The sequence below is a fragment of the Vanessa atalanta genome, chromosome 4, assembly GCF_905147765.1.
Source record: "Vanessa atalanta chromosome 4, ilVanAtal1.2, whole genome shotgun sequence".
Classification (NCBI taxonomy): domain Eukaryota; kingdom Metazoa; phylum Arthropoda; class Insecta; order Lepidoptera; family Nymphalidae; genus Vanessa; species Vanessa atalanta.
Genome location: NC_061874.1, coordinates 7,652,234 through 7,796,412, shown reverse-complemented (window position 1 = coordinate 7,796,412; position 144,179 = coordinate 7,652,234). Strand labels below are relative to the sequence as shown.

Sequence of the window (144,179 nt, the reverse complement as noted above, 5' to 3'; positions counted from 1 at the left end):
GTTCAAATGTCACTAATTAGGGATACTATAGTAGGTACTTCGATTCACTTCGTACTTACCTATAAAATTTCAACTAACTAGTCCTTCCTTTGATGTAAATATATTTAAGATATCAATTTATTCAGAGTCCTAGCCTCGAAAACGTTACATTACTTAAACAAATAGCATCAATCAAGAATAAACTCTTTATAAAATCAAGCGCTAGTCACGTACACAAAGCCCTCGAATGTTTCCTTATAAATTTCGACGTTTAGATAAGCGACTAAGAGTCAAGGAAGGCATCTCTGGCGATGTTGGCGAGGACATTGCACTTCTGTACCCCCGCTGCCGTTTCGTCCTTCCCCCTTCGCCAGCCGAAACTTGCTAGCCAATGATCCCGACCGGATTTTACTATTTAGGCAGACTCACTCAATGCTAGTGTATTATGTTTATTTGTTATGCGATATTTTATTTTGTTTTAATACAATGTCAACCTGGTTAGCACGTTTATGCATATCTGTGCCTATGATGTATATTTTAGCAGATTAACACGTAATGTCTCATTTCTAACATTTTTTACAACAATAAATAGTGTTATCACACGAATTGCTAGTGCTATGCGTAAAATAATAATAATTTATTATAATATTATTATTGTACTTCAATAGACAGCAACAGAGCATGGAACTGACAATTTAAAAGAAAATATAACATACATACTTCATTATACGATAGCTCTCTCTAATATTTGAAGAAATTTAAAATACTATAATGCTAGAATGGATAACTGATCACAAAAAAATAACTGGATACATATATCATAGTAATTTTTTTTGACCCGATTTAAAGAACTCTTTCTTATTGTAGGTATAGTCAATCTATGTATTTTTGCCAATTTGGTTAGACTTATGGTCGCATATTATTCTTAACATACCGTGCATTCCTTCCTTTCTCCTTTTGATTAAAATCCCATATTTATAGATTACTTTGCATTTTATGTTTTCATTGAGTCGGTTTATTACTATTTTTTATTTAATAATTATAAGGAATGATCAAAGATGTTAAGAATTTCATGAAGGATTGCATCTGTGAAGCGTCGACTAAGGCGAACAATCCCGTTATTCATTATGTACCGTACATACTCTATGTAGCGGCTCTTCATTTAGTTTGTACCGTCAACAAAATAACAAAAACATCTATAAAAATGTAGGTCTTACGTATTTAAAATGTAATAATAGAATTTCATGAGCCTATTTACTCGTCAAATTTTCTTTACAATTTATTAGCACTCGCACGTAAAATCCAATGGCATTCAATGTACGGAAAAATAATCTTTATTTTCCAAATACTTCATTAAATAATTTGTTGCATAAAACGTATAACGAATGAATATATAATTAGATACAAAATTGACAGTGGAAAATTTGACTTTACGTATTCGTCGACATCAAAATTAGGGTTAGACGAATGCTCACAGTTAATTTATCAGTTTTATCTACGATCGTAGCCATATTAAAAACGGTTATAATCGCAATTTTCATAAGCCACTTCATAAGACCTTTAAAAAACTCAATCGAGGCGCTATAAGAATGTATGCCTTACACACCCAGATCTTTATATTTAAATAAAAATTTACGATTCAAAAATAAAACAATTTTATATGTAGTCTGTACTCACTAAAAAATGACGAGCTTAGCCCGGCCTGCCTCAACACGCGGCGCGTTCGCTACGGACAGCGCCCTGAGTCGTGACGTCGCTTCCTGACTCCGACATACACTAAATAATATAAATAGCAAACATAAAGAAACAACCAAAACAAAAATTTAAATTTGTTTTATATACCCATACTCTTCAACATAATATACTTCTGTCATTTTTAGCGAGAAGAAATTACAGTATATTTTTCACGATTGTTGGTAATCTTACTAGTCACCAAAAATAATTAAGGTTAATCTATATCTAAATTATAAAGCTGAGCTGTTAAATTGAACGTACAAATAATATATTATAGCAGTCCGATTTAAACGATAGGACATTTTTTGAAGAAGGCTATTGGCTGTATAATAATACGACCGGTATGAGTGATCAGTAATTATTATTATTGTTGCCGAAATGCACAGAGACGCTTGTCTCTAATACAATACAAATCAGATAGAAAGTAAGGAAATCTTTGTTAGTGGCCTCTGTACTGAGCCAACGCTTACGTTTAAAATAAATGGGGTATAGATACAACTTTGGCCTCCGGACAAGTACTCACCACTTAGGTACCATTATACGGCAAATTACCTTCCTATGGATAAAACAGGTGAAATGACATAAACATTTCGGGTTACTATATATAAGGACCGATTATTATTTGGGTCACATGTGAATATTGTGATAGTACATAATTTACTTTAGATTATGAAGAACAAAAGGAATTGTAGAGTTAAGCAAATATTCCTTTTTCTTATTTATTGTCGAATGTATATAATATGGCGCCCATAACGTCATTAACACCGATACTATATATATATATATATATATATATATATATTAATCGTTCGAACCCGTGTGTATTTTAAAGAAACTTTGCTTTTTAAAAGTTTTTTTTAGATAAAACTGCAGCATACTTGCATGTTTCTCGGAAAGAAATTAAAAGAGTCCCAGGTATTATAAACGAAATAATAGTTTTAATATCGAAAACAAAAAAGTCGAATTTACGTCCAAATTATGTTCTCTCTAGTCAATAAAAACTGAATAATCATTTAAAACAAATAACTTACATGTAACTTATATTATATATGTTTTATATAATTTGTTAGTAAAATACAAGCATTTTGTAATAAATGTATGTAATGGTTTAATTAGTAGGTAATCGTTATAAACACAAAACCTACGACAACATTTTCTAACTTGTGTTTATTGACAATAGTAGTGAGATAGTGCTATCGGACTATGCAAATTGCCCTTTAAATGGCCAAATGGCTAATTAAACTAAATATCTGTAATATAGTTAGAACAAACAGCGATAAATGAGTTCAGTCGTCACAATCTGTTTATATAGAAAGAAGTATATTTGAAAATAACTACTTATATAAAAACATAAAAATATTCGGAACGTATTTTCGGTCCCATTTTTAATTACCAAGTACACATTTTTCATGTTCGAAACTCAAATTAATTTTCTGGTATATTCAATAAATAGAGGCTTCCGAAATTGTCTTCTAATAAAAGGATTAAAAAGAGTTCAATTAAATATAGCAGTCACCCCTGTAATTACAACGAAGGTTTCCTTAATTACAGCTCCAATAAAAAGATCCGAGCTTCCTACTTCCCACGTAAGGGCGGCAAAGCGCATGCGTAACATGTGCGCGATCGGGCTTATTATTACTCACCGGTAAATACTATGAAAATACATATTACATTCCACATGTACAGAGTTAAAGACACAGAAACATCAGAAAAGACTTGCAAACTTTGTAGGTATAACTTACTTAAATAAAATTGAAATACAAATAGTATTAATAAAAACGTCATGATTTAATTTGCTTTATTTTTTATTTGATTTATATTGTTCTGAACAATTTCGACCGCGGTGGCTAATCTCAAGGAAGACTAGCCAACTACGCAAGATGCACCAGTGTGTTGACAAGCACAAGCGAACTCTCTATTCGCATCGTGCGATGGGAAGGCAAATCCGACACGGCCAAGATCTAACGCGTCAGACGATGACGAAAACATGTTTATAATTTTGTTATAGTCAATGTCACATACATATGACTTCTGGAATTTCATAAATATTTCTACAAAAAAATCACATTTGATTCTCGAACAAATCGTATAATGTTAAAAATCAACGCTAATTTTATACCTATCCTTAAAATATATTATTTATTCTTAATGAATTGTTCTAAAGGAAAATCTGATACCTATTTTATTGTAAAACATGTATGTATCTCATATTTAAGTAATTCTATCTCTTTTATATGTCTATGTACAATCACGTTGCCCAATAAAATAGTATAAAAAGTATCAAATGATGTTCCGGCTGCGTTTAAGACCTGTGACAAGCGGAGTTATTTCAGGCATCACCTCGCGGCTTTCCGGATTAATTAATCTCATCTTGGGTTACAGAAATTAATTCTATTTATAGACATTAATTTATTTTAATTATTTTTAGTTCAACAAAAATTGTGTAAAATTAGTAATATTATATTCATTTTGCAAAATGGCGGTAGTTCGCCGATGTATTCCTTCATTTCCATCCATTGTTTATGCAATTTTTAAAAGATCTTTGACCTTTTTTAAGTAATTCTAATTTGTGTGATTTTGTAGCATGCCATTTAGTTCTAATATATTTTATATATTTATCAATTGAATTACTAAATACAATACATATTAAAATCTACACTAAACTACTCGCAAAAATAAAGGTACGAATCTAATTAAAAGGATATTGACCGGGGTAACGTTTAAAATAAATCATGTCACGTCAAACAACGACCTTTATTGTTTCAGATTGCGAAACAGGGTATTTAAAGTTGTATAAATGCGTGTTAATGCATAGAAATCGCGAAATTATAATATATGAAATTCTGGCGTTGGTATCGTCAGAGTCAATTCAATTTCATGTTAATTGTAACATTTGACCGTAAATTCATTTTAAATTATAATCTTGTAGTTTCCAGAAAGAGGATCGAGAACATTCTGTAAAAATAGGCAAGTAAACGTTAATTACGCTGATTTTTCTATTCATTTGTTATTGTGCCATTAAACCCGTTTAACAGCATGTTTTTGGTTCTTCAGTTGAAAAAGAAGCGAAACCATTATCTTTTTTCGGGGTTTCAATAAAAATGTTGTACTCTGTGATCACTTTGGAATCATAATTTGCAAAATAATATTTCATTATAATTTATTTATGTATTTCTTAATAGATTTTAAACGGAAATTGATATTGAGCATTCACAATTATTATGTTAACTGGACAATTGCTCAAATTTTAAGCATCTCATTACCAAAAATCGTATATAATTCCAACGGACAATTACATAACGGACTGAAGTACTTAAAGCGTTTCATGCTATTAATTCGAAATAAAAGTAAAAATTACATCATAATTATATAAGTAAATGTTAAAAAATGCATTTTCATATATTTTTAAGAAGACACTGAAATTTCTGAATCGAATTTATTAGGGATTTATCTTTGATATTAATATTAAGGGTAGATACGTTTTCTTGTTATGCTAATATAGCTGCAATAGACAGGTCACAGGTGAGCAACGGCTAGAACATACGACCCTTTCGCAACCGATTTTATATTGCTTTAAACTGGGGAATAAAACATTAATAGGTACATGTTTAACCATTTTATAATGTAATTTATTATATATTTATAATATTATATATAATTAAGAAAAATACTGTTGACAAAATACGACTGCGCAAACTTATTACAAATAATAAAGCCAAATTTTTATATAAAACTAGTGTTTTGAATTCATTAATGACAAATCATTGGTAAAGTTTATAATTGCAACATTATTATTATAAAACTTCTATTTTTTACTGTTCAATATTTACCTACATTTAAAGGCGGTATAAAATAAAAATATGTGTCAATAGGGATATAAAAAACTCTTTTTTCATTCCTTAGATATTCCTGCTTATACCTACTTTCGCACTGGTAGTATTCACACTAGTCGAATTAAGTACATATAACGAGTGAATTTCTTTTTCGTTATAAAAATTCGATTGCAAAGTTCAATGTCAGAACTTGCACAGATAAAACAAGTTGTCGATCCCATGAGGTCAGCGGTCATCGGTCAGAGGTGGTCAACGGCTGGACTCGGACTCGTTGAGGGGTTGCGAATCATTTGACGGGAATTAATCACAAGCTATCGCGACGTTTTATTATTGAAGATATTTTTTATATTGAACTGTATGTTTAATATATGTATAAAAAAATTAATGAATGAAATTCTATTTTTCTAGGATTTTACCGCGATAAGAATAATTAACATTCCAAGTATAGTATAAACTAAAAAGCTATTTATGAATTAGTACGAAATAAATTAATCAATATTTAACAGTATATATTAAATTAATATGTATGCATTTATATTAGATAAACCGTTTTAATGGTTTATTATGATTATGATAAAATTCTTCGATATTTTTAATTTAAATTCGGTATTTAAAACTTTTTATTAATAATGAAAAGGTTGCCAAAACTTCCATATTTCAATGTCATGATTAAGTTCAAGTTCTCAGTCCCATGAGGTCGGTGGTCATCGGTCAGAGGTGACCAACGGCTAACGCGAATCCTTTAGCGAATTCCTTGCCTTCACCCCACACCTGTGAATGCCTTTGTTAAACAAAATATCCCTTTGTTGTGCAATTTCTGAAACTATATGCAAAACTTTATCAGTTACATTCATTTTGTAAAGGTAAGTTTTGCAAACAAATATATCTCATTAACCATTGTATGCTAAACAATACCTAAGTACAAATATTTTAACATACTAAATTATCTTTGTTTTAAATCAGTTCGTATAAAACAATTCGTTTTTAAAAGCGAAATATTATAAAATTGTTTAAAAAAAAATCAAACATTTTTTACCAATTCGTGATAAAATACAGCATTGAGTCAGTGGTTATGTCTGTAGGGTGGTTTAAAATAGCTTCGATCGAAACATTGTATTTCTGTCCGTTCGTCACCTCTGACCCACGCTTGACAAGTGATGTCCCTTACAAGGTCTGCGAAAGTACCTTAGCCTTGGTAGTGAATATTTTATAAGTACGGTAACTCGTTTCATAATCATAGGTGTAGTGGGCACAATTTGATAACAATAAAACGGTTTCCTTGTATTATTATGATATATTTACGAGTGAAAGTTAATTAGACATTTAATTAACTCATAGTTAATAATTTACTTCTTATCCAGAAAGAAACTTCTTACATTCCGTGCTCTAAAAATTTCAAACTATTCGACTATATTGGTATAAATAAAATATTATAGGTGGTATCTTCTCATGGTGTGTTTCTAGAAAGAAAATTCGTAAATAGGTAAATCGATATTAAAACAAACTTAAAATCAGAGATCTGACTCTATATAAGATATTCATAGAGATTCAAGGTGAATTTGTCGCATCGTGGACTCTATCTAATGCTGAATATATAACAGGTAATCATTTCATATATTAGCGTACAAAATGAAGTCAAAAAAATCGTAGCCAGTTTTAATTTTTTCCACTATCGAGTCGCATTTTTATTAAAGTCCTTTTAAGAATTATAAAGTTCATGGTACCGTGGTTCTTTTGTCAGCAATTATTACTTTCGATTTTTTTTTGAATAAACGTCAAATCAAATTTCATAAATGCAAATAAAATGCAGCGGTCAGCGAACAGCGGTCAGTTCATCCAGTTACGACTGCTTTATTTACTCTAAGCTTATTAAACCCTTTCCTTTGTTAAATAGTCTTGAGAAGGGTAATTAATATGGTCGGGTATTGTACGAAAACTCCACCTTTGTTCTTTGTTGTTTCCTTGCATTGTTGGATTTGCGGGTCGGTTTTTTGTTTGGCGTTTTGTTTAGGTGATCATTAGCCCAGTGGGCAGTTTTGCACTGACCGCTTCGAAGTTTTTTTCTCACAGATATAAAACTACAGGGACCGTTATTTATAAGGAGTAGATATTGATATACCGATATTTATCAAACATGGATAATTAATAATAAATTATACTATTTGTTTAAATAACACGAGTATAGAAAATATTTTTATAAATGATGCAGTCCCTATTACCTATCTATTATTTTTTAACATCACAAGGCAATTATTTCCTATTTAAAATTTCCCGCGACGCACATCGTTTACAACGTTATTAATATTCAAAGTTATTGATAGTTCAATTGGAGGTTATTAACATGTTTTAATGTGCGATAGTAAGGTTACAATCCTAACATATATTTTTTAAACTTTACACGAATAACATCAAACCGAACAAACTTATAAATAATGCATACTTGCTTTGCGCTGACCTCTGACCTCCGTTGCGTTTCTGAAGGCAGCCGTTACACAACCGTGCAGACTGGTTTCATTAAAATGTGCATGTGAGTCTATTGATTACAATACAATTTATTCTATTATCTATTTCTTCATATTTTAGTCACATCGCAATTGGAATCACATTAGAAAATCCGATGCCGAGACTAGCGAAGCGAATTATTCGTACACGAATTTGATAAAAGGTAGTATATGTAACATATTCATATGTTCCGAAATTACATATTTATGTGCGCCTGGTAGTCTTTATATGTGTTTGCCATTGAGATTATACAAGTAAAGATATAAAACTTGTCTGTGTGCGTACTCCGCTATGTTGTTTTCGCAGGACGCGATTCGCCATAGAGTCGTATGTAGTCGTTCGCGAATCGCATCATTCGAGAGGAAGGAGGATCGCCCTCCCGCAGTGCCAGCCAATCGGAAGACGTCTAGACTGTGAGCACGCTCCGTATCGGACTGTTGTATGGTATCGCGAATAAATTAGCACACTCGTTCTTCTTATCTTTATGTACTAAATAGATAATATTGTACATATTGTTATATATTTATTAGTTAAATATATACATTAGTATTCATTTATTGGCCGAGCAGTTTTATTTATTTACATCGTATATAATTTATTTATTTAAAATATAAATTGTGTTTGTCCATTGACGTAATAGTTAATTTACGATTACCTTCTGCGAGACATGAGACCTTGGTACATGAACACGCTCACGAAGTTCCACAAATCGCGTCAACTTTTTTTCACATCCAATATTTTATACAATTCATTAAAGTGTGCTTTATAAAAAAAATAAGAACAATCGCGCTTGTCAAAACGTCAAAATCGAAAAGATTTCATTCACCGGAAACATAAAAACAATGCCGGTCTCGTGTTAAGAATGGTTGCTTTAAGAAGGATTACGTACAATAAGGTTAGAAATTAGTGCCGAGTATTGAGGAGGGCCCAGTCCTATGTATAGCAATAATGCGAAGTGCGGGAAACCCTTCTCTGTAAAACGTCGCCATTAGGGAACTTAAAACACATGTTTACTCTGTATAATCCTTGGAGACTCTAGGAATAACATATCGTTTGCATTTGCCATTGATCATCTGTTAACGTAACAAAAATAAAATGCATTTCACTCAAACAATTTAAAAGATTGTAAAACTTTTTAAATTGTAGAATTTATTTTAAATTAATTTCAAATGAATGGAAGTTATAAACGTATAATTAGTTACTATAATATAATTAGAATTACATATTTATTTACTACACTATTTACTACATTACATTTCAAGTTTCAAATAAGAAAGTAATTGATGTATCTATTTACAGTAAATTTTTACTCAGTACATTCAATATCAATTATTTAAATCAATATCAACCAGTCAATTATTTAAATCAATACTAACTGCAAAATATCTCCTACCGCTACCTAAGGAAAAAATTAATTAGTCTAAATTTTTTGCGACACGCTTGCCTAAACTAAAATCCGCATAATATAACCAATTATATACATTAGAGAGCTACCAAGTTATAGTTTGAATTGGGTACCAATAAAATAACACTTTTTTACGCGCCCCCACATTTCGCAATGATTTTTTCAAATTTTATGCCCTTATGTGTTATGTGTAAAATTTACATTTTTAGTACAATAATGTTTAATCTATGAGTCAATAGTCAGTGAGTTATATACTATTTAATTTCCAAAGATATATTTAATTAAAATTAAAATTCTTATATTATGAATTTCCTAAGCATAAATAAGATTTACAACCCTTTAAAAGTTGCTACGTGAAACAGAAACTATCGAGGGGATGTCGCGATTAGCCCTCTAGCCTTCAGCACGGCAAAAACACCGCAGATGTCTGCATTCCAATTAGCTGTCAGTGTGTCAACTCTTTTAAAATAATTATAAGTAGGCAACTCCAGACCGATGTCAAGCTCCTTGGGAATTCTTTAATGACTTTCTAAAATAAGATGCCTAAAATTTATGATTTTTTATAAGCTTTTATAAGCTTATTATATTTTTAATATTTACACTACGTAAAAAAAACTTTGCTATGTAGAAAAAATAATTATACATAATTCAATAAATGAAATTGCATACTACTTAGAAATCCTACCATAATAGTAGTGTTTATAAGCAAACAAAACCTCAGTTTTTATTAGAATCAATGCGGATATTCTATTAACAGTTTAATGCAAAGGAAGTGTATAACTGGGTCAGACGATTGTGCATTGCACATGTTGTGAAAGCGACGCAAAAAATACCCCTCTTTACAGCTTTGTTTCCACACGTGAAAAAAATTTGATTATTGGCTGCAATTTGTACATACCCTTAAAGTTGTATAAAGCGGATGCAGAGAATTGGCCCCTAAAACTCTACCTAATCAATGGCAGATTGTACTAGTTCACTAGACAAATCACTCTGTACATTTTATTAAGATTTACTTGAAGTTTTTATTAAAACAATTTCGCCCCATCGAATCATTTTTAATAAGTATCTCAACGACCATGACTCTATGTCAGTCTTATAAGAAACATTGTTTTTATAAAATTTTTTGCTCACCAGCATACGTTTTATTCTTAACCCTTCCCGCGGTCTCTCAGCCATTCTTTACCCAGCAATCGCGTTTTTTTAGTTCCTTTTTAAATGGCGAATGCAGAGAGATCGTGTTTTTAAAATCGACCCATTTGATAAAACGCAGTATCATCGGTCTACCTGAATTTATATCCCTTAGACTCTTTTCTTTTAATAGATCGGCTCAAATCGATTTAATTGCGATGAGAATATGCATAAATTCTAACAATGAAAATGAGTGAAATTATGTTTTTCTATAGACTAGTATTGAGGTTAAATCGTTGGTTAAATTATTTATACGGTAAATCTAAACTAATATTAGAGCTTATAACAGAGCCACTAAGCCGATTTTAATAAGATTTGTTACAGAGTATGAGTACAAAATGGGAGAAAATATGAAATGTAAGTAAATAAATTAAGTATTCTTAAAATTCTTACAAACATGGTTTTAAAGGGTGTAAGGTTATGGTATAGGTTAGGATATGAAGTTTCTACCGTTTTTAAAGAGAAAGTATTTTACCATCATGTCTTTAAAAATATAAAGGCTTTATTGAATTAATATTAAACATCATCCATGTTTTAAGCTGTGTCACTGCTAAGCACGGATCTTTTCTTAGTGTAGGTACGAAGAATTAGACCACAAACCAACAGGCAGTCTAAGCGCTTAACTATGCAAGTTTTTAGTTGTTTTTTCACGCTAGAAGCTGCTTTCCGAAACGGTGGTAATTGTGGTTTAAATATTAACCATTCAAAAACGTTTTATTGTAAAGTTTATTTGAACAAAACACATTTGATTTGATTTAATTTATAGGCCCGGTGTGGGTCAAAGGTGATAGGCATTTGCTAATGCGAACTTCACACTTCATCGAGAAATCTCAGTACACTCAGTACCTAATAGTTAAAAGTATTTATCATACTTTTCATTTCGGTAAGAAAACAAAACATTAAACCTCATAAGACATATATCAATAGAATAACTGTAAAGAAACATCGAATGATATCTTCACCAAAACAAACTAACGTGCGAAACGTTAAAAATAAAGAATACGAAAAAAGCGATCCCAGGTAAAAAGTCATATATACCGGTATAATTGTCACAAATTAAAGCAAAAAATTGTTCACAAAAGATATCAAATCTGCAAGCCACACGAGCAGGTAGAGAAAATCTTATAAAATTCCAATTTTTTGTATTCGAAGTGTGCAAAACCGTGGGAGGAGTCGTCGAATAACTGTATTCTGCAGCTGAGATATTAAAAGTATTATAAAGACATTTGTTTTCTTTTATAAAAAATTAAATTGCTTAAAAAATATTAAATTACAAATTAAGAAATATTTTCACATCGATGTTTCAATTTTCTTATTAGATGAATACCTACAAGCAATAAGAAATATACCTACTTAATATAAGTGGTAGGTATTTTTACCTATGTTCTAAGCTTTTTTCTTCTCTTTAATCTTCTAATATTTTTTTGGTTGGCTTCAATTTAACTTATAAAAACCCTTGAGAAGATTAAGATATTCTGTGTGTAAGGTTTGCTTTGTCACTAAGCAAACATTTAGTATATTCGTTTTTGTGAAAAAGAATTTTGTGCAAAAAGGGCAACAAAAACAAGAAACGCGTTCTGATTTTGGATGCAACGTGATAAGTTAGTTTATTTTGAAATAGAGACCAAAATAACAAGAGAAAAAAACTTAACTATACATTTAATAGCACTTGAATACTTACGATAATTGTAAAACTTAATAAACTAATAACCACAATTTAATTGTCAAAAATATATTTAAGTTTAGAATACACCAATCTTTTAATTATTTTCTATCGATACTAGATTTTCTTCATTTTTGTTTTATAAGATTTTTAGTAAAGACAAAAGCAATTAACAAAATTTTCACTTAATTTATTTTTTACCTATAAGGTATTTACTTAAATTACTTTCACATGTGTATTTAAAAACTACACACATATAAGTATTCAATGATAATTAAATTTACATACAACAAACAGGTTATTTTAAAATTGTTATCACATTCAGTAACGAAACGCAAAATGTTAAATTTCAAGCCATTTGCACAGTTCATTGAACTGTCCTGAACAAAAACTCCCCTGCAAGTTTCAGCGTTATAAGTCGACGCAGTTTGTTCTCACGCTGCGCCACTAAACTGAACTGTGACACCCACAAAAAGTACTAAGCTATTTGGATAAATTTAAAACATCTAATCTTTAAAATATATATATATATATATATATATAAACTCAAACAATACATACGTACATACATTACAAGCATATTAGCAGTGTAAATCTACAAATATGTTATAACCATCAATAACAAACGACTGATCAATACCGACCGCCGACGTTAGGATATCCTAATCCCCTAAAGTTCTAATCAATTATTTTTTATACTTAAAATCCTATGAGTATTTAACCATATTTTAATAACTTTAGCGATTTATGATATAATTAAGAAAAATCTTTGTAAATTTAGTTTTTTATGGATGCAATCATGTCACACACATGACGGAACGGAAGTGAAGTTGCTGCGAATGTACGATTTCCGGTTGCCCCGCCGCGAACTATCATTATTCTTTCAGCAAATACGTTTTGACTACAACCATTATCCCCTCTATAAAGCCCTCGTGTTTATCCAACGGTCTCCTTGTCTATGCCATTAATTTATTTCAAATAACTTATCGGCAGAAGAAATCATTCGATAAGTCGTTAGCTTGTATTTTTTTTACTGACATGACTAATTATTATGAGTACTATATATGAAAATTGATTTAAGTCCAGTTATATTTTCAATTAAGAAGCTTTAACGATTAGAATTTGGCTCATATTTATTTATTTATTTATATTACGAAATTTGAAAGTTTTTGCAGAATATAACGGTTGTTAAGGGATTCTGATCTATATAACTGTCATCACTTCCTCGATCCTTTTGAAAATTGTGAGAACAAATTATCGCAAACACTTCTCTTGTATAAATTTACAAAAAACTGTATTGCACAATTCACAACATGGAGTATTTTGTTAGCAAAAAAGTATAACTCCCACGCTCTGAAAGGGTTGAATATACACCTGACCTAGATTGCATCGCATAAAAAACTTTTTTTTACAAACTTTTTGCGCTTCAATTCCCTTATAGTACTTTTCAATTCAAAGTAAATAGGGTGACAATTGTATTTTGAAGAATAGGTTGGACATTGTTACCGCGCTAAGGTACACCTTACCATGAGATATTACTTTAACAAATATCAACACAAATATCAATCATATAATTTACCCAGTCTTGTTTTCAGTAGTCAGCACTTGCATCTATATAGTATTCTAGATAATATTTTAATTATATTACACGTTCATTCGAGCCTCTGTTAATCTATATATTTATCAACGAAAACTATTTAAAATAATGGTATAATTTACTTTGATTACAACAGATATTCTTTTAGGAAATATATTTATGGAAAATAAAGATTGGATTCGTACCGACTTTTTACTTTTTACATTTGTGTAAGAAATGTTCGGTATATTTATTATTTATCACAGTTTATTCAGGTTTTCCTAAAATGTAAAATTGACAAAGGATTCTTCAGCTACACAAGATTAACAAGATGTTAAACATATGCCTACCTATAGTATCTTCAAATATATTTTATATTTGGCCTATAAATTAAAAGCTATTATTTCTTAGTTAATCTAAAAAAAACTAAAAAATCTAAATTTTTATACCAGAATAAAAAAATATGTACTTAATCAAAAACATACATTAAAAATAGAAAGAAAGCTATTTCATAGTTCAATGCCTGGTCACCCTACTTGCGTAACCCGGCTTGCATACAATACGCAAGTTCATTGTCGACGCGCGGGCGCAGGTAGCATCGAAAGGGTTATCCGCTTATGCAAAAAATACAATGCCATCCGATTAACACTCCACATGAATTGCCCTTTACATGTAAATGATTATATTAAGAGCTTACGCCTTTATCCCTAGCGTGTGCTGATTAGCATTTTGACGATCATTAACATGTAATTTATAAATATGAATTAATTCGTTGTAAATTACACGAATGAAGGCGACTTGCTCAAATTTACATAATATTTAAAGAGGAATAAATCAGATATATGTTGTATGAGTGATCACTAAGATTACTTTATTAACAAATTAAACTGGATAAAATTTTTAGAATAGATAACATATAGTCAACAAGCCCATGTTTATGACAATGCCAAGCTTAAACCTCCTTTCCATCTCTTTCGAACACGCTTTGAATATTATGTTTAAATTAAATAGTACAGTATATAATTTATAAGTTAATATCGAAACATCTCAGTGTTAAATATTAAACAAAGAGAAGAAACATTTTCCTTGAAAAGATTCAATAGATAAATCGTTCGAGCCGGCGTGCGTGCCATGTTTTCGTTAACGCGTTAGTACACGATTGGGTGAATTTTCGCGGCCTTTAATGGCCAGCCTCATTAACAATTCATCGGCGGCAACTCGTGAGCGGAGGGTGAAAAGGCTGTAAGTCGATGTGTTGCAAAATGAATAAATTGTGGCGAGAAATAGGGGCAGTTCGCTAGGTAACGACCATCACGTCTTAATAATGCAACCGATATTGTAATTTCCTATTCAATGATCCACAGGTAACAGTATTTGCAATGGTAAAGTAGTTCTTTTAAAGCTAGTCGCGCATCCAATAACGCGAAACAGGCATTAGTAATGAGTTTGTTCGCCGACACGATAATGCCATGGCAAACAGTTGCAATCGACAGTTCGCAACCGCCCCTTTCCTTGTCAGAACCCGTTCAATGAAACTTCACGGTTATTTCAATACTAAAATTATTTATGTAAACAACGATCATTCTGATTTTTAAATATTTTACACATAAATTATATAATTAGGTACCTCAATCAAGGCATTTAGGTATCATTGTTTTCTTTTCAACAACAGATGGATTAATACAAAATACTGCATCAGTCTAATCTGCCTGCCAAATGCATAAAAAAGTAACTGGCGAGCACCATGTGCAGACGCAGGTGCCCTCAGTTCCCACACAACCCTTTCAGCGAGCGACCTCTTGCTTCTCGCCGCCCCCTCATCCCTACAAAATCTTGTAAAAAACTAAAAGATGAATACAAAGAGATTTTCTACAAATTAAACCTTATGTTTAAGGAATAAAATGCATTATTTTTTAGCAGGATATACTCACATTTGACCTTTTTAATTTCACTGTATCATTAGTTCAAAATTCTACCTGTCTCGATTATATTTATAGACAGCGTCGTGTCATTAGATTTATTGTAGATTTAATGCAATCTTCCCATGTTTTTTGCTTAATATAAACTTTTGTATATTAAGTCATATGCTTAGCATCGTTTTTTATATTCATTGCAGAAAAACTAAATACGTTCTATGTAATTTCTTATTGTACTTTTTAAAACGAAAAATTATTGCTAAAAGAAATTTGACTTTTAAAAAATTATGCCTTTGAAAAATGATTTACAATTTCAATTGAAGCGAACTCGTGCATTCTATGTAACAATAACTGTTATATACGTTAGTTGATAAAAATATAAATGTTTAAAAAAAGGTTTATTACATTTTATAATTTTCATTCGCTATAGATTTTAGAAGCTGAAATTAGCAAATTACTATCTTTCTCAGATAAAAGTCTAAGTATCAGTTACTTGTGTTCATAGTTACAATGCTATTATACAATTAAGTAATTGCTTAAGAATATATTTATAACTACCACGTGCAATCGCTGAGTTAGATCTAAAGTATAAGATATTTCATTCAAGTTTAAACGAAATCCTTGGTTCTTTACGTAGTTTTTTTTTGTTGCCTGTATTTTGTAGCCAATTAAAGCAAAAGGGTCACCGGCTTGTGAGGCTCATAGCTGTCCGCAATAAATCGCAATCCTACAAAATGTTTCCGTTCCGTGTATGATGTAGGTCAGCCATAATTAAAAAGATTTATAAATACATTATTTGCATAAAAAATAAAAAGAATTCCTTCCGGTTTAAGTATATAAATTCAGTGTGAAACAAAGAACAATAGAGTTTCATTGCCATATTTTCAATAAGAATATAATATATGTATATACCGTCAAGACGAATCTATTGAAAAATCGTTTGTCAGGCTATAGTCAGACTATCAACGCTCAGCTGAATATATGATCTAGTAAGCAATAGTAAAGCAATTTGGAACATAGTTTTATTTTATAATGTAAGCATCGTAAAGAATTTATGATAATTTATTCTTTAAACAGAACGAAAAGGAAAGGTTAAACCTCTATATATATATATTAATTTTACCCGTACGAAGACGGGATGCGCAGCGAATCTCTAAGAATATTTAACAATTTGAGATTTGACGTTATTTCTTACAAAAGTATAATTAAATATAAATAATATGAGAAAACTAATTTATATAAAAGAAAATTATTTAAATTTCTAACCCCCGAGCAAAGTTGTCAGTCACAAAGCATATGACTGTTTGTTAAATGGGTGCCTTAAATTTGGCTTGTGGTGAATTAATTTTATGCGTTTGAGTCCAAGTCGTCATTGGTCAGAGCACACAAGCTGCGCCGACGCATACAGTTGCAGATCATGTCCGATATCATGCTCATTTTAAATTTACCTAGCAGTTTTAACCATCTGCCTGCTAATCGTAGTAAATAACTTTTATTTACCTTATATGTTTCATCAGTTAAGTTATGATTGCTTTTACATTATTCAATACTTTATTATTATTTTTTAAATTTACTTATGATCTGAAATCCTTGTTTGAATTTATTGATTGTTTAAATAAAATATTCTATCTGTCAGTAGTTAGTATTAAATATATTTTTATTATTGTTGTTGTTTATTTATAAAAACTAGAGTATTATTATATATGAAATTTTGACAGTATTTTAATGATTTTTCATAAATTTTACACATAGCACAGAAACATGCCATGAACGAATTAGTAGTTATTATTGGTACAATGTAGTCTTATGGCAACTTAGCCATTAATTTTCCTTTATTATTTTAATAGAAACAAGTTCAACTAAACTCCTCATTTGACTCCGCCAACATAATACACTAGATCGAAAGTCAATTTGAAAAAAAAAAAACATATTTCATATCCATAGTAAGTTTCACCACATTTATAAACTGATAATATGTATAGTCAGGTATATATCATAGTATAAAAAAACTCAGTGTCCTGCCAAACACACCTATCTAATATGCATATTATGCACATTACAAATTCCATTTTTATAATTAAACGTTTCCGTTAAATCGGCATTCGAATACAGTGCATATATTAAACAACTGAAGAGCGAAATTAAATATTGGACAATCTGATATGTTCAGTGAAGTGTTTCCGTTACTGATATTTCTCATTAAGCAGTTTATTTAGTGTTCGATAAAAAATCTATGTCCGAAGGGTGGCCGGTGTCCGCGGAAGGGTTGCTCGATTTTCCCTGAGGGAACTGAGAAAGTGAAGCAAACAAGCAGATGGTCGTAGCTACAATTACACAATAAACAGTTATCGTATTCAAATGAGAGTGCATCAATATTGGATCTAAATCTTCGTTCAGCTCTGCTCTTCGTACAGCTCTGCTCTCAATTCAAAAGCAAATCTTGAACTGAATAAACTGATAAAATTACCAAATTTATGTAAAAAATGTGTAATATAAGTTTTAATTTAAACATTGAATTTATTGTTTAAAATTTTTAATTGCTGTGTTTTCTATACGGTGTAAAATATATTAATATCGGTTAAGGCTCAGAATACACGCTGAAAACGAAAGTATTAACAGAGGAAGTCTTTTTGTGAAGTCACTGGAGCAGTAGGTAATGATAATTGTCTGTTAAGACTGCATCCATCTAGTCGTTTCTATAGAATTTTGTTACCAAAAAACCAAATTAAATACAATACTTCTTTATATTTACTGTCCATTGCTAGCTGAGCTTAACGTAAAAAAGAAACGAAGGTTCTAAAGCAGCGATCAACAGCGATATAAAATATTCTCAATTTGGCGGCTAAGTCTGATAATAAAAGTAAAGACCACGATGCGCTATGTACGTAACGGTGCATTAGTGACTGAGTCACAGGGAACTGACCTAGCATGCTACAGAGTGCATTGACGCCGCCTCCGACGCATTTATCACCAGCATGCCTTTTGAGATAATGCATAACATGCATTTTTTGTGATGAATAAGACATCTGTTTACATGTCAATGTTGAATAAATACCAAGTTCAAAAGCCCCAGATTCTATTAATCGCAGACGACCGAATCATTTATTCCATTTCAGCGTGTGCCTTGCGGAATAATGTAGGAGACATACTTATATATTAATGTAACTTATACCGATTTTTTTAAAGCCTAAATATTTATATTTTACTGTATTCTGTATTACAGTATTCAATGGAATTGGTAAGAATGATTTATTGATTTAAACGAAAATTAATTAGTTTATTACAGATTTGTTATTTGATTTAATGAAGGTAACGTTAATCGCATTTCAATTAAATGGAGGTGTTATTAAAACGTTAACAGTTACCTAATCGTCAACTTATGAATTTTATAACATATTCACGGGACGTACACTTAAAATATTGATACATAAATATTGATACATGTTTTTTTTTATTTGTGCGATATTTAAAGTTATCAAACTTTGCCACTAAGTGCATCAAGTAAGAATAATATCTCTATCGATTTATTATTTACTTACATATACCTCTATATACATCTACGGAAATTTTATTATCAATATAAAAATAATCTTGAAATCGTCAACTTGACCGTAATTCGTATGATCCGAGCAAGGTTCGGAATGGTGATAAGACGGCTGTTTCACAATAGCAGAATTATTTGCGGCGGAGGGCCCGTCGCCTTGAGATGCGCGCCACAAACAACTGCGAGGTCTGCTGAAATGTTACACACTCGTGCACACAAGTGGAATACGTTTTATGAATATTTAATAAAAGAACCATGGCCGTAAGGAAAAGGGTGCAAATAAATTTAAAGGGTGCAAATTTAAAAACAAGGAAATTTAGTTTAATCTTGGCGAAACTTATAAAATCATTCGTTCATAATCAAGATGCTATGCCCCTTTTGTCTGTATTAACAAAAGGTCTCTCTCTCTCCCTGCAAACCCTAATACAGCAGTGCTATGAATTGATGAATAATGTTAGAATAATTGATAGATGTGAGTAGCATGTACAAATGTACACACAAGCCTTCAGTGTGATCCAATTGTATCATGTCTGCCTGTTTCCCTTAACAACATATATAATAGATATCTCAAAATTATTAACCTTATAAACTCCATCATAGTAAATCTTTGATAAAAAGTGACAATAGTATTGAAGATATGTGCATACGTGACACATCGCGTAGCGAAGGGCTTTCAGCGGTGAGTATACCTCGCAGTGCGCACACGCCGGTTAGGTATTCGTAAGTGGGTCAATGGCAATGCGTGACGCTGACGCGGCCCTTTGCGCATGGTTTTCCTTGAACTGTTGCCGGTAGCAACACTGAATTAATTCGCTCCCGTTTCTCCGCTAAATTTTAAGATATTTTTCTCGAACGTTCTACGGCTTGTGATGAACAATAATGAATATTAGTTTTATTTTTAACTATGCATGGACGACCGTTGCCGAATATTACCAATATTTTTTATTATATTTCTTGAAGTATACATGTGAAGTATTTATATTTTGCTGCTATTATTTTATTCATTTGAACTAAACTTTATAACATTATAATATAAGACAAGAAGTCGAACTTTATAAAGATTTATAAATGTAAGGTACATTACAATTTTACAATTGATTGATAAAATAAAAACGCTAATTTATTTGAAAATTTAAACCTTAAAAATTAAGTTTGTGTTTTTATATTATATATAAATATAACTATAATGTGCAGAATGGAGTTGCGATGATAATAATTGTACATTAAATATTAATTACTTTATTTATATAAAAACTATTTTTACGAAAAAAAATCTACTTAGAATATGTAAATTGTATTAATAAAACAATGCTGATGAATTATATTTTTTTGTCTTAATAACAAGGATAGCAAGCAATAAGATAAGATAATTATTTACAACTGACGTATTACCTTGACGGTAGAATTTATTCAAATTGTTCATAAATAATTTAATTTTTAAAATAAAATAAACTAATATTGTTATTGAATGTTAAGCTTAATACGGTTTCTAATTCAAATCATAACATTTTTTTTTAATGCTATCTATTCATGTAACTCAAATCACAGGCCTACAATTCTTCTCTTGCGAGGTTAATAAAAGAGTAAATGGTGCGGAGATGTGTGCTAGAAACGAAGGTCAATAATGTCTTCTTCCGATTTATATTAATATAAATACCTATACTAATACCAATTACAATTATGTATACATTATGTATGAAGTAACATATCGACGATTTACATACGTGACATTATCAGTGGTTACTACTCGTGGGTATCTGAGAAGGTCTGGACAACCTTAGCCGCAAGGCCCTTTGATTCGCTATCAAAACAACTCAATGTAAAACTAAGAAAACAAACGAACGTAACGTGATGAATAAATATAATCTAGCTTTCATTAAGAGAAAGTATATCAAATTTAATGCTAATTTTAAATTTACAGTTATTTTTAATATTTAATGAAAACGTTTCATATTTATGAGATCTTTATTTTACTTACGACTAAAAGACGAAAACTTCACTCATGATCAAAAATTATCTACAATACGCTTAAAGGTACAGCCGACAGCAAGCCGTCAGTAGTAGATAATTTAAATGTATTATAACATTTATGATTATAGTAATAAGGGCTAAACGTCTACGTGTAGCGGTGCGTAGCTTCGTTCATATTATTCGCGAGCGCAAGGTTAAATTGCGCAAGCCTTACACGTGTCGCTCGACGCGACCTCTTCTGAACACTTCCGATTCGCATGCACAACTACTTTTGAATATTTGAAAGGCGTGACGGCTTCATATACCATAAAATAATCGATGATAACTCTATGCGAACTTAGATATAAATTAAATTAGTCAATTTTTAATTTTACACCTATTTTTATATTTTGACCTAGATGGAAACCGTCCATTTATTAAACATTCCACAAACATCAATAATCTATATTAATTACAGGCCCTTGGAGGTTGAAGCATTGTCAGTTTCCATAAAGAGTAGTTTTTACTTCCTGCTCTTATCAAAGTGTGGCCTCGCTCGTATGCATTTCTAAAATAAATATTAACATTGTTGCTAAATAGTAATAAAACTAAGTATATAAATAAATGGAGTTTATAATTTTGCTGCTTTTTTATATCGTAGACAAATAATCAATAGCTTTGTATATATATGTATATATATTATTGTTCATTAAGATAAAAACTTTGCTGTAATACTCGATATACTTACTAGTACACATGCAAACTGTCGCTGACCTGAATAATAATCGCCAGCCGTTCGTAGTCCACCGTAGCGCCACGTAGCGTAAAGTCGTAACCGCCCAACATTATGAAAGCAATTGTAACAACGAGCGAAAAACTGATAAGATATTGCTATTCTTAAATTAAAAAAGATAAAGGATAATTTTTTGTCATCTGTTTATATGGTTTTAAGCCCGACGACCTACGCTCGGCTTATGCAAAACGGTCATCACACATACGTCACAGAATTTAAATTGTATATTCGATGCTTTTCAACAAGGACCTGCTTTTTCACGCATATTATTTATTTTACAAACATCTCCATTTCCAAAATAATTAAAATAACAATTCATAAGATATTTCTGTTATTCAGGAAAAAAAACAAATAATAAGTAAATATAAATAAAGAAAAACAACATATTGTTTACGCGGCAAAGAGAAAAATTTAACAAACAAGTTCTACAAGGCAACATGTAGTCCGCCGTGAATCCATGGTCAGTTAAATAAATATAAGTAATATGTATATTCTGGATCTTTGCGTCACGTGACAAATTGACCATCACTGATGACAACGTTGCCAACCTTTAACAAGCAATATTGGACATCTTTATTGCAATGCTCTTGTAATAATTGCCATATTGTTCTGACCTATTTTTTACGGCATCGTCATCCAATTGATGTCTGTAGTATTTTTACTTTTTTACATAACGTACCTTGATATCGCAAATAGTGAAGTCGATGTAAAAATATTACCAACAATATTAATAATTTATTATGTAATAATTAGTAAAATTATAAACATATCCTTTTTGATACATTTTGAAATTAAAGCAATGTCCAAGGTTTCACTAGAAAATTAAAATTAAACTCTCGTTATCTTGTATTTATGCAAGTACAGGAAAACCTTCAAGGTATTGGTACCTACGTAATGTGACTTTAATATTAAATTAATCAGTATTGCAGGTCAACTACTTTTAGCCGAAGCCCTTCACTAATACAAGCACAGTGTCACTAATACTAACGCAGATATGAAACAAACAACATCAATGTAGTTGTTTCGTATAAACTGTAGACATCGCAGCACACATACATAGTGAAACTTTGTTTTGCTGTTGAGATTCGCGCGTGGTGTTGCGCAAGCGCATACTGGAGGCCATTGACTCGGTGGACGTACGTGGCCGCCATGTTGGCGGCGCGGGCGCGGTAGTAGTGGAACGCGAATCTAGCCGCTTCTGCGCGCTTTCGTAACCAACGTGTTTACGGCCGTCGTCGTTAGGAACTTGCTGCGATTAGTGTATACTGATAAGTAGATGCACTGGTATCCATTTATTGGATTATAATATAGCTATCTAACGAATATCAAAATTTCAATTCATATGTCATTTATGTATACCTACTTACCTACAGCAAATACCTACCACCTGGTAGGTAATAATATATTATAATGATAAGTAGGTATCCCTATAATTCCAGAATTTAATATTAAAGAAAAATCCTTATATTTTTGTCACAATTTATTAAAGAACTCATAAAAATGTAGTATCTTCATAGTTCATACGGTAGGTAGTTTAAAAAGTAGTTGTAGGTATAATCTTTTAATTAAATGGTAAGGGTTTTGTCAATATTAATTAATTAAAACTATGTCTTGTGTCTTTAAATAAAATAATCAATACTAAAAGCTTATATAAAATCGCTCTATTATTTACAATATAATAATTATTCCCGCCGAATACAGTAAAGCTACTAAGTAGGTATCTACAGTGTACGCTGATAGTTTGCAAAAACATAATTCTCTAGGTTGTATCTGTTTCGAAAGATATTCTACGTAAAAATCACACTAATAACGCTTTTCTTTGATAATATTAGTATGGAATAAGCCCATATGTCGCAATGTTCTACAAGTTTTCAGTTCTAACAGTACCTAATCTATTTTCCTCGGTGTACATTGCGCAAGAATATTCGCGAATAGATAACGAAATAGGTACGGAGCTGTGCCCCTCCGTCCTCTTGCGAAGTCCGTTCCACGCCGAGCGTCTTTTTCTATCTTCCAATGGCGCTATATTGTCGTCGCACTCCAACACTGTGACATAGATACCAGTATGTACAGTTGCGAAACAACGCGGATTATATAGCAGGTGGAATGTATCACAAACTTGTTTAAATAAGTGCTTTCACATGCTAACGAATATATAAGCATTATAATGAATTAAACTATATAAAACATTGGTGCGATACGAATAAATTAATTGAGCAAAGCTACTTTCTTCGACACAGATTAGTTTAAATGATACGCAAATACGAGTTATGTCTACTAAAATTAAAAATGTTAGTATCTAAGATATTTAAAACTCGTAAATCTTCATAATTAGATGAATGCATACGAAGTGGTTCAGTAACTTTTGATATTGGTTTTTTTTTTTAATTTTTTATCAGGTGAAACGAGCGTGAAGAAGTCGCTTGCCAACTTAGAATTATTCATTCGGAGGCGGAGTTCGCGGCATCCAATACAGCTAGACAAAGGACGCATGCGCTGTGATCCTAGTCCACAGATTAACGCTGCTAGTTTCGTGCGTGAGCTTGATTCCCATTTTTATGTGAGCGGCCGCGTGACACGCCAACGATACCGATAAGATAAGAATAATCGATATTTTCGCGCGATTTCCTCGCTGGACACACGAAAGGTCATTCCGCAAAATAAACTTTCATTTAACGAGTATAAATAAATGTTTAATTTTGAAGAAGAATAGATATACGGAGAAGAATAAAAATAGACTTTGATTTAAATTTGAAAAAAACTAACAATTTATACACGACCTCTCTGAAAATATAACTTATTACATTCAACAAGTTCGTATTAGTTCAATATCAATCGGGGTTTTTGTTCATAATTAGTAGTAGCCTTAATCTGAGAAGCGAAAACAGCCATTTCATAAACACGCTGTTACCCATTTCAATTTAAATCTAAGTATGATTTAATTTTCACAACTGACTGTATTATTTTTTGATTCACTATAGGTATAATTTAATTCCCTAAGACATATTTACCTAAGATATTTTTACTAATTCTGATTTTTATATTTCATATTAGCCATATGAAATTAAAAAATAATTTATAAGGGAATATTGCCCTAAAATGTTCCTTTTTCCTATGATATATGAGACATGATCGACATGTGTATTTTTGCCAGAAGCTTCTGTCATTAATAAACATAAACAACACCATTAGCAGATAAGCCCTCTCTTGGTTTCGATTGCCAAATGAAATAGCAGTGACCCCGAACATGTGTTGAAAATCCTGAATTCTTTCATCACGTCCGTAACAAGCCGTGTCAATGGTAATGATTGTGGGTTCATTAATCAATCAATTATATATTTAGTCCCAAACTAAAAGTTTCTAGCAAACCTTAGTGCGTTTATCAATCATTAATCACTAAACTTCCGTAGCATCCATTATTTTTTTTCTTTTAATTTGGTATGAGTTATGACTAATATTAAATCTGACTAAGGGGCTTTAAATCGAACTTGGTGATTCTTATGTAATTACAAAACTGTCCCTAACTTTCCCATCGTCTAAATTTCACAGGAATTATGCAAAGCATTTAACAACAAAGTACTTTAATTGTTGACATAATTATGAAATAAATTTTCTTTGTATTTTATTGGGAAACAATCGAACAATTGAAGACCTAGATATGAACTTTTTTTTTCAATAAATTGAGTAGATAATAACTAGTGTACATAGCGTATGTATTTATATAGGTAGGTGTATATTATAAAATCAAAATACCTGTCACTTACTGACCCATAAAACGAACTCTATAAAGTCTCCAAACTTGAAAGGCACATATGTTCTATTGACTTTTAGCTGCTTGTTAATATTTTTGGAAGTTCGACCAGGTTAGGGTAGAATGGGGTGTCAAATGTTTTATAAAATCGATAACGGACGTCGGCGAAGATATAAGCAACGTTTACTTTTATAATACATTTTTAATGGAATATTTGAACATGATACAATATTACTAACACTTATACTTATATATTATCTTTTTAAAACCAAATTCAGTTACATATTTTTTTTCAACCCTTAATTGTCACTCATAAACTTATAAGTAAACTTATAGACTATAGTCTCTCTTAAAATGGTGTTTGATGTTTGTCAGTGCGATTCTGTAAGAATTCATTTCTCACTCGTGAAATGACAACCGAATTTCGACAATACTCCATTTAGATACACATCTTACAAATTTTATAATTATTATAGTCAAAGTCGCATATCACATTCTGAAATTTCACGGTCGTATTCTGCGTTGAGTTTCGACTTTTTTCTTACAGAATAGGTATATTAAGTAAATGACTACTTTTTCGTGATGCAATTGAAATAAAGTGGGTATTAATTTAATTGAAAACTACATTCATTAAGATTTAAAGCCGAAGTGGAATAACCTGGTGGTTAGATCTTAATTGAATTTCATCTGATTAATTAGCGCAGCTATAATTTATCGTGTGATCGTTGATGAATGAGAACTAAAATTATTCAAGTAGAGATTTCACTCTTAACACTCACATTTACAAGATCGTACTACACATTCACAGGGTCTTTTTTCACTGTTTACTTACCGATATCCGTTTATTTCTTTAATTTTATATGTTTCATGCGTCGTCTTCTAACATTTAGTTTAAATAGACAAGACCTACCCAAACGTATACTATAAAAGTGCAATGGTACTCAACAGACTTAAAAAAGCTTTAATGTTTTTACTCTTTACCTATATTTAGTATCATAAATTTAACGATTATACTAACCCACTGTACAAACATTATAAAACAGTGGTGCTGATTTAAAGTTGTTTTCAGCCATGTGTTACCAATAAAGTGTAAGTAATTAGTGGCAATATGTGGTAGAGATTACATGGAGGTATGTATGGCTATACCTTTTGAAGAGGGATTCAGAAGGAGTTACCTATTGATCGTTGTAATTATCGTACCTAAATCATTGCATTTACTTTAATTACTAACTAATGTATTTAAATGAATAATAATGTTATTCTAACAAACAAATTTTATTTAAATATCCGTCTAGGCTATCATACTAAACTTGTGCTACTCATATAAACCTAAGTTTTACGCTGTATATTATTTTTTAACATATTAAGTAGTGATCTCGGTAAGTGTCAGATAAGTATAGAAGGTCCGTTTACGTGATTATGACTAGATATATGATCCGTTTCAAATTAGAAAAGTAAATCGCATCCAAGTTGGCGGGAAATCTCGCTATTCCGATATGTAGCGAGTTTTTTATCGCATTTTTTCGATGCTTAAACAGGTTGGGACAGAGTCGAACTCTACGTCGTTAAACATTCTGTGAAATTTTACCGAAACTTTCAAATAATATAACGACGCAAGCAAGCCGCCGAGCTAGTGACATTTTGTTTAAAATTTTTATTTTTTTTATTTTAGGTACTTAATGACACTTCGTGTAGGTACCAAATATAGCTATTGAATTATCAACAAAATATTTTTCGCGTTTTGTAAAAACTCTACTGTAAATACTCAAGTAATCTTATTATGGATTAAATCTTCGGAGCGCACGCTAACAAAAACAGTGTAGAAATACTCGAGTTAAACTAGCTGAGGCATTGTCGCCGGCGTTAATTCGGTCGGATCACGATCACGCACAATCCGCCCCGCGGTTCTGTTGAGTTATTTAATAGTATTTTTTGTGCGGTGGCGGGCGATTGCGCTCCGCCACCCTTGGGCTTCGCGCAAAAAACCCTCCGCTCACAAATACTTAGAATGTTGTTTTGGAGGCGAGAGGGGGGTAGGGCTCGTTGGGCCGCGGAGATCGCTATCGCACGCACCTACTGCACGCACTATCCTAGTGCCCACTTAATTGTTATGTATGCCGCGAAGCACAAATTCGTTTTACCTTCATGACGAAACCGAAAGTCGAAGACTTTGAGTAAACACTTGGTACTATACCTATTATTTGTGATGTCGAATATTGACTTCCTATTAAATTTAATGTTATAAACCAAGATATTTTTCAAAAAGATAAAAGGTGGACAGAGAATATTTCGAAACGTTTAAGCAGCTTTCATAGACATTATAAAAACGCAGATAGGTACTTAATAATTTCCTCTACAAGCACGGCCGCTTTATATGCCTACGTAGGCTTATATTTCATCTTCTTTTTATCTAGTTACCTGCCGCCTTTAGAAATATTTTAATATCTATGATATGATTCGTTTAGTCCTAAAGGCCACCTTATTTTACCTTATTATGGGCTTACCAAACCTTCCTTTCTAGCTTACCTAATTATAGATAAATTTTACACTTTAAACGTCACTGTTATTACTTTTATTAATATTCCTGAAAATCTCTGGAAATATTGGTCTTAATATTGGCAACACAGTTTAAGTGGCATATCACTCGTATGGGACGAAATTTGCTTTGTTTTTGGACCTAGTTTAACTTAAGTGTAAAAATATACTTATTTTATTCCCCAGCATGTGAAAATTCACTGATTAATGTTAACAAGGTACGTACAAAAGTATGTGTATGAACTTTAATACGGTTTCTCTATTAAATCATTTTCATGAAAAATAGCTAACGATACATATTTGGGGATTACTGCACAAAAATGCGTATTGGTCGCGTGTGCGTGGCACGAGAAAGTAACGGGGGACGCTCATTAAGGTAAAAAGCCGAATGCAAACGCCAACTAATGGCGAATTACACGAAGGGGACCTGGTCGACTCTGACCTGACTACTTTAACTTTTACTATACTCTTCTTGTTAAAAACAAAAAATCGGAGTATTATCTATTACTTAAAATAATATACCTATCAATTAAACCTACTTGATTTTCTAAGCTGATCTAGATTATCTAATTAGAAGAAAGTTCAAGTTGGAAACAATTATTTATTAATATAAATTCAATTACTTTTCGAATTGTACCAACCCAGCTAGATGAAACAGTAGGTCCGTATTAAGTTATATTAAGTTGAAAAGTTATAACTCATCGCAAACATGCATGGTAGACTTGCATCGAGGCACGGCGGAGGGTCTGAGGGGCGGGGGCGGAGGCTATCAGCATTTCGGCGCGTCTGCGTACCCCGCCCCACACCGCGCCGAATTCGCCCTGCACCTCACAACCCGCGACGCTCCCCTCCTTGCGCCGTGCTAACCTTGAAAATAGTTTTTACTGACACGAGGGTATTCACCCCGAACCCGAATTCCGAGTCTCGTTGCACACTGGCGGTTTCCTTACGGTGCATCAAAAATTCTAATAGGAATTCTTGCTTCGATCGGGAAATCGTGTCGTGTGGTTCGGCATGTGAGTTTACGCGGACAGCGTCAGGCAAAGGATATTTGATTATGTTATGTTTTTTTAGTCAAGTCGTGAGCTCTGTTCGCTTTATGTGCAGGAGTAAAAAAAGTGGAATTGCTTGTGCATTAATACCTCTAAATTCTTCATATACCCATAAATGTAGACAGACAAGTGTTCCTAATGGATTTTATTAGGTTAAGCAACAAGTACATTATTATATATCTATAAATGCGTATTACCCTTCGTAAATAACAATATTATTGTTACTAATAGGCAGAAACATTAGAATATTGCAAATACCTAATAGTATAATGCTCTCTAAACTAAAGTAGGTAAGCATGCTGTATGGGTCTTTTCGCTTGCAATTATTACTGTCAATAGGTATAGTTTAACATCCAGCGGTTTTACAAAGCCCTTTATGTATACTAATTGATATATTAATTAAGATACTTTTTTTAATGTAAAAATTATAATAGATAATATTTCGATTAAAATGTCTTCAAAGAGCGATATCTCTACTTAGAAACAAAACAGAAACCGATTGAATCTCAATTACTTTCGTTTTTTCATTCAATGAGTCGCTTTGGTTGCCCCACTAGGGCATACTTTTTTATGAAAATATAATGCAGCATATCATTGCTATGCAAGAAAGACGCGTACAAAATTCCACCCGTAGCGAAACAAATAAGAAAAAGGAGGAACGTTATTTACCTGCAAGCCGTGTTTGGGGAAAAAATAAAATAAGACGATCGCCATATATAAAATATATATATACACAAGTAAGGCAAGGGTAAAGCGGCAAAAAAGGTAAAAAGACGCGATGCGCCCGCGCAACTGGCCGTACTGCGCTGCGCCTACGCGAAGCCACGCCGCCTGTTTACTCGAATAAAATAAGGCCTTATAGACTGGGACAGAATATTAATAAGATTGCACCGAATACCAATTTTGCAAATTAACTATGTATTATATATAAGAGCTACAAGTTAAAAATAAAAAAACGTAAGAAAAATTGTATCGGAAAAGAACTATTAAAATAAACTATGACAATTTCTAATAAAAGGTGGCCTTTGTTCATTCACTTTTAAAAATTGCAGTAAATCTCCCATTTACTCCTTGAATGTTAAAAACCGAGTTATTGTGATACACTTTGATATCTAAAGGTTACTTTTTAATTTTACAAAGACTTATTATCACAATCGTGTTCTATAGTGAGATTCGAGTTTGGTCTTTCAGAATAGATGTTGCCCTTATTGTAAGTAAACATTATTAAGGATTAAATTATTCCATACGACACTACTTAAATCAGTAGAAGGATTTATTATAGACATTTATGTACATATTTATTCATATTAAAGTTTTGACCAAAACAACCTAAACCGCCAACATGACTCGTCAAATTATTCGAAGCAACCCCAACTGCAAATGCGTTTTGATTGGTGGGCAGCTGGCCGTGGAAACAAAAAAAAAACTGCTTTCTAAATTACCGCTCATATCAACAAAGATACTTTATCTAGTACGAACACCTTTCTCGTGATCATAATCGGAGCCATGACCATGCTTCCGTAATAAACGAAAGATGCAACTTAATAAAACTCCTTTTAATTATTTCAAGCAATATAAAAACTGCTGACTAAAAAACATAATACCTACTCTAAAATTAAAATTTAATGTTGTTGTTTTATTATTGAATCTTCTTCACTTCAATCTACTACATCTAATTTACTTTAAATAATTCAAAAAAAAATCTTCAAGATGTAAGTACATAGTCTAAATTCTTCTATGAAATCATTATGTTGAACTTTTCTGAAATCCATTTTGCGAGATAGTAAATAAAACTAAACTAATAATACAATATTTTATAATGAGGATCAAAATATGGTTAAAACTATAATTAAAATATTTTAAAGGGACCAAACTTGAACGCAGATGTATATTTCAAGTAGACATATCTAGCAACATTTTTCTATTAGATAAAAGCTGCAAGCGAGTCATCAAACGGCAACGACGACGCAGCGAAGCAAGCTCGAGATAAGGAACTGTTTACAATGCTTGAGTCAATGTCCTCCTCTTGCGTGCCGACAAGGAAAACCTTGGAGTGGCACCTTAACACGTCTTCCGTCTTGTTTGCAACCTTCATAGAAAACCCTTCAGGGTAATGATCCGACAGGCATAAATGCTAAACCACGTACGCGCTAATGTATCTATTGTTATATAACTATAGTTAATAAAACAAATATAAATACTTGCTTAAATTTTTATGTTTAGTTTGTTTTAACATTCAAATTGAATTTTGGCGTTGTTTTAGTAACTTCATTAATAAAATAAATATTTAATTTTTTTGTTATATATAGCTATTCTATTGTTGCTAGCTACTGTGTCCTAGTTCGCCCCTAGCCGCTGTCTCGTAAATAAATTGAGCCCTGCATTAGTGACAATTGTTCGCTATTGCTCGCATGCACCTTCCTAGCTATATGTATTCATTAGTTGTTAATTTCTCTATAAGATTTAGCTTGATATATGATATGTTTTTATTTCCTTAATATATTAAGAGATGCCTAATATTGTGCACGTGGTCTTGTTAGTGCGGAAGTTCGATTTGAATTAGTGTAGATATAGACTTTTGTTTATCCTCTAACCAACTTTGAATTACCTTAATCCACACTATCGACATGCAATCAACATGACTGACCAAAAGTGTTTAAAAATCAATTAATGGTATTCGCATTATAGAAACACAAACAAACAATATTTCTAATTATGTTTCGGTAAAACGCCACTTCTTAATATCTCTATAATGAAGTTCAACGTGATTATAAATTTTATAAAAATATTTCGGCCTAACATAGAAGTTATTTCATTTCAGAAGAATCTGTAAAAATATATTCAATGAAAGAAAATGTTTAAGTGAGTACTACCACCAGTTACCTTTAAAGTTGACGTCTAAATTATCAATTAACAGTATACAGTAGGTATTATAGAATTTATAAATATAGTTTTATACGTTTTCTATGAAAAAGTCGTAAATAAAAATAGGTTGCTATATAAAAATGTTCGTGTTTTAATTGATAAAGCTTTTAAGCATAGTTCGCAGGTCGCAGACCACATTATCTCACGAAATAAATCAGGGGTCAATGAGTTTTCGACAAAGTTTTTGCACACCATTTTTGGAGTATTAACCTGAATGTCTGAACTGACTATTGGAACAGTAGCGCGTATGAAATACCGACGATAGAGATTGCGATAGTGTTAAGTACTTAGTTGCGTAGTACAAAGTTGCTAGATATTCGTAAAGCGACGCTCTTTTATTCCAATTTATACCTATTTCGTTTATTCTTATCGATTAATATAAATCAATTAAATAAAACAAATAATCATTAATAAACTGCTAATCTAACTAAACTTTGTCAAAAGGCTCTTCCTTTTGACAAAGTTTAGTTTTTAAAGTAAGTTAGGTTACCCATACAGTTATAAACACAAATCAAACGATGTTTTTCGTAATTAAACTCATATAGCTGTTTAAAACTTGACTCCTTAGAAAAATTACTTATTAGACTATTCATGAAAAAACTGTACCTACTATATTCTATTAACGAATCATTACCTATCTACATTCCGTTATAAAAACATTGAATGTGTCAAGTTTTTGCTCGTAGCAGAATTAAGTGAATAAAATCTGTATATTTTTGCCAATATTTAATTAATACTTTTGTTTGCAACAATAGGTAAGTTTGAAATACAAAATAACGAATGTCAAAGTTTATATCAAAGTCCAGGTAGTAAGCCCATGACTTGCGAAAATTTAACATAAGAAAAAATTTTGCTTAATCTCATTTCGTGTCTAAATCACCCCTACTGAGCTCACCGAACTTTGATAACGGTTCAGAAAAAAGTATTATAAAAAAAGGAATCGCAGATATCCCAACCATTATCGGGAATCCTTTTATAAAAAGTTAATTTTTTTTGCGAACATAACGGAGCTGTCCAAATTATAGCGTGTAATATATTGTTTCTTTTCTAATTTGGAACAAAAGAAAAATTCCCACACTACTGTTACAGTGATTAAACGAAAAGGAGATTAGTTATACTTATATAATTTGCCGTCTGTTCAAATAAAAAAGAGTTAAAGAAATTCAATGTATAAGGTACACGCACTTTCAAAATATGAAAATAAGACGATTTGAAACATGTCATCCCTATCAGAACTTATTATATGTTTAGACGGCTTTTTTAAATACTCTTGCAATAACATCAAAAGTCCCTAAAGTATGGTCGTCACTTATGTGTACCTACCTACGAACGTGAGAACGTAAAATTGCAGATATAAGACCTTCTATAAATCTTTAGTTTACATAAAGGTAAAATCAAAATAGCTTGGTAGTACTTAAGGACAACCTATGTTAATGGCCATTGTCGTTTGTTTTCAAATGAGTCAGTATTCATAATATATTGAAATATAATATACAATTAGCTTAAGATCATCTTGATATTATATTTATATTATCATATACAATATATATTGATGTATATATACAATAATAATATTTATGTACATGAAATGACATAATGCTACTACAGGCTTTAGGCTCCCACTGCGACTCAAGAATGCACAAGTCACAGCGGCACCTGTATCCCTGTGTTGCTATTCACTTTTATATGCAATATTTGATTCAGAGAAACAATAATGCAGCTTGATTTTAGTGCACTTAAATTTGGGATATATTTTTAATTATCATAATAATTTGTTGAAAAATTATGTACTTATATTACTAAATAAATTATATTTGTATTTAGATTTATTTTTACAGTCCCTATCTATGTATTTTTATTTTAGATTGCAAAAGCTACACCAAATTGTATCAAATAAACTTAAAAACAATTTCAATTAATACCTAATTTACCATTTAGTTTACTTTAGAAAAGGTCTGTTTTGTTTAATTACCTAACATAGTTGTTTAAGCAAATAGAGTCCGTTCCTTATCTTCATATAAGTTGCAGCTCTTTTCCTCTAAACCGAATAAACTTTATTAGGCAACTGGGATAAAGGTTTGACACAAAAAATCCATATAGCGATAGGTCGCAGTGTGTCGTTCGGATAACAAAAACTATAGTGGACCCCTCTCATTTGTGTTTTTTTACACTCTGATAGAAATGCGACGGCAGGTAGACGAGTCATCTCGCAAACTTTGTATATTTAACGTCCCTATCTAATTTTTTATTCTTTTATTGAATTAACTTTTAACCACACTAAACGTTACAGGTTTCTTGAGAAATATTTCGGTCAGCTTTTATATACATACAGCTTTTATATACACATCACTTGTCACAAAATTTACAAAAGCAAAATTAGTCAGTTCCTCATAGTGAAAAGAATGACAAGTTAAACAAAATGATATGCCTAAATTCAAATTTGAGAAATTTTTGATTAAGATTAAAAAGTCAAATACCTTACTCATAGTGCGCCTCTAAATTATTTAAACCCTAACTTAGTTAAAGCTGTTACAGTCAGGAGATTGCCCTTTTAGGTACAAGTGTAGTAAGTGAATATTTATCTTAAACTTCGTTATTACTTATATGCACGGGTAATATAAATAATCCCAAATATTTACAACTACATCATAGTTTTCTTAAAAATCTATTTTCTATATCTATTGTATACAAATAACCTCATTACAAGTTAAATAAAAAGATAATGATTGGTTTAAAAAAAAGTTTTTCCTGTAATCTATGTATGTTAGCTTTTATTATAGTGTCGTTTATGTTTTAAAAATCAATTTTGATAAAATACTGAATGTGTCAATAATAATTTAGGACACTTGAGTAGCTTAACAAAGCTGCAGATTACGAAGTCCTGTGAAAAGGTGTCTCAAAATATTAAGAAAGTAATATTGGATTTTCTAACAAGAATTTATTGATATCAACCAGAAAGTTGGAAATATTTAAAATCCTATGCCTCGACTCTCTTAGGTCATGTCGCTTTGCCGTTCCATTGGATTATAAGAGTAAAGTACCTGTATTCTAAGCACACATTTGAGCAATTTGTTGGGAAGAACCAGATTTCGCAAACATATATTTGTTAATCCGGTGTGGGTATTCAAAATCTAACCACTTATATATGTAGGTACGCATTATCTTAATTCTAAGAGTACCTACGTTCAGTACGAACGTTTCTTATTGCAACTTTTGGGTAGGTAGGTAGTAGTTCAAGCCCATGTTAACGATGTAACTGATTAAATTCACACGAACTAACATTATTGTAATTATTAACCCAATGGATAATAATTTATATACATATAATATTATTTTTGTTATTTAAGTATAATATAATAATTTCGTGTAAAATTTAATCTCCAAATGACTAAAAGAAAATATAAATGTAATAGCAGATGTTTTACAAACGTTTGAATTAAAGTGTAATCATTATTTGTCAATTTTATCATTCTTAAGATGTTTTATATAATTCATTTGCCTTTCCATAAAAAAAAGAAAGAGAAAGTCATTTTGACATTGACATTTGACATTTACTTTATAATTGTAATGTACCACCGGCTGAAAGTCTAATAAAAAAAAAAACAAATTTTATTGGAACTGATAAGCAAAAAAAAACATTGCTATAATTAACTTTCTACTGTTTATAATTACCCAACAATTGCTTACGTGTATAAAAATGGAGTATACTAACAAGGTTTGTGATTTTTTTTTTTGTAATATACCTTAAATTATTTATATCTAAGTACTTAAACATAAATGAAATTCATTTTCAGAATTTTCCACCTTTAAAAAATGATAGGTTGCTAAAAGCAGCATGTGGTAAGGAAGTTGATAAAGTTCCGGTTTGGGTAATGCGACAGGCTGGGCGATATTTACCAGAGTTTCAAGCTGTACGAGCGAAACATGATTTTTTTACTGTCTGTCGGACACCTGAACTTGCTTGTGAGGTTACACTTCAACCTTTGAGGCGTTATGAACACCTAGATGCATCAATCATTTTCAGTGACATTCTTGTTATACCACAAGCGTTAGGCATGACTGTGGAAATGCATCCTGGTGTGGTATGTTTTGTGAAATACTGCTAATACTGAGTTCATTAATTTGTAATCACATATAGAATATTATTTACTAATAAACGTAATAATTTTGTCTGCATATTCACTAGTATCAAATCCTAATACTAAGTACAATAATGTGAGTAATTAGATTGAAAAAAAGTCATCGGTAATATATTGAGTAAGTCATATTAATGTAGGTTTTTCATATTAAACTAGCCAAACTTCCAAAACAATATCCTATCAGAAAATACTATTGTATTGGTAACTTAATAGAAAAATGTTTCTATCTTAAAAAATGGTAAACTTCCGTATAAACTTTTAACTGCATTAGAAAATGAATTTTTAAAAATCTTTACTTAGCTATAGCTTTTTTTTTTAAAAAGATTCCTGTGCAAATTTATGTCCCATTATAGAAACTGGCTTACACTGTGTTATATGTCAGTCAGTCGTTTTAAAATATTATTAAGTAGTTTTTATAAAATTCAAACAAACAATTGGTATAATATTAGAAAAATATTTCAGGGCCCTGTCTTCCCAACACCTCTCCAGGATGTCTCAGAGATAGATGAACTTAAAGAAGAAGGTGCTGTATCAAGACTTACTTATGTGGGTGACGCAATAACTTTGACACGGCACAAAATAGAAGGAAAAGTACCCTTGATTGGATTTACAGGAGCACCAGTAAGATTTTATTGATTTTTAAGATGTATTTTATTTATTTACATGCATTAAAGAATATATAAATTATTATGTAATTTTGAATGCAGTCATATATTTATATTAATAATTTTGCAGTCTGAGGTAAAATTTTCATTTTAAGTATTTTCCACAAAAATGACAATGTAGTAGGTTGTATAAATAAAGTATAAATAGAAAACTGCTTGATACTGATCATATAAATTTTACTTTTCTAGGAGTTCCTTTAATGTTGTTTTATTATGACATATATTTACTAATAAAATGTCTGTTTTTAGTTCACCTTGATGGGATACATGATAGAAGGTGGTGGAAGTAAGACTATGTCTAAAACAAAGGACTGGTTAGAAAAATATTCTAAGGATGTTCATAGACTACTTAGTTTGTTAACTAGAGTGATTGTGGACTATTTAGTCATGCAGGTACTTTACTTTTAATTTGTTTTCTATTTTGTATATTGTTTTAATTTCTTATTTATTCATTTTATAATGTTTAATTCATATGCAGGTGGAAAGTGGAGCTCAATTGCTTCAAGTTTTTGAATCAAGCGCAGACCACCTCACAAGAGAACAATTCAATGAGTTTTCTGCACCATACCTTAAAGATATCAGATCAGGTGTAAAAAAAATATTAGAAGAAAAAAGTCTGGATCAAGTGCCTATGGTATTAATTAGTTTTAACACATATGATTGATTTAATAAAAAATTGTGTATTAATGTTATTATTTTTTGTTACAGACAATATTTGCAAAGGGTGGTGGACATTCCTTAGATGTACAAGCCCAGATGGGCTATGAGACTATTGGCTTAGACTGGACTGTAGATCCCATTGAAGCTAGAAAAATTGTAGGTAGCAATATCACTCTGCAAGGAAATCTTGATCCTCAAGATTTGTACAAAACTCCAGTAAGTATATCCCTTTTTTTAAATGAAGTAGTTGTGGTATTTTACAGATCATTTCACAAAAATTTTTACTTTTTTTCAGGAAGAAATTAAGAAATTAACTATTGACATGGTCCAAAAATTTGGTAAACATAGATATATTGCAAATTTAGGTCATGGAATTACACCACAGACTCCTCTAGAGAGTATGACTGCATTCACCGAATCTGTACATGAAGCTATATAGACTCTTGAAAGGGATGTTTTACTGTTGTTATTTGTTTTGATTGTGGGAATAAAGGTCACTTTTATGGTAATTGTTTAATGGATTGTTACAATTATAAACTTACAATTATGTGGTTAATATTAATATATGTTTACATTGAATAAGCAGTTTTTGAGTTTTGACTTGTTGCTGGCATATCTTCATCATGGCTGCCAGCAGATTTCTTCACATACTAAAAAGAAAAACATTATTATGTAATAAAAAGGCATTCTTGTTATAAATTAGAAATTTTAACTCAATAATTTTTAAATCAAAACAGTCAATAAATAGGGTTTTTGTACCCAAGAACCTTGGCTAAAAAACTAAGATCAACTTAACAATTAATTGTTAACTATTAATTTAAATAAAAAGTTAAGTTTAATATGGGTTATCAATATAACCATTTGAAATATAAAGGACCAAAATATATTTGTTTAATTTACCTGAGGATTTACTTGAATTTGCTCATCCATTTCTTGAATATATTGATGGAGCTTAGTGCAAGCAGCCATTTGTTGTTCTAATACACATAAAGTTTCAGGTGATGCATACTTCTCAGGACTATCAAGGAATACAACCATACCATCCTTTTGATTTATCATGGCATAAATTTCTCCCTCTTCAATCTGTAATTTTAAATATTAAAACTCAAATACATGCGAAAGATAAAAATAACAATGTGTATAAAAATAAAATCTTAGTAATCAATATTTTTCCATTAGTAATTTTTAACATGTAACAAATAATATTCAGATTTTTATTGTATGTGAGATTCAAAGTTCAAACTGATATAGTTACATAAAAAGAGAAGTTAAGAGGTGGATATACATTGTAGAACTTTTTATTGCAGTGTATTGCATTTTAGTGTAGCAATGCACAGATAAAGTCCATTAAATAAAATAATGAAAGATCTATCGCAAAAATAAGCCAATATTGTGCAAACACTGAGGAACTTGGTACTATATTATTAAATATATGGATGTCTTTAAAAATCATAAAGCAACCAATTATATAAAAAAGTGTAATTTGCTTATTTGTTTCCATTACATTTAAATTTTTTTTAAAGAAATTGTACTATATATGTTGTAAATTAACATTTATTTATTAAAGTTATTTCGATAATTATTACTGAAAAAAAAAAGATTGAATGCAACTCAAATAAGGCTACTTTACATATATCCAAACAAAGATTTTTAACTTTGCTTTATTAACAACCAAAAGTTAGTTTAAAAGTATAGAACTATAATAATTCAATCTTACCATATTGAGAATATAACTTTCAGCTTGAGCTGGTCCAGTTAGCTGAACACGGGAAGCGACATCACTTAATGAGAGTGTTAAAAAGGTTTTAGTGAGTCTCTGGATGTTCTTTTTATACATGGAACTCAAAACCTATAAAAAAAGAAAACCTTTTGTAACACAGAGGATTTTTTATGATTAAAATACCAGTTTCATAATATTAATATTTTAGTTTAATAAAATTTTCACAAAAGACTTGAAGAAATAGTTATATTATGGTCTAAAACATTTAGCAGAAAGTTGTTGAAGAAAGATAGGTAGATATAAGATATAATAATTTCTCTTTACTAAATTTATGTATGATATTCATTGAATCTATGTTAAGTGGATCACATTCAACTTACGATTGGAAAAGAGCTTATTTCTATATGCTTCATAAAAATATTTCATGAAAAAATTTCTTACCTGATTAACCAACCCCATATTCTTGTCTCTTACAAAAGTTTCTCTATGTTTTATAGCAGTATGTTGAGAAGTAGCCAGTTCGTGGTAGGCAACAGATAGGGGTTTGAGAAAGCGACATACAACTTGAGATGTGTATTTAGGCACTGGTTGTATCTGTATTAGGTAGAGATCATTATTATGATATAATAGAATAATATCATTAAATAAATATAACATGATTTTGTGACCATTATATATTATAGTTATAGTAGTCCAATTATTTTAATAAAAACATTTATTACCTTTCCATGTAAAATTAATGATACTAAAATATATTTCTTATAAGCTTCTAACATTATGTGTGAAACAACCATAGCAGGAACAGTGACTACAACTTCAAAAAAATACAATGCTCTATCATAGTTTTTCATAGCTGTGTATATCATTCCCCCATAGTAGTAGTATAAAAGAAAATGCTTAGAGTCATTAACACCTCCCAGCTGTAATAAGAATATGTTTTTATTATGACACAAATAAAAATTATGTACACATTTTCATATAAAGGTATTAGGACATTTGATACAACACCAATGATAACTGACCGAAAGAAATCAGTGCTTAACTAAACCCCCAAATATAACATATATAAGTAAGTTGTATGATGTTGTATTGTAAAACAAAATATATTTTACCTCTGAACCAATGCTTGTTACATCAGTATCCAAAAACTCATAAGCAGGTTTCATACATTTAGAAAGTAGGCACAATTGACATAAATCAGCATGGATGGAAGTTAACTGAGAGTCAAACAATTGAATTTTCCTAATGGCTTTTCTTAAGATTTCAATCCCCCTTATGGGTTGCTTCAGTTCCACGAGGTGATCAGTAAGTAAATGGCATAGATCTGCATCTGTAATTATTAATAAATTGTTTGAACCCCCCAAATAACAATAGTGAAATTCACAATTTCACAGTAAACATAAGTAAAATTTATTCCTTAAAAATAATTATTATAATGAACTAGTTATTGCCTGCAACTTTTCTTGTGTTTCAAATGTTAATAATAAAAAGTAGCCTAAGTCCTTCCCTGAAAGTTTAGATTACTTCTATTTAAAATTCATCAAATTGTGTACAGTGGTTTGGCTGCGAAAGAGACACAGACAGGCAGAGATACTTTCACATTTATAATATTAGTATAAATTAAATAATTACTTACAAAGCTCTGGACAAAAGCGAACTTGTTCACCATTGCAATTGCTAATAAAATCATGGATTTGCTGAAACATTGTTGTTCTATCCACATCAGGGTTACTCTAGAATTCAACAATAATTTATATTAATTAAAACAAGTTTAGCATTATTGATCTTGAGTAAAAATTTGTATATAAAAATAAAATGAGTAAATAAAAAGGCAACAACATCATTGTAATTTGAAATAAATGAAATACCTGTGGTAAAGAGAATTTAGCAACAAGTACAGCTAGAACTCCAAGAGAATGTTGCTGAATGTCTAGAGTCTCCAGTACAGTGTTTAAATGTGCACTGTTTCGCTGTAGTACTTCATCGGATTTTCCAATAATATCGCACAATTCACGAAAATTGCCTATTAACCAAAACATAAATAAGTATTAACTTAATCATACAATGATACACACTTGATAAAAGGCAAGTTTATAATTTACCCGAGGCCGAAGTAGTTCTCACATTATTTACAAATTGTTCCAGCGGTGAAGCCATTATAATTTTATCAAATATGCCCTATAAATTTTACACTATGCAGTTAAACTATATGCAAAAAAGAACAAGTCGCAAAATCAAAATGATTTAGACATTGGCATTGACAATAGGGTATATCAGACAGCCACCGCTGAATATGACAAGTGACAATTACGACATTGAAGGTATTTTAATTTATTTCCTTTAAGATAAAATAATTTACTGTATATTTTACATATTCCCGTAAAAGTAAAAGCTATATTTAATATATTCTATCTAAGTCTTCTTGACAATTTCAATAATAACGCACAAAACATTCAAAAAAATACATTGGGGTAAAAACATATTCTAATTTCTAATTCTTTAGTAATTTTTCTTTTTTCCTATTTCAAATAAGTAATTTTTTTTCAATATATATATTAAAATAAAAATAACCATAGTGCATATATATTTACACTATTTCCGATTTGATTTAAAAAACATAATAATCGCATTTATGCAGTTATTCTAAATTTTTATATTATATTATGTAAAACAAATATAATATAAAACTTTTCAGATTAGTGTTGCTACTTTAGTTCTTATCGAGCTATTTAGCCCGGATAAAGCTATTTTGTAAACCTATAAGAAAGTTCACACCACGTGTACGAAGTTATACAATTATTTCGACCTTCACACCCAAAAGCAGCCATTCGGTACATATTTAGTTTTTTTTATGGTAACCTAGGTAGCTTGTATAGACTGCCACCTCGTGTAAACTCTACTTGGGCTGCCATGCCATGTTGTAGCATTGAGCACTTATATAAAAAAATATTTTTCATAGCATAGCAAAAATGCAGACGTCAATCAGCCATCGACTTCTTGAGATATGATGAGGACAATTACAAAAATCAGATTTTAAATTATTTAATAACTCAGTTTAAATTGTAATAGTTGTATTTTCTGTAGGGACTTACAACATTTCAAGCACATGATTAAATTTGTAAACTTTTTTGTAAGTTTAATTTATTTTTATTATGACCTGAAATATATGCAAATGCAAGTGCAGAATAAACAAAGTTTCAGGTTTAAAAGTATTTATTTTTTAGCACTTTCTTGCACCTTTTTAACCTAGTGCCCCTTTTCCATCACTGAGGTGGCAACACTTGCTGTCTCAGATTATATCATTATAAAACAAAATGTTTTTGTTTTGTAATATATTATTACTTATTTGTTTAAGTAATTGATATGGTTTAAGTTAATTTTATATGTATTTTCATTTTAAAAAATAGTATCTAGAATGTACTGAAGATAATATAACAATAATAAATTACATTTCTATTGGCTAATATTCGATAAGTAATTATTAAGTGGGCAAAACAATAATTAATAACATAATTTATTATATCTTTTGGAATGATTAATAATTATTTTATCGGATAACACATAAATTAGTGACTTATTTGCTACCATATTACCAATTACAAAACTTAGATGTGAGGTTATAAATTAATGAAAAATGTTAATGAATTACATATCATATTCGAAATTTTCTAGATTAAATTGAATGTGGGAAAAGTAACTAAAAATATTTCAAAAGGAGAAATAAAAACGAGTTGAATATACTAAAGAGGCATGGAATCTGAAGAAACATTTAAGTCAACATTAATTAATTGCTTAATGCAACAAATAAGTGAAATTGAAGTTTTAACTTCTATTTATAATGAAGATTCTATTATCCTAACTGATGCTAATGCCCTTAAAGATATAAAAGATTTTGTTGAAAATAGAATTCCATATACACCTAACCATTTAGATTTTACATTCAATCTTGTAATAGATGGTTTAAAATTAGAAATATCTGTTAATTTACCAAGCCTTTATCCAGAAGAAGAACCAGATATGTATATTAGATGTAACCAATTAAATCGACAACAAGAGTCTGCCTTAAACTCTGATCTCACTAATTACATTAAAAATAACCACCTTGGAGAACAGTGTTTGTACACAGCATTTTCATGGGTTCAAGAAAATATAGATCAGTATAAAAATAAATTAAATGAAGTTACAAGTCCACTGTCTAGTGCAGTTAGTGGTACGTGTAAATTTTCAAGATTGTGGATATATTCACATCATATTTATAACAAGAAAAAGAGAGAAGAGATCGTGAAAATGGCGAGAGAATATAATTTAACAGGATTTTGTTTATCGGGAAAGCCTGGTGTTATATGCATAGAAGGTCTTGAAACTGATTGCCAAGAATGGTGGAAAATCATAAAATCCATGAGCTGGAAGAAAATTGTGATAAGAAAAACAGAAACCTTCAACATAACTGAAAGAAGTTTGAATCAAAAGTTTAAAAATTTTGAGGAAATACATGTTGATATGAGCAACTTTTCAAAATATTTAGAAGCATTTGGCTTAACACAAGTTTTTAATGAACTATTTGGATTAAACAATATCAATACCCAACATTATTAAAATATCAACAACATAAAATATATTTATTCAACTGTAAGCGCAACCAATGTATCATAAGTAAAAATAAACCTATTTTTTAATATAGTTTTTCATTGTTTACTGAAATCAATTTAAATTATTTGACTCCAATCCTGTATATTATAAATACTAAATCCACTAAAGACTAACAGTCGATTTAGTATGATACTATTATACAATTTAGTATCAAATGATAAAGCAATTTACTTTCAGTTTTATTCTAGACAGGAGATAAAAAATATGCTAGTGCCAAGCTAGTTGCTAGTTGGCTAAATATGCTAGTGGTTGACACGTGAATCTTGTTGGATTATTTCAAGTTTACACCGGGCAAACTAAATTCGTGTTTATATTTCATCTCGTCTGGCGATAAGGAAAAACAACTTCATAAAACCTACATGTGTCAGATGTTAATCTTTTCCATTTTTATCCACCAGCCATAGCAGCATAGTCGAATAAGCTGCACAAATTCTCAAATGGAATGGCCTAAGTCCAGGCAGTGGGTTACGGAATTTTGTTTGTATGAGTTACAAGTTTAACAGATTGTTGTATATGAATTGGGTTTTTGAATGATTTTTTTTATATTATGAGCAGTCTCCATTTATGTTTGTAGTAAATATATTTAAGAAGAAATTATACACGTAATAAGAAATACATAAAAACTTATGAGAAACCTATCACTCTTAGATGTGTTGCAATTACGTGAGAAAGCAAGATTCAGTAGATTTTTTAAATAAATCTGTAATATATTATATCGAATTAAATAAACTTAAAAGGCTCTATGGTGCAGTACCTTTACCAAGAGACAATGTATACATTAAAAGAGTTGATGTCAATGTGATTGTCAAACATGACATTTGATTCTTCATAATTTAAAAAAATGTTTTACATAGTTCACCCGTTAAAGAAGGGAAAATCAATTTCTATTATTTAGTACTCAAATTGTGCGAAAAAGTAAATTGGTGTTAATATTTAAAAACATTTTATCACCGAATAAGTACTTCTTCACATTTATGTATTAAATATAACAATTTGAATCTAGAGCTTAGTCTTACCTATGCCATATGACTTTCGAGTTTTACACATATTTAACAGTTACTATAAAACTATTATTCTACTATATCGAGGAATTAATTTAGTTAATACTGATTGAGGCATTAAGAACCTATTCACCTAAATAAAAATATTTACGATTCTTATTTTAATTCTTATTTAATAAGACATTAAAGGCAGCAAGTAGTAGTCCTCAAAAGTGTAAAACAAACTTTGAATATAATTTCCACATTGATTTACATATAGTAATTGTTCTTACTGGTTGTCACCATTAGTTATTACATAAAAAATAATACAAACTTGACAAAATGTTTCATTGTGGGATGCGACAAATGGAAGAGAAGCATGTTGCTAATCAAGTAGATCTTATGGTTTGGAGTAACCGTCTTGATTTATTAGCTCTTAGCAATTTTAAAGGTAATTCATTGTATATGTATCTTCTTTTTTAAAAACAGTTAATAAATATAAATTATTTGTTTGTCTACTACCTTTACAGGAGAAGTCCAGGTCCACAGGCTTCATTGGCAAAAAGTTTGGAATTTGCCACCTCCCAAAGATAATGTAGTGGTTGATTCAATGGCATGGAGACCTGATGGCAAGGTAAAATGAATACTCAAATGAGTGTCAAATCAATAACTGTGTGTTGTTGTTTTGTGTATGTATGTACTATTACAAGAAGGCACTAAAAATTACAAAAAAAAGATATTTATGGGCTGAATGTATATCAGTAATAATAAATACTTGACCCAATAATTAAGCAAAGCCATTTTTAGAAAACTATAATTTATAATATTTTAGAAAAGTATTTTTAAAAACATTTCAATGCTACTAATGTTGGTGTATAAATAATGCTTTAAATATGATATGATTCTGTAATATTCATCTTACCTTTTTTTTTTAATCAGTAAATATTTTCAGGCACTGGCTATTGGTTACAACTCTGGAACTGTTTGCATAATCGATATTGAAGATAAAGAAATTATTGACAAGTATGATTTTGCTTATGAAACATCTGAAGAATTTTATATGGCTAATAATTATGGAATTCCTTGTATTACATGGGCTGTTAAATCAGGAAATTTAGAAAGTGCATTGGAATATAATGTTTATGTAAGTTTTGTGTTTAAAAATTTGATTATAAATTTCAATTGATTGTAGTCTAATAATTAAATAAATTTTATTTTCAGGATGATCCATCCATATTTCTGCCAAATCCTCCTTCTCCTAGTAATACATATAAAAATCAGGGTGTAGAGGATAATGTAAAGAGTTGCCATGACAACATAGATCAGACCCAATTGAGTATGCTAATGATTGCATATGGCAGTGGAAATATTTATATGAGTGTTTTTGGTAGATATCCATATGGAACTATTCATCTATCTCACATTACTAAGGATGATTATGGAGAATATAAAATACTTGATATAAATTTATCGGAAGATTTTAGTGTTATGCAAGTATTGTATTTGGACAAAACCACTAATAATATTAGTTTGTCACTTGTAAACACAAGTGTATTATCAGCTTATGCTGAAGAACTGTTTACAGTTGCAACGAAACATGGTCAAATTGTTTCATTGTTGACACATTTGGATAGAACAATGATTTCAATAACAGAAGCTTGGGAACACATACTTTTAGAGATGGATACAAAAATGGCTTATTATGCATCTTCAGTAGCAGAGGGTGGAGTGTCAGCAGATTTGCTGGAACTACTAATGTTAGGTAACTAACTACCACATTGATTATAAAATGTGAGGATTTATTATTAAATAATATTATTATATATATTATTATTAATAACATGGTATAAAAATATATTGTGTTGATTTATTAACCTATTTTCCTAGTATTACCATTTTTAACATATATAACACAAGGTTAGGTTTTTATTGTATTTATTAACATAAATTTCAGGAGTCCCATCAGATGAATTAGAAGTGTTCTTGCTCCAAGAATTAACAGCTAAAGGTTTAAAAAAATTTGGCAATTCAGTTGAGTTAAGTTATTCAACTATACAAAAGTTAGTTTTGAGGCAGCTAAATATTATTGGTCAGAGTGTTACATATCATCTAGCAGAATTGAGAGGTTTAACCAGAATACCAGATAGATATAAGGTAATATTTATTTCTTTTTTATTTGATATTTACAGTTACAATAAGTTTACATTAAGGGAAATTTGTGTTAGGGTGGGACCCTGTGTAGATGTATTCTTCACCCCCCCACCCATTTTACTAAAATGGTGTCGAAATAAAAATGTGTAATAAATACAATTTTTTTTTCAGGTTTTATGTTTAGAAGAGAAAATGGTTACAGAAGCAATAAGAGCTTCTTGTGCCTTTCTAAATAAATGTCTTGAACTGCAACAAGTAATTGATGTATCAATGCGCAATTATAAAGCATTTTTTAGGTGGCTTTTTGTTGTAATAGTTCGATTACTGGATGAGCAAACCTCAAGTGAAATTGTAAAAATAACCCAACAAGAGCTCACCCATATTGCAGAGTTTTTGTATAATTTTGATAATGTTCATGAGGAAAACACTGAAAGTCCAACAGAGAGACCTGTTAAATTTAACTTAGAAAGGTTGGGTCAATATTTATTAGATGAAGATTTAACAATACTCCCAGATGATGAAGACAATCCATGGCATAAATTTCTCAAAGAAAATTCATGTCTATTAAAAGAGAATGATACAATATTTTCTATGTTAGAATTTAAAAAGTTTTCTTTGGTACAGCAGCAGAATCACTTAAAAATATCTGTGGGTAAAATATTTGATGTTAGAATTAAGGATGTAGCCAAGTATTTCTCTGTATTATATAACCTTAAATTATATGAATATCAAAACAAATTAACAAAAGAACATTTAAGGATATCACAGATATTTGATGCTAATGAGGACAGATTCATGATGGCATTCACTGACAGTGAACATATGACAGAAGGAATAAAATTCATGTCTGTAAATATTAAGGACAGAATTTGTATAGCCACAGCTTCGAAATTTTCTATATCCTCTTTTTTACTACGTGATAACATTGATATACCTGAGCAGGATCTCTCAATTCTTGATCTTCAATTTTATTCATCAGAATATTTATCAGTTTTAGTGAATCATCCAAGTATAGAAGACTGTACAATTTTTATTCAAGTTCCATTGAAAATTGTTTTAGAAAATTCAAGTGAATTTAATATGAAATCAAAGTCATTAGTTTTTAATGAGAAAGTTATAAGCAGAAATTTATCACCACAACTAGATATTAGTGTTTACAAAGTTCTCGATAAAATGGATGGCTTTCGTATTGCCGTATCTGGTGGTCGTAAAGTGGCTGTTGTTTTGTCAAACAGTCATAGAAAGGTTAGAGTCTTTGAAATGGAAATTAATGGAGAAGACGAGGAAGATGAGACTCTGGATACAACACCTCTTTCACAAGGAACAAATGCTAGTGAAAGTCAAAACACACCTGATAAGCATAATGATCAAGACATCACTTTTTAATTAAATAAAACATGAAACTTTATGCAATTTTATTTAATATACCTATCTCTATATACAATATTTGGATTATGAAAGTTGAACAAAAAATACTTCACTGTTAAAGAGTACATAAGAGAATATTTAATTATTGATAATATTTGAATACTTAACAACTTATTTGACCTGGTCTATCCATACCTCTACTTATTTTTAGTTATCAAAAGCTTAATTAAAAATTATTGTTTTAGTTTACTTCCTTAATATAAAACATATATATACATAATATGAACTCATAGATAACTTATAATTTAGAAACAAAATTTATATTAAACTTGGACTTGGTGTTTTTATTTGTATATTTTCAAAGACAGAATTAAAATCTGTGTCTAGTCCCTGGTTATCAATACCATATAAAAGATGTTCAGAAGATTGATTTCGGCTTGGACCTGGTGCTGGTTGACTGATAGCAGTAGTAGTACGATTATATATTTCTTCACCATCCTCTTCATCTTCTTCCACTAAATAATGAATTAAAACAAAACTTAAATATTTTTTTATATGTTTCTAAATAAACATATATCATGGAACAATTATAAAATTCTATGATATATAATAATAATTCATCTAGACATAGCCATTTAAAATTTTAAATACTTAATCAATTATAAAATAATAAGTGTTAAGATCATCTTTACCTGGCACAGCTGTACGACCATCATATTTGTTCCATTCTTTTCTTAACCTAAAGTATATAACAGCACACACTATCAGCACTAGTATGGAGATTACAATAGCTGACAATTTAATTGCATCTGCTGTTGTGAATGTTGATCCATGAACAATCATCTCTACTTCCCCTACTGTAACACCAACACCATCAAGCTTCTTTGAAAAGCATTTATAATAACCAGACTCAGTTGGTGACACACTCTGAAATATAAAAACATTAAATTTACCATGGATTTCTCAGAATAGAAGTAAGTTTTATTATTTTATTTTAAATTATCTAATTGTAACTTAATTGAAAAGCTAATTTAGCGAGGATTTGGTTATTAATTATTTTAATCAAATAAAATGTTTCAGTACATGAAATAAATACAAATGACGCAAATCTGTATTTTTACTTATAAACAAAACTTTACACTTATTAAAAAATACCTAATGTTATCAATAGTACTCACATTTATATGTAGCTTTCCAGATAATACTTCATATTTATATTTTTTTTCATCAAATGTCGTCTCAGGGCCAATTATTTTTAAAGGATGGGAATCCATGAGCCAGAACATAAAGTTATGATCAAAATCATTACTATCACAGTTTAAAACTACAGTTGAACCTGCAGGCACCTCAGTAACTACAGTACTTTTAATATCAGCAATATTTTCTGCTATAGATGGCATTTTGAAAGTTTTTCTCCTTTTAATGGTATATTATATCACTGCAGCTTCTAAAATCTAATAGAGCCAATGATTTGTCATGACTATGCAAACTGACGATTTCAATGGATGAGTGCCAAGTTTAAAATTATCTCATAGTCACATGTTCCCACCAAATATTTATAATAATACTTCACAAAATACAGTAGTGGGCTTAAGCCTAAATATAAATTTCTTAATACCTACTGCTTCTACTTGAAATTTTTATTAGATGCATAAAAACTTTAACACAAAGCACTGGTAGCAACATCCAAATAGGAGCCATTACTACATATATTGGCAAATTAAGTTTTGTATATTCCAATTTTATGCAAATTATTATTTGTGCAGCCATTTTGAGCCCTATAGCTGCTATGTACCAAACGTTTTTATTGATTGTTCCTTTAAATCTTTCGATACCATTTCGGCAATGAGATATCATGTGAAATAAAACATAAATTAATAAAATACTGTCGTACACCCACATGGGAATAAATACTATAAACCAATTCCAATGAGTTCTTGATTCTAATCTGAGACATAGTAATATTAAGAAAACCAAAAAAATAAACCATGTAAATAAAGCCCTATGCAGTATAGCCATTCTATAAACGAATATATAAAGTATTTAGAAAAAAAAAAATTATATAAAACTGAACTTAAATTTGCATTAGGAATTTAAAATGAATTATTTTTCTTTAACTTCTTATTGTAAACATAAATAATGTTATATGCCAATATCAAAGTGACATCTGTCAGTTGTCAGTCATGCTTGGTCATTTTCTATTTTTTTTTTTAGTTATAGGTGGTAAATGGGCAGGAGCCTCATCTGATACAAAGTGACTACCACCGACCATGAAAAAATGTAACACCGGAGGGCTTGCAGGTGCGTTTCCAGTCTTTATGAAATGAATACGCTCTTTTCTTGAAGGTTCCCAAGTCGTATCGGCTCGGAATAGCCGTCTTTGAAAGTTGGTTGTGCGAGGTAGCATTAGCATTAGCAGCCCGTAAATGTCCCACTGCTGGGATAAAGGCCTCCTCTCCCTTTGAGGAGAAGGTTTGGAGCATATTCCACCACGCTGCTCCAATGCGGGTTGGCGGAATACACATGTGGCAGAATTTCGTTGAAATTAGACACATGCAGGTTTCCTCACGATGTTTTCCTTCACCGCCGAGCACGAGATGAATTATAAACACAAATTAGAATAGGTACGAGGTAGAAAATGTTTTAAAAAATCGCGCTGTTGTGGATTTTCGGACATCTAGGTAGTGCGGGTTAAACTTCCAAAATCCAAAATTTGACGAGATATCCGAAGGTTTATGTCCGAAAGAAATTCAGCAGCCGGGAGCCGGAATCCAAACAATCTAAATCTTTACGCAAAGCCAAAGAATCAAGTAGATCGAAAGTCTTTCGATTGTCGCTCTGCTTTGGATACTGGGGAGCTCCCGCCCAGAGGTGAGAGCAGTATTCCATGTAGGCCAACGAAAATTACCGTCTTGCCTTGCTGAGCACACCGAGCTTTTTGATGTCAATTTGGCTTTACCTTCCAATTGACCGCGGATCTGAACATCGCGCCCAGTATTCCGATACTAGCTGTGGCGGCAATGGGAATGTTCTCAAGTCGTGGACATATGACAAATGGTGATTTTTAGCGGTTAATGCGCTAACCTGTGTCTTTTTTGGGTTGAATTGGACTAGATTTAGGTAGTCCGAGACTTTGTTTAACAAAGACTCGATTTCAGACATAGGTTTGTTCCGGTTTTCGTCAACGTTTTCCTGAGAAATATTAGTACGACCGGCTCCAAAAAGCTGGTGATTCAATTGCAAAATTACCCAGGAAGCCCATAGGAAAGAAGCTTCTTTTTTAGGGATCGGATACACCAAAGCAGTAGTTTGGGACGACGCCTAAGGCGTAGGACTGCAGGAAAAGACGCGTTAAGACCGATGCCAACTGGAACACAAAACCATAACACGATTGGAGGGATGCCATCGAGTCCACTCGACTTATGAATGTACAAGGAAAGATGTGCTTTACAACCTGCTCTTTGCTGGAGTCGGATTGTTGGTGGGTGATTTTTATCTACAAAACATTTTCTTAAATTAACAATGGTTATTGGAAGTTTTCAAAGTTTGCAAGAATAAAAAAAATGTAAAAATAGACTGTCACGATATGTAATCGAATAAATCGATAATTAAACAATGATTTATTGTTGTTCTATTAAAAAAATATTACCTAGAATATTTTTAATAGAATAAATAAAAATACAGCTGTCAGGGGTTAAATTTAATTAAGTCTTTGATAGCCTCCGTGTCAAAACACATATTATTATTCTAATCTCAAATTGTCAATGTCAATTTGTCAAATCAAATATTGAATTGAAAATGTGAATAGTTGGATATTGAATTCTTGTGATATGATTTAAAGATATATTTTTTAACTTTAATGACATTTAAATATATGCCAGAGCGGCTTCAACACTTTCTTTATGAGGCGGAGATCTTATAGAATTTTATTTACTTATTATCGTGTAAGAGCAAAGCAATAAAATGTTAGTAGAAATAACACTAATAGTAACGGCAGCGAAACTATTTTTTATGCCACTGTAGTAAGTAATAAAATTGATTTGATTATCATAATAATATTTTCTAGGCCCTTTTCATTAACTTTTTATCTTCGCAGTCGGTCTACGGATTTTGAAGTACATAGAAATTGGCTTGCAGTTACACATAATCTTACAATCGATCAATGGTATTATGACGAGACTTCAGAATGGACACTAGATTATCCACCATTCTTTGCTTGGCTGGAGTATGGTCTGTCTCATATAGCAAAAGTTTTTGACCCAGAGATGGTGAAATTAGAAAATTTAAATTATGCGTCAGATATGACTGTTTTATTTCAAAGATTATCAGTCATAGTGTTGGATTTTGTTTATATATATGGCGCTAAAAGGTCTGTGCAGTTTGTATATGAACATTTTAGTCAACTTTATAGGTGTTATAATAATAAAAAAAACTCTTTCAGTTGTTCACAGCTTTTAAGCGATGGCAACCTCCTCGTTTTTATACTTCTTGTTACCAATCCTGGGCTTCTGATGGTTGATCATATTCACTTTCAGTATAATGGATTTTTATTTGGAATTCTATTGTTGTCTATATCAAACATGATAACAGTAAGTATGAGTAATGGTGATTTAATTTTGATTAGTAATTTTTTAAAGCTTAAAATAAATATTTTATAATGCAAATTTTTTTTTATTATTTTTTCAGAGCAACTTCATAGCCACAGCATTTTGGTTTGCAGTGCTACTCAACTTTAAGCACATATTTTTGTATGTGGCACCGGTCTATGTGGTCTATATGTTAAGAGCATACTGCTTCACAGTGTCATCAAATGATGGTGTGCATACACCCTGGTATTCATTCTCACTGACAAATCTGATAAAACTGGCTTTAACAGTTATATCAGTGTTTTGTTTATCATTTGGACCCTTTATTGATCAATTACCACAGGTATCTTAAATTATTTAATTAATATTTTTTAATTCTATTTGTTTGAATAGACCCTGTTTGTGGACTACATCATTACAAGGCAATTATTTTTTAAAAACAATGCTTTTTTGGTTTACTAGTGTAGTAAATTATATTTCAATCATAATATTAATATTAAGTAGAATACTATACTGTTATGAGGACAAATACTTCTGACACAAGTTTTATGTTTTATTTTATTGTTACTTAATTATGTTTTTAAGAAATTGAAATATTTTTAAGGTTTTTTCAAGACTGTTCCCTTTTAAAAGAGGGTTGTGCCATGCCTATTGGGCACCAAATTTTTGGGCTCTATACAATATTGCTGATAAAATTTTACAAAAGTTATGTAAGTAATCATTGTAAAATAAAATAACTTATTAACTTTATGGAGTTAAGTATAATTAAATTATGTGTCTCAAGGTGAATATTAAATAATTACAGGTCTTAAGTTTGGTATCCCAGTCGCAATAACGGAAGCTTCAATGACAGGTGGATTGGTACAAGAATTTGAGCATGCTGTGTTGCCAACAATAACACCGAGCATTGCTTTTGCGATTACTGCAATATCAATGATTCCTGCTCTTATCAAACTTTGGCACCTGGGAGCTGATAGAGGATATAGATGCTTAAGTTTTGTTAGGTATTTGATATACAGTCACCATAACAACAACCAATAACATTATATGGGCTATCATAAATGAGAGACTGGTTATATAATAGATATTTTTACTTAATGTTTTGTTACTAATAAAATTTGTAAATTAAAAAAAAAAACAATTATAATATTAAATATTTTGTATTTTTTATATAGGCTATACATATGATAGAATTAATTCCCATTTCAACAGAATTTTATTTGATTTTATAGAATTTGGTATCATTAATCTATAAGATTAAAGATAATATTAATTTAATTCTATGTATTGATAATATTATCATCTGAACTTAAATAGCATTGAGGTATTTTGTTCAGTTTATAATTTTCTAAAATTGATATTGTAATATAATGGTTTGGTTTGTTTTCAGATGTTTAACATTGTGTGCTACTTGTGCATTTATGTTTGGATGGCATGTGCACGAAAAAGCTATACTCATGATCTTAATCCCCCTCAGGTATGCAATTCCTCATTTCCCAGTTTGTCATTAATAGTCAATGATTATTTAATTACTAAAATAATTTATTGGAGAACAAATTTAACAAAAAACTTAAATTTCAAATTAAAACAAAGTTAAACACCATTTCCGAAATTATTTCAATAACCTATAAAAATGGCAACATTGGTCATACCCGCTCACCCGCTCACCGAACAGTCCGTTTTGACTTCAGCTGGCATTACTCTATTTACTCTAGGATAATAATTTTGTGAATGAATAGGTCGGAACGGCAACGCTTTACCTTAAATTATTGACCCGCTAGTATTTCTGTAACTATATCTCCGATATTTTTATAGCATGTTGCACATTAATGAAATGAAAAAAAAATGTCCTGTGGTTAACTTAATGAATGTATTTGATTGTTTTATTTTATGTTAACGCCATATATTATTAGGGGTATCATTTAATCAGTAAATGATACCCTTAATAATTAAATTTGAATGCGTCACAGGCACATTGTTTATTTAAATACCTCACAAAAATAATCAAAAACCATTAATGAACAAAAATATATATAAATGGTATGAACCTGTGAACTACTGGTCAACTGCATACTGTCAAACAACATTACTTAGAATGGTTTTGTTCCGGTTCGAAAGGTCAGTGAGCCAGTGTAATTACAGGCACAAGGGAATGGGGCATAACATCTCAATTTATAGGACGCTTTGACGATATAAGGAATATTTAAAATTTCTTACGGCGCTATTATCTATTGCCAATGGTGACGAATTGTAATCCATTTGCTCCTCCGTCTATATCATAGCTATAAAAAAATTAAACTATGAATTATTTTTGTTTCAGTTTTCTCTCCGTGCTGGGCGACATTGACTGTAACTTATTTTTATTTATATCTGTGGTTGGACACTACTCATTATTTCCTTTATTGTACCCGAAAAATTTGCTGTCTATTAAAATCTTCATACTTTTGACTCATATAGCTATTGCATTTTGTTATATACCGGCATTATATGAACTTATTAGGATTAAACCTCACAAGAAAAGAGGTTTTATGCTTCTGCCTGGCCTGAAGAGATTTCAGTCTTTGTATTTGTATGGATTTATGGCAGTATGTATTTATGAGAATTCCATACATACATTTTTGGGATTTGATAAAACTTTACCATTCCTCCCTCTAATGATTACTTCAGTCTACTGTGCATTAGGAGTTTGTTACTTCTGGTTCTACTATTACTACTATTTTCTAACGTTTAATTTAAGTAGAGTTCCTACTTTAATGACAAGTAGATCAGCACGATATGAAAAGAAAGTTACATAAGTTATACCAAATACTATTATTTAATGTACATGTTAATTTTATTATAAAATATTGAAATAAAAATAATTTATGATTATGATTATGCGTTTTTTAATATCAAAAAACCTTTGGAATGTAATGGAATAATTTTACTATGTTATAATACACATACTGATGCTCTTTAGTATAAAAATAAAAAAGCAATTTAGTGAAATAAGAGCTGACATTGCCCAGTGTACAGAACACCATTATGTTTTCTAGTGCTTTCAATTTTGTATTTATAAATCAAATTGTATGTATTCAGCGGAGAAGGAAATAGTTGTGACAAAACTAGCACGTGCTGGATTCTGCCGGTTCGGCGCCATGTATGCGCATCCACACTGAAGCAAGGTGGAGGTGAAGGTGGTTTTTTTTTCATTGGTTAAACAGTGACAATTAACGAGTTTTTACTATGTTAGTCAAAATATATAACACTTCTAAAAAATAATACTAATAATCCGAGTCGTCTGTTTCATATTTTAGGTTGGTCAAACGAGGATTTATTATAAATTCGAACTGGTCTTCAATATAGTTACCTAGCTTAAGGCATCATAAATCAATTCGTCGAAATTTACCCATTTTCAATAAAGCGCATATGTATTTTTAAAATAAAAGTAAGACTGCATGAACCTCTGATCCATGTCGAGGACCGCAATCACAATGATCATGGGTAAGAAACCTACATAACACGGTACTGCGCAATATGGAAAAACGCAACGAAAAACTAAAACAAACGAAAATTTTATACTATCCATATTAAATTAGTGGCCAAAATCATAATATATTTATTTCAAGTAATTGTTGGGATTAAAAGTATTATAATTATCAATGTCTAAATTAAGATTAGACATTAAGATGTCCAGATGATTTCTATAATATTTGACTTCAGGCTAGAAGGCTATATTAGAATAGAGTATCTGCAGGGCCGGATCTACCTGATCTACCTGGATCTACCTGGATCTATATGGCTTTTTGGGCTTCAGCCCAGGGCCCCATGGATTCAAGGGGGCCCAGCTAAGTCAAAGTCAAAAATAGACGATAATGCGAAAGAATCCATAGCTTTATAAAATTAAACAGGTCGTATGGTTTCAAGTCTACGTTAAGATATGTCTTTGGTGGGCCCCTAAGTAGTTTTAGCCCAGGGCCTTCTAAACTTACCTTCCGGCCTTGAGTATCTCCGAGAACTGTAATAATAATCAGTATATAGTGTAATTAGTAGACAAGACAAAAAGTAATGTAGTTAAAACAATATAGTAGGCTCTTACTATCACTCTTGAATCGTCATTTTATAAAAATCGTCGACGTTATAATGGATATTATATCATTACTTTATTGTAAGTATATTTCATAAAAAAATCTCAAATGGAAACTTGAGGTCCAAAATTATAAATGTAGCAATTAGTTTTTAAAGAATCAATACGCAATTTGAAGCGTTACGCGAAAGTAATATCAGACGCCAAAATAATAGTAATAGTCTATTCTAAAAATTATCAAAATGTACCAGCCGAGCTGTATCAATGTCAGTTAGTCTGACTTACCAACGAACTTTTAATTTAAGTGGTAAACACATCATACAATACCTTCCTAACCTTCCACCGATATACACTTTCTTTCAATCTATTTAAAAATCCACTCATCATCCATCCACTCATGTACCTATCTAAAGATGGAATTATATTTTATGTAAGCGTAAATCATACAAAATAACAAAGAGAATGTTCTAGCGTTTTAATAATAACCTACAAACAATTTTTTTTTTGAAAAAGCATATTACATTTATTATACTTAGTCGAAATACATCCTGTATCTCAACAAAGTTCAATAAATTTAATTGACAATTATTGAGATGACAAGTTATTGAAAATACAGACAATTATTGAGTTTGTCTTTCTGCACTATATTACTTTCATTTTTCCCTTTTTATTTATCTCTAAAAATAGTGTCAAAACTACAATTAAATTAAAAAAGTTATAACAATTGTCATAAAGACCGCATGCAAGCGCTCGTAAGAAGTAAATAAGTTGTAGTCAGATATCTACAAATATTACCTTAGCGCATACTTGGGTTCATTAGCCGTTTATTGTCGAGTCTAAAATCATATTTTACAACTCCTTACCGATTGATAGTTAGCACTTTAGGACCGGATATACAATTTCACCGAATTTATTTATAAATATTTTTAAATTAAATGTAATTCATAGTCCATATAGTAACTAAATTTTAAATTGTATATAAAGAAACTATAATTTAGAATATTGTATTTATTGAATATCGACAACCTTCATCTTTCTATTTCTTGTAAGACGTTTTATGAAAAACTATTTATAGTGCATTTCTTTGTAAAGCTCTTTTCCAATGAATACTCAAACAGCTTAGAAAATATAGCATTTGAATGTTTCGAAAACCAGTTTAAAGTGTAAGTCTTTGTTACGAAAATCATATTTCTACCTATTTTTTCTATATAGTTCATTTGTTTGTCAAAAACAGGTATAATTTTTCCGCTATGCTCCACAACTCCCTGAGCAGTTGATTGGATATAATAAGACGATTGGCAACGATATTTTTAATCTTTTACAAATAAATCATTATTTGTTTAAAGTTTGAACTTACAATAAACATATCTGTCTTTCAATTTATTTATTTAAACGAGTAGATACACATAGTTTAATATACAGTGCTAAATTAGAGATAAAACATTCTTCCTAAATTACCTATCAGTGATGTTAATTATTTGACGAAATATTAATTAAAATTTACCAAAGCTTTTCATATAATTATGTTAAAGACTAAATATTTACGTAATACAAGACAAACTTGGAAAGACACGTACACGTGTTTACAGTGAATAAAGAGAGGCGAACGTCGATCACGATATGAATATTCATTGGAATATAAAGACAATGAGAGGTGATAGAGTGCGAGCTCGTAAGAAAATGTATGTTTGGTTGTTTGGTGACAAGCCTAGTAGCTTATACATCTACTCATATTTATTTATTTAACAACTTAAATGTCAATAAAGCTATCAAGGATGAAATATACATTCTTAAATAGGTATACTTAGTATAACTATTTTTCTTGCTTTATGCAAGAAAAGCTATGTTGGTGGTACCAATCCACTTACATTTTTTATTTAGTTTATAACTTATTTTATCATCAAAAAGCATACTGGTTTATAGACAAAATGCACATATCATTCTGGTTCCCGTGCCAATACGAAATGACGATTTAGGGAATGTTTTATATTTTAACCTATATTTTAAGACTCTGCAACAACAGGCAACAACCTTCCATTTCAATTTTAAACAACAACAAAATAGCGTCATAATCGCACGTCTGGCTTCCTATAAAATATAATAGAAAATAAAAACTTAGAACGCATACATCTTAACCGATGATTGCGGGTTAAAAACTCAGACAAGCACCACTGAATTTTCATGTGCTTAATTTGTGTTTATAATTCATCTCGTGCTCGGCGGTGAAAGAAAATATCGTGAGGAAACCTGCATGTGTCTAACAACAATTCTGCCACATATGAATCCACCAACATGTATTTTAGCAGTGTGGTGACATATATACTCGTATTATCCTAACCTTCTCCTTAAAAAGGGAGAGGAGGTCTTAGCCCAGCAGTGGGAAATTTACAAGTTGTTGCTAAAAAAATATTATTTTAAAATAATTGTCTACATCTATATCATTTTCGTTAAAATATACCAACCTCTCTCTTGGATTCTATTTTATATTTCATTAGAATTGTGCCAGATTTAAACAAAGGAGTGTCAAAATTATTTAATTTTGAAATTCGTTTTAGGTTTAGCGAAATGATAATAATGTACTTTTCACTTGAGTAAGCTTAAAATGGATAATAAAATAGTATTTATATGTATGTAAGATATATAATCTAGATTATAGTTTTTGTAGGAGACTTTCATATCAAAAGGTTACCCTAACAACTAACAATAGACATATAATTATACATTTTTTTAGCATTAGCAGCCCGTAAATGTCCCACTGCTGGGATAAAGGCCTCCTCTCCCATTGAGGAGAAGGTTTGGAGCATATTCCACCACGCTGCTCCAATGCGGGTTGGCGGAATACACATGTGGCAGAATTTCGTTGAAATTAGACACATGCAGGTTTCCTCACGATGTTTTCCTTCACCGCCGAGCACGAGATGAATTATAAACACAAATTAAGCACATGAAATTTCAGTGGTGCCTGCCTGGGTTTGAACCCGAAATCATCGGTTAAGATGCACGCGTTCTATAATTTAATATATATATATATAATCTAAAATAATTATACAGCTGACATCAAATTAAGAATAAACTTCTATTTTTATTTTAGAATTAATCATTTCCATTCCAATTTTGTAAGCGATATGTTTAAAAATGATTTTAGTTTATTGACTTGGTTTAATCGACAGTGAAATTTTCTAAACAGATTTTCAACCAAATAAAACAACAAAAATCCTTTTAATAAATGTCTGCCAGTTCTCAAATCGTTTAATACATTTTCAATTTGTTTTATTAACAAATATTGGTCGAATAATATCGAAGCGCGTGAATCCGCTATAAAATCAATTCTGTTTCATATTTGTTTTCCTTGTATTACATAAGTAGAAAAATTATTCCTAATAGGTTCAATCGCTCGACTCAACGGACTGGAAGTTTGAAAATAAAAGTGAAACGGAGTGGAAAGAGTTGCTCATTCCGTTTCGTGATTCAGCATTTTATTAACTGTGTGATGAAAATAAACGTTGTGTGGTCCGTAATTGCCTGTTTATATATTTTTAAAACGAAGAACAGGTTGAATGGTGCTTACATTGCTTTTTACATTAAGCACATTCATAAAAATAAAGTTGTTAAAATGACACTGGACTATTTGAGTAGGTAACAAAAAAATATCAGTAATTTAGTATTGTATTAAATAATATACATTAGATATAAGCAATTTACAGTAAAGTGTTTCGATTTGAAGCATAAGTGAGCACAAGCTCAAGGGTCATATTGTCTTAGTTCCCACGGTTGGTGGCGCATTAATGTTGGAAGAAATGGTGAATATTTCTTACGGTAGTATGTCTATGGGTGATGGTGATCACTTAAAATCAGGTGCTGCATTTACCTGTATATATTTTATATTTTCCTAACAGAATAAGATACATTATAAGTACATATTGGAGACATTTTAATGAAGATATATATAATTAATAATAACATAATTTGCCCTTATGTTATTCGCAGCGCTATGTAAAGGCCCGTGATCACATGGCAGAGCGCACATGATCAAAGCCTCGCATCGTAGTCTTGTGTGCAATCGCCTGTGTACTTGAATTCAATGAATTAGCACCTGACACACTGGTCCCTTTTCAATGTTATCCTTTAATAAAATAGGCTTCAATAAACACTATCCTTTGCTTATTAGTAAAAGTAAATTATTTAATTAATTTTCATTTAAGCGCCGGCGTTTATATGAAATTTGTGAGAAATATTTTGTAAGTTACAGGGGTTAGAGTTGAGTACAGTTGCATTAACATAACTTTATATTCAACACTGCCGAGAGCAACTTACTGGTGACATCGTAAATTCTACTAAACTTACAAATGCTCGATAAAAATTTTGATTCACAAGTTATAGCCGTCTATGAATTAAATTATGATATTTTACATAACCGTACGTACAAGCTAGCTTTTGTATGAGCTTTCTATTAATATTTCGACTGAATAAGTAGTTTAGGTAATTGTTGAATAATAGATTAATGATTAAAAAGTATAAATCTATTTCTATTTTAATTAATAAATATTTATAACTAAGCATTATATAACTTGAGAAATAATTATCTAAAATTAATCATCGGAAACCTTTTTGTTTATTCAAATTTCAAACAATTTATTAAATTAGTAGTTATCAAAATGTAATAAAAATAAAATAAGAATTGATTGTCAATATTGTCAATGTAAATAACGTCAGCGATTGCATGACCGAATGAAAATAAGTTTCGATATTATTTATAAAAAATAGAAATATGGCTGATGATGAGGACGAAGGTGGTTTTGGAGGCCTGTATGAAGATGGACATTGGGTTTGGGATGACGCCACGGAAGCCTTGGTATTTATTAGGTAATTTAAAAGATATTTGAGTGACATACATAATGTTTAAGTACCGGCTTTATCCTATTCTATTTATTTATTAATGCAGAGCGAGTTCCTGGTTCCGTACCATATAAGCGCCCTTATTTATTTATACTTATAGTAAAATGATTTAGGGATTGAATTTGGGATAAACTTCTGTATGGAATTTCATGGAAATCTGTAATTTTGTTTCTGTTTTGATAAAGATAGCTGTTATAGTGTTTTTCAATAATCGCCTACGAGGGTGAAATTGGAGATAAAAGATAACATCGAAGTTAGCTTCTATGTTTGAAATATGCAATACGGTATTCAGGTTTTCTTTTATGAATAAAGGTCAACGAGTAGTGCCCTTACGAAAATTCATCCTTTAAAGTTATCAAATTGGGAATGAAAGTTTGTATGATTTTCGTATTTTTTTAACTTTGGAAATATGGACGTGGCATTTATTTATATTTGTTTATCAAAATGAGGAGGAAAAACTCAGCAATGAAAGAACTTATAGAGTATATTCAGCCTTATATGAATTCATATCCTATTTAGAATAATATTATAATTAATATATGAAATATACTGAACTTTATTTGGTATGACCCTTACAAATGTAGTACCAGCCGTGCAACCACATAGATCTTAAAACATGTCTAAATTTATCCTTTGCTTTAAATTGACATTAGTCATGAGTCGTCTGACGCCTAGAGTGACTACTTCTTTATTCTCGCCTGTTTGGTTCATACATATTACATATATATATTTCTTTGACTGATTCAAGTGACCTTCCACCAAAACCAGTAGAAGCAATTCAGATACCTATCAAAGCTCCAACTGGAACAATTGAATTCAGAGACGATGTAGACCTTATAGAGCAGGTATTGAGGCACATACACTCGTATATTTAATACATTATTAACCAAAAATATATTTGTTTTGCTTACTGATAGTAGAATTGTCTAAGAGAAGTCCCACTACTGGGCCTCCACCCTCCATATATAAGACCCCCCTTTTTTAAAGCAGAAGTTATGGAGCTCGTTCTATTACGCTGTTTCCTTGCGGGTTGGTGGCAGATTTTCAACCGACACATGCAGTTTTTCATATTCGTTTTCTAACCTATGGACCATTTCGGTTTCCTTTTTTAATCACCCGACTTCTAGCTATTCGTAGCCTTTTCAGTTGTAAGCATCAAGCCAAGTAGCTTCTGAATTACTCCTCGTAGATAATTCTACTATTCGTAAGCAAAACTAGTCGTTTCTTGAATATAGAAACCGGGATTCCATATTATATTAAATGTATAACTTTGCAGTACTTATTGTTATGTTAACGGTATATAATTTATTGTTGATTAATATTTTGATTTTTTATATATTTAATTAAGATTCGATTTCGACGGCGTTATCAAAGGAAATTAAAACCGGGTCAAGCAGATATTATCACTATTCAGGTGAATAAAACAAATAATTCCTTTATAATTTACATACGTAATATTTTAGACATATTTTTAATAATATTTTTAGAAGGGATTTTTTTTTTCACTAAACTTATTATTTTTTATAATATAATAAAAAAAATATAACTTTACAGGATGTTAAAGACATAGCGCTGTATACAGCTCCAGTGAATATTTTAAGTCCAATGTTAATAAACATGTTACATCTTCCTACTACGGAGAGATTCATTAGAGCGCTTGTACTCTGTTGCCAGTATTATTTACAGGTACACAATATTTAACCCGGATAGCTAGACTATAATACAGTTAGTTTTTAACCGACTTCAAAAAAGGAAGAGCTTTCCCATTCTTCTGCTTATCTTTTTTGAATGTTTGGGTATAAGTCTTTTTGAATGAACTGATTTTGATGATTATTTTTGCGTTGGGTTCAGTGTACTCCAATTATATTGGTATTGGACATTATTAAGTCAGGTAAATTTTTGAAGACGGTTATATTATTAATTGATAAACAAGTTTATCAATGTAATTTTTGCGCCGTAAGATATTAGGGTAACCCTTTTAAAAAAAAATGTCTTTAATTTAAGATAGCAGACGAAATGGCAAATCGTATCATTGAATTGGAAACAAAAGTACGTACGCCACAATGTGAAACAGTTGAAAACGAATTCCGAGACAATTTATCGGATTTGAGACTTTTAGTAGCGAAAGAATACAGCACCATGCTCATTGGTTAGTTGAAAAAAAAAAGTATTCAGACGCAATTTATTTTTATTACATATTTCTATAACATTTTTTATCTTTATTCTGTGTAGGTGGAAATGATACGAAAAAATTCCATCATATGGGGCCCCAGAAGAAACGTCGATCATTATCTGATAAAGATGCTCGATTTTTTGAGACACTGCTACGAGTATGTGTTCAAATAGTATGGCTGGCTCTCGGTCGCAAGTCTTTCAATCAGATAGGTGCACATTACGATTTTATCTCTCACATTTAAATAACACATTCACGGGACAAATTGTGTTTGTTTTGACAGATACTCGATGTTTTACTGTAAATTATCATGCATCAATATGTTTTGTCATACTTTAATCGTACCTTGTATTGTTACTTTAGTGTTCATATATCTTTAATTTCATTTTAAAAACGGTTGTAAAATCGTGAAATTAATCCTGTAATTTGTTTTAAATTAGAATTGGAGGTAAATAGAGTGTTCAAGTCTGAGATATTTAATGCTGTGGAGCATAATCTAAACACTGGGTATATCGCGAAAATGGCTAAGGAGGAACGTGCGGTGTTGCTGGGTCACTGCGTGCGACGCGACAAGAAACTCAACACTCGCTCGCCCCTCATGAACGAGGTGTTCTGTCATAGGGAAATTGATTATCGTCTTTTGGGACTAGGCGTTATTAAATGTTTTCAGTAAGTTTCTAGTAGCATAGTGTGACATAAATTCATACTATTTGTGTACATCAATACAGTTAGTGTACCATTTTTCATTAATTGTACTTTAAATACTATGTATAGTTAATATTCATAATATATAACAATATAACAAATTAGTAACATTAAGTTTATTATACTGTAATTTCCCTGGCTGTTGCAATTTATTGTTTATTCGTGTTTTCATTAGACCGACCCCAAGACTTCTCTACCTGATGCATGCGGTAGCGGGTCCAGAAGAGAAATTGTCAGAATTGGGAATCGTTCTTGGAATTATTGGTATGTCGCGATCAACTTTCGATACAATGCTACGACCCTTGCCGACCGCTTCGGAAACTGGAAAATCAAAGGCTTCGGTGTACGTATTCCAATCTGATCATTACATATCATACACTTATATTTAGGAATTTGTAGGTTGGTATCAATTTTGATTTTTTTTTAAATATTTTGTACATTAACAAAACAGCAAAAAAAGATATGTTCTTATTCGAATTAAAATACTTCAACCTATTTTGTAAGCTTCGAAGTTCGAAGCTATTTTGTATAATTTTATAAAGATGATATAAAGCAAAGTATTAGCATCTATTTGAATTTAAGTTAATTTATTTAAAAAAAAGTAACCACTCTAACTTAGATCTTACTATTAACAGGTCTACACAGAGCTATGGGTCTAAAAGTAGCACAAGTAGTTCTATGAGAAAAAGCCAATTGGTAGCCCAAAAATTATATTCAAATATTATACTTCCGCGGAAGGAGTCGCGAATGTGAGTAAATCCTAATTTTACTTAATGTAGTTTAGTAAACCCAGTAGAATTCCTTCCTGTGCATGAATAGTAAAAGTAATGACGATCGCTTGATCGGTATAGAAATTACATGCTCGCTAATATAGAGTTACAACAAAGTGGGTAGTATAAATATTTTTCCACGAAAAAATACACAACTTTTATGGTGATCGGTCAAACGATGTCGAAGTTTATTAATTCCAAACAAATATGCAATAAGCCTGTGATATTGTATTATAATTTTTGATTGATTATAATTAATTATGAACCAACAAAGAATACAATTATCCAATGACATATACCTACACATATTTGACGGCCTCTTTGGTCTAGTAGCTAGCTTCTAAAGCACTGTAATCATAGTTTCCGCCCCGGGCTGAGCTAAACAAAAAGTTTTTTTTTTTGTGAAAAAAATCTATGTAGAATCGGGATTCTAGACACCGGGGTATCTAGGAGTTGGTATAATTTGTACTCCCATGCCTTGGAAAAAAATTCGATGGGTTCGCTCCTAAACTCTTTCAAGAGGACCATCGACTTCACATTCTTTCTGAGACACGGGAATTCGTCATTCCATCAGATTATGAGAGCGGGGGAATAGATGGTGCACTTTTGTTTGTGCATACACTTATAGATTATATTATATCTTGTGCAGTTGGTTAGGCTTTCTTGAGAAAGGCCTTCGTGGCCAAAAGCAGCTGAGAGGATCATCACTATCATCGTACCGGCATATTATAAAAAAACTTATTATCGTTTCTTACCTATAAATCATTATTTTTTATAAATTTTTTAGATCGTTAGGTATTTTGGATCTAGCAGAAAAATAATAATAAAATGTTTTGCCAGGCTGTTTGTGAGCTTTAACGAAATTCGGTTACACAGTTTATACCCTAGATCGATATATTAGATCCTTTTTATGCGGGGATAGTCAAAGACATTCCAGAGAACGTTACAAGAGCAGCCAACTCGTGTTTGTATAAAAGTTTTAAGTGGTAAGGGAAATATATGGCCGTAAAGTTTAAAGTGCCGTCTAGTTACTCATAGGACCACAGGTTCGACTCAGCAACGTTTACTGCAGCGTATGTGTTTTTCATAAAAACTATTCGAGTGTGTGCTTAAATTAATTAAATTTTCAGTGTGTTTTTTCCTCCACAATTTCCCGATGAGTCAGAAGAAATTCGGCCATGTAGCGAGACCCAACGTCGGCGCTGGCAGAATAGACTTCAAAGACTTCTTCATCCGCACTAGTTTAACGGAATTGTTCAAGACATGAAGCAAAATACTTCTTTACTAGAATCATGAAACCAATAGCATCCAATAAATATCCAATGAATTCGAGTATTTAAAAAAAAATTGTATCTTCAAATGTGTGTCGATTAATAATTGTATATGAAAAGAATAAAATAAAATCATAATCCACCAGATTATATTTGTCTTTCACGTCACATATGATGACCGAAATCTTCCTTATTATCTTCCTAATGTTATAGATAAATGTAATGTATATTTGATGTAATTACGGCAAGATTGCCGAAAAAAAATCTCCTGAGTAAGATATAGGAAACCACTTCTGAAAGAGTCGATGTGTCCCAGTGGATAGAACACGTGGATCTTAATTGAAGATCGCATGTTCACATTCAGGTAACCACGGTGTTTTTATGTGGTTCATTGATCATCTTGTGCCTAGTGATGAAGAAAAATATCTAAAGGATTCCTTGTCTCTTGATCATTACAGCATGTCGGATAGTTTTTAAAACTTGTGTATCCGCAAACTTATGCTGGAACAGCGCGATGTAATAAATTGGAAACATTTCCGTAAGAGATCTTTCTATTAATTTTCAAACTACAAACGTTATTTCAGACCTAGTAAGGCAGTGTGTCAACCAGTATAAATGCTAACATTTCACGAAAAACATAACAATATATCTGATTAACTTCTATCGCGTTTATGAGTGAATAGTTCACTCGAGCCATTTTGACAGGATAATCGCACTGACGAAATACGTGCCACTAATACGTTTCGTGTCAGAAGCTAATATTCTATGAAAATTATTATCTTTCTTTGACCTTTAAGGCACAAGTATATCACGAGTCTTCAATCTACTAAATACCACGAAGAAAAAAGTATGTTTACTGTTATAGCACGGCCTTTTATTGTAAAATCAATTACTTTGTTTTCATATAGTTATATTTTGGTAAATCAATATTAATTAAATGTCTTCTATGTGTTCTATGTACTTCTACAAAGTAACGAATTTCTTCATGAAACTTACACGAATTTACGTAAATTACGTATCATCAAATACAATAACTATAAGAATTGATGTTTTATATAAAATCGTTAATCACAACGTACTAATTGTAATAAATATAATATGAAATGAATCGTTGATTTTTAATAAATTAAACAATCAAGGATCCCTTGATTTTAAAGTTAAAGGTTTCTACTTTGTTAGTCACCTTCGAAGAAAAATATTACCATATATAATAATATGTAATGTGTGTATTAATAAATTAAGTAAATATATAAAAATCTTCCCAGAATTGGGTTTCTACGTTAAACTGACAACATCCTCATCACATATACGGGGAGTTGGAGGTTCACATCCAGTTTCAGGAGTTCAGTGGAGAGGTTTTATCTGGATGCTCCACCTCTCGTTACTGAGCTTCATCAACGAGATGCTCTGTTCGGCGAGACGTGCTAGTTGGAAACTCCTTCTGGGAAATCATCATGTCAAAGAGGACACGGATTGGGACCAGGAGGAGAACGTTGCTACAGACACGCCGAAAAATACCGGAGAGAAGAAAAAAGAGCCTTACCTTCATTCTCCTTCTTAGTAAGTGTCGCCATGAAGTTCTCAGTACCCCGGAAATTGGAGGCACGCACTCACATGGGACCGACGCGGGGGCGTCTCGGTTGCATGCACGCGCAATCCTTTAACGCCCCCCGAGGAGACGATCAGGGTGTTGTTCTAGGCAACCGGCAAGTTCTACAAAACCCACGCTACACGTGAAGGAAACGCGTACTGGGAGGAGGGGAGTGTGGGTTGACTTTGTTTTACTATATCCGACTTAATAATCTTAAAATGATTGCTAAATTTATTAAGTAGATGAATATACCTCTTAAATTTTGAAAAGTAGTGAATTCCAAAGACGTGCAGCTTGAAAAGTAAATGGCCTTCAGTGAATGGATGTTTAATAAGAAGGAATGATAAAAATTAGCCTCTCCGTGCAAAAAGGCTGTTCATGCCTCATTTAGAATCTCAAATCGCCGTTTAAGTTAGTGATGAATAGCTGAATTTAATATAAATATCGTTGAGTATAATTGAGTTAAAATTTATGAACGTTATTATGAAGGGGGTGTTGATATTGAAATAAAAGTGACATTTCCTATTCAGGAACAGTTTTCTAACAAAAATACGCAATCTTTTTGAGATATAAAAATACCAAGTAACGATTAATAGCTCTTAATTAAGCATAAATTCTTTATTATGAATAAAATATTGTGATATTAGTCCTTTTAATAAGAGAAATTAGCAGACATTTGTATTCTCTGAAAATTGACTCAATTTAATATGCCTATGGCTTAATCCGTCGAACAGCGATTGTCCTCTGATGGATAAAATTTAATTTAATAGTTGCTTTTAAAAATCAATACAAATGCCTTTTTAATATAATTGTTGTCTTAAAAAGTATTTCAAGATGATATTTATTTATTTTATTAAATACGCGATATCCTAACGTATCGAATTAGGACACGGCGACCCTTTTTATCGGAGTTTAGTTAACTATGCAGGAGATATTCTATCTTGCACACAAGTAGGTGTGTAAACACAGGCCCTCTCAAATCGCTTACTCTTATAATTCGATGGGACGGCAAACTACATGATTGAGTCTTCACGTGTCTTTTATGGTACGGGAGAGTAAACGTCAAATAGAATAGAATCGTTTTGCTAAAATTGCCTACTTACACACAGGCCAGTGAAAATTTTTGATAAAATGATACATAATAACTCAGACGAAAAAAAAAAAAGTATAACAAATTAAGCTACATTGTCAACAAGGACAGCCTGATGAAGTTCGGATGAAGTTTGAATTAAATATTTGACGAAGAATTCAGTAGACTATAACTATTTTAAAAAAATATTGTGATTGGAAGATGAAATATTAAGAACATTATTCGTTAATTTGTTCGACGTCTGTGCAATATTTATTTGAATCATTATTATTCAAATCAACGCAGCTCTTTATTAAACTTTTTCATATCTACGAAATTTGCGATGATGAGTCATCGTCATTCAGCAATCAGTTCTTTGACCTGAAGTAAAGTAGACACTTTGTATGAAATTACCATGGGAACTGCAATAGTATAGAGGAGGGCTATTCGTGCAATCTATAACCTAGGAGCCAAGGAATCATTAAGGTATAAATTTAAAGAAATTAAGATATTAACTGTTGCTTCTCAATATATATTCTATAATGTTTTGTATGTACGGAAAAATATTAATGTTTTTATGAGAAAATGTGATTCTCAAAACATTGCTGCAAGGAACAAATACAATCTTGTTACTCCTGTTACTCGACTGCATAGAGTAAGTAACTCTTTTGTGGGGCAATGTATACGCTTCTACAACAGGATCCCTACCAGAAAGCGTTCAAAACGCTTCTGTTGCCAAATTTAAAAAAATTGTTAAGGAACGCGTTGTGTGCGAAAGGTTACGATACTATTAGTGAGTTTATGTTTGATAGCACACCTTGGGAATGAAACGATCGCCTCCTGGCTGTTTCTATTTATATACAATTATGTATCTAATTAATTTGACAAAAAAAAGACCCGCTGAGTTTCTTACGCCGGTTCTTCTCAGGTCAGGGTCTGTTCCTTTTTCCGAACCGGTGGTAGAGTTTAATTTGACCATCAATAAGTAAGTGTAATACTTCTATGTTGAATAAATGAATTTTGATTTTTTTTGAGTACAATTATGACCACAAGTTTGACAAATAAATGATTCTGACATATATCGGCAGCGAAATGGGTGCATGGGTGTATGACTTATCAGTTTATTGGGGTGGCTTATGATATATATGATATTGGGATTTAGTGATAGAAATATTGGCCAGGAAAAAAAATATACCATGTTGCAGCAAAAAAATAAATAAATTTGGTAATACTGCCAGTGCAAGACATCACCAAATTTTTGTAACAGAAGAAATTGTTCAAAACTAAATCAAATCATTAATTATTTATCAAAAAAATATTTTTTTAACCTTTATTCGAGTCCTATGCTAAGTGCCTAATAGATAATAGTCAATAATAGTAAGCACACCTAATATATTCTTTGGTTTAACTTTATTTGACGTCCGGTCAAAGCTGTTTTATATATTAAAGTAACTGGATAATTTGTTATTATTACATCATCATTAATTTCTCCAATCTATAGTCTAATCCTAAAACTACGATTTTAGGATTAGACTGTAAATTTGCGTATTACCGATTGTATAAACGATTTGTATATACGACTATATAGGTTGATGGTAGGTACTCTGCCAGCAACCTTCGCGCAGGTGCCAACAACATGTATGAATATTTTCTTTTGGGGTTTCATAGTCGATATTGAAATTGTACGGTCGTTTTGGCTCTAATCGTCGGAATTCTAAAAAGTTTGGTGATATAGTTTAATATGGTCAACGAACTGCTAACGAAGTTACGGCTGTAATTAACTTTTATTTATTCGACTGTATTATATATATACTAACTTAGAGAAAATACTTATGAAAAAGAATAATTTTTTTTTTTACTTTCTTTCTGATATTAAAACATTCTCATTTAAATTGGTCTAAAATCGTGAAGATTGTAAAAATTGTACATGTATGTTATACGGTAACAGATATTGATGATCAACCGACATACTTGACATGGAATCAGAGAACCTATTCCACTTCGTTAATTCAACAGAAACGGCGGCGCCAAGTCGTTTAAGTAATCATGATTGATTGAAGCAGACAGATGAGTTAACATCATTTTGAATGCATGTACCCGATAACGATATATTTTGTCGTTCCAAGTCCAAACAAGCGGAAATCGATGATTCGAGGATTTGATTTATCTTACTTGTTCAGTGTAAATATTAATAATTACTTTATAATATGTCTATAAATTATGAGTTTGAATGATTTAATTTGATATTTTGTTCTTTTGCTAAACACTCTAAATATTGTAATACAAATGACTACATTATGAAGTATGTTTAGCATGGCGATAAAAAGTACTTGTAAAAGCCTGAATCAATAAAGTATAATTCGATTTGAACCGATTTTGATTCTTAAAATTAACTCATAACGTTTTAAAATATTAAATTCATAAAGTACTCTGCAGTAGCATTAAATAATCTAAAGACAATAACTTGTAAGTGTTACTGGCAGTACAATATTAAAGCTCGTAAAAAGCGCTCCGTCGTGGGCAGGTGTAACATCTTTATCACTGCTGGAGACAATATTGAGCTCGGTGCAGTAAATAACACCACATCTTTCACAACCTACGAGGATGTTGCTATGAGTCAAATTAAATTTGTATCAAATTTATAACTTGCTAAAGCTTAACCTTGGTGTCCACTAACAAATACGTTATTCTAAATATTTTTATACTTTTGTATTTCTATTATGTAAACGGTCTTATATTTATTTACTCATTAAGTTGATATACTTTGTATATAATATGCCGGCGAGATCGGATTTGTAATGTGCGGTTTTGAGGTTTTGTCGCCTTGTTAATTTAACGCATATTAATAGGTAACTAACTAATTAGAAAATTTATTTAATAATAAAATATTGCAAAGTTTTTAATAAAAAATACTAATCAGGTTTATAGTTGCACAGTAAGGAAAGAATCAAGATGTAGCTTGCTGATAGCTGATATGAATGTTGGAGAAAAAAGTCGTATGCTATGTACGAAGGCTATCATTATTCTTTATGAATGAATTTCACACAATATAAATACATGTATTTCAGTCATTTACATAAGCATACATACTCATAGGTTTATTATTTTATGCTCTAAGCGTTTTATATAAAAAAATATTAAATCGACTTCAAGAATGCAGGAAATGCGCTCAACAAGTTTTTAATTTATGTACATTTGGTTTATTGTATATTATTTTAGCCAAGCATCCCGTAATGTAACGAATAACGAATAAAATGTGATTATTTCACTCATCTGTAATAAATATAGAAGATATATATACTATTTAATTGTATTTGATTGGTTTATGTCAATCAGTAAACTCTGATACTACTTTGTTATTGAAATGGAGAAAAATCGTAAATACTTGGTGACAGTTTTAAATTGAATTCAACACCGAATCTGACTGAAAGTGCTTTTATGGGCCTAATATTTTGATGTTATATATTTGATGGGAAGTGGGGACTACCGCCCTCAGACATTGCCGCTGTAAGAAATATTAACCATTTCTTACATTGACAAAAGTGGCGTGACTAGCCTTTTCAGGCCCCAGTACAGCAAAAAGTCGGATGTCTCCTTTGCCTATGATGAAAACGAACGTGGAATATCGACTCTGGAGTTTCACCTTGGCTACATTGTATGAACAATGCAGCTAGTAACCTCAGTAAACTGTGTATTTTTGATAAAGAAAGCAACTACAATCAAAAATCTTAAAACAATTCTCTCTCACAGAAGAACCAAGATCGGGTAGTATAAAATTTTGTAAAGAAAGGTAAACTTAGAATACCATTCTTCATTTTTATAACATAGGTGCGGTTCATCATTCCCCGAAAAAAATATGCAGTTTCAAACGCATGTACCAAAATTTAGGAATTTTTCTTTGCGGTTTTTTTTTTAACTTTTGGGGATGGGGTTTATGTTTTTGAGTTGATTTTCCTCAAAAATTTTTTTTGGAATAAAATACCATCTGTGGCTAGCCGGGGCCCACTTGAATCAGGGAGCCCCATGCGACCGCATTGTCTGCCTTGGCATATGACTGCCAATACGACACCAACCATGGGTACTACTAACTACTACGATGTTATGTTCTTTAAGCCTATTATGATACACTGGCTCACTCGCCCTATACTAAGCAATACTACGTTTTGGTGATTGGTATTAGAATATCTGATGAGTGGATAGTACCTACCCAGACGGGCTTGTATAAATCCTACCACCAAATATAATAATTATTTATATCATTTTTTGTTTAGTTTGGAGTACAGTTGGAATATTACAAATGAGATTAAAAGTCGGCGCGGGTACTACAATTTTTTTCTACCTATGCTATGCTGATTATTATGCTAATTCTATAAATATTTAATTCATAACTGAGTATAGAGATGAAAGAATCTAGTGACCTATTAAAAATTTACTAGAGCTTCGCAGTCAGTTTGAAGTTTCACATGGATGGCTAGACTTGCCCGGGGGTCGAACTCACTGAACAGGGCTGTCGATAAACCTCCGTGGATAACTATTACAATACAATAGCAAAGTATTGTCATATTCCAAGCTAGTAAAGATATATTTTTTTTTAATTCTCAGAAAATTAAAAATATCAGATATATGCACAAATAATATATAGTAATACCAAGTGATTGAGTACTTGTACATTAGGGATGGAAAAATATTAATAACAAGTAGTCACAATATCTAATTGTGTGTACAAATAGCATTAATACACAAGATTTTGTTATTATTTGATCTGAATTAAAAGCAAGATCATTATAGTAAGATCAAACGACATTAGCAAATACCTGATAGGTGTTCCTACAATATGTTTGCGCCCTTGCCCGAGTTTCCAGAACATCGACAGCGAATGAACTCGTTATGAACTCATTGACGGCTGAGTGAGTTACTCTTACGGTCCGCCAACCACTTTCAAACTTCGTCCCTATCACGGAAAATACTACACATAAATAAACATGAACTAATATAGAAAATATTTTATTAAGTTTTTATTTCATAAATAATTTTGTCTCTGACTTGAAATGTCATGATATGAGATATTAACTGCCTATAACGTATATTAGGCTATTATAACAAATAGCTTATTTTTCGTAAATCGTGAAATTCGTAATCAATATTCAACTTTAGAACTCTTTCTTAGTAAAATAAATGTAAAATCTATTAAAAAATACCATCGGTAACTATAAGTATCGGCAGATACATATGCTCAAAGTTCAGTCATTCTCCGAAACAGCTATATAGCAGCAAGTAAGCGTTTGTAATTTTGAACAAGATTTTGTAATATGTTTTTTAGTTTTATTTAAAAAAGTTGTAGGATGAAATTTAGAACAAGCATATTATGCATTACACTCAGCTTACAACGCCAAAGTTAATGACTTTAGCTGTGGGTTCACTTCATATGTATCCAAGGATAAAAATCCGCCAGGAAAATGTTATTTATGGTCCGATTTAAAGTCTTCCGTTTAACTGCACCGAGCACGAATATTAATGAAGTTATTTTCTGCAACGAGAAATAATTGACATAATTACGACACTGTTGTAGCAAAATCCGCGACCTATTTATAAAATGTATCATTATTATAATATTATTGACATTATTTTCAGATGAATCTTATTTATTACTCATGCATATTTAAATTTATATAAATATTTTATTACCTGTCATGGTATGGTCATGTTATGCGGAGGAATGAGGACCATGTTGTGAGGAAGGATTTGAGCATGGATGTGGATGCATATAGAGGTAGGGGACGACCAAAGAAACGATGGATGGATTGTGTGAAAGACGATATGGTTAGAAAGAATGTTACTTGTGAGATGACGTCCGACAGGGAAGTATGGAAGAAGACGCTGCGCTGACCTCATTTAAAATTGGGATAAGGGCAGGAGGATTATGATGAAATATTTTATTACCTCCCTATCTTACTTACGTTATTTAAAAGTTTTATCAAGTTTGGATGTTTGTTCTAATCTAATCACTCTCGAACGGAACATGTTTAACTTTAACTATAAATTAACTATTATTTCAATGTAAATGTAAAAAAAATCTTTGTATATAAAATATAATTTAAGATATGATACAGACTATGTCCTAAAATGGGAAAATCTCAATTGGGTTTAAAGAAAATCTAATAATTCCTTACTTTATTAATATGACAAAAAGTTATCAAAAATATAGATTTCTAAAATAGTCGGTGACCATGAAAGCAAATTAGCGATTGCGATGCAGATCGGATGTGGATAACAAAACAGCCGCAGGCAGCACCGAGACCCCCTGTCCCTGTTTCTGAATGCTAATATTCAGGCAGTGTCCATTACCATTGATTTTGTAGTCATTATATTTGTGATATTGATGAGTAAAAACTAGAAGCTTCTAATACCTATACATACTATATATGTAATATACGTATAGCTGTTGCTAAGAACAACGATGAAATTACTTCCTCACAGCTTTTCCTCAAGAGACAATTGAAAAGTAATATAGGTACGCCACGATGATTCTTAAATATGTATAATATTTATATAATAATTTGTAAGGAGTTATAGTAAATTAATATTCATATAATTAATGAAAAAAACCCAAAAATTTAATAAAATAGTTATTGAAATAAAATGATCTTTAAAACTTTTATAATATGGTGTTTTAAATATGTCATTGTTATTATTAAATTAATGAGAATCATTGTTATTATTAAATTTTAGAGTTCAAACCATAGTATAGCTAATACTATGTTTTAAACTCTAAAATTTACAACATTTTGGAGAATAAATATGTTGCAGACATTTAGTTACACATTTTTACTATTCGCTTCGAGTTGATACAATTACTGCCACGACAATGGCGTAATGGCAGAAAATAAAATACCTAAAGCAGGCCATCGCAATCGGAACACCATTGTCCATAAATACGATACAAAAGAAATTCCGAGCGAACAAAAAGCTTGTATGTGTTATTTATATAAGAACACGTTAACTTTATCCAAGCTTAGTTGTTTTGAAATGGAATCTTTTAATTGGGTTAGCGGTATTTATCTTGTTAATTTAACACTCCTTAATTATATTCGTTTCAGAACGAACAATACTTATAAAAATATTTTAGATGAGAGAGTATTATTGATGGCGCACATCAACACATTAGTTTAAAAAATGTTGTGTAATTTCGCTTGAGCATACGATTATAATTTGCTATTTTTGATTTCGATAATCGGACTAAGTAGGTATACATATATTAACCCAAGAAGGCGCACCTCTCCATTCTAATTTAAACGTGTTTTAGTATGAGTGAAACTGGTGTTTACAAGATGTCTTAGTGTGCATGAGATGACTAACGTAAGAACAAAGACAGAAAAAATACAAATTAGATAATATTTGTCAGTGCACGCCGATAGTAAAACCTGGAAGGGCACTTCGTAAGTGAACAGATTAATATATGCGTAGGAGAATTTATACGCCACAGGTGTAAACCCAAATATGGATGCTCTACTACTTTTCTCTCACATTACGACCAGTCGAAATGACTGGAGAGAGATTAAGCGCTGGTTATTCTATTCTTAGAAAAATCCAATAACTTATTTATTGGTCTGATCCCAGGTTTAAACCTCGGATCTCATGATCTTAAAGTAGCCATTAAACCAACGAACTATTTGCGTAATCATAAGTATAATTACAATAACAAAGTAACGTATTGTGAGCGGATTAACCATGTCTGCGCTAAAGATACTGAAATGTAATTATGACGGAGCCGGAGAACCGAGTTAGAGTTGTATATTAATGAGTATGGGGGTTATAGTTTCATTATATCGCATAAGCTATCAAACGCCCACCTAAAATAGTACTCGAGGCATAATATGCTTGCTATTTATACGAAATACAAGTTATATTTGTTAACCATAGAACAGCACAAAATATACATTTACCGAAATTATACCACATGTAGAAAAAAAAATTACAATACAAATGAAAAAAAAGGACTAATTAAAGACTCAATATGATTTATTTATATTATTGAAATTAAAAATTAGTTTGAAATCTTACCATGCACTCGTATATTTAAAAAAAAGGATACTTCTGACAGCATTAGCATTATATGCACGAAATTAGATATAGGTATTATAATATCTGTGATAGATGGTATAAGTATTTTTAATTTTGTAACTAGTACCTACTTTGTATTGTAGGTCAAATTTATCAAAAATTATGAATTATTTTATTTTTATTTAAAATTGAATGCGTTGTGTCTTTATATTCAAAAACATGCAGAAAATAAAATACACATGGTGTTACACAGTAAATAATTCTAACGCGAGCTACAGCATTCGCACTTGCAATAAAAGCAACAATGCAATTTAGCAGAGTTGCATTCGGCCGATGGCTCCTCACTAAAAGTTGTTTCATTCGTCCACTGCCAACGATTACTGACACATACATACTCGTATGAGAATAAAAATACCGGCAATCAGAGTAGTACGACCTATAACATTTACGATATTTTATAACAAAGGAAAGCGTAACGGTCCCTGAATAATGTTTCATTTTATAACACGGATATTTGTTTAGTTGAAACGTAGCTTTGGATGCGTAATTAATGCGATTCATCTACAGATCTTTATTAAGTAACTGTAACTTCGATTAACAAAAGCATTTTTACTATTTTTATTCCGCAAAATATAGTTTACATATTTAAAATATATTTATTACCTAATTATTATATTAAACGGCGTATACCGTATACGTACCGTATCCATCATGAAATCAAATTACTCGCATTTAAATTTATGTTAAAAGCCGTGTTTTGTACCTATTTACTAGGGGATAGAATAAAAAGAAATTCAAAGCTGTATAACGTATAAAATGCAGCGATGTCCGATTTGTGGAAATAGCGTATAAAAATTTCAAAGAGCCTATACGAGCGCACTGTCCGCGGCCGCGGCCGCATCACTCGCCGCTGCATAAAACATGCAAATTGGACCACTTCGCTGGTGTGCCTAAGTACACTCGCTTTTGCACTTTTATGTAAAATTGAGGCCTATTAGTCATGTAAATATTGTTAAACGAAGCGCATCCCTCGACTGTACTTAAATCCTGTTATGCAGTCCAGTTTTAAATTAAACTCCTATCATGAAGAGCTCACAGCGCTTCGTATAATAATTAAGCTCTCGTAAAATATCGTATAACTGTATGCATAACATTTAGTAATTGACCACCATTATGATATTTATGAATAGGTTATTTAAGTTAATTCTTTTACGTTCATTCAAACTATAACTATCAATATACAGGTAATATATATTATTTTATTTCGATATAATAAATTAAATCTTTGACGTGACGTAGCTAAGATATTATATGCTGAAATATGAGTAACTCTAAATACTTAATAAAATAGTTTTAATTATTGCATCAGTTTGATTCGGAACTAGAGGAGAAGCAATTTGTAAGTGAGCTTTATTAGAACTCCAACAATGAAGTCTAAACGAAGCTGGATCTTCAGTTTTTCCTTGTCTCAAATTTGAATGGTAGGCGTAATAATGATCTTTTGTATCTTTTAATGACTTTAATAAAGACCTATTGATGCGCCAATGAAAATTTTCATATTACCTAAGTGAAAAATATGACTGAAATTCATATACGAATATTTGCAATATTAATTGGAAATTTTACTTAAACTTTTTTACGAATAAACGGTAATGGTTGATTTATATTTGGTGAAGTAGGATCGAATCACATATTATATTAAAATGCTAATAAATTTTATAAATAGTTAAAATTACAAAACAATAGTAATCCGATATAATATATAAAATATTATAATAACCTTTAATTTGTTTGTATTATTGTATAATTATCACGAAAAATAATTCAATGTAATTAGTAAGAAGGTTTCATGTATTTTTTTGATAAATATCGAATAAAATTGATATCATTTAACGTAAACGTCAGAGGCAGATACGATTCCTGTCAGAGGTGTCTGGGGAGGTTAACCGCGAGGTCTCACGTTCGCTTCATCAATTACCCTTGTCTCTCCGGTCTCTCCGCTCTCTCTTTTCACGAACTCCCAACGCGGGAATAATTTTTCTTATTTAGTGTAGTATAAATATAGCAATAATTAAAATATTTATTACTTTAATAGTATTAAGTTTCATGTTCATAGAATTTAATATCGAATGAATATTTTTATAATTTAATTGTTACAGACCAAGCGTAATTTTATAAGTATAATTATAATTTATCCTAACTGCATAACTATATAATATTAGAATAGAGGCATTAAAATAGAATAAAATAAGAATCGTAAAACCATGAATAAGCATCTGCTTAATGAAGGCAAAAATTTGTGCATCTTTTTATGTCTTGGACAATGTCTGATTCCGTTGATCACTGTGTCGTTGAAGCTTCATAAAATAGTCACAACCCAGTTTCCCTTTACAGCGACATTTTATTATCTTCAGTAATTCCGTGGTAGTGGCCGTATCTGTTGTATTATTCTAAAACAAACAATGCCGTTTGAGTGTGAATACTTCGAGGCAATGAGGTTAGAGATGCAAAAGCAATTTTATCACAGGTCATTGTTCACAGACATGCCCGTCCAATCATAATAAAGTTTGATAAAGCCTCGGCTTCGGTACTCCGGCTACTTATTTCATTTACACGCTAACGTTAACATTCTCAATATTTATGAACTTATTTTTAAATGTAATAGGTTGTTACAGAAATACAAGAATCTGATAAAATTGTTGTTATATTCTTGATATTTTTTAATTATTAACTTTTAAATCAATGGTTTCAGTTAAAGAAATACCTGCAAAAATATAATTTGTGGTAGATTAGCCGCCGTGGGGTTGTTGCCACTTATCATATAATGTAAAATGCATCGAGCAATGGAACCAGTAACTGCTGATCATTGTTGCATTGTTTATTGTTACACAATTATGGAGGGATTGCTGTTTAAACCAGCGCTGCAAAGAAATTGAATGTATTAAGCGCCCAGTACAACTTTATATTCTGTTTATACTGTACGCTTTACGACTCGACGTGCGTGTTATTTTGTTTTATGTAGGAATTATTGTTCTCGACAAACACTAAAACGGCTACGAGACTGCAACACCGAAAGAAAGTTACGGTGGAAGTGCATGGGCTATGTAAAGATGTGTACTAAGGAAGGATGTAAAATGATTCCTACAATATTCAGTTACGAACATCAAGCCCGCTTATACTCGGTCATTGAATTTCAAATTATAGTTGAATGATTCTAAAAAATATCATTGTAGCATTATTTTTATTATTTATAAGTTCTAGTAATACGAATGTCATTGAACTTATTGTGAGCTAGTTTAGTAATTATGATTGTATTAATTAAATAACCGTTTGAGAGTTTAATTTATGTAGGAGGTTTCCATGAAATAATTATAGAGGTGTCAGACAACGATTTCGCGAATAATTCCACTTAAATGTGGTCGAAATTTAAACATTGGAAATAGTTTTAGCGAGAATAACTTATCTCATATTGAAACTTAATGGTGATTTATTATTGATTCGACAATACTAACGTCTAAAATATTAAAACTCAAGTGGTGCACGGGCCTGTGCCGAACCGACGAAAGTGCTACGACCTTTTTTCTTTAATGGACACCGAAAACCTTCACCGCCTCACTCGAAAAATCTTTTGGAAAATAAATGAATCCATACCGTATGTAAATCGCGTCGTCTAAAGTTTTTTATTGAAAAACTTGAAGAACTGATGAAAATGGACGGAGTCTGGGACGATCTCACCTTTCATCTTATAAAATGATACGAAGTTTCGAACGCGTTTTCTATTCCATTAAAATTTTACTTATTTTTCATAAATTTCTTATACTGTAATTATTTTTCACTTCATTATTTGTAGACCAATCATGTTCTTGGAATGTTTTAACAAAATATATTACAAAGGAAAGCTTATTTCTCTAAAAAATTTCCTGCTACCCGAGTAAGTAGCGCACCCTATTATTAATACTTTGAAAAGTATTTTAAATATATTATAACTTCATGATTGTTTGTTTAAACAAATGAAACAACATTCCATAATACTTAAATTGATCTTGATAATATACGAAGAAATAATTTAGTTCATTCCTCGACCTAACGAAATGCTTAGGTAGTGCTGTTGTATTGGAATATCTGCGAGATACTTTTAAATTGAATATTACTTGAGACGATAAATATAAAACATCAATAGAGTAGAATTGAGACTTATAATATCTTTTTTTGGTAGGTTCATAAGCTTTAAAGGTAAGTCAGATAAAAACGGATATTTTTCTTTAAATATTCAAGGATCTTAGAGGTTCAGTATCATTTCACCTTCTAATAACTCGCCTAAAGTTTTATCGACGTAGATAAAGTCACGTTTATTAAATAATGCAGAGTAGCGTCTTGTTATAATGACGTTATTTAAGATTAAGAGGAGTTAACCAGGATGGCCAGCAAGTTTAGAGGGCCGAGGGTTCGCTCTTGGGACCTAAGGGCATGAGTAATAGATAATGCTTACCCTGTACGTAATCTCGGCTACGAAATTATGTTAAATTCGAAGGTGAATGTAATTGGGTCAGCTTTGTTTATTTCGATTTAAGAAAATACAGCTAACAATTACAATTAGTGCAATCCCTGACTCTGAGCTAGGCATAAACTGTGTTAACAAGTCGGTGCTCCCTAACATTTAGTTTTGGAACGATGACAGTCAAACTTTCTTTCATTAGGTCTTTTTTATCTTCTTTCATAAAGTCAATTCGGAATCTCGGAGTACTAAATTATTTGTTTTTAGTGTTAGATACTCGTAACTTATTTTGTTTTGAGTGTTGGTAATAAAGTAAGAAGATTTTTATTAAATTCCTTGTGAATGTACGAGTAGAGATTCGCCTAATAGCATTTTACTTTAAAATAAGACATGTTACTTTAAATTTACGTTAAAATAAAATAGAACAGGTGTTTATAAAAAAATGACGTTGAGGTAGAAATTTAATATTTTTTTGTACCATCACAAACAGTGCGGCGTATATAATAATGAAGTTAAATATTAACAAAAAGTAAACTAAACTTTAATTAACACAATATGAATTGATTGTATAAACAAATATGAGCATAATAACACGTAATCTGGTATCTCTCTTTCAATCTGATAATTAAAAATCTAAAATTTATACAAGAAAATTATTAATTGATGTATTAAAATAAAAATTATAAAAGGTATTTAGTTCTTAGTCCTAATTATCTTGTCTACAAAATAAATAAGCATTTTAAACAAATAAATTACCCGGCGCTATGCCATCGATGACGTTGCAACGACTTGTTTAGAATTCCCTCTGTAATTTATTACGCACACATGTCAAATCGTGAGTCACACATACTAGGCTACTTATTAATAAACATATTATATGAACAAAATATAAACTGCTAACTTCCTTTTGCGTGCTTACAAACATAAAAGTTTTTCGTGTGTATCCTAACGAAAACATAAATTAGGTAAATTTACTACGCTTTATAAAGAGAATCCCCTTCGTAACAATATGTTCGATAGAATACCGAGGGTCACTGAATAGTCAAATCTCCCCTACGTGAATTTCAAGAATACGTATCGGCAGAATTATCAAAACTTTTTAACTTTGTAACTTTTCCTTAAACGAATAGTAGAGCTAGCCACTGTTCTCATTCGTCGAAGATTTCTTAGTACGAGAGGATTTGGCATATGCTTTCCTTGTCTTACCTAAAGAATATACATTACAGAGTAGAACGAGGTTCGGTGCGACTGTTGTATTTTGTTGCGAGTCTCGAGCGGGCGGTGTAAAGCGTGCAGCGAGCCGGCTCCGGGGCGGCCTGTCTCGCGAGTCGAAGCGGGTTTCAGTTCTCGTCGTTGCGATGACGGTAGCGCACGTCACTACACCGGGTTTTCGACAGGTTACGTATAGACGATCGCGCCGATACCACTCTCGAAACTAATAAATCACGGGAACTAAACGAAGCATACCCTCCCGAAGAGATTATAGCTCGATATGAGATAACAAGGCTGTGGCACGACTCCGGTGATTAATTACTAAAAGTCTGTTCAACTCGAATGATTCGAACGGAAGCGTAATCTTGGTGGGATTAGATTTAGATGAGTAATGTAAACAGACAAACATTGTTGGATAGTTCCGGAAACGAATGTTGATTTGCTGCGTTTGATTATAACCGTTTATGAACTGTAGTTAGTGTACATAGCAGTGCAGGTGAATGTTCCCGGATAGGTAGGACTGGTCGGGATGGCCGGGCAAAGGCAATGGATCGTAGGGCTTCTGTGGGCCGTGCTAGCTTCGGTGCTGGCTGACTCTTGGACCGCTTACCAAGAGCAGCCTTGTTGTCGCCCGGTGACGCATCATCGCATACGCCACCATCGAGGTAAGTTCGATAAATTCACAGTTTTAACTTGTAATTAAAAAACTTAAAGATGTCAAAGCCAGTCTCTATATAGTTATATATATATATATCAATTATTTTATTTTTATTGCATTAGCGCCTACTTATTTAATCTTCGATAAAAGCAAACAGCGATGCACAGTTCGTTTATCGTTATCATATAAGACCGCGCACGGGAAGTGCTCGTTCGTTATCTAGTAAACATTAGTCATAGTTAAATATTCAAACTCGTACTAGGTACAAAAGTTTATTCACCTATGTTACAACATAACTACACTCATATTAAATAATTAATGATAAATATTTTATTTCGTTTATCGGTCATATTTTTTTTTTTTTATTAAGAGAAGACTTTAATTCCTATTCTTAAATATATGCATAAATTATATTTAAATGAGTTTCCTTTCCAATATATATTGCAATATATTATTAGAATAATATCTAACTAGCATTGTTGTATATAATGCTTCACACTACATACGAATAAGCATATCATTTTACATTTATCAATGAATAAATTTAAAGGTCTTGAAGTATTTCTTTTCAAAAAGAAGCACATTATTCTAAAACTTTATAAAGATTTAGATCATGGTAGACTTCTTTGATATGATATATAATTTCAATTGTAAGTTATTCTTATGTACACACATATAAATAGAATAATATTCTTGGTGTAATTTATGTTCCAAGTTCCGGTGGTAGCTTTAAATTTCATTCATCTTTGAAATTCAAAAGTGCCTGTAAGATTTTTGATTGTGTATTGTGTATAAACACCATTTTTCATCAAGTTTAGATTTTTAAAGATACTAAATAGTAATTACCAAACATTTAAAATTATAAATTAATGATATAAATGTATGTTAGGTTAAAAATATAATTTTAGAGTTTATTGTTGTCTTTTAAGATTAATGTGTAAGGATTAGATGATTAATTAATTAATTTTATAGTTGAATTAACTTTACACGAAGTTCGTAACTCGATTAATCTTGTCCCTGATTAACAAAATTTATGAATTAATATTAGTATTAACCGTATAGAAAGAAACTTTATTAAAACTTTTGTGTATGAAATAATTTAACAAACTGAAGTCAATTAAAATTTTGTATAAAAGATTCGACGATCTAAAATCCCAAAAAATAGAAAAAGTTTCACTTGAGATTAAATAAACAGCCCTCAATGAAATAAATGTTAGTTTTAGAGGATTGGTAAACGCGTTCTTCGGAGACTGACTCTATAGTTCGTTATTACTTATGTGAATAGTGGGTTACAATAGGTAGGCTTATTTATCTAGTCTTTACTATAACTACAAGCGATAATAAAACTTTTACGAATCTGATTACGCAATAATTACATTAATTTTATGTTAAATTATTTTGGATCGTGACTTTATAATTTTCTTTATTTTATAAGATTGAAATATTGTAGGCTAATAGAGTTTGCATAAGAATAAAAGTTTAACGTTCTTATTATAAATGTTTACAATTAAAATAAGACAATGTTTTAAGCTTATTAAGTCATTATTATACTTTATAACTCAATTTTAACAGTCGTTAAGGGCAATATTTGAATGACACGCTCGTAGGATGATACGTGTTCGACTCACGCGAATTTCTTGTCTCACATCAATAAATACGTATACGATGACATCTCAAAATGCATATTAACCGAGAAAGGTTGATTTTTAAATATCGTGTAACTTGTATAACTTAAACATAAGTTGAAATTGTCGACCAAATTTCGTGTGAGATAAAAATGGTTCAATTTTGATTTTTTGTTTCGATAATTTATCTACGTTATGATACGAAAATACACTATATCCAAAAATCTGCCTTCTAAGTTCAAATCCATTTATATACCATTTTTATCTGACTAAATAGTGACTGGACTAATGCCTTTGGAGATATGTGCCATAGCTTCGGAGGCACATTCATAAAAAAATATTTAGTAGCGATTTGTACCGTTGCGCTATCGAGTCTGTATTAATGAACTCTATGTGAATTATGGGCGTCAATAGGATGTATCTTCAAATAATAATTATACAGAATTAAGCATTATTTATTGTTAAGATCTACAACGTAATTAAATATCGCATCACCGTTACTAAAAAATATATTATAATACTGGATGTTACATGTTACAGTCCGGTAGGTATATTAAATTATTGATATTCAAATTCAAATTCATTTACCTCAATGTAATAGCAGCAGAAGCATTATAAATACTTATTGAGCGAAAGTAAAAACTATCATTGGATATTAAAAAACTATACCGAGTAAAACCAGCTAAAGAAACTCCGTGTTTTTTTTTGTTATTTTGTAATTTTCGATATAATAAAGAAATAGCAAGGGGGCCATCGTTTCATTCCCAAGGTGGGCTCGTCCATGAACTCATTCATTTTTTATATTACCTTTTGCACACAAATGTTCCTTTACATTTCTTGTTATTTATCAACAGAGTTATCATAATATAAAATCTCCATCGTTATATTCACAAAAATACTAGGCTAGGTTTGTTATGGGTTTTTCATTACATTACAAGCTTGTTTTCTATTGCTAAGCAAAGGGTTCCTTCATGTAAGACATAGTTTTCGGACCTTAGTTTCAGACAGAAGGATTGCTGGATGTACATTAAAAAAGTTAATTATTACCTGACACATGAAGATGTAATCACGATGCTTTTCTGGAGCATTTTATGCCGAGTTGTAGATTAATTATAAACACAAATTAAGTTTAAGAACATTCAGTGGTGCTTAGCCGGATATTATATCCGCAATCTTGAGATAATAAATCTTCGGATCGAAATGTTCTATCCACTAGGCCATTTCGGATACTGAATATTACTGAAAATTAAATTAAAATTAGAGTTTATATCACCATAATTTAAATTAAAACCATAACTCATGTAGATTACTGCATCTGAAGGACTAAAAACACACAAACCAATAGTAAAAAGTAAATACTAATAGTAATAAAAAAATATTTAATGAACCTCTTTTATTATTTTACTTAATATTTATTTATTATTTTTTGAAAAATTTAATTATAAATTCTTTCATTAGTCATTAATTTTGATATTTCACATCTACTAGACGTCCCGTGGCGTAATTCATTAATAATTTCCGTACTAAACTTCTTTATTACATGTACAAACGAATCTAGCGAGAGATAGGCATTATTAATATTTTGCAAATAATTAAACGTTCTATTTATTTTTATTTTGTGCTTAGTGTTTAAAATCACGGATTAATTAATACTAAGCGTCCACGGTAATTTTTTATTTACTTCACGTAATCAAGACGTTATGTAATGCGCACATTAAATATTTCATAGTGAAAGATACGAAAACATTAATAACAATTCCAGCTCAGATGGGACTAGCTCTAAATTATTTTTATTAGTTAAGTTTAATCAAAGTGAAAACGTTTTGTTACATAAATAGCTTAAATTTGCACGTCCATAAACAAATTAAACTCATTTTTCTGACGACATTAAACGCATTTTTTTGCCTGTGTAATATTTAATTTGAGGCAACGAATAGCCTGGGCCAAATTCTTTTTGGACATCAATAGGCGAGTCGGGGACAATTTGCCATCATTAGCAAGTAACAAGCATTCTCCAGGCTTGAGCGTCCGCGTCGGCACAAAAAACGCAACCATATTAAAATATTTTCTATGAACTCAGGAATTTGGTGTAGATATTATACGTATATGGCTTATTGCTCCCATTACTATTTAACCTAATCTCACGCAAACTAAAAGTAATACATTTATATCGCTGAGTAGGTTGGTTTGTTCACCTTCCTTATTATAACAAGGATTCGTTAAGGAGTCGGTTTGTAAGAAGTCACGAGAAGCATAAAAGCTTTGAATGCCCGATCGGTTCCAGTTGTCAGGGAGCGGGACGCGCGGGGAGGATCACTGCAAACCGGCTTCGTGAGCTCGCGCAGGTAATTGACTCGGCGCGCGGTGTGCGCGCGGCTTGGTTGAATTGAGCCATAAACGAGATAGTATAATCAAACTATAAATGATGTTTAATAGGTTTATTATAATACAAGCTGTTCTCGCTAGTCCGCGCTTGTGAACTTCAGATATGCAGTTAATGTTTTTGGGTGTATCTTGAGAATTTACTATGATAAAACCCCTTTGAAATGCTCTGTAAATTTAATAGTTTGTATTATGAAAGTATAACTTATTAATAATTTTTATTTTTCTTGTACACAGACGCGATGACGATATGCTGATAAGTTTAACCAGATTAAGTCATTTATAAAGCACGAGACGATAGTAATTAATTAATCTACATTTAACAGTGAAGGCTGTTCATCGTTCAAGTATTAACAACTCAATTTATCGAGCAAGCTCACTTTATGTTGCTTCGCTCGAAGCCATTAATTTTTACATCATCTTGTTATTAACTTTATTCAAAGTGAATTAATATTTTTGGTTAACTTCATAATGTTTATTATTATTTTGTTCTTAAAAGGAAATAATAGAATATAACATAAAATAAATAGTCGAGCTGCAAACCTAATCCGTTAATCTGCTAGGGAGAGGGACAGAGCGCCCATGTCTGAGCGGGTAATTTAGGTGATTAGCGCATGTCACCGCGGGCCGAGTGATGACTTAATCGCTGCGCCCAAACATTGATGGCCTTGTCTATACATAATATGTGATATAACTAAAGCGATTCTAAGGAAAACTACGTTATTATTTATTAATTTTAACATCTCCATTATCTTATATTAGCATATTGATGCTGTTTAACAATTCTTACATAGCCAATATGGCGCCAACATTGGAAGCTAAGATGTTATATCCCTTGTCCCTTAGGTACACTGGCTCATTCACTTTTTAAACCCGAACACATCGATACTAAATATTGCAGTTTAGCGGTACAATATCTGATGAGTTGTTTGTATCCAGACCGGCTTGCACAATGGCCTTCTACCAAGTAAAGTAAGTTTGTCACTGACTCAAATTAGCAAATATAAGAAGATGAAATTCACGTCATTTCATTTTTGTCTCGTCAATAATCTAAGCTAGTGGGTCTCCCGCGAAACTTCGCGTTTATTCAAATGATTTTTTAGGAATTTCGAAACCTATGACGGGTTTTGTTTGTATTTCATTTAATTGTAAACAAGTCATGCAAGTCACACGTCTACATTTGGCGCCAAAATGATGAAACCTCTTTTAAATGAAATTTTTAATAGTAATAGTATACATTAGTTCAGTTGGAATGTTTGCGTTTTTATTTTGTTTCTTATACAGCCGTAGGCTCTCTAAACGGCCACTAACATTTTTTCGCACTCTAAAATTAATTCTTTGTGAAATAGTAACAATATAGAAAATTGCAAGGAATCCTCTTTAATTTTCTGCACATCTACGGCTCAAACTCTTCGAAATAAGACCATAAATGTTTTTTTAACGTGCAGTTATCGTCCCATAATCATTGGGGTCATCATAAAAATCGGCTTACGCCATTAATATATAAGACTTAAAGCGGTGAAACTGTGGAGCGCATCTACTCATATAAATATATTATGAATTAAAATCATTTCCTAAACGGACTCTATCTTCTGTTATAAGTTTTATGTATTGATTTAATATTTTTTTTCAGTTTGGTATTTAAAAAAACGCCTCCTCTCATTCATAAGCTTAAGTGTCAATCCATTCGCGCTGCAACACTAATTGTTTTATGCCCGTTTACTCTATAGTCAAAAACGTATTTTTAATTATCTACGAGGCGTCATACGAAGTTATGTGACTTATATAAAAGTATTCAATGACTCGTAACAATGACGATTAAAATGTTTCCTACATTTTGAGAAAATAACAATAATAATATAAAGATAAAAATATTTTAATAATCTTTTAAGCCAACTTGCATACACAGATATATATATATATATATATATATGGTAAGTTACACGTTACGATGACCACGTTATAGCGAGGCGTGTGGTCTAAAATTACGGAGTCAGAGCAATCGTTCTGACAGCCGTCACTTCACTAGATTTTATCTCTCCTACATTAAACTATTTACTGGTTGCTATACACTGTTCAGTATCACTCTTAACACACATACGTAAACAAAGAAGCACACACACACAATTCTTTACCTAAAATAACATCAACAAAATATTACCACTTGAATTAGCTTAAACGATTTTTAATTAAAGATAAGATATTTATAAAAAAATAAAATATACGTTACGTAGTGAATAGTTTCCCGAGGGGTCTAATCGATGTTTGGGCCAGTTGGTCGCTATTTGTTTAAATACAGTTATACTTTTCAAATAAAAACAATTTTTATGAAGTCTTTAATCTAACGTAAGTTTCATAAAAAAAAGAGGAATTTGATAATATCTCTCTCTCTATTCTATAAAAACTCATACAATATAAATATTTGAAAATAATTTATTATTATTACGAACCGCACAAACACTAATCAATTTAAGCTACCAAAATCGATTCAATAAAATATTGCCAGGTTAAAAATTTTGTTGATTTAATTCAAAATTTAAATACCTCTTCATTTTTTTGGCAAGGATTAATTTTTTATCAAGTAAAATTGAAAATAGCGCACTATTGTGGTCACTATCGAGAGCGATTCATTATTAGTCAGATAGGTAGACAACTAGGCGTTAACCTCTAAATATAACAATTTTGTCAGTGGTTTTGTGTACTTTACATTGAACAGCATTTACTAGGAACCTGTCATATTACATTACAAGATTAAAAATCTCAAATTACAATAATTTTATCGGTAATACACACTCGTACAACTTGAAACAAAAATAAAGATGTATTAATAATGTATATATATTAATTGTATAATTAATACATCATAAATTATTTCAATGATCGCGTAGGGTTATACGAGTATATTGCAAAATTTCGAGATTATTTCTACATTGTTGGAGATTGTATTTATTATACCTATATACTAACGAGCCGGATTCACACGGGTATTATAAATGTTAAGAACATACTTACGGCATATTTTCTCCTTAAATATTAAAGGCAATAATGATAAAAAATATTTTAATGGGATGAGTGTTTACTACGGAAAAACAAAGGAATGAAACATGCTCATTTCCTTATCTTTTTATGTTGCCTACTTCTATAAATAGTATAAAACTAAATCACTTTCTTTTTTGTCTGTATCACTTTTAGCTTATTCTGAATCACTCAACGGTTTTTGATGCAGTTTTCACTAATAGAAAGAGCTATAAACAAGGATATTTCCATATATTTGTAAATATTTCGTAAGAAATGGCTGAACTGTGAAGGTGTTTTATTTAAAGAGCTGTTTTCTCGCGCTTACGTGGCCATCGCTGGCTAAGCGATTAGAGATACATCAAAACAATATCGTTTAAAATTGTAGCTATTAAAAAGGCCTACAAAAATAGTCCCTGATTAAAGAATGGCATATATTATAAGTTGCTGTGTTCGTAACACAGCAACTATTTTAATCTATTACTTTTTATTAAAAAACTACACGTAATTTTTTTTATGCAAAGCATTTTTCTCCGATTCGTTAAACCTTATTTGAATATATGTAGGTAGGTATATGCTAGTAACCTTGAGCATTCATTATAGATTAAAATTGTAAACTATAACACTTGAATGAACACTTTAGGAGATATCACCGTTTCCTTATTATGTGGGTCGGACACTAAATATAACCAAAAAAAATATTTAGGTAGTTAAAACTATCCAAATATTAATCTATAAACCGTTGACATATTATAACCTCAAAATAAATTATTATTAATATTTCTCATTTATGAAATACTTATATAAACGAATAAATAAATAAACGTTATAAAATGGGCTTAATATTTTCTTGCTAAGCGCACTTATCAATTTCATATTTAATAAATTGCGCCGGCGCGAAACCGGGGCGGTTCGCTAGTTCGGTATAAATAACGATTGCCTTCAAATAACAGTAACAAGCACCGAGTATTATGTACAATGAATCGAGATTTAATCTCAGTATTCTTGTTGTTCCATCTATTCATTCACATTTCATTGCAACGTCATCATTAATCAAATTATTTTATTATTGTATTTTTTTAAAGTAGTTGTTCGCTATTAATTGGATTTTAAGATACAACGATGTGAATTTATTAGGTAAAGAGAAAGGAATAAAAATATATTTATTTAGCAGTTCCTACAAGATTGTAATGATGTAGAATTAAGGCCTAGAACAATGAACCAGATGACTTCGATCTTTATATTAACATATATATTTTACATGATAGTAAAAAATATGTGTTATATAATAAGCAATAACGTTATTCTTTGCGCGTCATATTTGGAACAAAAAATACACGTTAAATAATGAACTAGCTATCTTAAAGTTAGTAAATATATAAGTATATAGATTTAATAATGTGTGTATGTGTGTTTGTAAGTGGAGGTGTTTGCCTGTAGGAAATTAAATGACATTTCGATTCGTGCTGGGATTTCCTGTATATAGAAACACGGGCTTTATTGGGCCTGTAACGTCGCAACTCGCAAGCAGTCGCGCGGTTTGTGTAAATCGAACTGACAGACACCTCAGAGTGACTGACGTGGTTTGAACCCTTCTATCCGAGATAAATCACTCTGTACGTAAAATGTAATTTGAAACACGTGCGGTTCACAAGACAAGAATAAAATTAGACCGCGCTTTTAAAATCCCATTAAGACATATATTTTAATTAGTAATGACATTTCAAAAGAGAAACTTAATATTTAGCTTTAGTTAAATAAACTTTAAAAATAATTAAACATATTATTTTCAGATAATGTACAACGATTTACATCATGTAATAACCGTCAAACATGTTAAATTCTAAATAAACGTAGTTTATACGTAGGTAACATAATTTGAAAGGAATTTGATTGAAATTAGACACGTGCAGTTTTCCTCGCGATGTTTTATTATTTATCAAGCACATTAAAATTATATGTTGATTGCCTGAGTTTGAACCGGCAACCATCGACTAAGATGCACGCGTTCTAACCACTGTGCCATTTCGGCCATCTTAGCATAATAAGCCAACCCGATTTATAAAAGTAAGTTTTGTGCGTTTGGGTTCATATACCTGGAAATTTCTTATTCAGAGTCTATACACATACTATTATGTGTATATATCTGTTCTTTCATTGATTGTATATCACTAGATAGTATAAAACAAAGTAGCTACCCGCTGTCTGTCTCTCCCTGTATATGCTTAGATCTTTAAAACTACGCTACGAATTTTGATGCAGTTTTTTTTAATAGATAGAGTGTTTCAATAGTAATGTTTATATACATATAATACATGCATAATATATTAGAGAAACTAAAAATATAAAAGGTTTCCAATGTGATGTCGTTAATAAACATATTTTTTTTTCGCTTACATTGCAAACGCTTGCTGAACCCTAACAAAATAATGTTCTACAGTATTGAATACCTTAAAATGGTCTACAAAAAAGTCCGCGCTGGGATGTGTTTATCTCTTAGGGATAACCCACAATAATCATTTTTTATCTTTTACTTTTTACGAGAAATATGGCTTATTTACGAAGCGGTTTTAAGCATTAATCCTTATTCAATTAAGTACATTGTGCATTTAATATAGATCAGTATGGCCCTTTGCAGCATGTAATTTAAATGAATATTTTATATAATAATATATATATATATATCGGATTTAAAATGCTGGGACAAACGATTTGTTTGTTGTTATTAGCGGTTCTAATGGCGGACAAAAAAGCTTAAATGAAAGTTGTATATAAAGACATTCTGTAGTATATTTAGTATCAGAATTGCACCCGTACGAATACCGGCGGGGCGCTAGTTATTGTTTAAAGTGTAGCTAATTATGTATACGAAGTCAAAATGAAAATTTCCGATTCAAGCGCTATTCTAGTGAACGCTGACTATACTGTAAAAGACAAACCGAAACATTGGTTGAGATGTTTCTAGAACACAATAATGTGTAATATATATTCACACCTGCGTCTTAAAATTTACCAGTACCATTATAGATATTAAAATATATAGATAGATAACATGTATTACGTTCGAAACAGTATAAGATAACAGGAACGGCGGGGCGTTTGGGAATAAGTATTAGGTAATTGAAGGACACAGTACACTGATACGAATACGGAAATCATTGTTGGCAATACTATGTTTTATAATATTTGTTTTTATTATTTTATTTAAACATACATTTATTCTTTAACCATAATTTTACTCTTGCAAAGTTATTTATGAATATACTTGGAATATAAATAGCCTATATTGGTTATGTGAACATCGTAACCGAGTATTGTCTTTGGTATTCCAACATTAGCTGGCTTGTCTATCGATAAGACCAGCAACATGACACTCATTCAGGAATACGACCTAGCTCGAGCGCTCGACACGAATATTATGCGACAACACCTAGAGGAAATTTCAAAGATCAAATACAACCATAGACGTGCGCTTTAGTTTTATTACAGACTAGGTTGTGTTAAAGGTATTAAATTCTAGATTAATCATAACAGTTATATTCATAAATTGTTTTGTAAGTAAACTTTTAACTAAACTTAATTTTAACTAGCTTTAAGTAAAAACAAAACAACGTAAAACCATCGATAAATTAAACGTGACAGAAAAAATACTTTATGCTGTCTTTTAAGTATGAAATTGATTAACTACTACTGTTATAAGAAATATGTATTTTTAAGATCTATATAGTTACACGTACAAACGTAAGTTATACAAACGTCAAAAATTCCACGAAGAGTTGAAAGATAGCATAATAAATTAAAAGTTAAATATGACTAAAAGCTACCAACAGAATGGCAATTATTTCCAATTTTTTGTGCAATTCATACCTGCCGGCTTGTGTTTATGGCAACGCTTAGTTGAGTGGAATGATTGTGTAAAACTGTTGGACGAACTCCAACGAGTACGCGGGTAACAAACGATACAAATAAAGTCAAATGAGTGAATCTGCCAGGATTCAGCAAAGGGAAATCAAATTACATTTCTTGCTTTTGTAATGTAGCCTATTTCGGGCAAAAATTCACAGTTACGATTCATGTCCAACTTTCAGAATCTAAAGTGAAATCTTGCAATATAGTTATTTATGTTTGTAATTTGTTAAACATAATTATTGGAATAAATACTTAGGCAAGTTTTGTCAAATCGTCATATTACAAGATTGTAAACTGAGAAACGGTTCGCAATAAGGATTCGAAAAATATAGAGGAACTAGCAAAAACATAATTGTTTTTATTTTAAATTTTTCAAATATATTATATTTTAGATAATATATACGTATAATATAATAGTCTATAATAAAATAAAGACATTCAATTTAATAAAGACAATTTTAAGATAAAACAGAGTTAATGATTTTGATACGGCTTTTTCTTTTCCTAAATTAACAATTTATGAGAGTATAATAAACATTTAGGCGTTCCAATTCCAAGAATTCAATTGAAGTTCTTAACTTCCTCAATTGTGTTTTCGTCGACGGAACGTGCATGTAAATAACTTTGAGTCTATTGTATGCATTCGCGGATATTTTGTATTGGATTTCTTCGAGGCGCGATCGCGGTAATCTAACGGAAGTGATAAACTGAGCCGGCGAGTGTGGTGCAAAGATATCTTGTGTTTGGCGAGCAAGTTGTCTTACTTCGTTTTAAACGTTACACGACAGCACAATTGCTCGGAACACTATTATATTAAATTGTTATTCGGTTTCAATATTGAAAGTGAGATTTATAAAGAAAATAAGTTAAATTTAATATAGCTATGAATATAGGTTTAATCCTGACAAGCTAAGAAGTCATTGCCCAAAAACAATATAAATTTATGAGTAGGTAAGATAGGATTTGTAATGGAATTTTTATTGTGCCATTTCGTTACTTTTATAGTTCCTAATTTTACGCCTTAATAGAATACCGACAATAGTAAATTGCGTGTTGGCTTTTAGCTGGCATCGCTCCAGTCGTTTCAATTTTATACAGGACGCTGTTTGTAAACATCCCTAAATGATAAACGCATAATTTAACGCCCCAGCGAAACAAGAAAAATTGTGCATCCATTTATTTTCTCGATCATAGAAGCGTGAAGACGTTTATTCCGGTAATTTATGAGTTCACATAGAGTTCGATATTCCCGCTATGAAAATGTATCGCTCTTAAATTTATGTTCATATAAAATTTATTGTGTGAAACGCCTTATTGCCGTTGCTCTCAAAGCTTTATTGAAACGTTTCAAGTAGAAAGGCCGAGATTGGTTGCAGTTTATCACATATTTTTAATGTAATTTTCCTTAAGTTTAGTAATTATTTCTGATAAATTGATTATTTGAATTATCGCCTTGTTCGTTAAATTTGGCGCTAATTAATAAAACCGTTCGATCTTAGTTCATAGAAATATTCATATACATATGAGATATTTCAGTACTATTAATTTCTAAAATTTTGAATAATGGTCTCTAGAATATCTTTAATGTAGTTTAACTTAATATTTTTCGGCAGTTTTAGTTCAGTTGATTTCCATGTTTAATGTAATTAGTAGTCACCGCTACATTTGACACGTTGAACTAGCGCGCAAAATCTAATTCCCGCGAAGCAACAATACAGTGGAAGTAGAGTTCGCGATACCATCGCAGCCTTCGTCGCCACAGCACATAAATCTGGCTTTGATACATTTTGGTAGGAAGCCAAGTGTGGTGCATCGCATACCGCCCAAAACATTTCGTCCTTCATACTGAAAAATAGCTATTTTCGAACATGAACTTTCTCAAGTTAAATTTTACTAACTTTTATTATCTAAACAGAAATGTACAAGACAGAATATTCGTTGAAGAATTTCTACATCGAAATAAATAAACTTAGGAATTAAAAATAGGTTATTTAATATTCGTTAAATTAAGTGATTCATTCATTTTTATAAAATAAACCTATATAGAGTATCTATAAAAACATTTAAAATAATGTAGTCGATGTACATCTAGATCTATGCCTAGGAATAAAACCAACCATTTAAATTACATTTATGGTATATTACTATAATTAATTAATATACTGTAGTTGGAATAATCTAATATTTTTTTTATCGAAAATATGCTATGTACAAATACCACTTCGTAGATTTTGATAAACTGACAATAAAACTTACTACACTCTCTAGAATAATTTCTATGATGTCATTGGGGTAAATCCGACAGATACAATGACAGCATTAAAGTATAGAAATCCATTACAGCGATTTGTAATCTTAAAAAAAAAGAGTAGTATTCACTTCCCGATATAAATATTTATGAAATGACATTGTTTGTTATCATGGATCAAGCACAATTTGAAAGTTGAGGTGACGGCAAGAGACTTCCTACCAGAATAATAGAACCACATAATAGTATCATATATACCGTTATGCGTGTTATCGTAGGCTAGTGTAATGTAAATATAAAAATTAATGTTCATTTTGTTCGTATAAAAAAGTGTGTTCACGCATCTTTATACGATTACATAGAATTTTAATATTACGAAGCTTTGACAGTTGTTATTGGCACCGGTGTGAAGGTTTTGGCATAGTACCATAAACAAATATCCAAGGTGACCAAGTCGTATTGGATACTTGTTCACAAAACAATTAAAGCGGCGTTGCTACGAACGTCACGCATTAGCTTATATAAATATTATTTCTCCCAAAAACGAAATTACAAAAGATTGTTTTTGATAAAAATTTTACACAGGGTATGAATCTACGTAAATAGTTACCAATCTCAAACACTCTGTCTGGAAATATTTGATATGATTGATTGAAAAACAATTTTCAAAATACAAAAGCGTTCTTGTTTGTAGGAAAACAAAATACCACGCGAGTTTTATCTGTGCGAACTGACCGAGCCCACTGAGGTCTAACTTCTAAACGAGATTTCGTAACGGTATTTATTGTCTTTATTAAAATGTTTAGCGAACAGCTTTCTCTATGCAAATCTTTGTCTTCTACAAAATATCCTCCGTATCTTAATCAGTGTTTGGTCTTACCGAAACTAATACAATGTAAATGGAAGATGTCTTATTGATGATGAGAAGGGTTTGAAAGCGCATAATGAATGGCCTGTATTATGCCGGTGCGAATACCATCGCTTGCCCGGCGTGACTGGCAATCACTAACATCAATCTAGACCTAGCTCGCTTCATTGTGGGAACTGAGTATTTCCTATATTCCAAATTAAATTGTTCGCGATAGCGGGCCTTCTGGTACTTATGTAAGTTAAAGTTATCGCCGATATCTTATGTTCATTTATTAGTAAAAAAAATAAATTGCCTCTAAGTAAGCAATATTTTTAAACAAGTAATATGTAAATTTATTTATTTTTAGATTATTATTTTCTGATAACAATATAATTATAATGTAAAAAATATTAATATATGTTGTCAATTTAACATAATACATTCCAAAAACATAATAAAAAAAAACGAGCGTGTTAAAGGTAATTGTGAAACTTACTTCTGTACTTTTGCAATTACCTTTAAAGAACGTGAACGATTAATTTTACCTAATACATACTTCAAGTTCAGTATCAAAAAAATACCATCGTGAATAGCACTCCAATATTCATGTATATATATACAGTGTTTAAAATAATGACGATAGATAAGGCATTATTGATAAAAAGCCATTGTTTCGATACCATATATTTTTTGAAATATCATATTGTATACTGTCTCACACAAAAAATTACTCGTATACGAATACAACGCTACCCTAGGGAATAAGACGAATGAAATCGAAACGCAAAGTTTAAGCTACAGTACATATTATCGCAATTATTAAGCAATATTTAGTCGACGTTTAGAGTGATATTTCTTCGGCCGATAAGTTCGTTAAGTAATAGGTTTCATTTTCAACTCGGTGAAGCAAGCTCATTAATCAACGTTGCTGCTTCCGTCCTCGAGGCATTTACCCTGTTCCCGCCGGAAAAACAGTTTATTATAATTGTTTTTGATATAATAAACAAAGAAAGATTAACCACGTCATTTTTCAAGTTCACTGATAAATATTTGCGTTTCGTTTTCTTTACATAATGTCGCATCACTAATACGGCTCTAGAACTGATCTATAATCAACGAAAAGCGTATTGGAGGCGTAAGCGTTTCATTTCATAATTTAAACTGAGAAATATTATTGAGGACATGTCTGTTTTAGATCTTCCACTATTGAAAAATAATCGAATTAAATACAAGTAGTAGTACATATTGTTTTGTAGTCAGTAATGACCATAGATTTTAACGAGTTACCAAAATTCAATTTATATTATATTATAATATGTAAAGTGTTTGCAAGACATTCAGTGATTAAATTTTTTCGTCTATCGTACTCACTGATTCAGCGGACGGTATATAATAAAGCTATGAACAATGAAAAGCTCACTTCGCGCCTCACAAAATTTGTATGTCACGAACTGTTTAACACTGTAATATTGATGTTGTCAAATTTATTAAGTTTTTAGAAATCAAGGCATTGTCTTTACATCCCATTATTACCATATAAATTACCAATAAGTCACCACCACATCAATTACGTTTTTAATGTTTGATTATGTGCTAAATAATGAAATTTTATCAAAATCCTCAAAATACATTTGTTTTTCTTAAGGAGCACACAAATACATAATAATATGAGGATAAAATTTCAAATTATTATGTACACAAATTGTAAGAAGTCGTTTTAATGAGTTTTTAGGAGATAAATTGCTCAATAAATTAATCTACTTTTAACATACAAATACGCCTCAATAATTTCGAGTTGCGAATGATATTGTAAATCTTACAGTTCACCGATCACAGCGAAATTAATTTAGGTTTAAGGCGGCTGACGGCGAGAGAACACGCTCTACATCAGGGTATTTCTGGCGCAGTTGCGATGCGGCAACTTGTATTCATAGGCACATCGTGGTTGTCGGCCCGACGAACACGGCTTCACCGGAATTGATCTGTAAAATTGATTTTCGCCACTGACGAACAAAGGCTCGGGCGACAGCCTTCAGGCAAACGCTCTATTGCTCGAAAGCTTTTCAATTGTGTTGCTCGATAAATTAGGTGACTGACAAAAAAATAATCCTCATGTTCCTCAATTGGAATTAATTTTATTTATTATGACTTTTCACCAAAATTGATTGTGTTTTGAAAATGGATGTCTTTAAGATTCATTTTTTATATTTCAAAACCAAGAATTGCTTCTACAATTTTATTAGTTTCTTTAAGTAGATAAAGCACGAGAGTATATTATTTGACGACTAGTTGAAGCACAAATAAAAATTTTAGAGGATTTTTTGTCGATATATTTTCGAAATTCTCTGAAGCAAATGGTCATGGAAAAATTGGATGTGGAATAGAGTGCGACGCAATTTTAGAACAATGAGCTGGGAAATTGCTTTTCAAGCAAAGTAAGGATAACCGCGGCGGCTGCTTTCTGACGTTCTTGGTCCTACCATCTTTGTATTACATGGGAAAAAATGTAATTTTTATTTATATTTGTTCATATTAAGGTTATTTTTATATATATAAGTTATCATTATTTTAAATTTTCTTTTTTCTAAAACATATTATATTAATAAAAATTGTACTGAATACACTATCAGTATTCGAAAAAAAAGTCGTTATGTTTTCTACATATTTTTTAGTTAATCGTATAACGCGGTAAGCGCTCTTTACAATCATAATAATGAGCTAAACAAACAGCGTTTAGTCGTATTTATGTTATTCATTGGCTTATTTTTTGACTATGATATTTCAATTACAAAAGTAATTACTCTGAATGATGAGTAAAAATATGTTTTTGTTGATTTTACGAGCTCGCTTACAAGTGATTTTCTTTGTACAATAGTTTAATTTTATTTTTAATTTCTAATAATTTAAAAAATATGTATATATTTATATTTACTCTGTTCTCTTGATAAAATTGATAATAATACAAAACACAAAATAGATTTCGGCAAAGTTCCACGTTCCTTAGATCAGTACGTTTTACTTGAATTTAGAAATAAATATTTAAAAAGGAAAGAACTATATAATAAGTAGGTATATTATGGGTACATTATGAAAGAAGTTTGCATGAATATAATTTCAAAGAATATTATTTAACCGACATTGGCAACAATGCACGTGTGGTTTAAGTTTCCAAGTAATCAAAACATTCTCTGTGGGATTACGTTATAATGATTAGTTAAATGGGATTGCATGCAGTCTTTAACATAATTACATCAATAAAATTTAAATGTTCTAACAACATGTAGCTACAACAATTCCTCAAAAAAATTGAATATAAAAAACTAAAACATTTACAACACTAACAAAGTTCGTAATATTTGTCACATCATATTCTACTTGGCGCTTTGTGCAAGTCAGCCTGGATAGGAACTCACATATTTTATAGTCAATCATTAATACCAGGATAAGTGAGCCAGTGTAAGTTCAGGCACAAGGGACATAATATCTGAGTTCCCAAGGTTCGTAGCGTATTGACAATGAACGCGATGGTTAAAAAGGCCAGTCAGTGCCAGTTTGGGTACCAATTTTAAATAAAAACATTTTTGTTAATATTCGAAAGAGAAACACTTTAACTTTTATTTTTTTTATTTTGACAAGTCAGATTTAATATAAAATTGCTGGTCATATTTTTTGTAAAAATGGCACAGGGGAATTTAACTCTTAGCTTTAAACGATCTGCTCATTCCAATAAGCGGACTATAACGAAGGTGTCCGATTTTTGGACGAAAATTAATACAATATATTATTTAGGAATATTTTTAATTTTTTGTAATTTTTTTTTTATATGTGTATTTCTAGATAGTTCTGATATCCTTAATTAACGAATATTAACCGTAATTAAAATATATGTACATGCATTTTGTTAAGTTTATTTTAAAAGCGTATTCTCGCGGCTTATCCCAATGATAAATCAATTAGCTTGACTTGTTGACTGATGGTGCATGATAGATCGTTACAGCTTAAACAGATTTTAAATTGACTTTTGTAAAACACGACGGGGGCATGATCGATATATTATAATGAGTAACTTTCTTTCGTTTGGCTTTTAATTGGCGGTAGGCGTTTATTATCTACACGATCATGGGATATGTGTCATTATTGAGTAATGGATTATTTATACACCTACTTTATAATTATCTATTCAATTTATATTTGATAGCAGATTTATGCAGATTGTTTTAGAATAAAATATTGGTTTATATACAAGCTTAGTATAAAGAGTTAGTAAATAGACGATCTGATTACACAAAACTATTAATACAAATAATATTTCTCAGTTCGTTATAATTAAACAAGCCGTATTTCCACATTTTTTTGAAGTCAAAAATTGAAAATGGATTTACTTATATTATGATTATATTCTGCTCGTGTGTTTTTAATTTGTTTGTTTCCTATCTTATTATTGATTTAAATATTTCACGGTGGCGCCATGGTATCTATTCTTCTATCGCCAACAAGCATATATTTTTGCTTAAATTTATATTAGGTACTTCGAATTTTCTGTAAATCGTATGTAGCTCGTAGTTTGTTTGTTTGTTACCACAAAAGTAATCGGATTCGAAAAGGATGCCATCGTAAATCTACTAAGAGCGAAACGGGTTACAGAAATGCCACCATAAATTGACCATCCATAGTTTACGATGCACTTGGAAAGGAAACAGGGTCTCGTGTTCCCATACAGAGATACTTGAACTTTCCTCTGATATTTATTCACCAGGTATTCTGATAACATGTTTTGAATGGCGGGATATTCACTTAAATTAGGAATAAGATACTTGCATGAACTTACATATTTTGAGACATCAATGGTATATATATAAATATGCATGATAAACTTGATGGAATTGAAACATTTCTCGAAGAATAATTATATTAGCTTACAGAGAGCTCTGATATATACAAACTAGTTCATAATTGCCTAAATACACAATGTAAATTTTAACATTTATATTAAAATTTTTCATTCTTGTATAATGTCTGTATTATTTGTCGTCTATTTTGTTTCGTTTACAGTTTGCTATTTTATTCGTAAATGTTGTAACCAAAGTTATAAATTGCAACAGCATTAGGTACCAAATGTTCCACTTTAGTTATTAGAGTAATTTGTAGAAACACGCGGAGGCGCCTGCATGAATCCCGCTAATTAAAATACCAGGAGTTATGTTGATTTCGCAGCGATAAATGTCAAGTTGGTTACTCTAAGATGGCTTTGTTTCACTAACATAGCGTTCATTTGTTGCATCATTTTATCAATTGTGTTAACGACTTATCATAAATCTTCCTCATATATAATTTAATTAACAGCCCGATAATATTCTGAGTAAAAGCCTTCTAAAGGAAAAGATTTGGAACTTGTACCATCACGGTGCTGCACTGGTTGGTGTATCATGCATTTTATTTCCTCATGGTTCTTTACGTCCGACTATGATGCGAAAAAAATTATATAAATACAAATTGATTTCAATATGCGATATTGGGTTTAACTTTATGTATGCATTCAACTGGATATCCTCAGCTATATACATTCTTGATGATTATGTTTTGGGTATTAACATGACATTTTTCTCATTTGACGAATTAATTTCCTAAATATTGCATTTTTTATAACTAAAGTATTCTTCTAATAAAACAAGCATATGATAATATTTAAGAAATTCTAAGAGATACTTTTAAGATGGAATGTTAATGCAAAATACGATGAAAAAGTAAACGACAAGGAACCCTTGAATCCAAAGCAGGTAGAAATTATTTCCGTGAGACTAAATCAATCACAGTTAGATGCGTCTTGAAGCCTCATTGAAATGCAAGGGATCCATTTATTACTTCGCATTCAATTTAGGGACCCTCTGTTTTCTTTCAATGAATTGCTAATGAAAAGGCCTATTACGCTTTCTATTATTTCGTATGAGAATCTGTATATATACGATAATATCAACATAATTTTAACAATACATATTCGTATTATTATCACGATTACGTGATAATAATATCCAATAATAATTATAATACACATTAGTTTATGATACCAAAATATGATTAGACATTTTTATAATAAACTAGTTAACCCGGATTCGATTCCCGGCCGAGTCGATGTAGAAAAATTTCATTAGTTTTCTATGTTGTCTTGGGTCTGGGTGTGTGTGGTAGCGTCGTTATTTCTGATTTTCCATAACACAAGTACTTTAGCTACTTACATTGGGATCTGAGAAATGTATGTGATGTTGTCTAATATTTACAAAAAAAACCGGCAGATTATGTTTCATGTATGTTTTTGTAATATAAATTAGCTGATTGATATAGAAGTTTATGTGTTTTAGAGCCATCTAGCGATGACTTAAAAATGACGTAGTAAGTATAAAAAATAAATATGTTCTATATGTGCCGTGTGTCAACTTTCATGATAATCGCTCAAACAGTGTCGAAGTTAATTAATCGGAACCAAGTATACCGAAATCGATATATTACTATTATAAGATTACCTAAGAGCGAAATATAGTATTTACATATTAAATAAAATTTGATTTGATAAATATTTTATTAATATTATTAAGATTTTAGTTGCTGATGGACAATATTATCAACGTTCACAAAGGCATGGAGTATGTTGTGCACCACTCGTCAAAATAATGTTAGAATATAAATTGCACTTACAATTAAATCCGTTCCTATTTCTGTTTGCAACTCTCTTTGAAATTCTATTCATTGTTAATTAGATACGTTTCATATATATGCAATAGAAACTCCATTGGAACGAAGCGAGAGAAGGATCCCAGAACGAAGTTTTAAATATACCCTGTTGGGCTTACAGCTTCTGTCACTATCAAGCGAAATAAATTTCACATTTGCTTTCAGGATTTGTAGTAATATGCGGAAGGGTCGTTGCTTATTTATTTGGAAGGCTTAAACGTGGATAGCCCGAATACTAAAACGTGTATAGCGGTCGTGCCTACTTAAACTTTGATAAACCAACATTTTATTGAAAGCTTTTCAAATTTATTTAACAATTTGTGTGTTTTACCGAACGTTATATTAGGAGTTTTTAACGTTAACTGTTATTGTTCGGTATACAGCTACCGTTGCGGGCATTGTTCACAGTTTTCAACGGCTAAAGTAATATCATTTATTACAACTTTAACATTTAAACGAAATAAATACATTTATGAAAAACTAACTGGGACTATATTCGTATTATATCCGTAAATAGATCTAATATGCTGTTAAGCAACATTTGTAAATGAATATATCAACGACAAGTTGCAGAATTATTGATGATAATAATTAGTACCATGATAAGTTACATAGCACTAAAAGCACTCAGAATATAAATTGGTTGAATTAGTGATTCGACATGTTACACAAGACGTTGATAATAATTAATATTTTGTCTTAAGATGTTTGCCAAAAGTCCCACGGATCCGTGACTTGTTCTAACAAATCGAGACTCGATACGAACGTCGTTTACGGTTTACTGTCATTACGACACAGGGAAAAGCTATAAATTCTATCTACGACTGGTACAACAAAGAAATTGTTCTGTAAAGTTATCACTATAAATCGCGATTTGTTATTGTGATGTGTTATTTGCAGTATTTAATCAAAATATCATACTTGAAATATGCCATATATTATTGCATTGTATATGGGGTTGTGTCGTTTGTGTAAGCATACATATGATTAATTTAATATAAAAATAAAAGTTATATGTAATGCTTGGCGGTAAAAAAGCTTTTTATTATTACTTTTCCTAAATGAATCATGTTTTCAGCCCGATGTTGGATTATCAGATTACAATGAATAACAAATGATCAGTTCTGTTTGCTCAGATACCATGACATCGCTAATGCATTTGTTTTTATTATAACAAACTTATAAAGACTTTTGTTTTGCTTATAATATACGTGATAGTCATAAAAGTATACAAAAAAAATTACATAAGGAACAAATAATTAATACCTTCTTTTAAATTCGTTTGAAACAAATCTTACGAAAAGTCCCATAAAAGTATTGCTAAATATTGAAATATAAATAAACGCAGAAAATAGAAATCATGTCGATGATGTGCCTTGTGAGTGAATGAGTGTGTAAAATCGGTCACTCGCTCACTGAACATAAATCCTACTGAAAAGAATGACGTCAAGTCACAGTTATTGTTTGGACAGAAGTCGTGAAGGCGCCAGAGACCGTTTCTTTACCGCTTTCATTAAAGATACATTACTCCTTTTATTCTTGTTTAGTTTGCAAATTCTCCCAGAGTTCTTTGTCTCATTTAGCATTTATTTACGGCGTATTCAATTTAAATACCGTTCCTTTTACATTTTATCGCTCGAGAAATTGCCTGTCTTGGACCTCGACTCTGTCCTATTTAAATTTGTCAATTTTGCTTTTATTGCTCTTTCCGAGATGTTGTTCAGTTTTCAGGCTCTAAAATGCTTATAAATAGCAAATTTCATCAAATTTATTACAATATATAATTTAAAAAAAATGTTTGTTGCTTCGGTATATTTTTATTGAATACATCCGACTATGAAAATAGATCAGCGTCGATTTAAATCACTAAACGATTATATCTTTAAATCAGTTTTCACATAATTCCATATTTTACAGAAAATTACAAGACATAGTCTTACATAGAACAATAATCACTTAAAAGAGATCCCGTCGTTCGTACGATTATGACGTTAACGAGACGTAATTAAAAGTTAAATTTTCTATTAAAGCAAAGTGCGGTGGGAATGTGAACAGTGCCAAGTGTCGGATTTCGGACGTGCCCCGAGTCCGCAATGCACTGCTTCTCTGACTCGTGGCCCGTGCCTCGTTTCCACCCAAGCTACAGATTTTTTACCTACTTTTTGCGCTTTTTTGAGGTAAATTTATTTAGGGTGTCTTATTTTTTTTTTTCATTAAAAGCCTAGAGGGTTGTCCTCGAAAATGTAAATCAAAACTTATTGAGAAACAAAATAAATTCCATGAAGTATTTATTTTTCTAACATAACTGTGTTAGTCTAATAAAAAATAATTAAAATCTATGTTTATTAACATAGATTTTAATTAATTTGCTGCGGTATATTGTACTTGAACAAGAAATTTATGAAACTACACGGAGATCTAGTTTAGTGCAATAGCAATCTTTTAATTAGAATAAAATAAAAAAAAATAGAAACTCATCAAACATATAATCTCATTTTTATGAAAAGATTAATAAATATAATAAGCTTTTACTAACATACACTTAAGTCAATACCAACACAACCCAGTTAATTGTAGTACAGTAATAATAGTGTATTAATTCTAAGTAAAATACCGTTCTTTCCTCCCGATGTTTTGTCATATTAATTGGTAAAATTACCGTGTAATCACTTATTTTATAATTTCAATAGTATTTCTTGGAAATTCGAAATCATTTGCGTCTTAAGAGATAAAAGAGAGGTTCATGATGGGCTAATTAAAAGCCACGTGACACTCTTCTCGTGTGAGCGACCTGGCTTAGGGCTGTTTATACTTGTTACCATTTCTTATCAATTAAAAGTATCAGTCATTACCTTTTAAATAAAGAAATCAAACAGCTTTTTAAATAACTATTTATTTTTCATTGAAAATTAATTTAAAAAGAAATCTATTTAAATTTATTACCTACCTGCAGTATAGATCTTATGTACCGGCCGGATCTACCTTACCTTAAATATGACTAAAAGATGAGTTTGTCAGTTGAAATCATTCATAACTGTGTTAGATAAAAGGTTTAATTTTAATAATTGATTAATTGTTAAACTCGAGTCTAACTGATTAATAAAATAGAATATTTTTAACAAAATTAATACCAGCAGCGTAATTTAAAGCTTAACACGTATCAATTATTTGTTTCGAAACAAAAAGTTATGGCATTTTAATTAAAGTTATTATTGGACGAACCGTCGAAGGACAAATCATATTGAGTTTAATACACGTGACACTTGTCTTTAATAAATTATTGAGATTCAAAGACCACTAAGATACTGTAGAAGCTACCACTATCATATTTTATGATTTGCACGCTTTCTCAGAAAATGTGTATCTCATTCGTTTTATTTTTAGTTTGTCCTTTTGATTTGAATCATTTATGTAAATACGCGTAATCAAACTAAAAAGATCAATAATTATTTTCGTTTTAATATAAGTAGGCTAATATAAAAAATGTATTAGAGTAAAAAAACTTGATCGTTATTAATTACTTCGAAGGTATGCTTATAAAAATCTTTACTTCAAATATAAAAAATATTATAATATTTTATGTATTGACGTAGTATTGACATATTGTTTATGCTATGTTATTAATGATCAAATAGTAATTATTTCAAATTTAGCTATATTTATTCACAATTCGAATATTATTGGAGATCCTCATTAGTAAAGATCTCATTCGGGAGGCCAGTTGGTCTCTGGCGAGTAATGTCACGAACGCACCATGCGACCGGTTCCCAACAAAATAAATATATTTTGCTGATTTCAGTCGAAATTTGCAAGTCTGCCAAGAATATTCGTACCAAATCGTTTTCCTATAATTGGAGTACATGTGAATTTTGTATTCAGTAGCGCATCCACGGCGGATGGAATTTCGCCATTTCGCGGGAACCTCGTCCTCCATCATGCGTACTTATTGAAGTAATTTGTGTAATTCCGTCTCCATATGGGCATATTTCAGAATTCATTGTACTGTCAATTATTGCTGTAAGAAAAGACGGTTTGGCTTAATAAGATTTTTTTATATATATATATTAAAAAGCAACTTTAAAATTAAATAAACATTATCCTCTTTGGAACTATGGGGATGTTTGGGAACTCGGCGTTCATAAAATTTAGAAGAGGCGTTCACTTTTCCGTGACTTCATAAATTATTAAGCCGACCCTCAAGAGAATTTGTCAGTCGCCGTCTTTTATAGACAGGTCCGCCTATAAAACAAATTGATCCACTGTGGCCGGTCAGGCTTTATCAGTATTTTATTAAGGAAAATGTTAAATACGCTTAAACTTAAAAGATAATTATATATTTTGCGAAGATAAAATTATCTATTAAAAATGTATTCTATAAAAACTCAATAGGTAGATATGTAATCTGTTACAACATACCTTTAAGTCGTAATTTGAGCTATCTTGGATATCAACATGTCAACTTAAAAAAATAAATCATACTTTTATATCTCTTAGTTTTATGAGAAGTGAAATTAGTTGAGACCCCATTTTTATGTAAAATTAAATGATTTACATTTCTTCTAGCTTTTCAATTTATTTGAATAAATATTTTGTTTATTTATATTACCGTTCTGGAAACCTTAAATAAGCTGTGTCAAAAATTTTGTCAGTGGCCTCAAATTTTAATTAAAATGCTTGCTTGACTAGTTACTAACTACTTGTGAAATTTATAATTCTAACGAAAAGGTACCGCGTTCGTATTGCAGTAAAAGGAAAATTGGTCGCAGATGAGTACTCAGAAACAAAGATACCCTAAAAAGATTAAAATATTACCTCGCGCAAATTCTCTAGAGATAACATGAGAAAAAACGTAGCTTCATGAAGCGCGGGGCTAATTAGGTAATGTTGAGTGCGTTATACTTAGAGCGAGTATTGCACTGCTAGTTGCCATTATCCAATTATAACTTCATATTATAATAGTACAGATTAAAATTGGCTTAGTTGCAGAAATAAATTTGTTACTCATATATATTTATACACATAAAATATTTAATATCGTATATATCTTGTGGGTAGGGATTTTTTCTCTTAAGCTAATTCGTGTCTATAATTTATCTCGTGTTTGGCAGTGAAGGCTACATGTATCGAATGACATATTGCATTTGATCAGCGTGTTGGAATACGCTCCCAATATTCTAATCAAACAAGAGACGAAGCGTTAAACCAGGCGAGCCTCGTACTATACAATAAAATATGTCGCTAGTTTATGTAAATATCGCATTCTTTGCTAATAACAAATCAAATAATATTAATCGTTTCATTAGAAAAAAATAAACACGTACATTGTACCAGAATTATATAAACAAGACAGTCACTTAAACAGATTAATGAGAACAAACTGAAACAGTATCCCGTAGGCGTTGACAGGAGGTACATTAGGTCGTATTAATAGCTGCAATTTCGCATCGCGTACGTTTTGATTTGTGGAACCTATACGTGTTGTCTAGACACTGTAGTTTCATATTATACTAAAGCCAATTACTTCAAATTTATTATTAGTATTTGACATTCAGCTTTCACGGTTTTTAAATTATGTTTCCATGGTATTATTTATTTTTTGTAAACAACAACAAGGGTAACAACTCTTTGTTGATATAAAAAATATCAATTATTGGCCTGCTCGTACTCGTCCATTTAAACTAAATAAATAAAACTAAAACGTATTTCTCATGGCGAAAAATGTAAATTTTATACGGATAATAATTAAAACTATTATTATATTTACTTATTAAAATGCCTATGCCTATTAAACATGCTGCTCAAATTTTTTTTTATTGTACTGTGTTACATCTTTACTCTTCGTAGCTAAAAAAATATAAATTAATAATATAATATACATAGTGTAAATTCATGCGTGTAAAAAAGAGGTGTTAACGAAGCAAAATAAAAGACCTATTTAATTTTTAACGTAATAGTAATTTTTCCGTCACACTTACGCTTTTAGACATGGGAACTAAGATGTTATATCCCTAGTGTCGGTATTTACACGGGCAGACTCACCCTTCACTCCGCAACACAACGATACAAATTATTGCCGTTTGGCGCTAGAATAATTGATGAGTGGGTAGGTGCAGAGCCAAAATAAATTCTTCCACGTAATAATGTACACAAAATATTTAAGGCATAATTAGTCTTCGTTCTTTATTCTTATGTATGATATGACCAAAAGCAAGCAATAGATAAAACAAGTAGTAATTTTTTTTAAATTAATTAGCTGCGCATGTTATTATTTTTGTCATGGGTCTAATCTAAACCATACAGGAACTCACCCCCCCCACACACACAGACACTCAAATTAATACCATTATATACAGAAGATTTATATATATAAAGATATTTAACAAAAAACAAAGTTTAAGTTTATATTAACAAACTCAAATCTCTATAAAAAACGCAGCACAATGAGCAGCTTATCAAAGATAACGTTGACATACTCAGTGGTTATAGATAATACTGATCGACTCTGCCTGGTTTCCTTCTAGATCGACTCTGATTACATGTACCTTTTGATACCATCGATATTAGTCACACCTATTGAACTAATTGCTTAGCGAACCGTATAGAGATCTTACAAAAGTATATTTGGCTTTCAAAAATATGGCATATCAGTTCCCTCCAATCAATGCCCTCTCTTTGATCTTGACCTACTTATACGAGGGTGTGATAGTTTATGTTCTACACGATAAACGTAATAAAACCTACTTGGTTCAAACAAATTTCAATTCAGGTTCTTAAATGTCAATTATATAAAAAAAAATCGCTTATGTTTTTGTTCAAATAAATCTCTTAAATTTGATAGACAAAACTATAAAATAGTAATATTAGCCCGAATAAGGGATAAGGCTTGAAATCTAGTAATTAGAGTGCCGTTCGAATTCCAAGTTGAACATATCGACTAGATACTTAAAGGGGTACAACTTATCACGAATCGGTTACAAAACTGACGCAGATGATCTGTTGCTGTTAAAAAAGGACCTTTTAACATTACGCTACGAAGTTATATTTAACAAATTAAATACAGTTTATTTTTTTCGAATACTCGTTAATGTATGATTTATAAATGTTACCTGTTAAATTCTGGGGTAGCAAAACCAATAGATCTTTAAATATACGAAGAACAAAGTACATCAATAAATAGCAAAAATGTTAACGTAAATAAAGAACACAAAAAGAATAATAATAAAAGTGATCACTTATACCATAGCTCTCGACTCTTCTTGTTTTCTAGTATAAATACCTAGTCTCATGTAAATAATGGGTATCTGTTGTTAAGCTGTCGTTTAGGAAGCGCGTGTGCACCTCCTCCTGTATTTTCGAAGGCAGGTAATGTACATGGAATGTTATTTGGGGAAGGCTCGGTGACAGCGCCCGGGGCTATCGGGATCACGCTTGGCTGCTCACGTACGAACGTCGCGCCGCCTGCCGCCCGTATGCACACTATTTCCTCATGTTTACACTACACTCGGAGAGACAAAATTAATGGTGTATCTTTGGATAGACAGCGTATTAAAATATTTGATATACTAATAACGTCATTATATTAAAATATGTAAAGGATATATTGTTTGCGTTATTTAATTTTAGTTCGTGTATTGTAAATTATATTTCAATGAATTTTACTTCAAAATGAATTGACATCGGATTATTTGGTTGAAACATTAAAAACTTTTAAAAAGATGAAACTCAAACAAAGATGTTTGAATAATGAATACTTCAAATAAAGATCTTTTGTGTTCTTTTATTTTTATTATTGAATGTCGTCACTGCGTGCTCTTTCCGTAGATTAAGTTTAAACAAAATATAATTTACTCCTCTGAATTATATCCAACTAACAATTTATCTTGGTTTATTTTATTATAAAAATAGTTAATATATCTTCTTTATTTTTAAAAGGCATTGTGCAGTATGTCAAGTGGTTAGAATGTGTGAATTTTAAACAAAGGTTGCGGGTTCAAATCTTTGCTGCTACAACTACATTCATATCTTATTTGGTGAAGGAGATCATCGTGAAGTCATACAATCCTGTATAATATTATTGTTTGATGGATGTATATCCATTATCTACCAATCCGCAGTCCTTTAGCGCGGTGGAATAAGTACTTCACCTTCTCCTTAAGAAAAGGGGAAGCCTTTACACTTTAGTGGGTCGTTAACGGGCTATTACTACTATTTCTGTATTATATTACCAAAAAATATTTAATTATATCGCGTTTTAATGGATCTTTTTAACGTTTTTCCACATATATATTTACATAATCTTAAGTTTTTAATTGTATTTGTATTGTTAAATAAGATCCCACGAACTCGTTAAGAGTTCATTGCACTTATTCTACAGATATGTTAGTAGTAGACTACTGCTAAGTTGACTCAGTGGTCAGAACGTGTGGGTATTGATCATTGCTGATGGGTTCAAACCCAGGCAAGCATCACCAAATTTTATCTCGTGCTCGGGGCATAATGGGCATTGGAGCAATGTTTGGAAATAACACCATTACATTTGCATTAACTGCCTGTAAATTTCCCACTGCTGGGCTAAGGCCTCCTCTCCCTTTGAGGAGAAGGTTTGGAGTATATTCTACCACGTTGCTCCAATGCGGGTCCAAATTAGATATATGCAGGTTTCACGAAATAATACCATACCTTCTCCTTAAAGGTAGGAAAGACCTAAGCCCAGCAGTGAGTCAAAAAAAGGCTGTTAATTGAATCTACTCCGACCCATAATTGGTGGTTAGTCATTAGATTCCTAATAAGAACCACTTAACGCGTTTGACGTTAAACTTTAAGTTTATTCAACGGATCTTTCACAAAATTAATTAAATATAGTACGACCAATCCATTTAATATTTTTATTTATAAATATGGACGGCAAATATAATCGGCAAAGGTCTTATCTTATTTAAAGTCTATACAGTCAGTTATGGCACGTTAACAATGAAACGAACAACTTTGCTGTACCGCTTAAACATGTTTCTTCTTGAGGTATATTACGCGAAGCGGTTGCGAGTAAAGAAGAATGCACCGAAGCTCGAGCTGACAGGAAGCCAGAAAGCTCATTTCACGGCAGCCGCACTCATATTTTACACTCTCCAAAATACCCTTACTGCCAAGCTATTTTATGACTGTAAGCGTATATATTCTTTATTGCGTGGTATTTGAGTACAATTTACCTGCGCAACTAGATATTATGCTAAAACTAGTTTTGCGATTACGTATGCATACATGTAAGGTAGAACAAAGAATGGGGATCGTTATTTCATAATACAAAAGTTACTCATCGCCGTCCCATTTACATACCTGTAGCGGTTTATGAGAATATAATTACCTATGTTAGTTATGCTAATAGTATTAGTAACGATGGATGTCGTAAATTTGATCGATACTTGAAGGACGTCACTGTTACCGTACTAATCATTTTACGTTAATTATATTTAAACAATGTCCTTCAAACCAAAATGTATACAATTGAACGTTCAGTACCATCACTATTATGAGCAATTATATTTAATGTATATTTTTTATCCGAGAAACTGACAGACATCTCATTAAACGAGATCGTAATAATTAATCAAAATAATATACTTTACCCTAGTTAGCTCTCATTAGAAACTTTAGTTGAAAGAATAAGATCGAAAAATAGAACCTATAAGAAACTTAGTAGTTACTATTTTTCAGATTATAAGCTATTTCGAGTGAACACAAAAATCATTATATTAGAAATTTTGTTCATTTGTTATTTTATAATATAGTCATATTTTAATTTATATTTAATTATCTATCATTAACTTTTATAGTGTATAGATAACTAAAATAATACATTTTATTATTAAATTTTACCATTAACTACAGGATCAGGAAAGGAGAAAAGGAGCTAAAGATAATATTATCATCCTTTGTATCTAAGTCTTTAAAGTTGATTGTACATCGGTTATTATTATCCTATTGTATAAGTAATAACCAGCGCACAGGAACGGTAAAGACAATGAGAGGAGCGCTTAATTTAAAAATTTTAAGAGGTCTATTTATTTTTTAACGTTTAATAAATTTATATATAACAATGAGAAATATGGATAGTTTTAACTGCTAATATATATTTTTTTATTGTTAGTGTTTTTTTTACATTGCAGGTGTGCATTCGAATTTGATATAGTGTAAAGTATAATCAAATCAAAATATTATTTATTCAAGTGAGCTCACAAAACAACTTTTGAATCGTCAAGTTACAGTGTTGAAATAAATGTAAAGCTACCACCTATTCTATATTAGCAGAGGTGGTAGCTTTTCATTCATTCAAATAAATATGTTACTTACTAACATATTTCTTTGAATAAAGATTAATAAAAAATAACAAAAAATGACTCTCCAACTAACCTTTAAATTATATAACACAACATTCCTCGTTTGTCCCTCTTTCTATTAATGAAAATAGCATCAAACGGTTGAGTGGCTTAGAAGATGTTAGTGGAGATTCAGACTAAAATCGAAAGCTATTTTGGTTAATAAAATTTATAGATTATTTTTATTGTAACAGTTAAACCAAATCATTTAGATTGAAACTTTTAATTACTACTTTTTCATGAATTGGCAACCGTCGCTGTGCAAAATTTGCAATCTTGCTTAACAGAAAACAAGACAATGTAACATAAAATTAATATTACAAATTTAATATTTTACTAAATTAAACATGAAGATAATTAAATTTACTTTAATATTTATGAATATTCCTCGGATTATCGTGATCTTTGAAATTGAAAAACCGAGCTAATCGTTCTGTTTTTGAACGGGAAAAATAAAAATTTGACTTGTGTTATTTTTTGACCATCGAGATATGATAATGCGTCATGCAAGCTCTTCTCCTGCACTGTACTGTGTTAGTGCGTCCCAAAACACGCCGCGTATTCACACACGCGTTTATATATTTCTTAAATTACTTGTTCGAATTGCTAATTGCACAATTACATATTCTAAAGAAAAAAATCAGCATGTAACTCAGTAGTTAATCGTTTCCATCAGTCAAAAAAAATATATTTAATAAAATAAGAGTAAAAAATATTTATGTGTCATGAAAATTAACGAGTACTAACTAAAAGTTATTTAATATAAAAAGTCATATTTATTGATTTTAATAAAAATTCGAATACATTTAATGGCGGATAGTAATGGTGGATATTATAGAATCGAATATGTTTAATTAAAATATAAGGCTCATATACACAAATATATAGAATAAAACACACAAATTATAAATATGTAAAGTGATGAAGAACCCGTAACACTATCTCTTGTAAATAATAATAAATAAAATTTCCAAAATGTATTATAAAAAACATTCATTAATTATAATAAAAAGACCGTATTTATCAATTTAATTTGACTACAATTTTATAAAGCCAAATATTTATTTCACGAAACCTAACAGCTACCCGAACTATTAAAGAAATATTATTTATTTTATTACGTTTCATTGCTATTATGGTAGAGTATTATTTTTAATGATTTCAAATATTTTAACTTGTCGATGGCATTACCTTTTAATAAACAAAACGCCATAAAAAAAATAAAGCTGATAAAAATAGCAAGTTTGCTAATTGTAGATGTATGACGACGAAGTATATATATATAAATCATGTATTGACTAAATAATATTTTTGGGATCGTGACATGGATTATAAAAAAACGGTTTATTCCCTATTGTCGCTTATCAGATTCCTGTCATATTCAATATAAGTAAACTTCTTTATCTCCCCTATGTTTGCTTGTATCAACAGGACCCTTTTAAATATCGTAACTATAATATAATGTTTGTAAATACGACCCCATTTAGTAAAGATATATAATTCTCGTCAATTTACTCTGGAAATCAGATTATCGGTTTAAATAATTACTTCTGTTATCTTTCAGTTTATTTAAAAGAGCATATTTTATATATACGATATAGGTTGACAAATATATTTTTTAAGTTTTTCTATTCTCAAGACAAAATCTAATGTGATTAACGACACAAAAATAATCAATGTACTAGTCCAAATATATCCACGCCTTAAAACAAACTCTTTCCACATCTGTCTTAAATAAAGCCAATTGATCTCATTTTGTGACACTAGTATGAGCTAAGACTTTCTCACTATAAAGTAAGAACTTTAGTTCTCATGAACGTTACGGACTTACATAGTTATTTTTTGTTCGCTATCAACGATCAACCAATTGAAGTATCAACCACAAGAAAAAGTATTATTAGGACAAATGCTGCCGGCCAAAAATCTCCCAAATCCATTATAATGCAGCTTACACAACCCGACTCTAAATAATGTACATTTTGTACTGCAACTATTCTAATTGCATATAACATTGCTTATACTATTGTATGAAATTAACAATGTTTTATAAACTAAATTCATTTTCAACATGAATTTCGAAGAATATGTAATGTTATCTATTCAAATTCTGCAATACTATAAATTAGCAAATATATACTTTACGTATGTATTAAAGGTAGTTTTACTTCAATTCGTTGAAGGAAAGTTAATATTATTAATAGTATCAATAATAAATACAATTATTTTTTAAATGAAAAAAATAAATAGAATATTTTGCATAAAATTCCACATTGAAATTCAAGGGCTCTAAGTTTCTTTAATCTACTTTAAATTTTAAGTTCGCATTAAGCGCTTGATTTGTACAGCTGTATTTTATTTTACTTTCGGTCTTTCAGTTTTCCTTTTTGATAATTATAATAAATTAACCATTTTAAATTTTTTAACACAACCCTTTTTATAATTACGATTACTGAAGTCCTGAAGCAGGCGTTGTTACAGAGGTCAAACTTGTAAATTTCAAATTAATATATTTTTTAAACTGTATTTAATTTAATTTCACTATTAATTAATCAATTCGTCTGTACACATAAATATTTCGTCAAGTGTCGTCACTGATAAAAAGCATAGTTATTTGCATATAGATATTTAGTGTTGTAATACTACCGAAAATATTGAAATCAAATCTTAAATTCATTTTCAAATATGAGTTTTAAAACCTTCGGTAAAAGAATTGAAAGCTTAGTACAGTTCAAAGAAAACGTTTTGTAGCTTATGTACAACATAAGAGCAACTTTGGCAAGCCATGTTATGGCTGTATGACAGACATTTACATGTGATGATTAGCGAGAGCTCTGCCAAGTGGACAGGGCGGGGGTCGTCCGAACTGTTCCACGTCGACTCCAGTACCTCAACGGTGCGGGCCCACTCGGTTTAGTGACCTACATCCGCTTTGGCACCGTTCACAATCGCCGCTTCAACTTAATTGTCCCGACACTTCGAGCTCTCCTAACGACTGTGCCGCAATCGGCCGATTTAAGAGGAAGCTCTGACGCTATGACAGCGACCGCTCTCGAGTATCTTTTGGCCAGATATCAGTACCGAACGGGTCAATCGCGCCGCGGTAAAGTTTATTCATAATAGATTCGGTACAAAATCAGATTTTTTTTATAAAAATGTTATTCGTCTAAAAGTGGAAGAATAAAAGAGTCACATTGGGTACCGTGTTACGGACATATATAATGAAAGAGGGGGATTACAATTTGCCTTTGTGACGGCGTCGTCCAATTACATTAATCTGGTGTACTCGTACCATGGCGCCGCCGCAAGCAACTTGATTAAAAATTCTATTAGTTAAACGGCGCAGACATCTTGTTAATAGATAAAACTTCGCTAAGTTTATATGATTTACGTAGAATGAAAAAGACACAATCATAATAATTATTATTCTTAGACTATTTTGTAAAATAAAATCGGCGACGTTGTGATGTTACGGAGTTTTATTTAATATTAATAATAAATGCCTACAGATAAAATTTACGTTCATGATTATAATTAAAAAGTATAAATTATTTTTGGAACAAAGATATCGTTCACGCATATTTCTGTATAAATTTTGCTTTTAGTAGTCAATTTTTTATTGTATCTATATTAAGCAGTGTGTTAGAAAAGCGTTAATTAAACTCTCCTGGCTTTAAAGATTTTCATAGAAAATGTAAACAAAATTAATTATATCTATTTACAAAAAACATCTAAAATTACTTTGGTCATCATTCAGTGAAACTTCCATACTTAAAATAAAGTAATATAAACCTTATACGGTAATATATACTTTATACGGTATTTCTTGAATAAGCATAGGTATGTTACCTAACGATAAGAAAAATAAAATCTAGTGACGCCAATATTTTTATACAAAAGGATTGTAAACGTTATTTATTGGAAGCACTTACACTAAGTTTAAAATAAAGATACGCGTACTGAGCGACTCGTTAAAAAGACGCAAATGTCTGGTCGCAATAAATCAACGTGAGCGCTGTAAAAAGGAAAAACGTACCACAGAACAGTTCCGCTCCGCAGTCCGCAGTTTCTATCTATGGAGCAACGGCCACTCGGTTAGATTTACGTGAAGACACTCCGGTATCTCCTGACCTATCTGCGGTTGCACGAAAACAAATAAAAGACCACTGAAAATATATTTCCACAGTGAAAAGCCAGTGACGGTAATTTCCGGGTTATCCTTTATTCCCTGTGTTTTGTTGGGGATTATTTATTTTTTTTCGATTTTTTTTATTCTTTATTGAAAATGCACATTGTATTCAATAATTGAGAGACTTGATCGTTGTTATTTTTCATTTAGGCCAATTATTTTTTTACTGATGTCATGGCTCAGGTACGCTGGGTGGATAGTGCTTGCGTGCTAGCTATTTTACTTCCAAATAACAATGGTTTTTATTATTGTGCTTTCATAAGAGTGGGCTAGTAGTATTAATGCTGTTTTATAATAAGCAACTGCACATTGGAAATGCAATACTTAGCAAATACCCATAATACTGTTACGTTCTCCCTGGGCAGAGTGACGCACGTTTCAATAAAAATAAATAATTTCACTCTGTTGTATTAAAAGATAACTTAATCTTTATTTAATTATATTGCTACGCATATTAATATATAAAGATGACATTAAGTATTAAAATTAACTGAAGTAAATTTTAAATATCTACAATTTGACAAGTCTGAATAATTTTTAGACCAAAGCCAAACGCTAGCTAAACGTTTGGCAGACATTGTTCTTTTAAGTATACAGAGAATTCCCTCTGTAGCTTGCCGACCGACGTTAAGACTCATGCAAATACGCCCGCTTACTTTTACTTTCTTTTATGAAGGCGAAATCTTTAAATCAAATTTATTCAAGTTTTAATACTATTCTTATTTGATAGCAGATTGGCCTTCGCAAAATTATATAGAGAACCAATACACCGGGAAGCCGGTGTTTCAGTTTTATTTTTGTTACATTTTTGAACTAGAGGAAGTGTTAGCTCTCACAATATGCAAAATGCAGGAATTCTCACTAAGATAGAAGAAATGGTAGACATATCTTGTAATTGTAATTATGCTAGCGACCTATCCGCGCTTCACACGGGTAGCAAAAAGTATACAACTAAATGATCTGAGGCGAATTATTATTAATGGTCGACGACTATAATAGACCTGTCCGAGAGACATAATTCCATTATAAGTACATCATTTCATATAACTTTAACTATGGGAATTCTTCGGATGCCAGATTTTCTCGCAAAATATTTAAAGGTCTTTATCTAAACTTCTCTTCCAAATATTTAAAGTATTGGTTGGTGCAAATCGAAAATGCATACAATAGTTTCTGAAATTAGCACGTACATAATACAGATCAACTCAGGGCCGGACTTTATAATATGTATATAAATATAACATTTGTGTAAAAATATATTAAATGTAAATAAATAAAATTGTTAATTGACTCGAATTCCGAATTGTGGCGAGGCAATGCGACCGAATGAAATAAAACAAATAAGGTTTTAAAAACAGCTGCCGCATGTGCAGCAAGTATAACGTTGACTAACATTCACATTGTCGTTTTGGAATGTTCAGACATTCCAGTTGAACTGGAAAGCACTTGTCGCTATTGTTCACTGCTCCCATTCAAAAGATTCAAGTATTGTAAATAAAAGCCATAATATCATTTATTTCAAAATGCTTAAATTTTTATATATATTTAATTCTCTATTTTTATTTGAATCAGTTCTCGATAAGTTTTTTATATTGATATTTATATTTTTATGATTTGATTTGAGCCAGTTAATCGTGTGTCCTAAAATAAATATGATTTAGGTTCTGATAAAGTAATATGAATATGATACAAAACGAAAGTTGTTAGTTTGTAAGCATTCGGCACACGTGCAGTTTTACTGGATAGGTCTTTTATAAATACACATATACTTGTGCTTTTATTTTTCTCGAAATTTCGACAGAGATAGAGCCTGTCTCAGTCACGAGCTGACTTTATTTATACAACCGTAAATATAATGAATAAAATGGATTCATTTGGTGGTAGGGTTTTGTGCAAGTCGGCCTGGGTAGGTACCACTCATCTAATCATTATATATTCTACTTCCAAGCGGCAATACTATAGTATTTTTGTGTTCCTGTTTGAAAGGTGATTGACCCTCTATCAATTTCTTCATAATCGCTAAACTTAATTAATTTTGCAGGTCTAAAAATATTACAATTTTTTTGTAATGTGTCGTGCTAAAATTGTTGTATCTCTCTTATGTTTTTTTTATTCATACATTTAGATTAATTGGATGTATAATGTGTATACAACCGATTATTTCTAGTTACATTATTATTAAAAATAAATGAAAAAACTATGATTATTTTTTTATAAATGTATTTTGAAATATAATAAAAAAAGTTTTTGTACTCTATGCACATACACGCTTCGTAATAAATATACGAAAATAATTTTAAAACGGCGCATTTTCCACACAAACATTCAGCTCCGGCAGACTTGTTGCGGTATTTAATCGGCCGATGTTATCTGCATAATGCGGTCGTCAGCTAGCGTCGCGCGAACTTCACATCATTATTATAGATTTACATTTTAACCGACATCATATTGCTTGTTTGCTTTAAATTAATTTACACTGCAATTGGCCATCGATGGCTTCATGTGAATTATGAAAAATATTTAGATGTCATTGGGTTATACATTAACCTATGTGTTTATAATAAAAGGGTAAATTACTATAATTGTATTTAATTTTGTGATTTCTCAGTATAATAAATATTCCGAAACGGTTTTATTTTTGATATTATCTTGTAAAATTACGTTTCAGAAGTGCTCGTATGAGCCTTGAGTAATGCATATTTCGATTAAGTAAAATTTGAATTAAACGACACATTAACATTTTTGAAAGACATTTAAAGTATAAAACTTATAGTTAAAAGAGACAATTCGTTACATAAATCAATAAAATATACTAAATAATCATAAACGTATTGTTTACATAGTCACGTTTACGTCCGAATAGTTACAAGAATACACAGCATTAGGCCTCAGTTTATGTAACCGAAATGTCGCACAAACGGCCACATTTCCTGACAAATTAGTTCGGACCTCAAGGTTTATAGGGTTGGAGTTATATGATTTTATTAGAAGCGTTATACACGGCACGTGCCGATTTCTGCTTGCTAAATTGTTGTATACAGTTCGTTAGATACTCAAACAATGGCTTTATTAGAGCAGAAATCGCCTAGTATTCAATCTAATTGAATGTAATATTACCATAAGATGAACGTTAAAAATAATATAAAAAAGGAGTTTCATTTCAACATTTATAAACTAGTATGGTAATCCAGTCAAATTGAAATAATAGTTTTTAAAACTATTTGGGAGAGTGCCCACTTTTCTGTTAGAGTATGACGGGCATAAGTTCTCATTTACACGCTTTGCTGCAATAATACCGCAGTCTTTTTAAATCTTTAGTTCATAAAAATAAAAATAAAACTCTTTTTGTAAAGCGTCCATTATGCGTAAAGAATATTTTATATAATAAAAGCAAAAGTAGCATGATATAAGGATGATTAGAAATACATTATTTTGAAAATCACCGGCAAATACAATTTGATATAAACACTGATAATAATAAACGACCGAAAGTTTTAAAAGGATACGATATTAGTCAGTTTAATATATTTGAGTAGTGGTTTCTGTAAAACGAAACGAAGCCGCGCAGAGTCACGAGACGTCGCGTGTAGTCCTGCCAATAATCGGCTGCTATTGTAGCCGGCTTATAATTAGCTGTTGAAATTGCGACTACCCGGTATTTTAGTGGAGTTTCGTGCGAAATATTTATCGTACTATTATCATAAATGTATTGTATTATTGTAATACGTTTGTGCTTTTTATGTAAACGGAATTATCTGATAATAATTTGATAGCTGTTTACTTATAAAGGTCTATGAACTCATCGTCTCTACTTGTCGTAATTAATGGCTTATTTAAGTTTTCCCGGTGGATTTGGTGGTTGGAGAAGTTTTTATCATGGCTATTATTTTGTCTACTTTAAATAAATTAATGCAACAGATTCTTGAAAGATTTTTTTTTTTTTATTGCATTGGTTGGCGGACGAGCATATGGGCCACCTGATGGTAAGTGGTTACCACCACCCATAGACAAAGGCGCTGTAAGAAATATTAACCATTCCTTACATCACCTATGCGCCACCAACCTTGGGAACTAAGATGTTATGTCTCTTGTGCCTGTGATTACACTGGCTCACTCACCCTTCTAACCGGAAAACAACAATACAGTGTACTGTTATTTGGCAGTAGAATATCTGATGAGTGGGTGGTACCTACCCAGACGGGCTTGCACAAAGCCCTACCACCAAGAAAAAAAGCCCTACCACCAAGAAAATACTAAATACTATCGGTTCATCTTCATATATAAAACAACAAACGCTCGACCAGCGTTGTGGATTAGATTCCTTATCCATCAAGCAGATCAACTTTTACAATAATATGATTTACTAGATGGACATTGTAATAATATTTATTGAAATTGATGTTATTGATAAAAATTATTGTTGCCTTTTATCAAGTTTATCATACCCCTAGTGGGAAAATAATAAATTTATATTTCTCCCGATTAAAAAGTAAGGACAGTTAGTTTATAATAGAACCGTGTTGAAAACAACTTTATTATGAATAATATATAATATAATTTAATAAGATAACTGACATAAAAATGGTTTTCTATTTTAAATTTTGACAATTTTTTTAGTGGTTCTGTTTGATCGTACATTTTTGCACAACACGATCTGATAGATCTAGTCGGGTTATACGTTTAATTTTTTGTAGAAGGAGCGTAACTAATTCTGATATCTATCTGTCTGTTAATCCTTCACGGCCAAACTATTTTAATGAAAGCTTGAACCAATGTATAACGAACGAAGCCGCGGGCGACAACTAGTTTATTATATAGTAACGGTACTAACAATTATATGTGACATTTACTCGTATAAATCTACTACTACTAAATTGCAATCTAAAGTGTACAGTTATTATTTTATTATTATATCAAATTTTTATTTTTCAGATCACATACGGGAGTTCTCTTGTGGCAATCTTTTTTATCGTACTCTATATCTGGTTGAAGAAAGAAATACGCTTTATGTCGGTGCTATGTAAGTGGACCAATTATAATATATTTAAATGTATGTCTGAATATGTCATGCGATTTTAAAATGTATTTTTTATATTAAACTCAGTTTGCTTGTATCATTGATAATAATATAATAAGTATGTACATGACATGTACACACTCATACATGCAAACTCTTTTTGTTTATCAAGTTACCTAGGATAAGAAAAAATAAAGTAGGGCGAACATTTTTATTAAATTAAAAAATATATATATATTACATCTTTACGTAGATATTATATGTAATATTTTAAAAGTCAAAATCAATATTTTGTTTAGACAAAAAAAGATAGCATCTAATATTAAAGGTCGTAAACATTTCTGTGATAACACGAATGGAGCGTAACTCCTAGCGGAATTGCTTGCTAAGCTACAGCCTCACCTGAGGCACTAAACGACTAAATGTACGTATAGCTCTACAGAAAGTCCCGAACCTCAATTGTTTTTTGTGGATTGTTTATAAATATAATAAACAAAACTATCGGAATAAATACTAGCAATCGTGAGTTAAAATTAAAGTTTTCTGAAGCCGTCGAAAGATATTCAATGATCAATCTAAGCATTTTTAGCATGCAAATGTTTGAATTATTTTTTTGCTATGTAAAGGAATTTGTTGCAGAATTTTGTAATAAAATACCAGTTCGTATTATGCATTCGACCGTTATTATAAACACAAGAGTTTATGAATAATTTTTTAATCAACTGTATTTAGTAGCATAACCCTTGAACAACATAGTATTTCTACGAATTTCAAAAATCTTATAATATATTTTATACTAGAATTTCTATGATTCCAATCATATGGCTTTCTGGGTTGGGATTGTTTCCCAAAATATATAAAGCTCGCATTAAAGTTTACTTTGCGACTCACGCATATGACAAAAGAAAAAATCTAAATTAGGTTTTTACTATTAATGCCCGCAATGTTTATTTTACACGTACTTATCTATCCTAAAATATTTAATATGCAAAAATACCTTTTACAGTCTCATCACGTGTGACCCTTTAAAATATTTAATATTTAATGTCCTTCAAATAAGTTTGAGGGTCGCTAAACCTATTTTTAATTAAAACTTTCAACGTCCATACTGAATGTATTAATATATTAGGTTTACATTTGTTTATTAATGTAATACTCAGGCCCGTCTGGGTTGTCACTACCCATTTACTATGTATTCCACTATTAAACGGTAATACCTCGTATATTTAGATCCCTTAGTTAGCGGCAGTAAGAAGTAATATACTTCATACAGTGCTATTTTCTACGTGCGAAGGTAGCATTGTCTGTTGGTCTACCTAAAATAAAAATATATCAGACCTTTTTTGTAAAGTTTTAAAAATTAAAATAATAAACGATGAATCATATACATACTAAGTCGCGGCAATGGTAATTATTCATCATTACGAAGAAATGAGGCAAGACAAGAGTGGCAATTATCAGTAATTTTCGTCATCCTTTTTGTACCTTGTTTTGGTTCTCATGCATAAATTGCAGTTTTGTAATGGTTATTATTTTAGTGGAAATTTCATGTTAATTTGTACTATAAATAAAATTTATAATGTTTTCTTCCAGGGATCGAATATTTAAGCTTAATATGACTGATATAAGTCAGTCGCACTGTGAGGTTAGTACTAATTACTATTTATTGAATACGGTATAAAATTTAAACATTATTATAATAATTAATGATTTCATTATTGTTGAATATACCTAATCAATTTTGTTGTATTTTAAATTAGTTGTGATGGTTTAATACTAAATAAGGTTTTATTTACGATTAAAGAGTAAGCATGTTTAAGTTTAATCGTTCATGATTTCTCACCCATTTTAATGCATCCTCTAGAATATTCTCTATATAGGAAAATTAGTGATACATACTGATTATATTGCAGAGAGATGCGTTGCTGTTAGAAGCAAGTAACGTCGCTCGATGTGTAAGCAAAGGCAAATCAGAGCCGTTTGAGTGCAGAAACCACATCCGAGTGCTGCAGCCGCTCGGTGACGGGGAGCGTCTCTATGTGTGTGGCACTAACGCACACAGCCCTAAGGACTGGGTGGTCTACGTGAGTTAATCCTTAAAATTACTTCAACAACTTTTATACCCTCTGCGTTCGTATGTTAGTGCTGTACCGGAGATGTTATTTTAAAACACCTGTCCTTTTACAAATCATTCTGCATCCCCTACAAAAGATCTTCATAATTAATAGATATAACTGTGAAGTATGTTTAAATTTATTTTTTATTAAAATATTTGTTTTATTACAAAATAAAATAATTAAATTATTTGAAAACAAGTATATTTATTATTGTATTTATTTCAAAGATTTACTATTACTTTTAAATTTTTTTTTTATTTTAAGATAAAGTATAATAATTTATATGAACTGTGCTTAGTGCCGAGATGGCCCAGTGGTTAGAACGCGTGCATCTTAACCGATGATTTCGGGTTTAAACCCAGGCAGGCACCACTGAAATTTCATGTGCTTAATTTGTGTTTATAATTCATCTCGTGCTCGGCGGTGAAAGAAAACATCGTGAGGAAACCTGCACGTGTCTAATTTCAACGAAATTCAGCCACATGTGTATTCCGCCAACCCGCATTGGAGCAGCGTGGTGGAATATGCTCCAAACCTTCTCCTCAAAGGGAGAGGAGGCCTTTATCCCAGCAGTGGGACATTTACGGGCTGCTTATGTTATGTTATGTGCTTAAAGAAAAAATCGAGAATAAAGTCCAGAAATAATTAATTCTCCGGTTTACTTCACAAGGGGGCCAAATTTTGTAGCATAATTTCTATTTCTATTTATTTAATTTGTGTTTGTATAGAGTTATGTGCGAGTTCTCCCTAATTATAGCGTAAATATACAAATAAGTTATACACATGATAGCGGAATAAACGCTACGTTTTATTCTATTTAGCTAAACCTCACTCATCTCCCGCGGCACGAGTACGTGCCAGGCGTGGGGCTTGGCGTAGCAAAGTGTCCATATGACCCCGCGGACAATAGTACGGCGGTGTGGGTCACGCGGGGCAACCCCGGCGGCCTGCCAGCTCTCTACGCAGGCACCAATGCCGAGTTCACTAAAGCAGACCCGGTTATTTTCCGAAACGACTTATTTGATTTTCGTACAGGACAAAAAAGGTTTAACTTCAAACGGACGTTAAAGTATGACTCCAAATGGTTGGATAGTAAGTGCTGTTATTTATTATGGATATAATAATTTATAAGCCGAAATTTACTTGTATATATTTGTTTTGTAGTGAAATTTTATATGCGAGATCGTATGCTTATGAAAAGTTATTTTCTAATCAAATTAAATCTGTTTTACGAGTGTAAGTTTTATTTTCAATCTGTTCTAGAAACCAATTTTGTGGGTTCTTTCGACGTTGGCGAGTACGTTCTATTCTTTTTTCGGGAAACTGCCGTGGAGTTCATGAACTGTGGGAAAGCAGTGTACTCTCGAGTAGCTAGAGTATGTAAACAAGATACTGGCGGCAAGCACATACTGAGCCAAAATTGGGCTACTTATTTGAAAGCCAGGCTTAATTGCAGCATACCAGGAGAATTCCCGTTCTATTTTGATGAAATACGTAAGTCAACTAGCTCTATACACGAACGATTGTGTCGTATCATAGGAAGCTTAAATGTATTTACCGAAGTTGAAGCACGCAAGTTCATTGTTTTAAATTGGATTTCTAAACACAGCTGTAAAAGGTTTCTTAAAAGTACTTTATACGTAGCCTTAAATTTACGAGTTTTTCATTGCTTTAAAGTAAGAACATTCCCTTTTAAAAGCTTTTAGTTTAATATGAAAAATGGCTTTAATTAAAGAACCGAATTAAAGTAATTTTATATCTGGAAACGGAGGCCATAAAGTGAATAAGATTTTTATATTTTTTTGTTACAAAATAGAGAGTGTATATCAGATGCCGGGCGACCCGAGTCGGTTTTACGCTGCATTCACGACGGGCGCTAGTGACGGTTTAATCGGCTCTGCAATTTGTACGTATACTATGGAAGACATTCAAGAAGCTTTTGCTGGACGATTCAAGGAACAAGTTCGTGCTATTATCCTTTTTATTACAAACCGTACTTTATGTACATATATATTATTTTGACATGAGATTTATTCTTAAATATTTCCATAAAATATCATACAATAATAGTATTACTTACCTTTATGATTTTTTTTATAGTAATTTTTTTTTATTTAGGCAACATCAAGCTCGGCATGGCTACCTGTACTCAGAGCGCGAGTTCCTGAGCCCAGGCCCGGAACATGTGTTAACAGCACTGAGGCTCTTCCAGATAACGTGTTAAATTTTATTAGGTGATCAATTACATTATATTTTAAGTTTTTTTGGCATAAAGTTTAATATAGTCACAGTATGAGGTGTTGTATGTTCTGATAAAATAGAATAGAGCAACTCCTTCTCAAACTGTGAGTGTCAACGCCGACTAAGGGAATTTTCGTTAAACGTATCTATCAATCGAGCACGTAAGCGCTTCAACTACCCACGTATGATGACGGGGAATTAAACATAACCCGGTCGTAAAAGTGCGGAAATTCCTTTTTATGCAGCGCCGACCTCATATAAACAAGGGAGTAACGCAAACATTATGATTTAATATAGTATAGAGATTAAAACTCAACCATACGACAAAATTTCTTTTTAGACAAATAATCTTATCACATCATCCATAGTCAAATAATAATTTATTAAAAAAAGTTTTAAGAATAAAACTCTTCTTATAATATTTTTCTATCACTGCAAATACTCGTAGTTTTGCTAATTGTATATAATCTTAATAAGAAGACCATTTCTGATGAATAGTTTACCATTAAATCAAACGAAAAGCAACCTTCACAAAATCTAATATAAAGGGAATAAGGTTAATAGAAAATCAGATTGTTTGGTTTTGTTCCCTTAAGACTAATCTCCAGAAGGTTAGACCTCACATTAGTTTCGCGACGCGTGTGTTCCCTTAATTGGGTCACACACCTACCTACAGTCCTACATCCTAATTGATCGTGGAGCGAAATTACATCTGATTTATTATGGCTTTTGTATTATAATTTATTTATCGCCGCTGAGCTTGTTACGGGTTACTACTAATGATTCAAAGTAACTTGACCCAATTGCTTAACGTTCTTAATTGATTTCTTACAGTCATTAAAGCTATATTGGCAAATGCGTTTCTGTTGTATAAAACGTTTATCTTGATATTATTTATTACGTTAATATGTATTTTTGAAAAAGAGATATAAATAACGTTTCTATATGTAACGTTACAAACGCAAAAAAACTACTTTCGTGTGTTAAGTTGTACATGCTCGCTGTATTATTTAAATATTTTAAAGTTGTTAAATGCCAGGATTAAATAATGTAATATTTTGTTTATTTTGGGGCTGTTCTGTAATAAATTGCTGTGTATTAAACGGATAATGCACCAATATTTTAATAAATGAATCTCTTGCTAACGTAACGTAAATTAAATGATTAAATATCGAATATTTATATTATTTAATACTATCCAAATCTTATGAACATAATTTAAATATAACTCTCTAGTTAAGAGAATCTAAAGCTTATATATTGTGTTTTAGCTTACTTTAGGTTTAAGACTTTAGTGTCATAGGTATTATAATTATAAAAAGTCGGTCATACATTTAAAAACACACATCCTAATCTAAAATTTAGAAATACGAATTCTTTGTAGGTCTCATCCGCTTATGGATTCTGCGGTGAGACACGAAGGAGATACACCTGCTTTTTACAAACGAGACCTTGTACTCACAACTCTTGTAGTAGACAGACAGTTTGTAGACATGCTGGGGGATGATATTACATATACTGTCTTCTACGCTGGAACAAGTAAGTGTAGCAATTAATTGTTATTTTAACTCATGCAAATACATGGACCTTTTTTAAGTGAAGCTTCAATGGATGTCATAATACTAACATTTCAAGGCTAAAATTGAGCGGCACGTTCTCAAAGTTTAAACATTTTTCTATCACATGTAGATCTGGTGATCTTGAGTTTTAAGTTTTCATAAATTTTATTCAATTTATTTTTCTATCAAGTAGCCTTAATTCAAAATTCAATTGACTGAAAACTTTCTTATATATTAATGATAATACCGAAGAAACTTTGTTTAACCGTTAGAAATAATTATAAATCCCGATATTTTAATATAGGAATGAATATTTATTTAAAATGGATTTAGTTACTCATATCATATTACCATAATTGTATATGTGCAATTTGATGCCGGCCTGCGTTAATATATTGATTTAAATTCAAATAATAAATTTATTTACAAGTCGTGTTAAGTACATTGATTACTTTGTTATACAAGGTCAAGGTGAAGTATACAAAATAGTGCAATGGACTGGTGGTGGATCCCGAGTGGCAGATATATGGCGTGCTGCAGGTGACGAGCCGGTGCGCGCACTTGCACTGTCACGACAAATGCACGCACTTTACCTCGCGACTGACAACCGAATACGACAGTTGCCATTGCGTGCGTGTACGCATCGGTGAGCAACGTTGAATGTTATCCTTAATAAGTATAATAAATTCAGGGATTATATTTTAATAAATTTAAAGCTACTTAATGTTTAATTATAAAGATATATATTCAACTCGACTCTTGGAATCAATAGTAAATAGGTAATTACTTCGCGGTACTCGATAGTATTATAGGTAATATTTTGCAGTACTTATACCAATAAAGTGTATTATGACATAATATGCATATATGCACGAAGTACATTTGAAGTGTTTTATGTTTGAATGGAACTAGCTACGACAGCTGCGTGCGCTGTGTCCTCGACCCATATTGCGGATGGGACAAAGAAGTCGGAGCGTGTCGTCCGTACACGCCTGGCCTCCTCCACGACGCTACTAATTCGACGCCATCAATCTGCGAAGCTAGCGCTCCTCTCAAAACCGTTCGAGCGGGATATGGCCAAAGCGTACACCTGGCTGCTTTTGGAAAAACGCCAGAAGCGCTAAAAGATCAGAATGTCGCATGGTACCACCACTCCCGGGAAAGAGGTCGTTACAAAATCAGTTATAAGTGAGTCGTTTTTCATTTATATCATTTTTAAATCATATTACTTTCAAATTATTCTATCGCAGTTTATGAAATATTTTATAACAAAAGATTTTTGTATTTAATTCTTTTAGTTGGGAGCGAGTGCTACAGACATCTGAGCGTGGCTTAGTATTGTTGTCCGTTATTGAGTCCGATCGTGGCCGATACGAGTGTTATTTCGGACCTACTCTTATTGCATCTTATAATTTGGACATTGATATTCATAGGTAAAATATAAGCATTTTATACGTTTATTTTTAACATTACTTTACATATAAACCAAAATCCTTCTTCACTAAAAAAATGATGTATGAATAACTTTTTTTTCATGTATTATTTATTTATTTAATGTCCGTACATGTTGTAGCTAATTAATCTTTCAAAATGAGATGTTCCTTTACCAAAGCCTGCCCGTAGAAACGACTGATTTAACAATTAGCCTTTTAGACATTTCTTTTGTATTCGTTGTCAATAATTTTTGGTGAATTATATTTTTTTTTGTAATTTGACATTTGAAAGAAGAAGACAAACCCTTGTGTAACCCTACACAAGTTTTCTTAGTATGGCGGGTGAATAATAAGTTTAATTTTTAGTATAGAATTTTTAACGACCTGTAAAGTACCACGTCTACTATTCATAGTATATAGGTTTTGGAAAAAAAAACTGATTTATGATTTGGTGACCTTTATGACTTTAATAAAAAATAATAAAACTGCTGTAGCAATCAAAGGCGTGGCAGATAATAATTTATTTGATTATATATGATATAATAATAATAAAACTTAACACATTATAGATGCACACAACCTAATAAGTCCCAGGAATACAGGCAGGTATATTCAGACTGGTGTCACGAATTTGAAAAATACAAGAGTGCTATGAAGGCGTGGGAATCACGACAAATGGTAAGAAATAACAAATTTGCAGTTTTTATTAAAATTGGTGATTTAAGTAACGATAACGATTTAATTGAAGCGTCCGATAATACAATGAATAATGTATTATTTTCAAGAAACTTTTAAGTGTAGTTCGACGACCTCATTTTTTTTTATTTTAAAATAACCTGTAATTATACATATCATGTAAAGCTATATTATTAACTAATCGATTGACAATTTTCCTACAATCATTGGAAGGACAAAATGAAATCAAAATAATGTACATAAAATAGACGATTTTATTCAACCTTAATTATACACTTTTTAAAATAAGAACACATCAATGTAACACGGATTAATGTTTTGAAAATTCAATTGAAACTACTTGAAAATACTTTCGAATTATTTTACTCTATAAACTTACAGCAATGTTCCAAAAACATGAATTCATCGAGCCAGCAAAACAGCATGAGCAACGAGATCGTGGCCTCGCTGCGGTGATAGGGCACAGTTCACTAGATTAATGAGTGATTGCATTGAGCGACGTCGGCATTAGCTATCCGATATTATGTCGATCCTATTTCTCTTTTTCCAATAGCGAAATCATTACCTTTCATATGACATACTTATTGAAAACCATCCATAGCAATTGTTATAAAGTATAATTTATACGATTTTGTAAGTAACGATGAATAACACATTTAAATATGTTTTTAATTTATTTCAAAATATGGTAACAATTATGTCTTATTTAAAAAAAAAAGATGAAATTGTAATTGTAACTAAATCCGTATGAATTGAAGTTATTGTTCATAAAAATCTGTTGGACTTGTAATTCGGTGTATGATTATTACAATACTGTTTGCGTAGTGATTGACAGAGCATGAATGATGAAGCTAGCATGAGTTGTACGTCTGTAACGTTGTAGAATGAGAGCGAGGGGAAATATAATTTGGTAAAGGAATGATCTGCGAAAATAGATATGTCGGCTGTTACGCACACTGCGTTTCTTGATCGATCACTGACATTTGTTTGACTCGGTTTGCAACTATCTTATTCGTCTCTGAGATTTGGCAGTATCATAGTATCGGATAGTTTGTGTTACAAATGAAAATTGATAATAATCGAATTGTTGATGAAAGCGACTGAGTAATAAACGTAGCGATTTAAGCTTTTCTTTATGTTATCCGTTTGTAATTAAGTATTATCTTAAAGTTCACCTCCATATTGGAATTTGTCTGTAAATATAATATTGAGAGTGGAAATTATCCATGAAATTCAAATGCTGTGATATCAGTTTGCGTTTACGTCTCTGTAAATGAAATGAGTAAGAAGTAACGTATAATGTAATTGGTGTTTATTAAACCATATATGTTTTAATATATTTGTTTATTTCTTGTTTGTTTTGGTTTTTTGAAGACCAATAACTATCTTTTTATTAAATATATTTAAGGTATTATAAATTAATAAGTTCACCTTCTCTCACGTCCATTCAGAGTTTTTTCTATAGCAAAAATCAATACAAACGCCAATTTAGGTTAGAGGGTAAATATATAATAATATTTATATTAAAAGCTTATTTATACAATGTCCGGGAATGCCTTGGATTGCGACAGCATTTATGTAGTTATATTTATGTTAACAGAAGTTTACAAAGTTGCGTGTTAGATGTTATTCTGAAATCGTAGTTACATGTTTTAATTTGGTCCTTTGTGTTCAAATACAGTGTTGATTTGTTGCCGTAAAATGTAATTTTAGGCCCATTTCGGAGTTTTAAACCGAATTTAATAGAAATTGTTTTGTTATTAATAGGTAATCTCGCTAGAATAGTGCCTTGTGAAGCATGCTTATAGACTATTAAAATTATTAATAAAATAATAAGATATTGAGTAATATTTTTGTGCATTGTGTAAAGTAAAATTGCTTAGTTGATAAGTACGACACTTAGTAAGATGAAAATAAAGCAATAACGTTCAACTAATAGAAAAGTCGCCAGTATTAAATTATTTCTAATAAAATAAATAAATTATTAAGAAAATTGTTCCAGCTACAAAAATCGCTTAATTTTTTTATATTGATAATTTTGATTGGTAGATCTATCGGATGAAAATGAGGTAATTCCCTTTTTTTTAAGAAAAGTTTGTTTAAACACAAAACGCAATAATTTGTTGGTAAGTCTATGTTGAAATGTATGTCTTTTGAATATAAAAAAATAATTAAGTTTCATAATATTACTTTTTTGAACACTAGTTAAGATTGTATATGTTGACAGCCGTTGTTACATTAATCATATCCTATTTTCTTTTCCATTTTTACATTAATGTCATTAACTAAAATATAATTAATCTATTACAATAATAGGCTATTACAATAGCCCTGACATACTAATGCCAAAAACTGGATGTAAACATAATTTTAACATCAATAAGTATGTGGAATAAATCATCAATAATCATTCATCGATAACCTGTTCCTATCTAGAACATTCGTTGAACAGATTTTTTTCTTCTCTGTTAATTTTTGTTGCCATTTCTACGATCATAATTAGTGCCAGGTTGTTAAAACGACGCTAATTACGCTATTTTTTAAAACAATGAACTGTCCTTAACTCGTGTGTAATAACATCAAATCCAAATTTAAATTTATTATTTCAAGTTATTTTTGATTTTTAAAAATACTGTAAAAATTTAAAAATGTTTATTGTAAATAAAATATGTTTTCGTAGACAGATCCCAATTATATAGGTATGTTTATTGTAAAATATATGGATAAGCTAGATTTTAAGCTATTGTTTTATAAAAAGGAACACAAAATAAATTATTTTAGATCTACCTGACTTTCATTTAACAGTATGTTTATGAATAAAATACCTCTATTATTGTAAAAATCTTAATCCTCTGTTTTTTAGTAAGATGAATTAAATTCAATTTATGCGGTTTGGAAAGTCGTTTCTCAGTATTTCTATCTTTTTACGGGTAATGAAATTCGAGTATCGTAAACGGCGTCTGTCTAAGATTGGCGAACATCATAGGATTTAATTACCGAGGGGACTGAATAATTGGCGACTCGCCTCTAACGGCCACGCTTTACGGCCAAATTAATAGATTCCCACTGCAGCCCCCACTGAACCTCATTTTGATATTAATTACCCAACTAATATTTGAGCAATGATAGTAAATTATTTAATTAATTCTTAATATTCTTTGCAATTTAATATTTTCAGATTATCGCTGTTAAATTTAATATTAGAAATTGCATGTAATTTACGCATTTTATTATTAAATTTATTTTGTTATTGTATTGTTCCGTAGTTTTCTTTGAAGGAATGTGAGTTTGTGTCATGGTACAGATCTATCATAAAAAAAGTTTTAATTTCTGAATATGATATCGTAGTATAGGCACATTATGTAGTGACAATACAGCATGCGTTTAGGCATTGTTACGGCTATTGGTACATGGTACATTTCTTAATCTAATGTTAGATGTTAATAATAAAGAAACCAATTTGCCTAATAGCCGAGATAAGCAGATTGAGATTGAACAAGAAAATCTTACAATATTTTTTGTTACCATTATTAAGGCATGATTTTTCAAATAAATATTAATAAGCAGTTAACAGTTTGCATAGTAGTATATAAAAACTAACTTAACTGCTTTACTTAACTTTTATAAAAAAAGAGTTAAGCACGTAGGGAAGTAGAATGATATCAAGAGAAACATTTGTTTATAGAATGACCCTTCATATTGTTCGAAGCTAAATTACATTGCAATAAATACTTTTACCGCTTCTCTATTTGATAAATTATAAGTTTTACACATTTTTAATTTTGTTAACAATTTATAAAGAATCATGTCCCATTTAAAAGTTAAAGTAACATTCCACATAAAGTACACACAATAAACTAGAACTATTACAAGTCTTAAAGTATTTTGTATTAATTGTAACTTTCCTTTTAATATATTGTAATTAATTCCTAAAGTCAAAGCGATCTACTCAAATACAGCTCTTATAAACTCTGTCACAAGTTATGTTGAAACGTTATAAGTCGGATGCCAGTTTTAACGATGCCGATAGGAAATGTATTGTACAAGACTAGTTAGGTTCGCGAAACTGGAACCGAGAGTTTTGGATACTTAATGATACTACGCAGATGATTGACAGCTGCGGATCCTGTACCGCGTAATCTATCTTTTTATTAAAAGACAAAATAATAGTAAAATTTGATAAAAGGATAAACGAATAACGTTAGATGATATTATGTACATATGTAATCCTAAGTCAAGATATCTATATGTATATCATGTAATGCAATACAAAAACTTATAAAATGCCACGGACCAAAATTCTGTAGAGATAAAATCCTAACTAATATGTATCGGTTTACTCGACCTATCATCGTGAAATTCTTCATCAGAAAAGGATAGAGTAATCAGATCAGAAAAGATAGATAGATAGAATACCTTACAGTCGTCCCCCTCTTAACGCGCGAGTGAAGCTGTGGACTAAAACTAGACAATAATAGGAGTTATAATATAATAACTGACTAATTTGTACGAATAAATTAATCCTCATTTTTTATTATTATTATACCTATGATAATAAATCGAAAACTCGAACTCAATCAGTTAGGCGCATCAATTATCCTTTGATCTTTCAAGCAGTTTCAAAACCGGTTGACGCGAAATTTCGACTCGCTGGTTGTAATAGAATTAGAGAAAAGCTCCATTAACCAGTTTGATGAGCAACGGAATAAGCGACGGTTTGTATGGAACTAAGAAGAGAACAAGAACAGAAATTCGCTTCTATTTTATTATGTGTATACTATTTTATTACTTAATAACCATATTGATGGCAAATTATAGGAGCTAGAAAGAATGACGGGAAACGCGGCTTTAGGAAATAACTTAGTTCCTTTCGAATTCCTAATTATCTAAATCATTTTTATCTGTTTTTTTTTTTAATCATATTTGGTAGGCGGTAACCAGAATAAAAGTGATTAGAGCCATCTTACAGAAAGAAATTAACTACATATAAAAATATATACCAATTAATGGAATTTAAACTTAACCTGTTGTTAGTATGAGTAAATACTTACAACTTAAAGCAGTGTGTGTGGGTAATTATTCTCAATAAATATGCAATGCAAAACTATACTTTGAAACTAGATTGGTAGATGGTGCGCTCATAAAAACTCTTTATTTTTTTGATGATGTTGGTAGAAGGGTCACCATCGCGGTCAACCATTATCACCCATATACATAGGCTCTGTAAGAAGTATTAATCTTACCACGACAATGCACCACCAATCTTGGAAATTAAGATTTTACGTTATTTGTGATATCCTATGAATGAATGGTAACAATCATTTTGTTTAATTCAATTACTAACAAATTCATGCGACATTAGAAGTACTATTGTCTGATCACACTATCGGAGTTAAGCCGGGCGTATATTGTCAGGCCTATTCGTGGCAGCATGTTGTGTAATCGATTATACACAACGCGTGGTGAACAATCAAAGCCTTCTAATGAGTACTTGCGTTAGTGGAAGGTAAAAACGTTATGATTAGTCTATTGAACGTGAACAGTATAAAAAAATGGCCCAAAATGTATTGGTTTATTAATAGCGTTCATTCTAAAATAAGACTTTGATGGACAGGAATAAACAGTTAGTTGAAATTCTTTTACACATATCCTCAAACTTCTTTTTTGTAACATTTCCGAACAAGTGTAGACTGCACAGATACATCTGTGCAGTGTACACCACAGATACATCTGTGCAGTGTGCACTTTTAAGCATTCTGATTCTGTGTAGAAATGCATGCTGCTAGTTTTAACAGCTTATCTATAAAACCTAAGAGTCAGAGTTGTTTTATTATTGGTTCCAAAACAAATTTGAACAAAGTCGGCATGGGCACTGGGCAGCTAGTATAATATAGAATATTTATATTATAAACTTTGAATAATCTAGATCCACTAGTTGCCGCTCTTATAAGCTTATTTTTTAAATTTCAAATTATAAATCTAAATTAATTAAATTTTTCAAAAGTTGATTTTTTTTTTATTGATAATAATTTATGTATAAAAGTTATTACTTTGGCAACGGCAATCTTTAATCATTTTGAACCTAACATTAAAATTATTCATAAAGACACTGCCTCTTTGGGGTAGTGCTCACTGTTTGATGAATGAATAGTGCCTATTGGTATGATAAGATTAAAATATTTTCGGACAATATTGACAGATTGGACATCTTAAATTCTCATATAATGTAGGTATACTATCTTAAAACACTGCCTTTTTGTTCCAAAATTATTGAACATTATGCGCGCAAGACCAATTTGGAAATATCCTAGCCTTAACAATCAAATCAATCCCATTCTTAAAAAAATAAATTTATCTTTTAATGAGTTCTCTTGGACAAAAGCTACAATTTCTATTTCATATGGTGGCATCGATAATTAATTTTCGAAATCATAAATATTACACAGGCTATAGAGAACTGGAAGGTAAAGTACATTAATGATGATACTCGTTTACTAAAATACATTTTTGGGATTTTAGGACACTTAGAATTAATTGGTCTCCGACTGGGAACACTGCTGTGCTTTAAACACAGATGCCCGCGTGGAAAAGAGGTAAACTCTTTTGGTATACATGTTCTCTCTTGTTGAAGGAGTTCAGGTAGGCTTTTCTGCCACGGTTCTCAGAGAATCGGAATTGAGATTTTTTCAAAATTCAATTCCTAAGGGGATTGAAGGGGAATGAAAGTTCGTATGGAAATTCCTCATTTATGCTAGAAACGTGGAAATCTTTGTTCATGTTTCTAACATTATGAGTATTATACAGCTTTTACAGCGTCTTTGAAAATTCTTCATTCAATACAATGAAGCTGGTAATGAAAGTTTGTATCGAAGTTCATCTTTTATCAATGTATAGAATATGAAATACGTTTATGAATAAAGGTTTAACGTTAAATCACTTCAATAAATTCACCCCTTAAAAAGGGAATGAAACTTTTTTATGGAAATTCGGAATTATTTAGGATTTTGTTTATAACGTTACCGTGTTTTCCTTTGGGATATCCCGTCGGGTACATGGATAGTATTTAATTTGAAATTAGATATATAAACAACCCACATAAATAAAGTTTTTCGATATCCTTTCGTATTAAATATTATTTCATACAAAAATATTATTACTTCTTTACAGTATACATAAATTAATTGTAGACGTTTAGTCAACTATGTAAATTTATTTGAGAAAAAGAGAAACTATTAATTTTTTTGTCAGTTTTTCTTGGTAGAATATACATTTCAAACCAGTGGTGCCTGTACATTACTTGTTGTTAGTATTTTGCATTAAATTATCGAAAATGGCGATTCAAAAGTTGAACGTCGTTTACTTAACTGTTTTACTTAATCTCATTTATCCAGTATAAGTCTTTTAAAATAATAATATTCGGCATAATGAAAAACTATTCGAGCAACTACCTGATGTATAAAAATATTTTTTGATTGAAAAAGTAATCAAAAAAAAATATATATTTTTTACTTTTATTACAATACATTCGAAACGACCTTGAAAATACCTAAGATTTGAAGTATTTATCACCACCCTTGGTCTGGGGGCTTAAGTTTAATCTTTGTTTGGTTATGTGCCGAAGTCTGACCGTCCGACAATGTGGTCAAGCTCATTAATAGTAACTAATGGACGATTTACACTGAGAATACTACGAGTGTTTGTATTTTTTCGGTTATTTACGTATGTACGACTATTTATTTTCCACAACCATGTATATGTTGTGGAAAATATATATCCATCAAAATTAAAATTTAAACGAAAGAACAAACAAACTTAGTTCCAATAATTTTTTTTTTATAAAATTATAATATTTTTATGCTCATACTGTGCTGTACTCTATTAAATATTATATATATACATACGTATGTATGTATTTTAACTTTTTAATGAACCTTAAAATATTAAGACAATATTTATTTTTTAATTATTTTATAAATATTAACATTTGCAAAAAGAGCATATTAAAAATTGTATATAGGGTTCCGATTAAATTACATTAAATAAACTGCTTAAAATCTATTTCCCAGTGAAAACGTCGCAGAATTGTTACGGTCGCAAATTTGAATTAATCTTTTACAAAGCCGTGTTAGTAGTTTAAGCTTAAGGGCTGCCGTTATAATAAAATGCAAATTGACAGAGATTTAATCCGGACTTATAGCGCTGATTCCAATAACTGTTAATAATCCGCTCTACAAATGCGTTGCGTCGCTCGTAGTTGTAGTTATACTGATAAGTAGATCTTAATAATGACACGATATAGCTATTATATTGTTTATTATAATGAAAGTACAGACGTATTAGTATTATATATTATTTTGTTGAAAATTAAATATATATTAAATAGAAAGATAAAGTATGGAGAAAAATAGGCATTAAAAAAAGGCTCCCAGCTTTATTGGTGATCTACTTGTGTACATTATAAATAGTAATAATTTTATTTCTTAGGTAACTTTTAGATTCTCTGGCTGAAGTATTTATGTCATCGACATTAATTCTTAAAAGATTAATTTACGTAAATATATAAGAACAGTTTACATTAGTAAGTAAAGTGGTAATTCAACATTTTAAATATCTGCTTTTACAAAATATAAACGTGAAGTGTTACGGCAGAAGGTTAGCGAAATTCTTTTGAATCTAAATCTCAATTCTGATAAATAATCAAAGTGAAAAATTAACCAGCTCTCCTGGATTGTATGTTGTAACTTAACCTATAAACATGATGATTTTTATGTCATTTAAAATAAAAATATATTTGTGTACATTTTATTTACAACGAAGTTAAAGAGGAATATCAGTCCAAAAAATATTGACCATGAATTATGTAAATCTAACCTCTATTGATACTCCACCGACTCATTACTAACGCCCGCGAGTCTAATCCGCGTCATTAGAACGGGATACAAGTATTGAAATGTAAATTAATGCGACGTTTCGGATAAAAGGATTGCCTTATTTATCCTATTACAAATTCTTTGTCGTCTTGTTATTGTAGATAAAGTATAAGGAAAATAGGCCTTCAAATAAAAGGCCCCAAGCGTTAATTGTGAACTACTCAGGTACGTTATCAATTGTAATAATTTTCTTCTGAAAACTTTTGGATTATCTGTCTTAAGTATTTCATTTCATCGACGTTTAAAAAGAGTACTTACGTAAAGATATTGAGTTTTTACATAAATATACCGAAGTGATCGGTTAATACAGGATATCTATTGGAAATAAAACGCTTGTTTAAACTGTTCCTATTTCAACTTCAACTGTCTTACCAGACATAGATGTGACACTGAAACTGAACAAATTTGATTGATATGTTAACAATTGAAGAATAGAAGAATACTTCTTTGCCGTGATCTTGTAATTAATACATCTCCAACAATTACTATGAGTAAGATGTTTCATAGAATACTACTATTGAGATTGTGCAACTGGTTATGTCTCGAAAAGTATTGATACATTATATATTATATGAAAAAACTTCTAGATTAAAATGACATTCAAGGTCTTCCTTCTTCAAAAACACAGTCGCTTCCCGCTTTCTGTCTGTCCCTATGTATGGTTAGATCTTTAAAACTACGCAACGGATTTTGTTACGGTTTTTTAAATAGGTAGAGTGATTCAAAAGAAAGATTAATACATACATAATATAGTACAGAACCACTGATAATTTTAGAGGTTTCTAATGTGATGTCGTTAATTCACATATTTCTTTGTGCTTACAATGCTAACGCTGGTTAATCCCTAAAGAGATAGATTAAAATAATGTACTACAGTATTGTACACCTTAAAAAAGTCTACAAAAAAGTCCACGATAGTCTATCTCTTAGGGATAAACTAAAATAACAATTTTTTACCCTTTGCTATTTTACGAGAAATAATGGCTTATTTACGAAGCAATTTTAAGCAATAAAACATTAATCCAATATTTTGCATATAATTTAAATGAATATTTTCGAAGATATTACAGATTTAAAATGCAAAGACATAGCTGTTTGTATTGTCTAATGATAATATTATTAAAATATAATATTTATTAGTATTGCAGGTCGCTTGTACTCCAATAAAATCAAACACTTTTGTTGTAACATTTTTCTCGTTCTTCTCGGATACATCTTTTAAGGCTTGTATGCAATATAATTTACATTTCTTTAAAAGTACAGTCAGAGTAAGAAAACCTTCGTCAGTTTTCAAATTTATTAATAAACTAAAATAGATCTTAAGGTGATGAACCTTTTCCTACCCTGACTGTACATTCGATGTGAACTTGCATGTAGAGTGACCATGTAATAGTTTATGTAGTAGTTGTAATAAGCAGATGGTCCAAATCTAATAGATAAAAGTGAAGCCGGACTAATTAAACTTTTTTAATCTGAGCAGTCGTAGCAAGGTGTCGACGCCTCGAGGCCACTCGGTCTCATCGAGATAGCTCTTTCTCAATTTAAGGATCTCGGCCGAGCCCTCTGATAAGCTTCAGATTTAGCGCTGAGCGAATTTGTTCGGGTAATTTACTTTCCGAGTTGTGAAGACAATAAAACTTGGCGCGGGTTTTACTTTTGAGTAGCTTTATTTTGTTTTGTGTAATGAAGACTTATTTTACAAGTCAAATGCTCGCTTCTAGAATTTATTTTTGTGAGTCTCGAATAACTTTATTCGGCCCTTTTACTGCATAATGCTGATTGATTGTATTTATTTTCAATAATAAAAAATGTATAAACTACTTGAAATGTCAAAAACATTTCATAGTCTACTGAATCTGGCTAATTTATGACTTTTTTAATATTATTAAAATTATTTATTTAGTGTATAAATAAAGATAGAAACAATAATAAAATTAGAAAGAAACTCTAACTTTAAGCTTTTTCATTACGGGCTTTGTTCAGCGGTAGAATATTACCATAGTAAATTTACGTAAAAAGTTAATATTATTATTAGGCACAATTAAAATATTTTAATGATAAGAAATTTAGTGGCAGATTGTCCATACTCAACGATCTCTATATGTTTGCGTCAGCATTAAGGATGCGTGTCACGGCGAGTTTGGGCTGTCACCGCCACACTCATCCATCAACCCTTTCCGACTGATCTACCCCGCATAAAACATACTATGATACCCTTAGAAAATTGATTATATAACTCGTCTTTGTAGAGAGACAGAATTATATATAAGTATACGAACTTAGTGATGCTAGGGATCAGTTAAGAATTATATATAATTTTACGAACTTATATACATATAACTCTAATTTAATCACTATATATATATTCTTTTCTATACTTACTTGAGCAAAAATGTAATGTACCTTTTAAAAAGTACAAGAAATAATTATAAAAATGAGGTATTTGGTGCGAATCTTTCTGGATACGTAAAGTTATCACGCACTCATCATTTATTCTACCGCAGCAATACTTAATATAGTTGTGGTCCAGTTTAAAGGGTGAGTGACCGGAATAGCTAAAGGCACAAGGGACATAACATCTTAGTTCCCAAGATTCGACGATGTAAGGAATGTTGTAATGTTGTTGAAGTAAAATTTCTT

The 144,179-nt window shown here is 31.0% G+C and overlaps 9 protein-coding genes across 9 annotated transcripts; 6 read left to right on the top strand and 3 right to left on the bottom strand.

The window, feature by feature from the left end:
• Nucleotides 1-35,918: 35,918 nt before the first annotated feature.
• Nucleotides 35,919-38,327, top strand: LOC125077829 (uroporphyrinogen decarboxylase). The gene is made up of 7 exons (XM_047689915.1): nt 35,919-36,061; nt 36,141-36,428; nt 36,948-37,106; nt 37,400-37,543; nt 37,629-37,784; nt 37,859-38,026; nt 38,106-38,327. Exons 1-7 carry the CDS (start codon nt 36,044-36,046, stop codon nt 38,247-38,249), a joined length of 1,077 nt encoding a protein of 358 aa, XP_047545871.1. The 5' UTR covers nt 35,919-36,043; the 3' UTR covers nt 38,250-38,327.
• On the bottom strand, nt 38,248-41,795 carry LOC125077828 (COP9 signalosome complex subunit 3). The gene is made up of 9 exons (XM_047689914.1): nt 41,633-41,795; nt 41,399-41,553; nt 41,167-41,263; nt 40,643-40,860; nt 40,253-40,450; nt 39,972-40,124; nt 39,528-39,659; nt 38,711-38,893; nt 38,248-38,460 (listed from the first exon to the last, which is right to left on the bottom strand). The coding sequence occupies exons 1-9, from the start codon at nt 41,685-41,687 to the stop codon at nt 38,380-38,382; spliced, it is 1,272 nt and encodes a 423-aa protein (XP_047545870.1). The 5' UTR covers nt 41,688-41,795; the 3' UTR covers nt 38,248-38,379.
• A 1,218-nt stretch (nt 41,796-43,013) lies between these two features.
• On the top strand, nt 43,014-44,187 carry LOC125077756 (RWD domain-containing protein 2B). The gene has a single exon (XM_047689797.1). It carries the CDS (start codon nt 43,281-43,283, stop codon nt 44,124-44,126), a length of 846 nt encoding a protein of 281 aa, XP_047545753.1. The 5' UTR covers nt 43,014-43,280; the 3' UTR covers nt 44,127-44,187.
• Nucleotides 44,188-45,005: 818 nt separating this feature from the next.
• Nucleotides 45,006-48,719, top strand: LOC125077767 (anaphase-promoting complex subunit 4). Its single transcript, XM_047689811.1, has 6 exons — nt 45,006-45,611; nt 45,691-45,794; nt 46,113-46,304; nt 46,382-46,922; nt 47,115-47,314; nt 47,483-48,719. Exons 1-6 carry the CDS (start codon nt 45,503-45,505, stop codon nt 48,695-48,697), a joined length of 2,361 nt encoding a protein of 786 aa, XP_047545767.1. The 5' UTR covers nt 45,006-45,502; the 3' UTR covers nt 48,698-48,719.
• Nucleotides 48,710-50,227, bottom strand: LOC125077768. Its single transcript, XM_047689812.1, has 3 exons — nt 49,858-50,227; nt 49,372-49,606; nt 48,710-49,194 (listed from the first exon to the last, which is right to left on the bottom strand). Exons 1-3 carry the CDS (start codon nt 50,077-50,079, stop codon nt 48,998-49,000), a joined length of 654 nt encoding a protein of 217 aa, XP_047545768.1. The 5' UTR covers nt 50,080-50,227; the 3' UTR covers nt 48,710-48,997.
• Nucleotides 50,228-50,290: 63 nt separating this feature from the next.
• LOC125077769 (transmembrane protein 60) lies at nt 50,291-50,791 on the bottom strand. The gene has a single exon (XM_047689813.1). The coding sequence runs from the start codon at nt 50,696-50,698 to the stop codon at nt 50,291-50,293; it is 408 nt and encodes a 135-aa protein (XP_047545769.1). The 5' UTR covers nt 50,699-50,791.
• Nucleotides 50,792-52,469: 1,678 nt separating this feature from the next.
• Nucleotides 52,470-56,139, top strand: LOC125077637 (probable dolichyl pyrophosphate Glc1Man9GlcNAc2 alpha-1,3-glucosyltransferase). Its single transcript, XM_047689621.1, has 8 exons — nt 52,470-52,701; nt 52,776-53,048; nt 53,121-53,268; nt 53,366-53,608; nt 53,870-53,975; nt 54,071-54,269; nt 54,656-54,742; nt 55,586-56,139. The coding sequence occupies exons 1-8, from the start codon at nt 52,643-52,645 to the stop codon at nt 56,058-56,060; spliced, it is 1,590 nt and encodes a 529-aa protein (XP_047545577.1). The 5' UTR covers nt 52,470-52,642; the 3' UTR covers nt 56,061-56,139.
• A 5,960-nt stretch (nt 56,140-62,099) lies between these two features.
• LOC125077902 (protein phosphatase 1 regulatory subunit 36-like) lies at nt 62,100-67,202 on the top strand. The gene is made up of 10 exons (XM_047690015.1): nt 62,100-62,194; nt 62,976-63,072; nt 63,576-63,641; nt 63,782-63,913; nt 64,232-64,376; nt 64,460-64,612; nt 64,841-65,069; nt 65,281-65,448; nt 65,741-65,854; nt 67,006-67,202. The coding sequence occupies exons 1-10, from the start codon at nt 62,100-62,102 to the stop codon at nt 67,115-67,117; spliced, it is 1,311 nt and encodes a 436-aa protein (XP_047545971.1). The 3' UTR covers nt 67,118-67,202.
• Nucleotides 67,203-83,714: 16,512 nt separating this feature from the next.
• Nucleotides 83,715-134,944, top strand: LOC125077832 (semaphorin-2A-like). Its single transcript, XM_047689918.1, has 14 exons — nt 83,715-84,239; nt 124,479-124,566; nt 126,157-126,208; nt 126,477-126,647; nt 127,502-127,772; nt 127,944-128,174; nt 128,497-128,642; nt 128,799-128,914; nt 130,306-130,460; nt 130,946-131,126; nt 131,393-131,668; nt 131,779-131,913; nt 132,483-132,591; nt 132,991-134,944. The coding sequence occupies exons 1-14, from the start codon at nt 84,104-84,106 to the stop codon at nt 133,063-133,065; spliced, it is 2,142 nt and encodes a 713-aa protein (XP_047545874.1). The 5' UTR covers nt 83,715-84,103; the 3' UTR covers nt 133,066-134,944.
• Nucleotides 134,945-144,179: the final 9,235 nt, after the last annotated feature.

Coding starts and splice junctions, on each gene's coding strand:
- LOC125077829 (XM_047689915.1), top strand. Junction 37,107..37,399: donor TTGGATTTACAGGAGCACCA/GTAAGATTTTAT, acceptor GTCTGTTTTTAG/TTCACCTTGATGGGATACAT. Junction 37,785..37,858: donor GTCTGGATCAAGTGCCTATG/GTATTAATTAGT, acceptor TTTTTGTTACAG/ACAATATTTGCAAAGGGTGG.
- LOC125077828 (XM_047689914.1), bottom strand. CDS start 41,687: ATGGCTTCACCGCTGGAACAATTTGTAAATAATGTGAGAACTACTTCG. Junction 40,125..40,252: donor CATTAATTTTACATGGAAAG/GTAATAAATGTT, acceptor TACCTAATACAG/ATACAACCAGTGCCTAAATA. Junction 38,461..38,710: donor AAATTCAAGTAAATCCTCAG/GTAAATTAAACA, acceptor TTTTCTTTTTAG/TATGTGAAGAAATCTGCTGG.
- LOC125077756 (XM_047689797.1), top strand. CDS start 43,281: ATGGAATCTGAAGAAACATTTAAGTCAACATTAATTAATTGCTTAATG.
- LOC125077767 (XM_047689811.1), top strand. CDS start 45,503: ATGTTTCATTGTGGGATGCGACAAATGGAAGAGAAGCATGTTGCTAAT. Junction 46,305..46,381: donor CATTGGAATATAATGTTTAT/GTAAGTTTTGTG, acceptor TTTTATTTTCAG/GATGATCCATCCATATTTCT. Junction 47,315..47,482: donor GAATACCAGATAGATATAAG/GTAATATTTATT, acceptor TTTTTTTTTCAG/GTTTTATGTTTAGAAGAGAA.
- LOC125077768 (XM_047689812.1), bottom strand. CDS start 50,079: ATGCCATCTATAGCAGAAAATATTGCTGATATTAAAAGTACTGTAGTT. Junction 49,607..49,857: donor CTGGAAAGCTACATATAAAT/GTGAGTACTATT, acceptor TTTATATTTCAG/AGTGTGTCACCAACTGAGTC. Junction 49,195..49,371: donor TGGTCGTACAGCTGTGCCAG/GTAAAGATGATC, acceptor TTCATTATTTAG/TGGAAGAAGATGAAGAGGAT.
- LOC125077769 (XM_047689813.1), bottom strand. CDS start 50,698: ATGGCTATACTGCATAGGGCTTTATTTACATGGTTTATTTTTTTGGTT.
- LOC125077637 (XM_047689621.1), top strand. CDS start 52,643: ATGTTAGTAGAAATAACACTAATAGTAACGGCAGCGAAACTATTTTTT. Junction 53,976..54,070: donor TAAAATTTTACAAAAGTTAT/GTAAGTAATCAT, acceptor AAATAATTACAG/GTCTTAAGTTTGGTATCCCA. Junction 54,270..54,655: donor AGATGCTTAAGTTTTGTTAG/GTATTTGATATA, acceptor GTTTGTTTTCAG/ATGTTTAACATTGTGTGCTA.
- LOC125077902 (XM_047690015.1), top strand. CDS start 62,100: ATGGCTGATGATGAGGACGAAGGTGGTTTTGGAGGCCTGTATGAAGAT. Junction 63,914..64,231: donor GTTGCCAGTATTATTTACAG/GTACACAATATT, acceptor CTTTAATTTAAG/ATAGCAGACGAAATGGCAAA. Junction 64,613..64,840: donor CAAGTCTTTCAATCAGATAG/GTGCACATTACG, acceptor GTTTTAAATTAG/AATTGGAGGTAAATAGAGTG.
- LOC125077832 (XM_047689918.1), top strand. CDS start 84,104: ATGGCCGGGCAAAGGCAATGGATCGTAGGGCTTCTGTGGGCCGTGCTA. Junction 128,175..128,496: donor GTTCTATTTTGATGAAATAC/GTAAGTCAACTA, acceptor GTTACAAAATAG/AGAGTGTATATCAGATGCCG. Junction 131,669..131,778: donor CGTTACAAAATCAGTTATAA/GTGAGTCGTTTT, acceptor TAATTCTTTTAG/TTGGGAGCGAGTGCTACAGA.